This window comes from Ranitomeya imitator, chromosome 2, assembly GCF_032444005.1.
Source record: "Ranitomeya imitator isolate aRanImi1 chromosome 2, aRanImi1.pri, whole genome shotgun sequence".
In the NCBI taxonomy this organism is placed as follows: Eukaryota; Metazoa; Chordata; class Amphibia; order Anura; family Dendrobatidae; genus Ranitomeya; species Ranitomeya imitator.
This window is the reverse complement of record NC_091283.1, coordinates 350,903,319-351,008,795: the sequence shown is the minus strand read 5'-3', so window position 1 is coordinate 351,008,795 and position 105,477 is coordinate 350,903,319. Positions and strand designations below refer to the sequence as shown.

At 44.9% G+C, this 105,477-nt stretch overlaps 1 protein-coding gene across 3 annotated transcripts; it reads left to right on the top strand.

The window, feature by feature from the left end:
• Positions 1 to 32,266: 32,266 nt before the first annotated feature.
• LOC138663740 (zinc finger protein 260-like) lies at positions 32,267 to 82,356 on the top strand. 3 transcript variants are annotated; one of them, XM_069750069.1, is made up of 7 exons: positions 32,267 to 32,320; positions 67,408 to 67,551; positions 67,681 to 67,860; positions 67,933 to 68,056; positions 68,144 to 68,241; positions 68,529 to 68,619; positions 79,469 to 82,356. In XM_069750069.1, exons 1-7 carry the CDS (start codon positions 32,294 to 32,296, stop codon positions 80,470 to 80,472), a joined length of 1,668 nt encoding a protein of 555 aa, XP_069606170.1. In that variant the 5' UTR covers positions 32,267 to 32,293; the 3' UTR covers positions 80,473 to 82,356. The 3 variants fall into 3 exon arrangements, with proteins under 3 accessions (XP_069606170.1, XP_069606169.1, XP_069606167.1); XM_069750068.1 differs by lacking the exon at positions 32,267 to 32,320 and having other exon boundaries at positions 66,916 to 67,551; positions 79,472 to 82,356; XM_069750066.1 differs by lacking the exon at positions 32,267 to 32,320 and having other exon boundaries at positions 66,917 to 67,551.
• Positions 82,357 to 105,477: the final 23,121 nt, after the last annotated feature.

The following is a 105,477-nucleotide window of genomic DNA, read 5'->3' as shown; positions in this document are numbered from 1 at the left end:
AATGTTTTGCTTTTTGCTTCATTCTCTTTTGTGTTTTTTCATTTAAGACAAATTAAATGAAGATAATAATACCAAATAATTTGTGTTTGCAATCATTTTCAGAAAGAAAGTGAGTATTATCCGACAGAATTGCAGGGGTGTCAATACTTTTGGCTATATATATATATATATATATATATATATATATATATATACAGTGGGGCAAAAAAGTATTTAGTCAGTCAGCAATAGTGCAAGTTCCACCACTTAAAAAGATGAGAGGCGTCTGTAATTTACATCATAGGTAGACCTCAACTATGGGAGACAAACTGAGAAAAAAAAATCCATAAAATCACATTGTCTGTTTTTTTTTTAACATTTTATTTGCATATTATGGTGGATAATAAGTATTTGGTCAGAAACAAAATTTCATCTCAATACTTTGTAATATATCCTTTGTTGGCAATGACAGAGGTCAAACGTTTTCTGTAAGTCTTCACAAGGTTGCCACACACTGTTGTTGGTATGTTGGCCCATTCCTGCATGCAGATCTCCTCTAGAGCAGTGATGTTTTTGGCTTTTCGCTTGGCAACACGGACTTTCAACTCCCTCCAAAGGTTTTCTATAGAGTTGAGATCTGGAGACTGGCTAGGCCACTCCAGGACCTTGAAATGCTTCTTACGAAGCCACTCCTTCGTTGCCCTGACGGTGTGCTTTGGATCATTGTCATGTTGAAAGACCCAGCCACGTTTCATCTTCAATGCCCTTGCTGATGGAAGGAGGTTTGCACTCAAAATCTCACGATACATGGCCCCATTCATTCTTTCATGTACCCGGATCAGTCGTCCTGGCCCCTTTGCAGAGAAACAGCCCCAAAGCATGATGTTTCCACCACCATGCTTTACAGTAGGTATGGTGTTTGATGGATGCAACTCAGTATTCTTTTTCCTCCAAACACGACAAGTTGTGTTTCTACCAAACAGTTCCAGTTTGGTTTCATCAGACCATAGGACATCCTCCCAAAACTCCTCTGGATCATCCAAATGCTCTCTAGCAAACTTCAGACTGGCCCGGACATGTACTGGCTTAAGCAGTGGGACACGTCTGGCACTGCAGGATCTAAGTCCATGGTGGCGTAGTGTGTTACTTATGGTAGGCCTTCTTACATTGGTCCCAGCTCTCTGCAGTTCATTCACTAGGTCCCCCCGCGTGGTTCTGGGATTTTTGCTCACCGTTCTTGTGATCATTCTGACCCCACGGGGTGTGATTTTGCGTGGAGCCCCAGATTGAGGGAGATTATCAGTGGTCTTGTATGTCTTCCATTTTCTAATTATTGCTCCCATTGTTGATTTCTTCACTCCAAGCTGGTTGGCTATTGCAGATTCAGTCTTCCCAGCCTGGTGCAGGGCTACAATTTTGTTTCTGGTGTCCTTTGACAGCTCTTTGGTCTTCACCATAGTGGAGTTTGGAGTCAGACTGTTTGAGGGTGTGCACAGGTGTCTTTTTATACTGATAACAAGTTTAAACAGGTGCCATTACTACAGGTAATGAGTGGAGGAAAGAGGAGACTCTTAAAGAAGAAGTTACAGGTCTGTGAGAGCCAGAAATCTTGATTGTTTGCTTCTGACCAAATACTTATTTTCCACCATAATATGCAAATAAAATGATAAAAAAACAGACAATGTGATTTTCTGTTTTTTTTTTTTCTCAGTTTGTCTCCCATAGTTGAGGTCTACCTATGATGTAAATTACAGACGCCTCTCATCTTTTTAAGTGGTGGAACTTGCACTATTGCTGACTGACTAAATACTTTTTTGCCCCACTGTATATATATATATATATACACATATACACGCAGTGTATTGTTCTGTCTCCGCCATCTAATATTGTTACCCTGACTAATATTTGCGTAATTGCAGGTTTCTCAATATGGATATTCATATCTTTATTTGTTTTTAGTGCTTTGGCTCCCTCTAGCGGTCAGAGTTATGTTGACAGTTCAATCTTCTGTGTTTGTATTATCCATGTCTGATTCATAGTTACATAGTTACATAGTTATTAAGGTTGAAGGAAGACTATATGTCCATCTAGTTCAACCCATAGCCTAACCTAACATGTTGAGCCAGAGGAAGGCAAAAAAACCCCATGTGCAAAGAGTAAGCTCCACATTGGGGAAAAAAATTCCTTCCCGACTCCACATACGGCAATCAGACTAGTTCCCTGGATCAACGCCCTATCAAGGAATCTAGTGTATATACCCTGTAACATTATACTTTTCCAGAAAGGTATCCAGTCCCCTCTTAAATTTAAGTAATGAATCACTCATTACAACATCATACGGCAGAGAGTTCCATAGTCTCACTGCTCTTACAGTAAAGAATCCGCGTCTGTTATTATGCTTAACCCTTTTTTCCTCCAACCGCAGAGGATGCCCCCTTGTCCCTGTTTCAGGTCTATGATTAAAAAGATCATCAGAAAGGTCTTTGTACTGTCCCCTCATATATTTATACATTAAAATAAGATCACCCCTTAGTCTTCGTTTTTCCAAACTAAATAGCCCCAAGTGTAATAACCTATCTTGGTATTGCAGACCCCCCAGTCCTCTAATAACCTTGGTCGCTCTTCTCTGCACCCGCTCCAGTTCAGCTATGTCTTTCTTAAACACCGGAGACCAGAACTGTGCACAGTATTCTAAGTGTGGTCGAACTAGTGACTTGTATAGAGGTAAAATTATGTTCTGAGCATCTATGCCTCTTTTAATGCATCCCATTATTTTATTTGCCTTTGTAGCAGCTGCCTGACACTGGCCACTGAATTTAAGTTTGTCATCCACCCATACACCCAGGTCTTTTTCATTGACGGTTTTGCCCAGAGTTTTAGAATTAAGCACATAATTATACATCTTATTACTTCTACCCAAGTGCATGACCTTACATTTATCCCCATTAAAGCTCATTTGCCATTTATCAGCCCAAGCTTCTAGTTTACATAAATCATCCTGTAATATAAAATTGTCCTCCTCTGTATTGATTACCCTGCAGAGTTTAGTGTCATCTGCAAATATTGAAATTCTACTCTGAATGCCCCCTACAAGGTCATTAATAAATATGTTAAAAAGAAGAGGGCCCAATACTGACCCCTGTGGTACCCCACAGAACTGTGGTTCTCCTCCTCCTTTGCAATGCATTATGGTAGCTCAGCCTCCATTTCCCTCCATTTTTTCCTTTCACTTTCTTCAGTCTGCCTTCAAGGAAAGATGCTTCACTTCATCCCCCTTGCGATTGCATTGCCGGTATGTCTTTATGCTTCCTATTTCTGCTCTATATTAGCTTAGTTTCACCAGTTGTACTCCTAGTTCAGTTACTAGCTTTCTAAATGTTATGCATAATGTACATCATGTGTAGTATGGATCTGTTCTATACCATGCACTGATTCTATGTATATCATTGTTCACAGTTTCACCGCATCAATATACCACTACGTTTAATAAAGCACAGACTCAACCACAGTCTCCTTATTGGACCCCGGTATAGCGGTTTAGCTTACTGTATAGCTACGTATGAGCCTGCCTCAGCTAGTGAGGACAGAACAGTGAAACGGCAGCCATCCAACTAGTGGGATTCAAGTCACCGGCTACTCAGAGACTAAATACAGCTACAGCAATCTCTGCACAGCCAAGCACTTTCCCAAGCATGTCTCACAAATCGCATAGGACAAGATCTGTTACTTCCGTCTCCTCAAAGACAACATCCATCAGCAACGCGGTCGCCATTGCCCGCGCAAATGCTGAAGCCGCCAAAATACGAGCGAGCTTTGCTGACCAAGAGATGCAACTTAAATTAGAAAAAGCACGCCTAAATGACGAAGAGAGAAGGTCGCGCTTAGAGAGAGACGAGCAAGACAGAAGGTCGCGCTTAGAGAGAGACGACCAAGAGAGAAGGTCACGCTTAGAGAGAGCCAACCAAGAGAGAAGAACGCAGTTAGAGAAGGCACGTGTGGATGCCGCCTTAGAAAGCCTAGCAGCAAAAAGGGAAGCTGCCGCAGCCCTCGCTGAAGCAGAATCGCTAGAAGCCGTGCAAAATCCCAAGCTGCATAGCCAAAGCAGTACGTCGAGTCTGGAGTTTCCACTGCAAGACTCACCACAACGCACATCTCAGTATGTAAATGAACTTCCTGATCCAAACTATAACCCTGAACCAGTACCAAAACCAGAATACGACACCTCCAGCGAAGTGAGCGAGAGTTGTCACGAGGCTCAGCTCCAGGACAGAAACAAACTCGAAAATGTGAGGCAAAACAACTCTGCTAATGACTACCTTACCCCTCACCAGGTAACCAACGTGGATCACCCTGCTGACACACCGTACATCAGGCCGAAGGAATACGACACCGGCTGGCGCCACCCTGAGGACACTAACAGGTACGAACGCACCTCACATCACTATCAGGGCGACCCATCACCAGTATACTCTGCTGACAACTGGTTCACGACAGAATTTGCCAAGTTCTTCACACGACGTGAACTGGTTGCCAAGGGACTCATGAAATTCACTGACCGAGCTGAAGGTTACAGAGCTTGGAAAGCTTCCTTCCAAAATGTCATTAGAGACTTGGGACTACAACACAGGGAAGAGATAGACCTGTTAGTCAAATACCTGGGAGAAGAGTCAGTCAAACATGCAGTAAGGATCAGAGACATTAATATAAACCACCCTGAGACTGGCCTCAAAGAGATCTGGAAGAGGCTGGATGAGTGTTACGGCTCAGCAGAAGTAATAGAAAGAGCCTTGTTCAAAAGAATCGATGACTTTCCTAAAATATCTAACAAAGGTCTCCAGAAACTTAGAGAGCTAAGCGACCTGCTAAAGGAAGTCCAAGTTGCCAAATACGAGGACGACCTACAGGCACTTGCATTCCTCGACACAGCCAGAGGTGTTAACCCTATAGTCCAGAAGTTGCCCTACAATCTACAGGAGAGGTGGCTCACACATGGTTCCACGTACAAATACAAACACACCGTTCCATTCCCTCCCTTCTCCGTTTTTGTAGACTTCATACACCAACAAGCGAGAATTAGAAACAATCCCAGCTTTGACTTTGCAATACCATATGCCACACCATCACCACCTGCAAATCCACGCAGAACATCTGTGGAAGTACACAAGACTTATGTTTCTTCTCCAGGTTCTAATTACAGGTCTGCTGGCTGCTCCCAATCAGAGACAAAGGTGCAGGACCCTGACAAGCAGTGCCCAATTCATCAGAAGCCTCATCCTCTCCTGAAATGCAGAGACTTCATCCCCCTTGCGATTGCATTGCCGGTATGTCTTTATGCTTCCTATAGATATTTCTGCTCTATATTAGCTTAGCTTAACCAGTTGTACTCCTAGTTCAGTTACTAGCTTTCTAAATGTTATGCATAATGTACATCATGTGTAGTATGTATCTGTTCTATAACATGCACTGATTCTATGTATATCATTGTTCACAGTTTCACCGCATCAATATACCACTACGTTTAATAAAGCACAGACTCAACCACAGTCTCCTTATTGGTCCCCGGTATAGCGGTTTAGCTGACTGCATAGCTACGTATGAGCCTGCCTCAGCTAGTGAGGACAAAACAGTATATACAGTTAGGTCCATATATATTTGGACAGAGACAACATTTTTCTAATTTTGGTTATAGACATTACCACAATGAATTTTAAACAAAACAACTCGGATGCAGTTGAAGTTCTGACTTTCAGCTTTCATTTGAGGGTATCCACATTAAAATTGGTTGAAGGGTTTAGGAGTTTCAGCTCCTTAACATGTGCCACCCTGTTTTTAAAAGGACCAAAAGTATTTGGACCATTGACTCCAATGCTATTTCATGGACAGGTGTGGGCAATCCCTTCGTTAGGTCATTGTCAATTAAGCAGATAAAAGGCCTGGAGTTGATTTGAGGTGTGGTGCTTGCATTTGGAAGGTTTTGCTGTGAAGTGAACATGCGGTCAAAGGAGCTCTCTATGCAGGTAGAAACAAGCCATCCCTAAGCTGAGAAAACAGAAAAAACCCATCCAAGAAATTGCTATAATATTAGGAGTGGCAAAATTTACAGTTTGGTACATCCTGAGAAAGAAAGAAAGCACTGGTGAACTCATCAATGCAAAAAGACCTGGGCTCCCACAGAAGACAACAGTGGTGGATGATCGCAGAATAATCTCCATGTTTAAGAGACACCCCTTCACAACAGCCAACCAAGTGACCAACACTCTCCAGGAGGTAGGCTTATCAATATCCCAATCTACCATAAAGAGAAAACTACACGAAAGTAAATACAGAGGGCTCATTGCACGGTGCAAGCCACTCATAAGCATCAAGAATAAAAAGGTTAGACTGGACTTTGATAAAAAAAAATCTAAAAAAGCCAGTACAGTTCTGGAAGAACATTCTTTGGACAGATGAAACCAAGCTCAACCTCTACCAGAATGATGGAAAGAGAAAAGTATAGCGAAGGCGTGGTACAGCTCATGATCCAAAGCATACCACATCATCTGTAAAACACGGCGGAGGAAGTGTGATGGCTTGGGCATGCATGGCTGCCAGTGGCACTGGGTCACTAGTGTTTATTGATGATGTGACACAGGACAGAAGCAGCCGCATGAATTCTGAGGTACTCCGAGCCATACTGAGTGCTCAGATCCAGCCAAATGCAGCCAAACTGATTGATCATCGTTTCATACTACAGATGGACAATGACCCAAAACATTAAGCCAAAGCAACCCAGGAGTTTATTAAAGCAAAGAAGTGGAATATTATTGAATGGCCAAGTCAGTCACCTGATCTCAACCCAATTGAGCATGCATTTCACTTGTTAAAGACTAAACTTCAGACAGAGATGCCCACAAACAAACAGCAACTGAAAACCACCGCAGTGAAGGCCTGGCAGAGTATCAAAAAGGAGGAAACACAGGGTCTGGTGATGTCCATGAGTTCAAGACTTCAGGCAGTCATTGACAAAAAAGGGTTTTCAACCAAGTACTAAAAATGAACATTTTATTTAAAATTATTGAATCTGTCCAATTACTTTTGGTCCATTTAAAAACAGGGTGGCACATGTTAAGGAGCTGGAACTCCTAAACCCTTCATCCAATTTTAATGTGATGCCCTCAAATGAAAGCTGAAAGTCTGAACTTCAACTGCATCTGAATTGTTTTGTTTAAAATTCATTGTGCCAATGTCTATAACCAAAATTAGAAAAATGTTGTCTCTGTCCAAAAATATATGGACCTAACTGTATATATATATATATATATATATATATATATATATATATATATATATACACTGTATATATATATATATATATATATATATATATATATATATATATATATATACACTGTATATATCATAGATAGATAGAAAAAAGCCAGCAATTCGTTTGCAGTGTACAGTACAATCACAGCAGGAGCCAACAGGATAGAAGAAGTGGAATTACATACAGTAAATAGAAATAGAATATTTAGATATACAGATGTCAGTGACAAATACAATTATTATAGTGTGTGTGCAGCTTGCTGTACATGTGTTTAATAATAAAAGATTATTTTTCTGAACAAAAAATGGCATGTGCTCCCGTGCAATTTTTGCAAGCAGCAGAGGGGGCTAATGTTTATAGCCTCAGAAGGGGGTAATATTCATAGAGCTTCCCAAGCTATTAATGTATGAAAGGAAACAGAGACACAGATGTTGCAGTGTACATTCGTTTATTGCAACTTTGTGGAACCTAGAGACCACTGTCCGGGGGGCTCCAAAGGGGGCGTGACTATGCGAGTCCCAGACACCCATAGTATGACCCCTCAAACAGGGTCGGATTGGAATGCCCAAGGGACGCAGGTGCCACCTGCAGTTAGACCCCAGACATGTGAAAGTTGACCCAGCGGAACAGGTGGACTGGGAGATATTGCAGGTAACAAAGCACTAGGCTGACGGCAGGCAGAAGAGTCAGGTAGTGGCCTGGAGCAGGTAAGCACTGATGCGGCAGGTTCTGGCGACGTCTCTGAAGATGTAGGGAGATACGGCTGGCACTCTGAGGAGACAAACGGAATTAGCAGGATACTGGCGGAATACTGATACAAAGATAGGGGAACCTGGGATTAGCAACATGGAGCACTTGTTGTTCAGGCACCTCCCTAAGGACAGAGGTGCTTGAAATAATACGAGACACTCAGCCATAGGCTGAAAGCTATCTTGAAAATGGCAGGCTGTCTCTTTAAGAGATCAAGAGTGTGTGTGCCCTTAGAGATGTGCCCAGAGACTTACGGGGTGTGCGCAGAGTCCAGGATGCAGCAGCAGACAGCTTGGGACAGGAGCACCAGGAGACTGGCGTCCCTGCCAGGCACCGCGCAGAAGCGACTAGCCAGAGGCCACAGGTGAGGACCGGGAAGCAGTATGGGACGAAGGTGTTACAGTACCCCCCTTTATGCCCCATCTTCCTCAACCCTACAAAAAAAAGCTCTCCAGTAAGAGAGGGGCCTGGATATTTTCTTTAGGCTCCCAGGACCTCTCCTCAGGTCTGAAGCCTTTCCAATCCACCCAAAAAAAATCCTTTCCCCTTACCCTTTTTGTGGCCAAAATATTTTCTACCTCAAAGACATCCTCCTCGCTGACAGGATCAGGAGTGGTACCCAGATCCTTAAAGAAAGAACTCAAGATAACCGGTTTGAGAAGGGAAACATGAAAAGAATTTGGCACACACGAAGAAGCAGGCAATTTCAACTTATAAGAGACTGCATTAATTTGTTTTAAGTCCTCGAAGGGACCGATGAAGTGAGGACTCAATTTATAGGATGGCATCTTCAGATGGATGTACCTGGAGGAGAGCCACACTTTGTCCCCATGTTGAAAGGATTGGCGCATCCAGGTGTTTCTTATTGGCATGTTTCTTCATACGCTGCGATGCTCTCTCTAGAGTGGTTTTGGTGTCTCCCCACACTTTAGAAAAATCTCTCGTATGGGCGTCAGCAGCTGGGATGCCAGACGACCCAGAGATAGGAAGAGGGATTCTGGGTTGGAGACTGAACACAATCTGGAAAGGAAATTTAGCAGAGGACTCACGTGATTGTTGTAGGAGAACTCCACCCATGGAACTAAATTGCCCCAGTCATTATGATGCACGTTGATGAAGTGACGCAGGAATCCAGAGACGATCTGATTGGTCCTTGTTAAAAATACTTATTTTGTATATTTATTTATTCAGGACTCCTTACCATATGTGATACCCTAAACAAAATGTCATGATATTTCTTATAAAAAATGTAGTGGTTTATTGGATTGTCCACCAAAGAGCATCATTGCAGCAAAACATAAAATAGGTGAAATAGTTACAAAGAGATTGTCCATTTGTCCATATCAAAGTTTATTCCCCATCTTTCCTGTGATTCTGAATGTTAATTTGCATCTGTCTCTGTCAAAAGTATGGTAGAAGTTCCTCAAGAAGCATGTGGCTATCTCACATACCAGCTGTTCATTCCGTCTGAAGTCTGTGTGGAGTGTGTGATGTGACCGAACAGAGCCACCCTTCTTGTGGATTATATGTTACATACTTCTCACAGAGCACGTGTTCTCTTTATATGGTGTTAACATTTACCTTGAGCTGAATGTACAGAAATAATACATGTAATGTCAGCTTTGCACAAGGCAATGTGCTCAGTACAGAATTGAGTGTAATAAGAATTAATAACCAATAATTCATATTTAACAGTCCTACCACCTGCCCATTGGATTGAGGATGATAAGCAGAAGAAAAATCCAGCTCCACATTCATTAGACTACATATCGCCCTCCAAAACTTCAAAGTGAATTGGACACAATGTGGAGAGGAAACCCATGAAGGCGGAAAATGAGCAAAATGAAGTAGCCGGTCAGTTCAGGAGCAGACGGAAGACCAGACACAGGGATGAAATAAGCCATCTTCAAAAAGCGGCTTTGCAGACTTGTTTCGGGCACAGAAGGGGCAAGCCGAGACGTACCCCGAGATGTATTTTCCCATGGTAGGCCACCAATAGTAATGGGAAATGAGTTGCAATGTTTTCCTCTGCTCAGCATCACCGGACAACTTGGAAGAGCGACCCCACAGAAGAACTCGCCTCCTGTCCGACGTGGATACCAAAGTCTTTCCGGGAGTAATGAGCCAGATTGATGGAGGCTACTGACACCATCCTGGATGGCTCGATGATGTATTGAGGCTCGTCCTCCACATCGGGAGGTAGAAAGGCCCTAGGGAGTGTATCGGCCTTGACGTTCTTGCTGGCAGGGCGGAAGTGAAGAACGAAGTCGAATCGAGCAAAGAACAAGGACCACCTGGCCTGGCATGGATTCAGCCTCTGTGCAGACTGGAGGAAGGCTAGGTTTTTATGGTCGGTGAATATGATGACTTGGTGGACTGCTCCGTCTAGGAGATGACACCACTCTTGCAGAGCCATCTTGATTGCCAACAATTCTCGATCTCCAATGGAATAGTTTCTCGTGGAAGTGGCTATGTCTGGGGAGTAAATCAAGATGTCATCCAAGTAGACAACTACACAAGAATAGAGGAGAACCCTAAAAATATCAGTCTCGAACGTTACTGAGCCCAAACGGCATTACCTGGTACTCATAGTGACCATCTCGGGTGTTAAAGGCCATCTTCCACTTGTCCCCCTGGCGTATGCGAATCAGGTTTTAGGCCCCTCTGAGATCCAGCTTAGTAAAGATCTTGGCTCCTCGGAGACGGTCAAACAGTTACGAAATAAGAGGCAACAGGTATTTGTTTTTTACCATGACCTGGTTTAGACCCCTATAGTCGATACAGGGCCGTAGAGATCCATCCTTCTTCTTGACAAAAAAGAAACCCGCGCCCGCTGGAGAAGACTTCCAAATGAATCCTCTAGCTAAATTCTCTTGAATGTATTCCGACATGGCCTGGGTCTCGGCTAGGGATAGAGGATAGATTCAACCCCGAGGAGGAGACGTCCCTGGAAGCAGATCAATGGGACAATCATACGACCTGTGAAGAGGCAGCATCTTGGCTTCCTTCTAATCGATTATTATTATTTATTTATATAGCACCATTAATTCCATGGTGCTGTACATGTGAAAAGGGGTTACATACAGGGTTATAGATATCGTTAACAGTAAACAAATTTATAGTGACAGACTGGTATAGAGGGGAGAGGACCCTGTCCTTGCGGACTTACATTCTTCAGGATAGTCGATTATATCGGAGAATGACTAGTAGGAAGATGGTAGACCCGGTAGAGCAGTTGGCGCCACAGGGGGATGAACCGGATGTGTTATGAACAGGTGATTCAGAACCACAATGGACCTAGTGGTTAAGAGCACACAAAGTGACCTGATAGTTACTAATAACATAGGACGAGCTCTGAGACGTGGGAACTCTGCTGACCGCAATCCCTAATCCTATCATACCACACTAGAGGTAGCCGTGGAGCGCTCCTGACCAGACCTAGGCGCCTCGGGCACAGCCTGAGAAACTAGCTAGCCCTGAAGATAGAAAAATAAGCCTACCTTGCCTCATAGAAATTCCCCAAAGGAAAAGGCAGCCCCCCACATATAATGACTGTGAGTTAAGATGAAAATACAAACACAGAGATGAAATAGATTTTAGCAAAGTGAGGCCCGACTTACTGAATAGACCGAGGATAGGAAAGATAGCTTTGCGGTCAACACAAAAACCTACAAACAACCACGCAGAGGGCGCAAAAAGACCCTCCGCACCGACTAACGGTACGGAGGTGCTCCCTCTGCGTCTCAGAGCTTCCAGCAAGCAAGAAAAACCAATATAGCAAGCTGGACAGAAAATATTGCAAACAAAAGTAACACGCAAAACTTAGCTTATGCAGGGTAGACAGGCCACAAGAACGATCCAGGAGAGAGCAAGGCCAATACTGGAACATTGACTGGAGGCCAGGAACAAAGAACTAGGTGGAGTTAAATAGAGCAGCACCTAACGACTTAACCTCATCACCTGAGGAAGGAAACTCAGAAGCCGCAGCCCCACTCACATCCACCAAAGGAAGCTCTTAGACAGAACCAGCCGAAGTACCACTCATGACCACAGGAGGGAGCTTGACCACAGAATTCACAACAGTACCCCCCCTTGAGGAGGGGTCACCGAACCCTCACCAGAGCCCCCAGGCCGACCAGGATGAGCCATATGAAAGGCACGAACCAGATCGGCAGCATGGACATCAGAGGTAAAGACCCAGGAATTATCTTCCTGACCATAACCCTTCCACTTAACCAGATACTGGAGTTTCCGTCTCGAAACACGAGAATCCAAAATCTTCTCCACTATATACTCCAACTCCCCCTCAACCAAAACCGGGGCAGGAGGATCAATAGATGGAACCACAGGTGCCACGTATCTCCGCAACAATGACCTATGGAATACGTTATGGATGGAAAAAGAAGCTGGAAGGGTCAAACGAAAAGACACAGGATTAAGAACCTCAGAAATCCTATACGGACCAATGAAACGAGGCTTAAACTTAGGGGAGGAAACTTTCATAGGAATATAACGAGATGACAACCAAACCAAATCCCCAACACGAAGTCGGGGACCCACACAGCGCCTGCGGTTAGCGAAACGTTGAGCCTTCTCCTGGGACAATGTCAAATTGTCCACTACATGAGTCCAAATCTGCTGCAACCTGTCCACCACAGTATCCACACCAGGACAGTCCGAAGACTCAACCTGCCCTGAAGAGAAACGAGGATGGAAACCAGAATTGCAGAAAAACGGCGAAACCAAAGTAGCCGAGCTGGCCCGATTGTTAAGGGCGAACTCAGCCAAAGGCAAAAAGGACACCCAATCATCCTGATCAGCAGAAACAAAACATCTCAGATATGTTTCCAAGGTCTGATTGGTTCTCTCAGTCTGGCCATTTGTCTGAGGATGGAAAACCAAGGAAAAAGACAAATCAATGCCCATCCTAGCACAAAAGGCTTGCCAAAACCTCGAAACAAATTGGGAACCTCTGTCAGAAACGATGTTCTCTGGAATGCCATGTAAACGAACCACATGCTGGAAGAACAATGGCACCAAATCAGAGGAGGAAGGCAACTTAGACAAGGGTACCAAATGGACCATCTTAGAGAAGCGATCACAAACCACCCAAATGACCGACATTTTTTGAGAGACGGGGAGATCCGAAATAAAATCCATAGAGATATGTGTCCAAGGCCTCTTCGGGACCGGCAAGGGCAAAAGCAACCCACTGGCACGAGAACAGCAGGGCTTAGCCCGAGCACAAATCCCACAGGACTGCACAAAAGAACGCACATCCCACGACAGAGACGGCCACCAAAAGGATCTAGCCACCAAATCTCTGGTACCAAAGATTCCAGGATGACCAGCCAACACTGAACAATGAACCTCAGAGATAACTCTACTCGTCCATTTATCAGGGACAAACAGTTTCTCCGCTGGGCAACGGTCAGGTCTATTAGCCTGAAATTTTTGCAGCACCCGCCGCAAATCAGGGGAGATGGCAGACAAAATTACCCCCTCTTTGAGAATACCCGCCGGCTCAGGCAAACCCGGAGAGTCGGGCACAAAACTCCTAGACAGGGCATCCGCCTTCACATTTTAAGAGCCCGGAAGGTACGAAACCACAAAGTCAAAACGGGAGAAAAACAGCGACCAACGAGCCTGTCTAGGATTCAACCGTTTGGCAGAATCGAGATAAGTCAAGTTCTTGTGATCAGTCAAGACCACCACGTGATACTTAGCTCCTTCAAGCCAATGACGCCACTCCTCGAATGCCCACTTCATGGCCAGCAACTCTCGATTGCCAACATCATAATTACACTCAGCAGGCGAAAACTTCCTGGAAAAGAAGGAGCATGGTTTCATCACCGAGCCATCAGAACTTCTTTGCGACAAAACAGCCCCTGCTCCAATCTCAGAAGCATCAACCTCGACCTGGAACGGGAGCGAAACATCTGGTTGGCACAACACAGGGGCAGAAGAAAAACGACGCTTCAACTCTTGAAAAGCTTCCACAGCAGCAGAAGACAAATTGACCACATCAGCACCCTTCTTGGTTAAATCAGTCAACGGTTTAGCAATACTAGAAAAATTATTGATGATGCGACGATAAAAATTAGCAAAGCCCAGGAACTTTTGCAGACTCTTCAGAGATGTCGGCTGAGTCCAATCATAAATGGCCTGAACTTTAACAGGGTCCAAGGGGAAAAAATGAAACCCAAAAATGAAACCTTCTGAACACCAAAGAGACACTTTGACCCCTTCACAAACAAAGAATTCGCACGCAGGGCCTGGAACACCATTCTGACCTGCTTCACGTGAGACTCCCAATCATCCGAGAAGACCAAAATATCATCCAAGTATACAATCAGGAATTTATCCAGGTACTCTCGGAAGATGTCATGCATAAAGGACTGAAACACTGATGGAGCATTAGAAAGCCCGAATGGCATAACCAGGTACTCAAAATGGCCCTCGGGCGTATTAAATGCTGTTTTCCATTCATCTCCCCGTTTAATACGCACAAGATTATACGCACCACGAAGATCTATCTTGGTGAACCAACTAGCCCCCTTAATCCGAGCAAACAAATCAGACAGCAGCGGCAAGGGGTACTGAAATTTGACCGTGATTTTATTTAGAAGGCGGTAATCAATACAAGGTCTCAGCAAACCATCCTTCTTGGCCACAAAAAAGAACCCTGCTCCCAATGGCGATGACGACGGGCGAATATGACCCTTCTCCAAGGATTCCTTTACGTAACTCCGCATAGCGGCGTGCTCAGGCACAGACAAATTAAACAGTCGACCTTTAGGAAACTTACTACCAGGAATCAAATCGATAGCACAATCACAATCCCTATGCGGAGGTAGGGCATTGGATTTGGGCTCATCAAATACATCCCGGTAATCTGACAAGAACTCTGGGACCTCAGAAGTGGTGGATGATGAAATAGACAGAAATAGAACATCACCATGTACCCCCTGACAACCCCAGCTGGACACAGACATTGATTTCCAATACAATACTGGGTTATGGACTTGTAGCCATGGCAACCCCAACATGACCACATCATGCAGATTATGCAACACCAGAAAGCGAATAACCTCCTGATGTGCAGGAGCCATGCACATGGTCAGCTGGGTCCAGTACTGAGGCTTATTCTTGGCCAAAGGCGTAGCATCAATTCCTCTCAATGGAATAGGACACTGCAAGGGCTCCAAGACAAACCCACAACGCCTAGCATACTCCAAGTCCATCAAATTCAGGGCAGCGCCTGAATCCACATATGCCATGACAGAATAGGATGACAAAGAGCAGATCAAAGTAACGGACAAATGAAATTTCGACTGTACCGTACCAATGGTGGCAGACCTAGCGAACCGCTTAGTGCGCTTAGGACAATCAGAGATAGCATGAGTGGAATCACCACAGTAGAAACACAGCCCATTCTGACGTCTGTGTTCTTGCCGTTCAGCTCTGGTGAAAGTCCTATCGCACTGCATAGGCTCAGGTTTATGCTCAGATAATACCGCCAAATGGTGCACAGTTTTACGCTCACGCAAGCGTCGACCGATCTGAATGGCCAAAGACATAGACTCATTCAGACCAGCAGGCATAGGAAATCCCACCATGACATCCTTAAGGGCTTCAGAGAGACCCTTTCTGAAAATTGCTGCCAGCGCACATTCATTCCATTGAGTGAGCACAGACCACTTCCTAAACTTCTGACAATATATCTCTACCTCATCCTGACCCTGACACAGAGCCAGCAAATTTTTCTCTGCCTGATCCATTGAATTAGGTTCATCATAGAGCAATCCGAGCGCCAGAAAAAACGCATCAATATCACATAATGCAGGATCTCCTGGCGCAAGGGAAAATGCCCAGTCTTGAGGGTCGCCACGTAATAAAGAAATAATGATCTTAACTTGTTGAACTGGGTCGCCAGAGGAGCGGGGTTTCAAAGCCAGAAACAGTTTACAATTATTTTTAAAACTCAGAAACTTAGCTCTATCTCCAGAAAACAAATCAGGAATAGGAATTCTTGGTTCTAACATAGAATTCTGAACCACAAAGTCTTGAATATTTTGTACTCTTGCAGTGAGATGATCCACACATGAAGACAGACCTTTAATGTCCATCACTACACCTGTGTCCTGAACCACCCAAATGTCTAGGGGAAAATAAAGACAAAACACAGTGCAAAGAAAAAAAAATGGTCTCAGAACTTCTCTTTTCCCTCTATTGAGAAGCATTAGTACTTTGGGCCTCCAGTACTGTTATGAACAGGTGATTCAGAACCACAATGGACCTAGTGGTTAAGAGCACACAAAGTGACCTGATAGTTACTAATAACATAGGACGAGCTCTGAGACGTGGGAACTCTGCTGACCGCAATCCCTAATCCTATCATACCACACTAGAGGTAGCCGTGGAGCGCTCCTGACCAGACCTAGGCGCCTCGAGCACAGCCTGAGAAACTAGCTAGCCCTGAAGATAGAAAAATAAGCCTACCTTGCCTCAGAGAAATTCCCCAAAGGAAAAGGCAGCCCCCCACATATAATGACTGTGAGTTAAGATGAAAATACAAACACAGAGATGAAATAGATTTTAGCAAAGTGAGGCCCGACTTACTGAATAGACCGAGGATAGGAAAGATAGCTTTGCGGTCAACACAAAAACCTTCAAACAACCACGCAGAGGGCGCAAAAAGACCCTCCGCACCGACTAACGGTACGGAGGTGCTCCCTCTGCGTCTCAGAGCTTCCAGCAAGCAAGAAAAACCAATATAGCAAGCTGGACAGAAAATATTGCAAACAAAAGTAACACAAGCAAAACTTAGCTTATGCAGGGTAGACAGGCCACAAGAACGATCCAGGAGAGAGCAAGGCCAATACTGGAACATTGACTGGAGGCCAGGAACAAAGAACTAGGTGGAGTTAAATAGAGCAGCACCTAACGACTTAACCTCGTCACCTGAGGAAGGAAACTCAGAAGCCGCAGCCCCACTCACATCCACCAAAGGAAGCTCATAGACAGAACCAGCCGAAGTACCACTCATGACCACAGGAGGGAGCTTGACCACAGAATTCACAACACGGATGGATGGAAGCCAGACATCAGTTGTAACAAGAGTTTCCCCAGTGCCGGACTTCACCAGTATTCCAGTTTAACACAGGCTTGTGTGCTCCTAACCAGGGTAAACCTAAGAGCAAGGGATGAGACAAACCAGGCAAAACATGAAAACAGATGCTCTCTGAGTGCATCAGACCTACCCAAAGTTCCACAGGCACAATCTGGAAACAAAAGGGCTCGGTCAAGGCTCTGCCATCCACGGAGGTCACCAACACCGGGTTCTGAGGGCACTGGACAGGAATCCAGTAATGGTCCACCACGGCTTGCTGAATGAAGTTCCCCGCGCACCCGGCATCCAGGTAGCCAGACTCAGAAAAACTGACAGTGTCGAAGGACAAAGACAAGGTCGTCAGCAGAGGAGGAGAGGAACGATCCTCACCTAGGGAAGCCTCTCCTACCAACCCTAGGCTCTGGAGTTTCCTGGCTTCTCAGGACAAGAGTGGATCTGATGCTCGGAACTGCCACAGTAGAAACACTTACCCTCCGAGCGGCGCTTCTCCTGGTGTTGTTTAGCCAAGTTCACACCGTCAAATTGCATAGCTTTCGGAGGAGAAGGAGAATCCTGGGAAGCAACCGGCCTCTGGGAACTGGATGCCTGGCAATAAGGTCTCCATTCTCGTTTAGTCTCCTTAGAGCGCTCTTGAAACTGGAGGTCAATCCGGGTCGCCAGGGATACCAGGTCATCCAGAGACGCAGGAACGTCCCTTCACGCCAGCTTGTCCTTTAGTCTCCCAGACAGATCCTCCCAGAAGGCGGCCACCAAGGCATTGTCATTCCAGGACAACTTGAAGGAAAGGATGCGGAACCGAACAGCATACTGAGATCCTCCTGATGAAGACAAAGAAGGGAGGAAGCTGTTGAAGTAGTACGGCACGAGCGCTGTGGGAAATTTTCCCATGGCACTAGCATTGATGTCAGAAAGGGGAAGTGAGTTCAGTGGATCTCAGTGTTGAATGTTGTCAGTGGATCAGTTTTGCAATCTGCTCATCTAGAGCCAGTACCCGGGCATCTAAATCTACAAAGTGCACACGTCTCGCACCGCAGTAAGCAACTGCAACGATTGTTCCAGGATTGCATACATGCAACAAGATGTACATTGGATGGCATTTTCAATAACAGAGCACATTTTAGTAATGCGGATTACACAACAAGGGGATAACAATAATAATAGTAATTTTATTTCTATAGGGCCAACATATTCCGTAGCACTTTACATTTTAGAGGGGACTTGTACAGACAATTGACATTACAGCATAACAATAAACACATAGATCAACAGATACCAAAAGGAATGATGGCCCTGAGCTTACAATCTATGAGATAAAGTAGTAAGTACAAACAGATAATTACTATGAGTTAAGGTACCGTCACATTAAAGCCCCCGTCACACATAGCGAGATCGCTAGCGAGATCGCTGCTGAGTCACAAGTTTTGTGACGCAACAGCGACCTCAGTAGCGATCTCGCTATGTGTGACACGTAGCAACGACCAGGCCCCTGCTGTGAGATCGCTGGTCGTGTCGGAATGGCCTGGACCGTTTTTTGATCGTTGAGGTCCCGCTGGGTAGCACACATCGCTGTGTTTGACACCTTACCAACGACCTCGTTGACAGGACTTCCCATTGAATCGTCATGAAATAGCATCGTTGTACAGGTCGCTACAGGTCGCCGCATCGCTGCTGCGTCGTTGGGGAGATCGCACTGTGTGACATCTCACCAGCGACCACATAGCGACGCAGCAACGATCCCTGACAGGTCGTATCGTTGTCGGGATCGCTTAAGCGTCGCTATGTGTGACGGGGCCATTAGCGACGCTGCAGCGATCTAGACAACGATGGTGATCGCTGCAGCGTCGCTGGAGAGCTGTCACACAGACAGCTATCCAGCGACCAACGATCCCGAAGTCCCCGGGTAACCAGGGTAAACATCGGGTTACTAAGCGCAGGGCCGCGCTTAGTAACCCGATGTTTACCCTAGTTACCATTGTAAAAGTAAAAAAAAAAAACACTACATACTCACATTCCTGTCGCGTCCCCCAGCCTCAGCTTCCCTGCTCTGTGTAAGCGCGCTTGTCGGAAAGCAGAGCGGTGACGTCACCGCTGTGCTTTGCTTTACGGCCGGCCGGCGCTGACACTGGGGGATGCAGGGAATCTGACGCTGAGGAACGTGACAGGAATGTAAGTATGTAGTGTTTTTTTTTTTACTTTTACATTGGTAACCAGGGTAAACATCGGGTTACTAAGCACGGCCCTGCGCTTAGTAACCCGATGTTTACCCTGGTTAACAGTGAAGACATCGCTGAATCGGCATCACACACGCCGATTCAGCGATGTCAGCAGGAGATCCAGCGATGAAATAAAGTCCTGGACTTTCCCCAGCGACCAACGATCTCCCAGCAGGGGCCTGATCGTTGGTCGCTGTCACACATAACGATTTCGTTAACGATATCGTTGCTACGTCACAAAAAGCAACAATATCGTTAACGATATCGTTATGTGTGACGGTACCTTTACTATCTTCTACATTTCCTAAATCCAATGTCACTGAATCATGTTTGCTCTCAGTGGGGAAAAAAAGAATAATCTTGTGGTTATGATACCTTTTAATGGCTAACATAAATAAAATAAATTATGCTACAAAGAAAGCTTTTGAGAATTGTTAGGTCTCTTCATAAGGCATGATGTAACAAAGTGACTGAAGAAACACAAATATATGCACTAAAAGAGCAGAGGCATGGCATAATAAATGGACTTTTAAATAAACAAACTGAGTTTAGAGAGTGAATCCTTAATTAGATTAGTGGTGTGAAAGGTTTTATGTCCCAGTATCCATGTAAGATTAGAGGCATGGTGCCCTCACTGTCTCTGCAGCAGATTCCTTAGAATTTTGTAGTAAGTCAAAAATCCTCCAGACCAATTTAGTCCAGTGTAGAAGAAATCAAAGACTGTAATAAGTTTGTATTCTCATACCTTTTGATTTTTTTGATTTGAAGTTGGCTTTTTTGGCAACTTTACCTGTTTGGCAACAGGTAAATGTTTTTTTTTGCCTGTAATCGTGTGGTGAATAGACCTCATCCTTGCTCTCCGTTTCTGTCCTGTTTCTCCAACATGGAGACCCCCAATAGAACATATATTGCACAGAATTAAGTACACCACATTGGAAGAGGAACACATGAATGTCACTGGAATATTATGTCTTTGGTCTCTATATAAGTGCAGAATTTGCAGCTCTTCATATTGCAAGGATATGTTCTGCTAGGTGTATCCAAGAGCACTGAGCTTTGGATCATGATGTTTCTTAAATTAGGAGGTTGCGTGTAGCATAGCAAGGGAGGGTCTTTAAATATTGTTTTTAGCCGGTCATCCTTATGTAGGATATGGTGTAGTTTTTTAGCTGTTTTTCTGAGTACATCAAGCTGTGAGTTGTAGGTCATCACCAGAGGCGCATGATTATTTTCCTCTTTTTCTCTGCATTAAAGTAATTGACTTCTAGGGATCCTTGTGGCTCTAATGTTCTGATCATCAATGGAGGTTTGGTGGTAGCTTTGATTTGAAAAATGTATATTTAAGAGGATTAAGTCTTCATTCCTGTCCATTGGGCTGGAATAGATACTATTATATCTAAGGATCTGGCTGAAGATGATGGGCTTTTTATTGTGTTTCGGATGGAAGCGGTTCCATCTGAGGTATGTGGGACAGTCAATTGGTTTAGATACATCGATGGATTGAACCATTTTGAATTTTTATAGTGGTGTCCAGTAAGATGATTTCTGTTTTTGAATGGTTCAATGTCATGTTTATGGTGTTTAAAATTTGTCATGGAATTCTAGAAGTTCTTGTTCAGTCTCAGTCCAGATTAGTAGGATGTCATCGATGTAATGGAAATAGGACAAGGTTTTAATGAAGCAGGATGCTAAAAAGTCATTTTCCAGGTGAGCTATGAAAAGATTGGGGTGCCATTTTGCTGCCCATACCAGTTCCTATTCATTGCAAATATAGCTCCTCGCCTATACAGAAAAACGAATGCGTAAGTATAAATCTGGTGAGTCTTACTTCAGACTCAGAAGGGATCCCATTGGCTTCAAGAAGCATTTGGAGGCGGATAGTCCATCTTCATGTGGGATGCTAGATTATAGAGATTTCACATACATGGTGGCTAAGATGTTACTCTTGGGGAGAGGACCTATTGTAGATCGCTTTTTCTAAAAGGTCTTCCTTACCAACAGTTTAAGGACATTTTCTACCCACCCTGAGTTTTTTTCAGTTAGTGTTCCCACCCATGAGATGATTCTGGGTCTGGGATACTTGGCTTATGAATCTTGGGAAGCATATAGAACCATAGAATGTTAGTGTTGAAAGGAACCTCCAGTGTTGTGAATTCTGTGGCAGAGCTCCCTCCTGTGGTCACAAGTGGTACTTCGGCTGGTTCTCTCTGTGAGCTTCCGTTGGTGGAGGAAAGTGGTACTGCGGCTTCTGAGTTTCCTTCCTCAGGTGATGTGGTGAAGTCGTTAGGTGCTGCTCTATTTAACTCCACCTAGTGCTTTGATCCTGGCCTCTGGTCAATGTTCTAGTATTGGACCTGTTTCCTCCTGGATCGTTCCTGTGGCCTGCTGCTCTGCATAGCTAAGTTCCTCTTTGCTATTTGTTTGCTGTTTTTTTTTTGTCCAGCTTGTCAATTTGTTTTTTTCTGCTTGCTGGAAGCTCTGGGACGCAGAGGGTGTACCTCCGTGCCGTTAGTTCTGTACGGAGGGTCTTTTTGCCCCCTTTGCGTGGTTTTTGTAGGGTTTTGTGTTGACCGCAAAGTTAACTTTCCTATCCTCGCTCTGTTCAGAAAGTTGGGCCTCACTTTGCTAAATCTATTTCATCTCTACGTTTGTCTTTTCATCTTAACTCACAGTCATTATATGTGGGGGCTGCCTTTTCCTTTGGGGTATTTCTCTGAGGCAAGGTAGGCTTATTTTCTATCTTCAGGCTAGCTAGTTTCTCAGGCCGTGCCGAGTTGCATAGGGAGCGTTAGGCGCAATCCACGGCTGCCTTTAGTGTGGTTTGAGAGGATTAGGGATTGCGGTCAACAGAGTTCCCACGTCTCAGAGCTCGTTCTTGTTTTTTGGGTTATCGCCAGGTCACTGTATGTGCGCTGACCTCTATGTCCATTGTGGTAATGAATTACCTTTCATAACAGTACCAGAGGCCATAAGTACTAATGATTCCCAATAGAGGGAAAAAAGAAGTTCTGAGACCATTTTTTTTTCTTTGCACTGTGTTTTGCCTTTTTTTTCCCCTAGACATTTGGGTGGTTCAGGACACAGGTGTAGCAATGGACATTAAAGGTCTGTCTTCATGTGTGGATCAGCTCACGGCAAAAGTACAAAGTATTCAAGACTTTGTGGTTCAGAATTCTATGTTAGAACCGAGAATTCCTATTCCTGATTTGTTTTTTGGAGATAGAACTAAATTTCTGAGTTTCAAAAATAATTGTAAACTATTTCTGGCTTTGAAACCTCGCTCCTCTGGTGAGCCAGTTCAACAAGTTAGGATCGTTATTTCTTTTTTGCGTGGCGACCCTCAGGACTGGGCATTTTCTCTTGCGTCAGGAGATCCTGCATTAAGTAATATCGATGCATTTTTCCTGGCGCTCGGATTGCTGTACGATGAGCCTAATTCTGTGGATCAGGCAGAGAAGAATTTGCTGGCTCTGTGTCAGGGTCAGGATGAAATAGAGGTATATTGTCAGAAATTTAGAAAGTGGTCCGTACTCACTCAGTGGAATGAAGGTGCGCTCGCAGCTATTTTCAGAAAAGGTCTCTCTGAAGCCCTTAAGGATGTCATGGTGGGATTTCCTATGCCTGCTGGTCTGAATGAGTCTATGTGTTTGGCCATTCAGATCGGTCGACGCTTGCGCGAGCGTAAATCTGTGCACCATTTGGCGGTATTACCTGAGCTTAAACCTGAGCCTATGCAGTGCGATAGGACTTTGACCAGAGTTGAACGGCAAGAACACAGACGTCTGAATGGGCTGTGTTTCTACTGTGGTGATTCCACTCATGTTATCTCTGATTGTCCTAAGCGCACTAAGCGGTTCGCTAGGTCTGCCACCATTGGTACGGTACAGTCAAAATTTCTTCTGTCTGTTACCTTGATCTGCTCTTTGTCATCGTATTCTGTCATGGCATTTGTGGACTCAGGCGCTGCTCTGAATTTGATGGACTTGGAGTATGCTAGGCGTTGTGGGTTTTTCTTGGAGCCCTTGCAGTGTCCTATTCCATTGAGAGGAATTGATGCTACGCCTTTGGCCAAGAAAAAGCCTCAGTACTGGACCCAGCTGACCATGTGCATGGCTCCTGCACATCAGGAGGTTATTCGCTTTCTGGTGTTGCATAATCTGCATGATGTGGTCGTGTTGGGGTTGCCATGGCTACAAGTCCATAATCCAGTATTAGATTGGAAATCCATGTCTGTGTCCAGCTGGGGTTGTCAGCGGGTACATGGTGATGTCCCATTTCTGTCTATTTCGTCATCCACCCCTTCTGAGGTTCCTGAGTTCTTGTCTGATTACCGGGATTTATTTGATGAGCCCAAGTCCGATACCCTACCTCCGCATAGGGATTGTGATTGTGCTATCGATTTGATTCCTGGTAGTAAATTCCCAAAAGGTCGACTGTTTAATTTATCTGTGCCTGAGCACGCCGCTATGCGGAGTTATGTGAAGGAGTCTTTGGAGAAGGGGCATATTCGCCCGTCATCGTCGCCATTAGGAGCAGGGTTCTTTTTTGTAGCCAAGAAGGATGGTTTACTGAGACCTTGTATTGATTACCGTCTTCTTAATAAGATCACGGTTAAATTTCAGTACCCCTTGCCATTGTTATCTGATTTGTTTGCTCGGATTAAGGGGGCTAGTTGGTTCAACAAGATAGATCTTCGTGGTGCGTATAATCTTGTGCGTATTAAGCGAGGCGATGAGTGGAAAACTGCATTTAATACGCCCGAGGGCCATTTTGAGTATCTAGTAATGCCATTCGGACTTGCCAATGCTCCATCAGTGTTTCAGTCCTTTATGCATGACATCTTCCGAGAGTACCTGGATAAATTCCTGGTTGTGTACTTGGATGACATTTTGATCTTCTCGGATGATTGGGAGTCTCATGTGAAGCAGGTCAGAACGGTGTTTCAGGTCCTGCGTGCTAATTCTTTGTTTGTGAAGGGATCAAAGTGTCTCTTTGGTGTTCAGAAGGTTTCATTTTTGGGGTTCATCTTTTCCCCTTCTACTATCGAGATGGACCCTGTTAAGGTCCAAGCCATCCATAATTGGACTCAGCCTACATCTCTGAAAAGTCTGCAAAAGTTCCTGGGCTTTGCTAATTTTTATCGTCGCTTCATCTGCAATTTTTCTAGTATTGCTAAACCATTGACCGATTTGACCAAGAAAGGTGCTGATTTGGTCAATTGGTCTTCTGCTGCGGTGGAAGCTTTTCAAGAGTTGAAGCATCGTTTTTCTTCTGCCCCTGTGTTGTGTCAACCAGATGTTTCGCTTCCGTTCCAGGTCGAGGTTGATGCTTCTGAGATTGGAGCAGGGGCTGTTTTGTCGCAGAGAAGTTCTGATTACTCGGTGATGAAACCATGCGCCTTCTTTTCCAGGAAGTTTTCGCCTGCTGAGCGAAATTATGATGTGGGCAATCGAGAGTTGCTGGCCATGAAGTGGGCATTCGAGGAGTGGCGTCATTGGCTTGAAGGAGCTAAGCATCGCGTGGTGGTCTTGACTGATCATAAGAACTTGACTTATCTCGAGTCCGCCAAGCGGTTGAATCCTAGACAAGCTCGTTGGTCGTTGTTTTTTGCCCGTTTTGACTTTGTGATTTCATACCTTCCGGGCTCTAAAAATGTGAAGGCGGATGCTCTGTCTAGGAGTTTTGTGCCCGACTCTCCGGGTGTATCTGAGCCGGCGGGTATCCTCAAAGAGGGAGTAATTGTGTCTGCCATCTCCCCTGATTTGCAGCGGGTGCTGCAAAAATTTCAGGCTAATAAACCTGATCGTTGCCCAGCGGAGAAACTGTTTGTCCCTGATAGGTGGACGAATAAAGTTATCTCTGAGGTTCATTGTTCGGTGTTGGCTGGTCATCCTGGAATCTTTGGTACCAGAGAGTTAGTGGCTAGATCCTTTTGGTGGCCATCTCTGTCGCGGGATGTGCGTACTTTTGTGCAGTCCTGTGGGATTTGTGCTCGGGCTAAGCCCTGCTGTTCTCGTGCCAGTGGGTTGCTTTTACCCTTGCCGGTCCCGAAGAGGCCTTGGACACATATCTCTATGGATTTTATTTCAGATCTTCCCGTCTCTCAAAAGATGTCAGTCATTTGGGTGGTCTGTGATCGCTTCTCTAAGATGGTCTATTTGGTACCCTTGTCTAAATTGCCTTCCTCCTCTGATTTGGTGCCATTGTTTTTCCAGCATGTGGTTCGTTTACATGGCATTCCGGAGAATATCGTTTCTGACAGAGGTTCCCAGTTTGTTTCGAGGTTTTGGCGAGCCTTTTGTGGTAGGATGGGCATTGACTTGTCTTTTTCCTCGGCTTTCCATCCTCAGACCAATGGCCAGACCGAACGAACCAATCAGACCTTGGAAACATATCTGAGATGCTTTGTTTCTGCTGATCAGGATGACTGGGTGTCCTTTTTGCCTTTGGCTGAGTTCGCCCTTAATAATCGGGCCAGCTCGGCTACCTTGGTTTCACCGATTTTCTGCAACTCTGGGTTCCATCCTCGTTTCTCTTCAGGGCAGGTTGAGTCTTCGGACTGTCCTGGTGTGGATACTGTGGTGGACAGGTTGCAGCAGATTTGGACTTATGTAGTGGACAATTTGACTTTATCCCAGGAGAAGGCTCAACGTTTCGCTAATCGCAGACGCTGTGTGGGTCCCCGACTTCGGGTTGGGGACTTGGTTTGGTTATCTTCTCGTCATATTCCTATGAAGGTTTCCTCTCCTAAGTTTAAACCTCGTTTTATTGGTCCGTATAGGATTTCTGAGGTTCTTTATCCTGTGTCTTTTCGTCTGACCCTTCCAGATTCTTTTTCTATACATAACGTATTCCATAGGTCATTGTTGCGGAGATACGTGGCACCTATGGTTCCATCTGTTGATCCTCCTGCCCCGGTTTTGGTGGAGGGGGAGTTGGAGTATATTGTGGAGAAGATTTTGGATTCTCGTGTTTCAAGGCGGAAACTCCAGTATCTGGTTAAGTGGAAGGGTTATGCTCAGGAAGATAATTCCTGGGTCTTTGCCTCTGATGTCCATGCTCCCGATTTTGTTCGTGCCTTTCATATGGCTCATCCTGGTCGTCCTGGGAGCTCTGGTGAGGGTTCGGTGACCCCTCCTCAAGGGGGGGGGGGGTACTGTTGTGAATTCTGTGGCAGAGCTCCCTCCTGTGGTCACAAGTGGTACTTCGGCTGGTTCTCTCTGTGAGCTTCCGTTGGTGGAGGAAAGTGGTACTGCGGCTTCTGAGTTTCCTTCCTCAGGTGATGTGGTGAAGTCGTTAGGTGCTGCTCTATTTAACTCCACCTAGTGCTTTGATCCTGGCCTCTGGTCAATGTTCTAGTATTGGACCTGTTTCCTCCTGGATCGTTCCTGTGGCCTGCTGCTCTGCATAGCTAAGTTCCTCTTTGCTATTTGTTTGCTGTTTTTTTTTGTCCAGCTTGTCAATTTGTTTTTTTCTGCTTGCTGGAAGCTCTGGGACGCAAAGGGTGTACCTCCGTGCCGTTAGTTCTGTACGGAGGGTCTTTCTGCCCCCTTTGCGTGGTTTTTGTAGGGTTTTGTGTTGACCGCAAAGTTAACTTTCCTATCCTCGCTCTGTTCAGAAAGTTGGGCCTCACTTTGCTAAATCTATTTCATCTCTACGTTTGTCTTTTCATCTTAACTCACAGTCATTATATGTGGTGGGTTGCCTTTTCCTTTGGGGTATTTCTCTGAGGCAAGGTAGGCTTATTTTCTATCTTCAGGCTAGCTAGTTTCTCAGGCCGTGCCGAGTTGCATAGGGAGCGTTAGGCGCAATCCACGGCTGCCTTTAGTGTGGTTTGAGAGGATTAGGGATTGCGGTCAACAGAGTTCCCACGTCTCAGAGCTCGTTCTTGTTTTTTGGGTTATCGCCAGGTCACTGTATGTGTGCTGACCTCTATGTCCATTGTGGTACTGAATTACCTTTCATAACACTCCAGGGTCATTGTGTACAACCCCATGCTCAATGCAGGATTCACTAAACCATCTCAGACAGATGTCTGTCTAGCCTGTTCCACTCATTTATCACCCTCATTGTCAAAAAGGTTTTTTCTAATATCTAATCTATATCGTCTCTCTTTCAGTTTCATTCCATTTCTTCAGGTGTTACCATATGCAAATGAGAGAAAGAATGATCTCTCTATGCTGAGACATACCTTCATCTATTTGTAGACAGCTACTAAGTCTCTTCTTAGCCTTCTTTTTTGCATGCTAAACATTCCAAGCTCCTTTAATCGACCCTCGTAGTTTGCAGTCCGCTCACCATCCTGGTGGCTGTTCTCTGAACTTGCTCCAGTTTTTCATGTCTTTTTTTTAAATGACAGAACTGGACACAATATTCCAGATGAGGTCTGCCCAAGGAGGAGTAGATCTAGACTCTATGCTTCTCTTAATACATCCTAGAACTTTGCCTTTTTTTCCTGCTCCATCACACTGTTGATGCATGTGAAGTCTGTGATCTATTAGTATACCCAAGTTATTTTCACAGATGCTGTTGTTTAGTTCTATTCCTCGCCTTCTGTAGATGTAATTTTTGTTCTTGTTGCCCAGATGTAGAATTTTACATTTCTCCCATTTTACCATTCTATTAGCTGTGTCCCATTGTTCAAGCGTTTCTAGATCTTTGTGAATCCTTCCTGTCTTCTCTAGTGTTAGCTAACCTTCCTAGTTTTACAACGTTTGCAAATTTGATTAGTTTACCTTCAGTTCTCTTATCTATATCCTTTATAAAAATGTTAAAAAGCACTGGGTCCAGGACAGAGCCTTGTGGTACCCCACTTGAAACACTCTTCCTATTGAATGTGCAATGTGCAACCATTGATTACCACTCTTTGAGTACGATCACTGAGCTAGTTATGAATCCACCTAACCGTAGCCTTGTCAATTCCATACTTGATCATTTTTTCAATAATGATTGCATGAGATACTTTATCACTTAGCTGAAGTCGAGATGTACTATATTTACAAAAAACAGAGAAGCACATTGCTAAGGAGAGTAAAACTAATCCCAAACTGTTCTTCAACTATATCAATAGTAAAAGAATAAAAACTGAAAATGTAGGCCCCTTAAAAAATAGTGAGGAAAGAATGGTTGTAGATGACGAGGAAAAAGCTAACATATTAAACACCTTCTTCTCCACGGTATTCACGGTGGAAAATGAAATGCTAGGTGAAATCCCAAGAAACAATGAAAACCCTATATTAAGTGTCACCAATCTAACCCAAGAAGAGGTGCGAAACCGGCTAAATAAGATTAAAATAGATAAATCTCCGGGTCCGGATGGCATACACCCACGAGTACTAAGAGAACTAAGTAATGTAATAGATAAACCATTATTTCTTATTTTTAGGGACTCTATAGCGACAGGGTCTGTTCCGCAGGACTGGCGCATAGCAAATGTGGTGCCAATATTCAAAAAGGGCTCTAAAAGTGAACCTGGAAATTATAGGCCAGTAAGTCTAACCTCTATTGTTGGTAAAATATTTGAAGGGTTTCTGAGGGATGTTATTCTGGATTATCTCAATGAGAATAACTGTTTAACTCCATATCAGCATGGGTTTATGAGAAATCGCTCCTGTCAATCCAATCTAATCAGTTTTTATGAAGAGGTAAGCTATAGGCTGGACCACGGTGAGTCATTGGACGTGGTATATCTCGATTTTTCCAAAGCGTTTGATACCGTGCCGCACAAGAGGTTGGTACACAAAATGAGAATGCTTGGTCTGGGGGAAAATGTGTGTAAATGGGTTAGTAACTGGCTTAGTGATAGAAAGCAGAGGGTGGTTATAAATGGTATAGTCTCTAACTGGGTCGCTGTGACCAGTGGGGTACCGCAGGGGTCAGTATTGGGACCTGTTCTCTTCAACATATTCATTAATGATCTGGTAGAAGGTTTACACAGTAAAATATCGATATTTGCAGATGATACAAAACTATGTAAAGCAGTTAATACAAGAGAAGATAGTATTCTGCTACAGATGGATCTGGATAAGTTGGAAACTTGGGCTGAAAGGTGGCAGATGAGGTTTAACAATGATAAATGTAAGGTTATACACATGGGAAGAAGGAATCAATATCACCATTACACACTGAACGGGAAACCACTGGGTAAATCTGACAGGGAGAAGGACTTGGGGATCCTAGTTAATGATAAACTTACCTGGAGCAGCCAGTGCCAGGCAGCTGCTGCCAAGGCAAACAGGATCATGGGTGCATTAAAAGAGGTCTGGATGCACATGATGAGAGCATTATACTGCCTCTGTACAAATCCCTAGTTAGACCGCACATGGAGTACTGTGTCCAGTTTTGGGCACCTGTGCTCAGGAAGGATATAATGGAACTAGAGAGCGTACAAAGGAGGGCAACAAAATTAATAAAGGAGATGGGAGAACTACAATACCCAGATAGATTTGCGAAATTAGGATTATTTAGTCTAGAAAAAAGACGACTGAGGGGCGATCTAATAACCATGTATAAGTATATAAGGGGACAATACAAATATCTCGCTGAGGATCTGTTTATACAAAGGAAGGCGACTGGCACAAGGGGGCATTCTTTGCGTCTGGAGGAGAGAAGGTTTTTCCACCAACATAGAAGAGGATTCTTTACTGTTAGGGCAGTGAGAATCTGGAATTGCTTGCCAGAGGAGGTGGTGATGGCGAACTCAGTCGAGGGGTTCAAGAGAGGCCTGGATGTCTTCCTGGAGCAGAACAATATTGTATCATACAATTATTAGGTTCTGTAGAAGGACGTAGATCTGGGGATTTATTATGATGGAATATAGGCTGAACTGGATGGACAAATGTCTTTTTTCGGCCTTACTAACTATGTTACTATGTTACTATGTTACCACATTTCACTGGTCCACCAAGTTAGTGATTCCATCATAAGGAAATTAGATTCATTTGACATAACTTGTTTGCTAGAAATCCATGCTGATGCTGGTTAATTACTGTATTCTTTCCAAGTACTTACATACATGTTGTTTAATCATTTGTTCAAAGATTTTCCTGTTACAATGCTTACTTTTTTGAAGATTGGGACAACATTTGCCCTTCTCCAATCTTCTGGGACTTCTCCTGTTCTCCAGGATTTTCAAAGGTTCTGATTAGTGGCTCTGCAATTTCTGCTGCTATTTCAGTACCCTAAGATGTAATTCATCTGGACCAGGAGATTTAAATTCACGTGTATCATCATACACACATCTCTGCTTAGTACACCTCGTATACCCACGGCTCTGCTCCGTATACCTCGCATACCCACGGCTCCGCTCCGTACACCTCGTGTACCCACGGCTCCGCTCCGTACACCTCGCACACACATGGCTCTGCTCCGTACACCTCGTACACATGTGGCTCCGCTCCGTACACCCCGTACACACACGACTCCGCTCCATACACCTCGTACACACACGGCTCCGTTTCGTACACCTCGCACACACACAGCTCCACTCTGTACACCTCATACACATGCAGCTCTGTACACCCCGTACACACGCGGCTCCGTTCCGTACACCTCGTACACACACGGCTCCGCTCCGTACACCTCGCACACACGCGGCTCCGCTCTGTACACCCCGTACCTACAGCTCCGCTGTGTACACCCCGTACACACACGGCTCCGCTCCATACACCTCGTACACACGCGGCTCCACTCCGTACACCCCGTACACACACGGCTCCGCTCTGTACACACATGGCTCCGCTCCATACACCTCGAACAAACGCGGCTCCGCTCTGTACGCCTCGTACACACGCGGCTCCGCTCCGTACAAATCGTACACATGCGGCTCCGCTCTGTACACCCCGTACACACGGCTCCGCTCTGTACACACACGGCTCCACTCCGTACACACATGGCTCCGCTCCATACACCTCGAACAAACGCGGCTCCGCTCTGTACACCTCATACACACATGGCTCCGCTCCGTACACCCACGGCTCAGCTCTGTACACACACGGCTCCGCTCCATACACCTTGAACAAACGCGGCTCCGCTCTGAACACCTCGTACACACGCGGCTCCGCTCCGTACAAATCGTACACATGCGGCTCCGCTCTGTACACCCCGTACACACGGCTCCGCTCTGTACACACACGGCTCCACTCCGTACACACATGGCTCCGCTCCATACACCTCGAACAAACGCGGCTCCGCTCTGTACACCTCATACACACATGGCTCCGCTCCGTACACCCACGGCTCAGCTCTGTACACACACGGCTCCGCTCCATACACCTTGAACAAACGCGGCTCCGCTCTGAACACCTCGTACACACGCGGCTCCGCTCCGTACAAATCGTACACATGCGGCTCCGCTCTGTACACCCGGCTCCGCTCTGTACACACACGGCTCCACTCCGTACACACATGGCTCCGCTCCATACACCTCGAACAAACGCGGCTCCGCTCTGTACACCTCATACACACATGGCTCCGCTCCGTACACCCACGGCTCAGCTCTGTACACACACGGCTCCGCTCCATACACCTTGAACAAACGCGGCTCCGCTCTGAACACCTCGTACACACGCGGCTCCGCTCCGTACAAATCGTACACATGCAGCTCCGCTCTGTACACCCCGTACACACACGGCTCCGCTCTGTACACACATGACTCTGCTCCATACACCTCGAACAAACGCGGCTCCGCACTGTACACCTCATACACACACGGCTCCGCTCCGTACACACGGCTCTGCTACATCCACACTGTAAACCCCTCCTGACCCCACACATAAACTTCCCCGCTCATGCAGCACCATGACAACCAGCACAGCAGAGTTCTGCACACACTGAGGCCCCTGATCATGTGACCACTGACTCCTCCCCTCCTGTGACCTCATCACAGGTCCTGTGCACACAGAGCAGCCATATATGTGGTGTGCGGCTCTGCAGGTGGAGGTAGGTCAGGTGCTGGAGATTCCCCATTACTGGGCGGCAGTAACCCCTTCAGTGCTGAGACTAGTTCAGGGCCCTTCTCCGACGGCTCATACATTGGGAGGAACAGTGTGTAGAAGAGCCGGCATTTGACTGTTAGCAGGGCGGCTATAGATAGAGGAGCACAGGGATATTGGCTGTTACTGCGCCCCCTGCTGTACAGAAAGAACAAGTGCAGGACTCAGTACAGCAGCGAGTCCCTGATACCTGAGACCGGGAACATCTCAGCGGTTTCCTCACACACAATGTCCCATTCACACTGAGCAGACTGATAACTCCACCTCTTGGAATAACTGTGGAGGAAATGGTCTGACACAGTAGTCTCAGGGGTCAGGAAGGTCAGAATGTGTCTGTCTCTTGGTGTACCTCAGCTATAATGGAGGAGGCTCTGTCTCTCGATGTACCTCAGATATAATGGGTGGCTCTGTCTCTTGGTGTACCTCAGCTATAATGGAGGAGGCTCTGTCTCTCCATGTACCTCAGATATAATGGAGGACGCTCTGTATCTCTCTTGGTGTACCTCAGATATAATGGAGGTGGCTCTGTATCTCTCTTGGTGTACCTCAGATATAATGGAGGAGGCTCTGTCTCTCTTGGTGTACCTCAGATATAATGGAGGAGGCTCTGTATCTCTTGGTGTACCTCAGCTATAATGGAGGAGGCTCTGTCTCTTGGTGTACCACAGCTATAATGGAGTTGGCTCTGTCTCTTGGTGTACCTCAGCTATAATGGAGGTGGCTCTGTCTCTCGATGTACCTCAGATATAATGGAAGAGGCTCTGTCTCTTGGTGTACCTCAGATATAATGGAGGAGGCTCTGTCTCTCTTGGTGTACCTCAGCTATAATGGAGGTGGCTCTGTCTCTTGGTGTACCTCAGCTATAATGGAGGTGGCTCTGTCTCTCGATGTACCTCAGATATAATGGAGGAGGCTCTGTCTCTTGGTGTACCTCAGATATAATGGAGGAGGCTCTGTCTCTCGATGTACCTCAGATATAATGGGTGGCTCTGTCTCTTGGTGTACCTCAGCTATAATGGAGGAGGCTCTGTCTCTCCATGTACCTCAGATATAATGGAGGACGCTCTGTATCTCTCTTGGTGTACCTCAGATATAATGGAGGTGGCTCTGTATCTCTCTTGGTGTACCTCAGATATAATGGAGGAGGCTCTGTCTCTCTTGGTGTACCTCAGATATAATGGAGGAGGCTCTGTCTCTTGGTGTACCACAGCTATAATGGAGTTGGCTCTGTCTCTTGGTGTACCTCAGCTATAATGGAGGTGGCTCTGTCTCTCGATGTACCTCAGATATAATGGAAGAGGCTCTGTCTCTTGGTGTACCTCAGATATAATGGAGGAGGCTCTGTCTCTCTTGGTGTACCTCAGCTATAATGGAGGTGGCTCTGTCTCTTGGTGTACCTCAGCTATAATGGAGGTGGCTCTGTCTCTCGATGTACCTCAGATATAATGGAGGAGGCTCTGTCTCTTGGTGTACCTCAGATATAATGGAGGAGGCTCTGTCTCTTGGTGTACCTCAGATATAATGGAGGAGGCTCTGTCTCTTGGTGTACCTCAGATATAATGGAGGAGGCTCTGTCTCTCGATGTACCTCAGATATAATGGAGGTGGCTCTGTCTCTTGGTGTACCTCAGATATAATGGAGGAGGCTCTGTCTCTTGGTGTACCACAGCTATAATGGAGTTGGCTCTGTCTCTTGGTGTACCTCAGCTATAATGGAGGTGGCTCTGTCTCTCGATGTACCTCAGATATAATGGAAGAGGCTCTGTCTCTTGGTGTACCTCAGATATAATGGAGGAGGCTCTGTCTCTCTTGGTGTACCTCACATATAATGGAGGTGGCTCTGTCTCTCTTGGTGTACCTCAGCTATAATGGAGGTGGCTCTGTCTCTTGGTGTACCTCAGCTATAATGGAGGTGGCTCTGTCTCTCGATGTACCTCAGATATAATGGAGGAGGCTCTGTCTCTTGGTGTACCTCAGATATAATGGAGGAGGCTCTGTCTCTTGGTGTACCTCAGATATAATGGAGGAGGCTCTGTCTCTTGGTGTACCTCAGATATAATGGAGGAGGCTCTGTCTCTCGATGTACCTCAGATATAATGGAGGTGGCTCTGTCTCTCGATGTACCTCAGATATAATGGAGGAGGCTCTGTCTCTTGGTGTACCTCAGATATAATGGAGGAGGCTCTGTCTCTTGGTGTACCTCAGATATAATGGAGGAGGCTCTGTCTCTTGGTGTACCTCAGATATAATGGAGGAGGCTCTGTCTCTCGATGTACCTCAGATATAATGGAGGTGGCTCTGTCTCTCGGTGTACCTCAGATATAATGGAGGAGGCTCTGTCTCTTGGTGTACCTCAGATATAATGGAGGAGGCTCTGTCTCTTGGTGTACCACAGCTATAATGGAGTTGGCTCTGTCTCTTGGTGTACCTCAGCTATAATGGAGGTGGCTCTGTCTCTCGATGTACCTCAGATATAATGGAAGAGGCTCTGTCTCTTGGTGTACCTCAGATATAATGGAGGAGGCTCTGTCTCTCTTGGTGTACCTCACATATAATGGAGGTGGCTCTGTCTCTCTTGGTGTACCTCAGCTATAATGGAGGTGGCTCTGTCTCTTGGTGTACCTCAGCTATAATGGAGGTGGCTCTGTCTCTCGATGTACCTCAGATATAATGGAGGAGGCTCTGTCTCTTGGTGTACCTCAGATATAATGGAGGAGGCTCTGTCTCTTGGTGTACCTCAGATATAATGGAGGAGGCTCTGTCTCTTGGTGTACCTCAGATATAATGGAGGAGGCTCTGTCTCTCGATGTACCTCAGATATAATGGAGGTGGCTCTGTCTCTTGGTGTACCTCAGATATAATGGAGGAGGCTCTGTCTCTCGATGTACCTCAGATATAATGGAGGTGGCTCTGTCTCTTGGTGTACCTCAGATATAATGGAGGAGGCTCTGTCTCTTGGTGTACCTCAGCTATAATGGAGGTGGCTCTGTCTCTTGGTGTACCTCAGCTATAATGGGTGGCTCTGTCTCTTGGTGTACCTCAGCTATAATGGGTGGCTCTCTCTCTCTTGGTGTACCTCAGCTATAATGGGTGGCTCTGTCTCTTGGTGTACCTCACCTATAATGGGTGGCTATGTCTCTCTTGGTGTACCTCAGCTATAATGGGTGGCTCTGTCTCTCTTGGTGTACCTCAGCTATAATGGAGGTGGCTCTGTCTCCTGGTGTACCTCAGTGAATGAGATGCCCATGTAGGGTATCCAGCCCATAAATCCAATTGTCAAAAAACTTGCTACGTGGTGCTATGTTTGAACCCATTGCTGTGCCTTGGGTCTGCACATAAAAGGTGTCTTAGAAAAGGAAGTATTTTTCTTTTAAGACCAAATCAAGCAGGTCTGGACAAAATGTCCTGGTATGGTTGTCTATGTTTGCCTCGCTGAGTAGTCTGTTGCCCTGAGGCCTTTGTCATGGGTGATAGATGTGTAGAGGCTATTGACATCCCATGTGACAAGGGTGGAGGATTTAGGTATAGAGCCCAGGGATTTAATAAGGCATATGAACTGATTGTTGTGTAGTAAAAAAGACTTTGTCTGTGTGAGAATCTGTCTAAGTACTATTGCTAATCGTTAGACACCCTCTGCCATCTATGAAAACAATAATAGTAAGGCAGAAACCATAATAACATGGGTCATCAAGTCAAAGCCATAACCCAAAGGGTATAATATGCGCAGTATATCAAGGACACTCCATAAATACTAAGCAGGACAACAACAAAAAAAGAAGTAATAGTCCTATAAAGATTATAATAAATTTTATTAAAGATACACATACAAGAACAGGTATATAGTTTAAAAATTCATATATATGAGGACAAGATGAAATGAAAGGCTCAGTGGGAACAGAAAAAAACAACACATCCATATAACTAGTAAAGTGGATATGGGAAGTAAACTCTGGACATGCTGTTAGGGTTTGTGGAACACACCGAATATATATTTATTAGAGGAAGTTGGTGCGTTCGCAACCCGGGATCCATCGTGCAGGAAAGCACCTGCAGCTAGATATGGCGGTACTATATAGCAGTATAAACAGACTCTGTTACTTCACAGAGTCTGTTAGCAAAGATAACGCTGTGCCCTGTTTGGCTCACAGAGGCACACAGCTACTTAGTAGAGCAGATGGTGGTCATGCAGTCAAATGCAAACATGAAACTCCTCGCCGGAGGTGCCAGCATTCTAGGGGCTTATTTCAGCCGGGTCCCTGAATACACACACACACAAAACTCCTCGCCGGAGGTGCCAGCATTCTAGGGGCTTATTTCAGCCGGGTCCCTGAATACACACACACACACACACACAAAACTCCTCGCCGGAGGTGCCAGCATTCTAGGGGCTTATTTCAGCCGGGTCCCTGACTGCATACAAAACATAACCACACTGGCGCTGAGCTCATATATAAATTGACACTAGCACATGGCCGTGCGGTCTTGAGAACCCTTTATAGTTGTAGCACCTACAGGACCTTCCAAGAAGGACCAATGAAAGGCTGCCACAGAACTTGATCAGGTACAGGGCCTTCCTGGAGAACCAATGGAAGTTGCTGCAGTACCTGAGCATGTGACCCTTGATCTCCACTGAGAGATCTTGCCCTGGGCATGCTCAGTGTGTGCAAAGCAGGACTTAGTCCCAGAAAAGCCTGCTCTCCGCAGACCAGTGCAGGGTACAATAGTAGAGACTGGAGAGGCAGCAGTAACCCTTTGCACAGTATCAGATTCAGTGAGATGCTGGGACCGACGTCTCCGCTGAGCAGGCTCCACTGTGGCTGATGCAGAATGGGAGACCGCAGCAGACATGGTTCGAGATTCCCCCTGTGCAGCGGCGGGAACTCGACTCCTAACACATGCTACTATTATAATTAAATGCCAAACATAAAGTGCCAGTGCTATTGCATTTCTTAGGACTTGATATTATTGGGAGGATGAAAATCCATTAGAATAAATTTAAATTGTAAAGGGCAAACCTTATACTAGTAGTAAAACACAGATCTCCACCAGAAAGTCCATGCCTGTATCAAAGAATATTCTATCACATCAGTCCAGGTTCTCACCCATAATGTCCCACTCTGAATGGTCAGCCAGCCCCAATGTGTGTTTCGTGTGGGCTTTCTCGGGGGGCTGTATCTGTCTGCATGCCAGATCTAACATATATATATATATATATATATATATATATAGCAATGACCCCAGGTGTACATCATCTGATGGATCTTAGTTGCGCATGTGTCCTGAAATGCAGCGCTTCCTATGTGATGTGGTGGGTGGGGGGGAAGTCCCCCGTGACGTCAATGACCCGCGACGTCAATGACCCGCATGCATCACATCCTGGGCGCCGTCGGCAGCACGGTGCGTGCCATCTCATCAGAGACATGCGCAGGCCACAGGACGTCACTTTGGAGACGGAGTATGCAAACCAAAGACCTCACAGGCTTGTCAGTTAGAGCTCAGTCCCATATCTAGTATGCCCGAACAGAATGCACTAAAACAGAACAAACCCTCTGATTACATCCCTCTCAGGACCTTTGCTAACAGAGGAGAATGGAAAACAAGAAAAAGCATCCCATATACTGTGATGATTATGAGTGACAACATATAAAGAGCAATATACAGTAGATGACAATAATGTGATAAGTATTTTACCATATAATCAAGGATCCCTTATTATACCCCCAATCAAAAAGTGCAATGTGCAATAGTAAAGAAAAACATAGAGAAACATATTTCCCCCATGTCATGTTAGCAACTATCAATACTATGACCAGGGAACATGTCAATAAACCATCAATAAAATGACAATAATGGTGAAAATTACAATAATCGGACCGGAAAGGTCAGAGAGGCTCGGCGCCTGCGCACTGCAGTACTTTACTCTGCCCTCAACAGGGCAGACAAAGTACGCCTGCGCTGGAGCCGCGGCGTGAAGACCAGAAGAGGACATCATGGAATGAAGATGGGAGGCGCCGGAGCGGACCTGAGACACACATCGGAGCAGGACCGCCCCTGGGTAAGTATAATCCAACCTCTTTTTCTCCTCTTTCAGGTTACATCGGGGGCTTATCTACAGCATTACAGAATGCTGTAGATAAGCCCCTGATGACAGTGAGCTTACCTCCCCATCGATTTTGGGGGTGACAGGTTCCCTTTAACCCCTTCATGACCCAGCCTATTTTGACCTTAAAGACCTTGCCGTTTTTTGCAATTCTGACCAGTGTCCCTTTATGAGGTAATAACTCAGGAACGCTTCAACGGATCCTAGCGGTTCTGAGATTGTTTTTTCGTGACATATTGGGCTTCATGTTAGTGGTAAATTTAGGTCAATAAATTCTGAGTTTATTTGTGATAAAAACGGAAATTTGGCGAAAATTTTGAATATTTTGCAATTTTCACATTTTGAATTTTTATTCTGTTAAACCAGAGAGTTATGTGACACAAAATAGTTAATAAATAACATTTCCCACATGTATACTTTACATCAGCACAATTTTGGAAACAACATTTTTTTTTTGCTAGGAAGTTATAAGGGTTAAAATTTGACCAGCGATTTCTCATTTTTACAACGAAATTTACAAAACCATTTTTTTTAGGGACCACCTCACATTTGAAGTCAGTTTGAGGGGTCTATATGGCTGAAAATACCCAAAAGTGACACCATTCTAAAAACTGCACCCCTCAAGGGCTCAAAACCACATTCAAGAAGTTTATTCACCCTTCAGGTGCTTCACAGCAGCAGAAGCAACATGGAACGAAAAAATGAAAATTTAACTTTTTTTCACATGAGCAACAGGATAAAATGGATCCTAAAATTTGTTGGGCAATTTCTCCTGAGTACACCAATACCTCACATGTGGGGGTAAACCACTGTTTGGGCACATGGTAAGGCTCGGAAGGGAAGGAGCGCCATTTGACTTTTTGAATGAAAAATTATCTCCATCATTAGCAGACACCATGTCGCGTTTGGAGAGCCCCTGTGTGCCTAAACATTGGCGCTCCCCCACAAGTGACCCCATTTTGGAAACTAGACCCCCCAAGGAACTTATCTAGATGCATATTGAGCATTTTAAACCCCCAGGTGCTTCACAGAAGTTTATAACGCAGAGCCATGAAAATAAAAAATAATTTTTCTTTCCTCAAATATGATTTTTTAGCCTGGAATTTCCTATTTTGCCAAGGGTAATAGGAGAAATTGGACCCCAAATGTTGTTGTCCAGTTTGTCCTGAGTACGCTGATACCCCATATGTGGGGGTAAACCACTGTTTGGGCGCACGGCAGGGCTCGGAAGGGAAGGCACGCCATTTGGCTTTTTAAATGGAAAATTAGCTCCAATCATTAGCGGACACCATGTCACGTTTGGAGAGCCCCTGTGTGCCTAAACATTGGAGATCTCCCAGAAATGACCCCATTTTGGAAACTAGACCCCCAAAGGAACTAATCTAGATGTGTGGTGAGGACTTTGAACCCCCAAGTGCTTCACAGAAGTTTATAACGCAGAGCCATGAAAATAAAAATAAAAAAATATTTTCTCAAAAATGATCTTTTAGCCTGCAATTTTTTATTTTCCCAAGGGTAACAGGAGAAATTTTACCCCAAAAGTTGTTGTCCAGTTTCTCCTGAGTACGCTGATACCCCATATGTGGGGGTAAACCACTGTTTGGGCACATGCCGGGGCTCGGAAGTGAAGTAGTGACGTTTTGAAATGCAGACTTTGATGGAATGCTCTGTGGGCGTCACGTTGCGTTTGCAGAGCCCCTGATGTGGCTTAACAGTAGAAACCCCCCACAAGTGACCCCATTTTGGAAACTAGACCCCGAATGGAACTTATCTAGATGTGTGGTGAGCACTTTGAACCCCCAAGTGCTTCACAGAAGTTTATAATGCAGAGCCGTGAAAATAATAAATACGTTTTCTTTCCTGAAAAATAATTATTTAGCCCAGAATTTTTTAATTTTCCCAAGGGTAACAGGAGAAATTTGACCCCAATATTTGTTGTCCAGTTTCTCCTGAGTACGGTGATACCCCATATGTGGGGGTAAACTACTGTTTGGGCACATGCCGGGGCTCAGAAGGGAAGTAGTGACTTTTGAAATGCAGACTTTGATGGAATGGTCTGCGGGTGTCACGTTGCGTTTGCAGAGCCCCTGGTGTGCCTAAACAGTAGAAACCCCCCATAAGTGACCCCATTTTAGAAACTAGACCCCCCAAGGAATTTATCTAGATATGTGGTGAGCACTTTGAACCCCCAAGTGCTTCACAGACATTTACAACGCAGAGCCGTGAAAATAAAAAATCATTTTTCTTTCCTCAAAAATGATGTTTTAGCAAGCATTTTTTTTATTTTCCCAAGGGTAACAGGAGAAATTGGACCCCAATAATTGTTGCCCAGTTTGTCCTGAGTATGCTGGTACCCCATATGTTGGGGTAAACCACTGTTTGGGCACACGTCGGGGCTCGGAAGTGAGGGAGCACCATTTGACTTTTTGAATACAAGATTGGCTGGAATCAATGGTGGCGCCATGTTGTGTTTGGAGACCCCTGATGTGCCTAAACAGTGGAAACCCCTCAATTCTACCTCCAACACTAACCCCAACACACCCCTAACCCTAATCCCAACACACCCCTAACCCTAATCACAACCCTAACCACAACCCTAATTCCAACCCTAACTGTAAGGCTATGTGCCCACGTTGTGGATTCGTGTGAGATTTTTCAGCATCATTTTTGAAAAATCCGCCGGTAAAAGGCACTGCGTTTTACCTGCGGATTTAGCGTGGATTTCCAGTGTTTTTTGTGCGGATTTCACCTGCGGATTCCTATTGAGGAACAGGTGTAAAACGCTGCGGAATCCGCACAAAGAATTGACATGCTGCGGAAAATACAACTCAGCGTTTCCGCGCGGTATTTTCCGCACCATGGGCACAGCGGATTTGGTTTTCCATAGGTTTACATGGTACTGTAAACGTGATGGAACACTGCTGCGAATCTGCAGCGGCCAATCTGCTGCGAATCCGCAGCCAAATCCGCACCGTGTGCACATAGCCTAATTCTAAAGGTATGTGCACACGCTGCGGAAAACGCTGCGTATCCGCAGCAGTTTCCCATGAGTTTACAGTTCAATGTAAACCTATGGGAAACAAAAATCACTGTACACATGCTGCGGAAAAACTGCAAGGAAACGCAGCGGTTTACATTCTGCAGCATGTCACTTGTTTCTGCGGATTCCGCAGCGGTTTTACAACTGCTCAAATAGAAAATCGCAGTTGTAAAACCGCAGTGAAATGCGCAGAAAAAACGCGGTAAATCCGCCATAAATCCGCAGCGGTGTAGCACTGAGGATTTATCAAATCCGCAGCGGAAAAATCCGCAGAGGACCAGAATACGTGTGCACATACCGAAACCCTAACCCTAGCCCTAACCCTAACCCTAACCCTATTCTAACATTAGTGGAAAAAAAAATTCTTTATTTTTTTTATTGTCCCTACCTATGGGGGTGACAAAGGGGGGGGTCATTTATTATTTTTTTTATTTTGATCACTGAGATAGATTATATCTCAGTGATCAAAATGCACTTTGGAACGAACCTGCCGGCCGGCAGATTCGGCGGGCGCACTGCGCATGCGCCCGCCATTTTGGAAGATGGCGGCGCCCAGGGAGAAGACGGACGGACCCCGGCAGGATCGGTAAGTATGATGGGGTGGGGGGAGCACGGGGGGGGGGGATCGGAGCATGGGGGGGTGGATCGGAGCGCGGGAGGGGTGGAACGGAGCACGGGGGTGGAACGGAGCACGGGGGGTGGAACGGAGCACGGGGGGTGGAACGGAGCACGGGGGTGGAACGGAGTACGGGGGGAGGTGGATCGGAGTGCAGGGGGGGTGATTGGAGCACGGGGAGGGTGATTAGAGCACGGGGGGAACGGACAAGAGCACGGGGGAGCGGAGCACAGGACAGAGGAAAGCCGGAGCAGTGTACCGGACAGATCGGAGGGCTGGGGGGGCGATCGGTGGGGTGGGGGCACATTGGTGTTTCCAGCCATGGCCAATGATATTGCAGCATCGGCCATGGCTGGATTGTAATATTTCACCAGTTATAATAGGTGAAATATTACAAATCGCTCTGATTGGCAGTTTCACTTTCAACAGCCAATCAGAGCGATCGTAGCCACGGGGGGGTGAAGCCACCCCCCTGGGCTAAACTACCACTCCCCCTGTCCCTGCAGATCGGGTGAAATGGGAGTTAACCCTTTCACCCGATCTGCAGGGACGCGATCTTTCCATGATGCCACATAGGCGTCATGGGTCGGATTGGCACCGACTTTCATGACGCCTACGTGGCGTCATGGTTCGTGAAGGGGTTAAAAAGTATGGTGAGTTATTAGGGTACAAATAGTGATGAGCAAGCATACTTGTGACAACTCGGCACTCGCCCGAGCATCTCACTGCTCGAGATGCTCTGAGCTCGCCGAGTATCTCTGGGGTTGCTTGGCACTCTTTAGAGAGCCAATGAAAATGCAGGGATTGTCTGCGACACACTGTAATGCTGCAGCCATGTTGGTTGTGGCATTACAGTGATTTATTGGCTCTCTGCTTGCCACAGTCTACTCCGGAATCAGGCAGTGTATGCAGAGGTGCTTCTGAGCTAGGTAGAGATTTGCTTGTTTCTTAGTGTAGGTATACCACAATATATTATATACATATCCATCTCAACTAATAGTCCTTCTGAGGACTAATCCAGCTGCATAGATATCAGTGCTAGGCAGGCAGTGTATGTGGCAGACTACAGTGCATATGGCAAGAGGGTCCATTCCAGTTCTGTCAGCTGCTGCTGCTTTTACAGATATTTCTAGACATAGCCTCAGATATCAGGGGCCAGGAATAATTTTTTTAATCTTAATCCTGATTATTTGCTTAAAAGCTATCCAGTGAACATTGTTTTTCTGCTCCATTTGCTTATTGGCACGGAAGAATACAGCCAAATCCTTTACATATTACAGCGCTAAAAATCCATCTATTTAAAACTGTGGTTTGTCCATCACACGGATCACATATACTGTGTTGTGAATTATGTTGTCAAGCTCCCTCCTGTGGTCATGAATGGTACTTCGGCTGGTTCTGTCCATGGGCTTCCTCTGGTGGTTGTGAGTGGAGCTGCGGCTTCTGAGTTTCCTTCCACAGGTGACGAGGTTAATTCGTTAGCTGGCTGCTCTATTTAACTCCACTTAGATCATTGCTCCATGCCACCTGTCAATGTTCCAGTATTGGTCTAGTTCTCTCCTGGATCGTTCTTGTGACCTGTCATCCCAGCAAAAGCTAAGTTCCTGCTTGTTTTTGCTTACTGGAAGCTCTGGGACGCAGAGGGAGCGCCTCCGCACCGTGAGTCGGTGCGGAGGGTCTTTTTGCGCCCTCTGCGTGGTCTTTTTGTAGATTTTTGTGCTGACCGCATAGTTACCTTTCCTATCCTCTGTCTGTTCAGTAAGTCGAGCCTCACTTTGCTAAATCTATTTCATCTCTGTGTTTGTAATTTTCATCTTTACTCACAGTCATTATATGTGGAGGGCTGCCTTTTCCTTTGGGGAATTTCTCTGAGGCAAGGCAGGCTTTATTTTTCTATCTCTAGGGCTAGCTAGTTTCTTAGGCTGTGTCGAGTTGCATAGGGAGCGTTAGGAGCAATCCACGGCTATTTCTAGTGTGTGTGATAGGATTAGGGATTGCGGTCAGCAGAGTTCCCACCTCTCAGAGCTCGTCCTATATTATTAGTAACTATCAGGTCATTCCGTGTGCTCTTAACCACCAGTTCCATTATTGTCCTTACCACCAGGTCATAACAGTACAGGTGGCCCAAAGTATTAATGCATCTCAATAGAGGGATAAGAGAAGTTCTGAGACCATTTTTTTTTTCTTTGCAGTGTGTTTTGTCTCTCTTTTCCCCTTTACCTCTGGGTGGTTCAGGATACAGGTGTAGATATGGACATTCAAGGTCTGTCCTCTTGTATGGATAATCTCACTGCAAGGGTACAAAATATTCAAGATTTTGTGGTTCAGAATCCGATGTTAGAGCCTAGGATTCCAATTCCTGATTTGTTTTTTGGGGATAGATCTAAGTTTCTGAATTTCAAAAATTATTGTAAATTGTTTCTTGCTTTGAAACCTCGCTCCTCAGGTGACCCTGTTCAACAAGTGAAAATCATTATTTCTTTGTTACGTGGCGACCCTCAAGACTGGGCATTTTCCCTTGCGCCAGGAGATCCGGCATTGCGTGATGTTGATGCGTTTTTTCTGGCACTCGGATTGCTTTATGATGAACCTAATTCAGTGGATCAGGCAGAGAAAATCTTGCTGGCTCTGTGTCAGGGTCAGGATGAGGTAGAAATATATTGTCAGAAGTTTAGGAAGTGGTCTGTACTCACTCAGTGGAATGAATGTGCCCTGGCAGCAATTTTCAGAAAGGGTCTTTCTGAAGCCCTTAAGGATGTCATGGTGGGATTTCCCATGCCTGCTGGTCTGAATGAGTCTATGTCTTTGGCCATTCAGATCGATCGACGCTTGCGTGAGCGTAAAGCTGTGCACCATTTGGCGGTATTATCTGAGCATAGATCTGAGCCTATGCAATGTGATAGGACTTTGACCAGAGCTGAACGGCAAGAACACAGACGTCGGAATGGGCTGTGTTTTTACTGTGGTGATTCCACTCATGCTATCTCCGATTGTCCTAAGCGCACTAAGCGTTTCGCTAGGTCTGCTACCATTGGTACGGTACAGTCGAAATTTCTTTTGTCCGTTACTCTGATTTGCTCTTTGTCATCCTATTCTGTTATGGCATTTGTGGATTCAGGCGCTGCCCTGAATTTGATGGACTTGGAGTTTGCTAGGCGCTGTGGTTTTTTCTTGGAGCCCTTGCAGTATCCTATTCCATTGAGAGGAATTGATGCTACGCCTTTGGCCAAGAATAAGCCTCAGTACTGGACCCAATTGACCATGTGCATGGCTCCTGCACATCAGGAGGATATTCGCTTTTTGGTGTTGCATAATCTGCATGATGTGGTCGTTTTGGGGTTGCCATGGCTACAGGTCCATAATCCAGTATTGGATTGGAAATCTATGTCTGTGTCCAGCTGGGGTTGTCAGGGGGTACATGGTGATGTTCCATTTTTGTCTATTTCGTCATCCACCCCTTCTGAAGTCCCGGAGTTTTTGTCAGATTACCGGGATGTATTTGATGAGCCCAAATCCAGTGCCCTACCTCCTCATAGGGATTGCGATTGTGCCATCAATTTGATTCCTGGTAGTAAGTTTCCTATGGGCCGACTGTTCAATTTATCTGTGCCAGAGCACGCCGCTATGCGGAGTTATGTAAAGGAATTCTTGGAGAAGGGTCATATTCGCCCGTCGTCGTCACCATTGGGAGCAGGGTTCTTTTTTGTGGCCAAGAAGGATGGTTCTTTGAGACCTTGTATTGACTACCGCCTTCTTAATAAGATCACAGTCAAATTTCAGTACCCTTTGCCGCTGCTGTCGGATTTATTTGCTCGGATTAAGGGGGCTAGTTGGTTCACCAAGATAGATCTTCGTGGTGCGTATAATCTTCTGCGTATTAAACAGGGCGATGAATGGAAAACAGCATTTAATACGCCCGAGGGCCATTTTGAGTACCTGGTTATGCCATTCGGGCTTTCCAATGCTCCATCAGTATTTCAGTCCTTTATGCATGACATCTTCCGAGAGTACCTGGATAAATTCCTGATTGTATATTTGGATGATATTTTGGTCTTCTCGGATGATTGGGAGCCTCACTTTGAAGCAGGTCAGAATGGTGTTCCAGGTCCTTCGTGCAAATTCTTTGTTTGTGAAGGGGTCAAAGTGTCTCTTTGGAGTTCAGAAGGTTTCATTTTTGGGTTTCATTTTTTCCCCTTCTACTATCGAGATGGACCCTGTTAAAGTCCAGGCCATTTATGATTGGACTCAGCCGACATCTGTGAAGAGTCTGCAAAAGTTCCTGGGCTTTGCTAATTTTTATCGTCGCTTCATCAGTAATTTTTCTAGTGTTGCTAAACCGTTGACTGATTTGACCAAGAAGGGTGCTGATGTGGTCAATTGGTCTTCTGCGGCTGTGGAAGCTTTTCAGGAGTTGAAGCGTCGTTTTTCTTCTGCCCCTGTGTTGTGCCAGCCAGATGTTTCGCTTCCGTTTCAGGTCGAGGTTGATGCTTCTGAGATTGGAGCAGGGGCTGTTTTGTCGCAAAGAAGTTCTGATGGCTCGGTGATGAAACCATGTGCCTTCTTTTCTAGAAAGTTTTCGCCTGCTGAGCGCAATTATGATGTTGGCAATCGAGAGTTGTTGGCCATGAAGTGGGCATTCGAGGAGTGGCGTCATTGGCTTGAAGGAGCCAAGCATCGCGTGGTGGTCTTGACGGATCACAAGAATTTGACTTATCTTGAGTCTGCCAAATGGTTGAATCCTAGACAGGCTCGTTGGTCGCTATTTTTCTCCCGTTTTTCTCCCTTTTTTCTCCCGTTTTGATTTTGTTGTAGAACCTTCCAGGCTCTAAGAATGTGAAGGCTGATGCCCTGTCAAGGAGTTTTGTGCCCGACTCTCCGGATGTTCCTGAGCCGGCGGGTATTCTCAAAGAGGGGGTAATTTTGTCTGCCATCTCCCCTGATTTGCGGCGGGTGCTGCAAAAATTTCAGGCTGATAGACCTGACCGTTGCCCAGCGGAGAAACTGTTTGTCCCTGATAAATGGACTAGTAGAGTTATCTCTGAGGTTCATTGTTCGGTGTTGGCTGGTCATCCTGGAATCTTTGGTACCAGAGATTTGGTGGCTAGATCCTTTTGGTGGCCGTCTTTGTCGTGGGATGTGCGTTCTTTTGTGCAGTCCTGTGGGACTTGTGCTTGGGCTAAGCCCTGCTGTTCTCGTGCCAGTGGGTTGCTTTTGCCCTTGCCGGTCCCGAAGAGGCCCTGGACGCATATCTGTATGGATTTTATTTCGGATCTCCCTGTCTCTCAAAAGATGTCGGTCATTTGGGTGGTTTGTGATCGCTTCTCTAAGATGGTCCATTTGGTACCCTTGTCTAAATTGCCTTCCTCCTCTGATTTGGTGCCATTGTTTTTCCAGCATGTGGTTCGTTTACATGGCATTCCGGAGAACATCGTTTCGGACAGAGGTTCCCAGTTTGTTTCGAGGTTTTGGCGAGCCTTTTGTGCTAGGATGGGCATTGATTTGTCTTTTTCCTCGGCTTTCCATCCTCAGACAAATGGCCAAACCGAACGAACTAATCAGACTTTGGAAACATATCTGAGATGCTTTGTTTCTGCTGATCAGGATGATTGGGTGTCCTTTTTGCCTTTGGCTGAGTTCGCCCTTAATAATCGGGCCAGCTCGGCTACTTTGCTTTCGCTGTTTTTCTGCAATTCTGGTTTCCATCCTCGTTTCTCTTCAGGGCAGGTTGAGTCTTCGGACTGTCCTGGTGTAGATACTGTAGTGGATAGGTTGCAGCAGATTTGGACTCATGTAGTGAACAATTTGACATTGTCCCAGGAGAAGGCTCAACGTTTCGCTAACCGCCGGCGCTGTGTGGGTCCCCGACTTCGTGTTGGGGATTTGGTTTGGTTGTCGTCTCGTTATGTTCCTATGAAGGTTTCCTCTCCTAAGTTTAAGCCTCGTTTCATTGGTCCGTATAAGATTTCTGAGGTTATCTATCCTGTGTCGTTTCGTTTGACCCTTCCAGCTTCTTTTGCCATCCATAATGTATTCCATAGGTCATTGTTGCGGAGATACGTGGCGCCTGTGGTTCCATCCGTTGATCCTCCTGCCCCGATGTTGGTTGAGGGGGAGTTGGAGTATGTGGTGGAGAAGATTTTGGATTCTCGTATTTCGAGACGGAAACTCCAGTACCTGGTCAAGTGGAAGGGTTATGGTCAGGAAGATAATTCCTGGGTCTTTGCCTCCGATGTTCATGCTGCCGATCTGGTTTGTGCCTTTCATTTGGCTCGTCCTGGTCGGCCTGGGGGCTCTGGTGAGGGTTCGGTGACCCCTCCTCAAGGGGGGGGGGTACTGTTGTGAATTCTGTTGTCAAGCTCCCTCCTGTGGTCATGAATGGTACTTCGGCTGGTTCTGTCCATGGGCTTCCTCTGGTGGTTGTGAGTGGAGCTGCGGCTTCTGAGTTTCCTTCCACAGGTGACGAGGTTAATTCGTTAGCTGGCTGCTCTATTTAACTCCACTTAGATCATTGCTCCATGCCACCTGTCAATGTTCCAGTATTGGTCTAGTTCTCTCCTGGATCGTTCTTGTGACCTGTCTTCCCAGCAGAAGCTAAGTTCCTGCTTGTTTTTGCTTGCTGGAAGCTCTGGGACGCAGAGGGAGCGCCTCCGCACCGTGAGTCGGTGCGGAGGGTCTTTTTGCGCCCTCTGCGTGGTCTTTTTGTAGATTTTTGTGCTGACCGCAAAGTTACCTTTCCTATCCTCTGTCTGTTCAGTAAGTCGGGCCTCACTTTGCTAAATCTATTTCATCTCTGTGTTTGTAATTTTCATCTTTACTCACAGTCATTATATGTGGGGGGCTGCCTTTTCCTTTGGGGAATTCCTCTGAGGCAAGGTAGGCTTTGTTTTTCTATCTCTAGGGCTAGCTAGTTTCTTAGGCTGTGTCGAGTTGCATAGGGAGGGTTAGGAGCAATCCACGGCTATTTCTAGTGTGTGTGATAGGATTAGGGATTGCGGTCAGCAGAGTTCCCACGTCTCAGAGCTCGTCCTATATTATTAGTAACTATCAGGTCATTCCGTGTGCTCTTAACCACCAGGTCCATTATTGTCCTTACCACCAGGTCATAACAATACTGTAAGTGCGCTCAAAATTCTGCAATTTTGTTGCAGTGTGTTAGCGAAGTTATTGACACCAGTTTGCTGTTAAAAATAGTTACCTACAGGCCAGCTATGTAAAATTGTGGTTTGTCCGTCACACAGATCACATATAAGTTCGCTCCAAATTCAGCCATTTGTAGTGAATTTGAAAAATAATGTCCTCCATTTAAAATGGGCAAGGCGCGTGGCAAGGGAGAGGGAACTGGACGTGATGGTGCATGCAGAGGCCGAAGGCAAGCTGAAATTGTGCCACAACAAACACCCACATCTTCTCGCCCAAACTTCCTGTCCCAATTACTTGTGGACCGCAGCACACCACTATTGAACGCAGAGCAGTGTCAAAAGGTTGTTGGTTGGATAGCGGAAAATGCTTCCAGTCACTTTGCCACCACCACCCTGTCTTCCACATGGTCATGTCTCAGTAGCCGTGAGTCTGGATCGCATATTCCTCACCCTGATCCTTCTTCCTCCCACCATGCCGAGTGCCCGGAGACAACTGATCCCACACTTGGACACTCCAAAGAGCTGTTTACTTTTCCACTTATAGATTCAGGCCCGTCGCCCGATCCACTTGAAGCTGGGCAAGAGGAGATCACATGTAGCTATGGCCAAATATTTGAGCAGCCACAGTCACACGAAGTCGACGGTGGGAAAGTGTCACAAGAGGTGTACGATGATGAGACACAATTGCCAGAAAGTCAGGAGGAGGACCAGGGTGCGGAAGTGGAAGACGAGGTGGTGGATGATATAGTAACTGACCCAACTTGGCAGGAGGACATGCAGAGCGAGGACAGCAGCATACAGGGGGAGGGAGGTCTAGCACCCTAACAGGTAGGAAGAAGCAGTGTGGTGGCTGCAGACAGAAGGCGGGCAACCGTTCCCCGTAACACCAACACGACGGAAGTTGCCAGTACAACTGTTAGGTCTTCCCAAGTCTGGTTGTTTTTTAAAGACTCTGCCGATAGCCCCATAAAGGCACCCCCTGCCAGGCCAGCATCAGCAGGGGTAGCAAAACTACCAGCCTTACCACCACCAGCATGATCAGGCACATGGCAGCAAAAACCCCCACTTTGTGGGCTGAACTCCAGGATCCAGGAACAGTGTCTGCGGGTGACACCACTGTTTTTTCCGCTGTTCTGTGTGCAAGCCAATCCCCTGTCCATGCATGGTGCATGCGAAGATGCCTCCTACCCTGCACCTGTCTTTGCACACACTCAACTAGCACCAGTAGCAAACATAGCCACATCCTTTTCCCAGCAAAGCATTCAGTTGTCCATACCGCAGTCCTTAAAATGCAAGCGCAAATACGCAGCAAACGCCCCACAGGCCACACTACTAAATTCTCACATTTTTTGACTGCTTGCTCTCGAAATGTTGCCTTTTAGGCTCGTGGAGACGGAAGCTTTCCGCAACCTGATGGTGGTGGCCGTCCATCAGTACTCAGTCCCCAGCTGCCACTATTTCTCCCGGTGTGCCGTCCCCGCATTACACAAGCATGTGTACCACAACATTAGCCATGCCCTCAACAATGCAGTTACTGGGAAAGTCCACCTAACCACGGACACATGGACAAGAGCTTGTGGGCACACTGGGTTAACAAAGTGGAAGCTGGGACCCAGTCAGACCTTGGGATGGAACATGTCTTCCCGATGCCGAGGATTGCGGGCCCTACGTCAATCAGGGTTGCAACCACAGTCTACAGCTCGTGCACTTCATTCTCCTCCTCCTCTTCAGCATCCATCTCCGAAATAACCACATCAGTCACAAGCTGGAAGCACTGCAGCACTGCCTCAGTCAAGCGGCAACAGGCTGTGCTGAAACTAATATGCTTAGGTGACAAACAGCACAATGCTGAAGTTGTGGACAGCTCTGAAAGAGCAGGCAGCTCTGTGGCTGACACCGCTGAACCTAAAGCCGGGCATGGTCTTGTGTGTGACAATGGCCGGAACCTGGTGGCAGCTCTGAGGCAAGGCAAGCTCACACACGTACCATGCCTGGTCCATGTGCTTAACTTCGTGGTTCGGCGGATTCTGAAAACCTAACCGGAGCTGCCAGTCTCTACTTGTCAAAGTATGCCGCCTGTGTGCCCATTTTAGAAAGTCAGTCACAGTTTCCGCTGCCCTTGCCGTGCTTCAGCAGCGTTTGCAGCTTCCAGTTTACAGACGGATGTGTGATGTTCCCACGCGTTGAAACTCTACACTGCAGATGTTGGGATGGATTTGTGAGCAGAAGAAGGCAGTTGTTGACTACCAGCATCAACAAGGCCGTCGGTATTCAGTTCAGAATCCACATATAAGACCTCAGGAGTAGACATGTGTCAGACATATGTACCATCCTCCAAAACTTTGAAGACTCCACCAAGATGGTGAGCGGCGATGATGCCATAATTGGCATCACCATCCCTCTTCTCTGTGTTCTGAAATGCTCTCTGCTCACAATCAAAGAGGATGCATTGCAGGCGGAGCACGGTGAGATGGAGCAAGGAACCATACAGAGTGATTACACACAGCCCAGCCTCATCTCATCCCAAAGTGGACTGGGTGACAATGAGGAAGAGGAGGAGGAAGAACAGGAGCTAGTTCCATGCGCTATAGACGGTACTACCTGCACAACTGTCATACCGTCTGTGCAGCATGGATAGCCTGAGCACAGGGAGGAAATGGAGGAGGAGAGCATGGTCAGTTGTCCTTTTGGTGAGGACACTGAAGTCTTGCCTGTTAGCAGTCTGGCACGCATGGCTGACTTTATGTTACTCTGCCTTTCTCGTGACCCTTCAAAATTTTGGGTGACACTCATTACTGGTTGGTGACACTTCTAGACCCACATTTACAAGGATAACTTTCTATCTCTTATTCCCCAGGTGGACAGATCTACTAAAATGGGGCAGTACCAGAAGACCCTTGTTGCAGAAGTATTAAAAAAATTCCCATCTGAAAACGCTGGCGGCAGAGGTCATAGTTCGTTGGACAACCAAGGAGTACAGGCGAGAGGGACACAACTTCTATCCAGCAGAGGAAGTGGAACACTGTCAAAGTTCTGGGAGAGTTTTCTTAGACCCTCCTATCGCACAGGCCCTGAGGCGCGGGTTGCTCTCACAAGGAGTGCAAAGTTTGGGAAGATGCTGAGGTCATACCTTGCTGACTGTACCAACGTCCTCTGTGATTCCTCTGTGCCTTATAATTATTGGGTATCCAAGCTAGACACATAGCATGAACTGGATCGCTTCGCCTTGGAGGTCCTGGCCTGCCCTGCCACTAGCGTTTTGTCAGAGCGGGTTTTTAGTGCCGCTTGGGAAATTATAACTGATAAGTGCATCCGCCTGTCAACTGAAAATGCTGACAGGCTCATAAAAAAAGAACAAGGGCTGGATTGGGCAAGACTTCTCAACACCTCCGAATGATAGCAGCGTAACATAAACACAAATCCAGTGTCTTTTTTGGGAGTTCTATTCCCAAGCACCTCTTCACACCCACATATGGGTATATGCTTCCTGATTTTGGCTTTTTGCTGTTGTCCTCCTCCTTCTCCTCATCTTCCAACAACATATCACCAGAGTGACTGTGGTCTGTGATACAACACTCACATCATTTTTTTAAAGGGTGTTTATGATGCCTGTAAAAATATTTGTTATACAGTATGTTCATACATACCTCCAGGGGTAAATGTTTGTCAGCCCATACACTTAGTGCATGGGCATTACAAGTATAGGAGACCCGCTCCTTTCTAATGAGAACAATTTTTTATAAGGCCCTCCATGCCTCTTCCAAGGGGCAATGGAGTGCCTCCAAATTTTTGGCAGCCCTTGCATTCACTGCATAGGAAAACACTATGAGAGACCCACTTCCTAATAATGGGAACATTGTATTAAGGAGACCCTCCTGTTCGTCTCTTCAAAGGGTTATCGGGGTGCGTCCATATTTTGGGCAGCCCTGCCACTCACTGCATGCACAATAACAGTATAGGAGTCCCACTGTTTACTAATGGGAACAACAAAGCATGGCCAGCTCATGGCTCTCTAAGAATAGTGAGGGCCGACTGTTGGCCCTTTAAGAATAGTAAAGGCCACCAGATGGCGCTATAGGCTTTGTGACTTTCAGAGTCCCTCCTTCATAAATGAAGCAGGATGTGTCTGATGATGTGTCACACATCACATGGCCAGATAAGGTTGTAAAAAGTTAAAATTACATTTCCCAGTGAATGCAATTGTCTTGGTTGAAAGCAATGCTAAAGTTCAAAAACGCATCAGAAACGCTATTTGTGAATATAGCCCAAAGTGTGGAGGAGCATTTTTGTTTTTTGTTATTTATTTTGCCTCATATTATTATTGATTTTTATACCGCCATTTATTCCATGGCACTTTACACGTTGAAGAGGCAATTATAGACAAGTACAATAAACATGAGCAAAACAAGGCACACACACGTACAGAGGCAGAGAGGACCCTGCCTGCGAGGGTTCACAGTCTAGAGGGGATGGGTGAGGATACACTAGGAGTCGTTACCCTGGAAAGGATGTTCCTTAGCTTATTTCTCAGGAAAATCCAGTTTGGTTTCGTTTTTGTATGTTTTACTGTGAGTCTGTAAAAGTGGCGTAAGACTCTTGACAACATTGTTCACAGCAGTGACCTGGGAGTCAGAAATGCTTCCAAGGGTCTTCCCCATGCTGTTCCTATTTCATTTGAGCACTGTTCCTATCAATTTCCGCAATTTCTTGTTCTAGTTTCCCTTAGCCTTACATTGGGCTCCAGGGCTGGACTGGCCATCTGGCAATTCTGGCAAATGCCAGATGGGCCTGCCTGGTCGTGGTCCACCTTGTCTGCTACATTGTTATAAGAATCTGTGTTCTCAAGAGACCCATACTGTTAAGAGTTGTGATGGAGCACAAAGTCGCTGACTCCGTCACTTACCCCAGCAGGCCACGAGTATCATTAGAAATATTGGTCTTGTAGTAAATCTTGCTTTCTTCCGTCCATGGTAATATTAGTAATATATCCCATCTAGTGCTTGGGGGTGGGGACAGCATGGGCCTGTGTGATTTCAAATGCTGCCAGGACTGAATTTCAGCCCCAGTCTGCACCTGTTGGGCTCGTTGCTTCGGTCGAGTACCCAAGCATTCCAATTTGCTCGACCAGAGCAACGAGCATCCGAGCATTTCAGCGCTCGCCCATCACTAGTGTTCTGCTTTTCTTAACGATTCTGTCATATCTGTTTCTTGCTATCTGTACTGGGTTGCTGTAGCAGGACTCATATCACAGTACGTACGAGTTTCCATCAGGTGAAACGTAGTCCTTCTCTGTACGCATCCTGGCTTTGAGGTCTTAAAAGATGAGAACCCTGCCTTTTTTTTTCTCTCTTTTTCCTTCTGCTTCACATGTAATGGAAGTGCTTCCCTCTCAGTCAGCTTCAGAAGCAATAGAGGACACACAGCCAGACGAATATAGTGAATCCTTTCTCTCTCCTTATCTTCCTGACAGGACTGACTTTTTTTCCTCCTGTCTTTAGCTCATTACGGTTCTAGTTTTATTACCGTATATACTCGAGTATAAGCCAAGGTTTTCAGCACACTTTTTTGGGCTGAAATTCCCCCTCTCGGCTTATACTCGAGTCATACCCAGGGGTCTGCAGGGGAGGGGGAGCGGGGGCTGTGTAATTATACTTACCTTCTCCTGGCACGTCCCTGCTTCTTCCAGCGCTGCAGCTTCTTCCTGTAGTGAGCGGTCACATGGTACCACTCATTACAGTAATGAATATGCGGCTCCACCTCCCATATATGTGGAGCCGCATATTCATTACTGTAATGAGCGGTAACGGTGACCGCACACTACAGGAATAAAATGCGGCGCAGGGGAACAGACGTGCAGCGACAGCGCCAGGAGCAGGTAAGTATGACGGGGGCAGTGCGCGATACTCACCTGCTCCTCGTGCCACCTGCGGTGCCGCTGTGTCTTCAGCAGTGACGCTCAGGTCAGAGGGCGCGGTGACGCGATTAGTGCGCGCCACCCTCTTCCTGAACGTCGGTGCAGAGGATGGGAAGACAGCGGCGGTCAGCGGTGGAACGGGAAAGGTGAGTATAGCAAGTGCTGGGAGCCTGAGAGATGAGTATGTAATTTTTTTTAATCGCAGCAACAGCATATGGGGCAAATATCTGTATGGAGCATCTTATGTGGCCATGTGCAGCATGCTATGGGGGCAAATATCTGGGGCATCTTATGTGGCCATGTGCAGTATTATATGGGGGCAAATACTGTATCTGTATGGGGCATCTTATGTGGCCATGTGCAGCATGATATGGGGGCAAATATCTGTATGGGGCATCTTATGTGGCCATGTGCAGCATGATATGGGGGCAAATATCTGTATGGGGCATCTGTATGGGGCCATGTGCAGCATGATATGGGGCAAATATCTGTATGGGGCATCTTATGTGGCCATGTGCAGCATGATATGGGGCAAATATCTGTATGGGGCATCTTTTGTGGCCATGTGCAGCATGATATGGGGGCAAATATCTGTATGGGGCATCTTATGGGGCCATGTGCAGCATGATATGGGGGCAAATGTCTGTATGGAGCATCTTATGTGGCCATGTGCAGCATTATATGGGGCAGTTATCTGTATGGAGCATCTTTTGGGGCCATGTGCAGCATTATTTGGGGCAAATATCTGTATGGAGCATCTTATGGGGCCATAATCCACATTTGTGGAGCATTATATGGAGCATATTTTAATATGGAGCATCTTATGGAGCCCATCATAAACTGTATTGAGCATTGTATGGGGCTCCTGATTCAATATGGATATTCAAAAACACTTAACCTACTGATGTCTCAATTAATTTTACTTTTATTGGGATCTATTTTTATTTTTGAAATTTACCGGTAGCTGCTGCATTTTCCACCCTAGGCTTATACTCGAGTCATTAAGTTTTCCCAGTTTTTTGTGGCAAAATTAGGGGGTCGGCTTATACTCGGGTTGGCTTATACTCAAGTATACACGGTATTTGTTTTTTTAAGCTTTCTTCCCTATGAAGGCTTCCTTTAAGATTCAGCTAATTTTCTTTTTTTTTTTTGTTTGTTTGATTTTTATTTACCGTATATACTCGAGTATAAGCCGAGATTTTCAGCCCATTTTTTTGGGCTGAAAGTCCCCCTCTCGGCTTATACTCGAGTCATATACCCGGGTGTCAGCAGGGGAGGGAGAGCGGGGGCCGTGTAATCATACTTACCTGCTGCGGCGCGGTCCCTGCAGTCCCTGGCTTCTCCGGCGCTGCAGATTCTTCCTGTACTGAGCGGTCACATGGCACCGCTCATTACAGAAATGAATAGGCGGCTCCACCCCCATAGGGGAGGAGCCGCACATTCATTGCTGTAAATGATCGGTGCCATGTGACCGCTCAATTACAGGAAGAAGCTGCAGCGCCGGAGAAGCCAGGGACTGCAGGGACCGCGCCGCAGCAGGTAAGGGGAGCGCAGCGCTATAATTACCTGCTCCTCGCTCCGGTACGGCTCCGTCTGCAGCGTCCTCTAGCAGTGACGCTCAGGTTAGAGGGCGCTGTGACGTAGTCAGTGTGCGCCCTCTGCTGAGCGTCAGTGCTGGAGACGGAGCCGCACGAGGAGCAGGTAATTATTGAAAGCTCCGGCGTCCTGAGAAGAGAGGTGAGTATGTGATTTTTTTTTTTTTTTATGGCAGCACCATTCTAAGGAGCACCTATGGGGCCATAATGAAAGGTGCAGAGCATATATGGGGCAGCATTCTAAGGAGCACCTATGGGGCCATAATCAAAGGTGCAGAGCATATATGGGGCACAGCATTCTAAGAAGCACCTATGGGGCCATAAAGGTGCAGAGCATATATGGGGCACAGCATTCTAAGGAGCACCTATGGGGCCATAATCAAAGGTGCAGAGCATATATGGGGCACAGCATTCTAAGGAGCACCTATGGGGCCATAATCAAAGGTGCAGAGCATATATGGCACAGCTTTATAAGCAGCATCTATGGGGCCATAATCAAAGGTGCAGAGTATATATGGCACAGCATTATAAGGGGCACTTATGGGGCCATAATCAAAGGTGCAGAGCATATATGGCACAGCATTATAAGGGGCACCTATGGGGCCATAATCAAAGGTGCAGAGCATATATGGCACAGCATTATAAGGAGCATCTATGGGGCCATAATCAAAGGTGCAGAGCATATATGGCACAGCATTATAAGGGGCACCTATGGGGCCATAATCAAAGGTGCAGAGCATATATGGCACAGCATTATAAGGAGCATCTATGGGGCCATAATCAAAGGTGCAGAGCATATATGGCACAGCATTATAAGGAGCATCTATGGGGCCATAATCAAAGGTGCAGAGCATATATGGCACAGCATTATAAGGGGCACCTATGGGGCCATAATCAAAGGTGCAGAGCATATATGGCATAGCATTATAAGGAGCACCTATGGGGCCATAATCAAAGGTGCAGAGCATTATATATGGCACAGTTGTATATGGAGCATCTATGGGGCCATAATCAAAGGTGCAGAGCATATATGGCACAGCATTATAAGGGGCACCTATGGGGCAATAATCAAAGGTGCAGAGCATATATGGCACAGCATTATAAGGAGCATCTATGGGGCCATAATCAACGGTGCAGAGCATTCTATATAGCACAGTTGTATATGGAGCATCTATGGGGCAATAATGAACGGTATGGAGCATCTATTTTTATTTTTGAAATTCACCGGTAGCTGCTGCATTTTCTACCCTAGGCTTATACTCGAGTCAATAAGTTTTCCCAGTTTTTTGTGGCAAAATTAGGGGGGTCGGCTTATACTCGGGTCGGCTTATACTCGAGTATATACGGTATTAATCTTCTTTTTCCAAGACCCATATCTCTTTTTTTAGCTTTTCGTTAACATATCTGTATAAAGACTTAAAGTAATTGTTTCTTTTACTTGGTTTTTTGAAAATATACATAGGAACAAACACATTTCCCATGTCCATAAACAGGAGTACTGTTATTACACTAGTTTACAAAATTAAAAGCAACAATGTATGAATTAGTAGTGTTCATTCCTACCGTCCAGCAATGTTATACTGTGGTTATATATTTCACATACATCTAACCACACATTCTAACTTGTTATCTCAGTATACATTTACTGGATCGCGTATAACATCGACCTCGAAACTTGGAGATCGACACCCCATAACTATTTACATAGCAATAAGTAATATTAACATTTCTGCTGGAAAAAACAAAAATGTGGTTTGGGCTCCGCCCCACGTCAAAATTCTTAGGCACTTGTTAGATAGTGACGGGTGTTGAGTTCCAGAAGTCCCATATTTTATAGAATTTCCCAGGGCACCCTCTATTTTGATAGACCGTGTTTTCATATGGGATCACTGAATTGACAAGTTCTACCCAGGATCTCAGTGTTGGGTGTGACCTACCCATCCATCTCAGAGCAATTAATTTCCTGGCCAAAATAGAGTCTCTCTGAGAAATATTTTAATATAATGGTCCCAATTATCTTCTTCCACAACCCCTAACAGGCACACCAAGGGATCCTGGGGAATTGGTATTGCTATTAGGGATGACAAGAAGGTGGTAACCCCCTGCCAGAATGAATGTATTACTGGACACCTCCACATCATGTGTATGAAGTCAGCCTCCAACTCATGACACCTCGGGCATTCCGAGGTCTGAGAACGACCCATTTTTGCTAATTTAGCTGGTGTAAGACATGCTTGATGGATTATATATAATTGGGTCATTTTGTTGTTAGCTGATGGGGAAACCTTGATTGAGGACTCCAGCATCTCCTCCCAGTCCTCCTCCTGAATGTTAGGAATCAAGAGCTGTCATTTTCCTTTAACCACCAAAGGAGTAGAGTCCATGTTTGCTGACATTAGATAGGTGTATAGAGCGAAGATAAGACCTTGTGGTCCCTGTGATTTAAGTATGCCAGTCAGCGGGAGAGAAGATATCTCTGTACCTATGTGGGATTGGTTCACTGACCTAAGTTGTAGGTACCTGAAGAATTGACCTCTTGGGACTGCGTACTGAGTCTGTATCTGTTCAAAAGACATTATAATATTTTGATTATACAAGTCTTTTACTTTCAATACATTTCTGCAGCTCCAGAAAGCAGAGGAGGGATGTTCTTGTAGATAAGGGAAGTATGTGTTGTGCCAGAGGGGCATTTCTGCCACAACCTCAATGAAATCAACTACTCTTTTAGCTTGTCTCCAGATTGTGCGGGCAAGCTTCAGGAGAGGTAGCATCCTCGGAATGTTTGGTTTATCTGTCTCCAGAAATCCGAATAAACAGTTAGTCCCCGCCGCTTGTGCCAAGTGATTCTCTGAGGCAGAGGAGTATCTGACATCCATGAGGCAATTGCTCTAAGCTGTCCCGCTAGGTAGTATAAAAAGAAGTCTGGTAGCGCCGCCCCGCCTTGCTTTTTAGGCCTTTGTAGGGTAGACAGTTTAAGTTTAGGCCTAGAGTTAACGCAGAAAAATCCAGTGATTAATGAGCTAAGAGTTGAAAAGAAGGACTTGGGTATGGGTACCCCACTATCTTTAAATGTATAGCTAAATTTAGTGAGTAGAATCATTTTAACTAGATTTATCCTTCCAGTAACTGAAAGTGGTAATTTGCTTCATTGTGTGAATTTAAGTTTAGCGTGGTCAAGCAGGGGGGAGATGTTAGGACTTATAGTAATTTTGAATGACTCCTTTCATTTTATCATATAACGTATTGAAGTAATGTAAATTTGTCAAAAAAACTTGCATTTTTTTTTAGTTGCAATTTTGTAGCCATCTTGCAGTAAAAATTACCTGGCATTGTGATCCTTACTTAGTCTGGTTTCACATTTGCGGTTGTGTCCGCAGCGCTTGTGCCGCAATTTTCCGCATGCGTCGTGTATTCCTATCTTTAACATTAGGGACGAAGATGTCTGCGATTGGTTGCATTTTGCTGCGTTTGACGACACATGCGTCGTTTCGTCGTCTGCGGTTTGGTGCGGTAAACGCTACATGTAGTAATTTTAGAGGCGTCAATTTGCCACCTCTAAAGGTATGCGGTTGTTAGCGGAAGGAATGCGGAAAAAAAACGCATTACGGTCTATGTGAATGCATGCATGCATTCGCAAGCACATGTGTTTGCTTGCGTTTGTGAACGCATGCGTAGCACCACAGAAAAACATGTCTAGACACTGATTAGCCACCCCCCACATACAAACTGATAAAAGGAAGGAGTGGGCATTGGCAGGTCACTATACAGCAGACTGGGAAGCAGACCAGTCAGAGGAAAGCATCTTTGAGGAAACAAGACTCTGAACAATGTGAGTATATCAAAGCCAATGCCTTTATTTTCTATTTTCTGTCTCTATATGTCCTAATTTCTGTCATTTTTTTCTTTCTGCATGCATCAGAATGTCAGAATGCCAAAAGTATTGACACCCCTGCAATTCTGGCAGATAATACTCCGTTTCTTCCTGAAAATGATTGCAAACACAAATTCTTTGTTATTATTATCTTCATTTAATTTGTCTTAAATGAAAAAACACAAAAAGAATTGTCCTAAAGCCAAATTGGATATAATTCCACACCAAACATAAAAAAGGGGTGGACAAAAGTATTGGCACTGTTCGAAAAATCATGTGATGCTTCTCTAATTTGTGTAACAACATCTGTAACTTACCTGTGGCACCTAACAGGTGTTGGCAATAACAAAATCACACTTGCAGTCAGTTGACATGGATTAAAGTTGAGTCAACCTCTGTCCTGTGTCGCTGTGTGTACCACATTGAGCATGGAGAAAAGAAAGAAGACCAAAGAACTGTCTGAGGAGTTGAGAAACCAAATTGTGAGGAAGCATGAGCAATCTCAAGGCTACAAGTCCATCTCTAAAGACCTGAATGTTCCTGTGTCTACCGTGCGCAGTGTCATCAAGATGTTTAAAGCCCATTGCACTGTGGCTAACCTCCCTACATGTGGACGGAAAAGAAAAATTGACAAGAGATTTCAACGCAAGATTGTGCGGATGTTGGATAAAGAACCTCGACTAACATCCAAACAAGTTCAAGCTGCCCTGCAGTCCGAGGGTAGAACAGTGTAAACCCGTACTATGTGTCGGCGTCTGAATGAAAAGGGACTGTATGGTAGGAAACCCAGGTGGACCTCACTTCTTACCCCAAGACATAAAAAAGCCAGGCTGGAGTTTGCCAAAACTTACCTGAAAAAGCCTAAAACGTTTTTGAAGAATGTTCTCTGGTCAGATGAGACAAAAATAGAGCTTTTTGGGCAAAGGCATCAACATAGAGTTTACAGGAGAAAAAAAGAGGCATTCAAAGATAAGAACACAGTCCCTACAGTCAAACATGGTAGAGGTTCCCTGATGTTTTGGGGTTGCTTTGCTGCCTCTGGCACTGGACTGCTTGACCGTGTGCATAGCATTATGAAGTCTGAAGACTACCAACAAATTTTGCAGCATAATGTAGGGCCCAGTGTGAGAAAGCTGGGTCTCCCTCAGAGGTCATGGGTCTTCCAGCAGGACAATGACCCAAAACACACTTCAAAAAGCACTAGAAATTGGTTTGAGAGAAAGCACTGGAGACTTCTAAGGTGGCCAGCAATGAGTCCAGACCTGAATTCCATAGAACACCTGTGGAGAGATCTAAAAATGGCAGTTTGGAGAAGGCACCCTTCAAATATCAGGGACCTGGAGCAGTTTGCCAAAGAAGAATGGTCTAGAATTCCAGCAGACAATTGTAAGAAACTCATTGATGGTTATCGGAAGTGGTTGGTCGCAGTTATTTTGGTTAAAGGTTGTGCAACCAAGTATTAGGCTGAGGGTGCCAATACTTTTGTCTGGCCCATTTTTGGAGTTTTGTGTGAAATGATCAATGTTTTGCGTTTTGCGTCATTCTCTTTTGTGTTTTTTCATTTAAGACAAATTAAATGAAGATAATAATACCAAAGAATTTGTGATTGCAATCATTTTCAGGAAGAAACTGAGTATTATCTGACAGAATTTCATGGGTGTCAATACTTTTGGCCACAACTGTATACCTGGCTGACTATTGTATCCTGACTTTACTATTCTTGAATGTTAATTTCTTTACTTTCCTCTTTCTTTACCTTTTTCTTCTTGACTCCTTTTTTTTCTTGACTTTCAATATTCATGTCAGTTTTCTGTCTCTGTCTTCTTTCTTTTCCTTATGTTAATCTCTCCAACATTAATGGCTTTATTTATTTTTTAGGTTCCAGAACGGGATGAGGACCTCATTGAAAATGACCTCCTCATCTCCCTTGTCCATGAGCGAGTCCCGTTGTGGGACACCCGGGTTCCGCAGCACTCGGACAACGTGACGATCCGGCGGCTATGGAATGAGGTGGCCAAAGTGATGTGGGATGGCTGGGACAACGTCCCGACTCGGGTCCGAAATGCATTTTGTAAGTATTGCAATGCGGTGTGAAGCAGCAGAGATCTTGGCCGTGCTCACACAACTGTGTGTGATGACAGAAACTCACAGGAGTTTCTCTCATCATACACAGTTGTGTGATCACGGTCAAAAGTGCATTGTCTAACCATTATTTATATTTTTCAACAGTGCTCAAAGTCAAAACACGTTGGCGTTCGATGAAGGATCGCTTCAACAAGGACCTTCGTCAAGAGAGCCGGGTTCCTAGTGGTTCTGGAGCAAGGATCCGGAAATACAAGTATCACCGCATCCTTGCATTTTTGAGACCGGTCCTTGCCCAGAGAACGTAAGTATTTTTTTGTCGTGTAATGGGTTGTTTTGGATTGCCTAATCTGTATTTTTGTAGTCCACAGGAGTTGGCGCTTCACTATTGTAAATGTTTTGTAGTAATGTGTTTTTTTCTTCTTTTTCACAGCACATGAAGCAGCACTCTTGACCCTGGTTCTGGAGCGGTCCTTCATCAAACAGCCACGGACCCGTCCCAACTTTCCAACAGCGCTGCAGCAAGTGGGCCTGCCACACAAACTGGAGATCAGGAAGCTAGTCCATCAGATGTTCCTCTGTCCCAGTCCTCTGCATCTGCCTCTTTTTTCTTGGGCTGTTCCAGGCAGCGGCAGAGGGCCTGGGACAGGTCACTCATAATTTTTTTAATCAAATTGAACAGGGCATGTCGGAACACCTTACTCCTGATCTCCAGCTTAGTGTCATGCAGGCCTGCAATGCTGCTTACGTGCAGGCTATGCAGCAGAGTTGATATTTTCAGCATATAGTGGCGGCATATCCAGCTGTGCCAACACTGTCATGCTTGACCTCAATGCCGAGCTCTGCTGCATACCACTGCACAGCCTCCTCCATTCCAAGCACTGCCGGACACCACTACAGCACCACCACCATGCCGAGTGCTGTTGGACAGCCCATCGCCACCACTATGACAACTGCTGCTCCTGCTTGGACCTCCTCCACTGCCTCCACCATGCAGCAGCAGCACCCTGGCATGGCCTTCCGCACCACAACCATGCAACAGCAGCAGGACCTTGGCATGGCCTTCCGCACCACAACCATGCAACAGCAGCAGGACCTTGGCATGGCCTTCCGCACCACAACCATGCAACAGCAGCAGGACCCTGGCATGGCCTTCCGCACCACAACCATGCAACAGCAGCAGGACCCTAGCATGGCCTTTGAACCACCATGCAGCAGGACCCTGGCATGGCCTTCCAAGCCCCAACCACAACCATGCAGCAGCAGCAGGACCCAGGCAAGGCCTTCCGCACCACCATGCAGCAGCAGGACACTGGCATGGCCTTCTGCTCTCCCACCGCAACCATGCAGCAGCGGCCTGACAGGTCGGCCACTATGACCAGGTCGCAAGAAATGAGCCCACCGAGGCTCCCCAGACCGCAGCGCCGATGCCAAAAAGGGAAAAAGAAACAGCGGACTATCTCAATTCCTCCCCCTTCACCTCCCAATGTGTCTGTAATGTCAGGTTTGTCTCACCCTTCCAGTGTGTCTCTGTCTTCTCATGCATCAAGCCCCATCCCCGAACTCCCAGACCCCACTACTTTAATTGCCCCTTCTCCTGGCTCCCCTGCGTCATCCACACTTAGCCAGGCCTCACAGCTACACACCCCACAGTTCCGTCACTCTACCCCAAGCAGGCGCAGTAAAAAAAATTTTATTGTTAACAAAATAAATAATGTTTTTTGCCCCCAATAATGTTTGGTTATTTGTGTATTTCGCCGCCGGCAACATACACCGTGCGCCTAATAAAACACTGCACCGCACACTATATTGTTTTGCCAACTCATAGCTCTAGTAGTTATTAAGTACAAGAGTGCAGCTTTGTGTGTTTGGTATAGAGCTATGAGGTGGCAAAAAATAAATATAACTTTTATTTTCTCCACACTGATTAATCAGTGTCGCAGACTGAAGAGAAAATGGCGGTAATACAAAGCAGAACTATACTCAACAGGTCATGTGTCATAAATAGTGAGTTCATGATGCACAAAACTATGCGTCTTGAACTAATTACTTATGACACCTGACCTGGTGAGTAGAGAACTGCCTTGTATAACCTCCATTTTTCTTCAGTGTACGTAATCTATTTCACACAAACCGAAGAGACGATGGAGGTCATACAAGGCATATCTATACTCACCTGAACATATGTGAGAAATAGTGAATTCATGAGGCTGTTATCTGTGCATCATGAATTCATTATTTATGACACCTGACTTGATGAGTGTAGATCTGCTTTGTATTATACCTCCATCGTCTCTTCAGTCTGCGCTCAATAGATACTGCAGAACAGAATCATGACATAATGACGTCAACTACCTTACCACTAACAACATAAGTGGTTTTTAGAGGAAATACATAGGAGACTCGGTCAAGATGTCAAAACACCAATTTTATTAACAAAAAATATTATTAACATTTAAAACATAACTGGTACAGACCCAAACCCAACAGGACATTTTACACAATATTGTCTTGCCATGCCACACGTCCAATATCAGAATCAAAATAGGCAGCAAATTGGTCCAGCATGTTACCAACTTCAACAGTTGACCGCAGCGGGTGATGCTGGTAATCTGGCAGTGGGTTTGCAACTAGTTAATTCAGTTCAATGTTGGGTCGCTCCTTAGCCACTATGTAATTGTGGAGAACCACACAGGCTTTGACCACCTCATCGACTGTCTCCATTTTTAGAATAATGGCTGTCGCAAGAATGCGCCATTTTGAGACTAGAATCCCAAAGGTACTTTTCTTCGGGCCCTGGTCAGCCTGAAGTTATAAATCCTTTTACTGTGGTTCAAGTCCCGACTGGAATATGGCTTCAGTAGGTTTTCACACATCTGAAAGGCCTCATCCCCAACCATAACAAATGGCATCGGTGGGCCTTGAGTGTTGGGGAGAGGTCGTGGCAGTGGAAAATTAAAATTTTTGCCATACACACGTCGACCCATATCCGAGTTCTTGAAAGCCTGTGAGTCATTGCCACGGCCAAAAGCCCCAATGTCCACGGTGATGAAGCGACAGTCCGCATCTGCTATTGCCATGAGCACAACAGAAAAATATTTTTTGTAGTTGAAGTACTCCGATCCAGTTCTGGCCTTTTTGATAATGCGTATGTGCTTTTCATCCACTACTCCCAAACAGTTGGGGAAATCACACACACTCCAGAATTTTTCTGAAATTGCAATCCACATGTCCTCGGTGGGTAGGGGGATAAATTCATCCCGGAGAACATTCCACAAAGCGCGGCAGGTGTCTGCAACTATTCCAGACAGGGTGGATATTCCAAGCTGGTACTGAAAGTGGAGGGATGATAAGCTCTCTCCGGTTGCCAGAAATCTGAAATAAAATAAAAAAAATAAAAGTACAATCAATTCCATTTATGGTGGTGTTTAGCTAAAGACATAAAGGAAAATACAAATAATACATGGCAGACCAACAATAATTATGACTGGCATTTGTTTAGAATTGTTACGTACCTTAATGTAACCAGCAGACGTTCCTTTGCTGTAATTGCTCTACGGAGATGGGCGTCCTGTCTCCGGATGGCTCCTTGGACATGACCAAGGAAATCCCGGAAAGAGTCTGGAGACATCCTGGTATATTCCGTGAATTTGTCCAGGTTGGCATTAAGCTCACCATATAGCGTGTGATAGGCTCCACGGCTCTCCCGGAGTTCAATAATGGGGTGTCTCCAAAAACGTCTATGCTGTGTCCTTCTCTGTTGTTCTCTATTTCTTTGTTGCTCCCAAGCAAACGCACAGGCAAGAAACAGCTTGATGCTTAAATCCAGGTTGAAATAAAAGCTCTCCATGCGAAGATCCATCATGATAGAGGATACAGTAGCAAACTGTGAAGATTTCAGCAGTCCAAGGGTCTATATATAGATATCCCATAATACACGCCCGATGTAGTCCCTTTGGCAGTGTCTGTTTATAGTAACATAGTTAGTAAGGCCGAAAAAAGACATTTGTCCATCCAGTTCAGCCTATATTCCATCATAATAAATACCCAGATCTACGTCCTTCTACAGAACCTAATAATTGTATGATACAATATTGTTCTGCTCCAGGAAGACATCCAGGCCTCTCTTGAACCCCTCGACTGAGTTCGCCATCACCACCTCTAGATCTATCTAGATTTTTCTCCTGTTAAATTTTCCACCATGCGCACAGAAAATGCAAACGCATGCAAAACGCATGAAAAAGCATGTAAACACCGCGTTTTTTTTAACCGCATGCGTTACCTTATGCGTCTAAAAAACGCTGAGTTTGTACGTGTTTGCATGTGGGTTTTCGTGCGTTTGAGGTTGCGGATTAAACGCTAAGGATGGTAACGCAAATGTGAAACTAGCCTTAGATATTTTAGTGGCTTAAACACTTGTGGAACTTGTTTAAAACAAAAACTAAAACTTTGGTTTGTCTCAGCATTTTCTGAGACACATAACATTTGAGACATGCATTTTTTTACTTATTAACTTTTCACTGTATTAATTAGTCCTCTCAGGCACTGATTCAAGCACTATATAGGAAAAACGCCATTTTCTATGAAGCCAAATCGGACAGTGATATAATGTCTCCAGTAATTGTAATATTTAATGGGATTCTTTCATGTTACATCGGCTTATCTTCTCCCGAATCAGGTTTCTACAGATTCAGATCCTCTCAGTGGGGATCTTCTACATAAGAGAATTTTTCCGGTTGACTCATCAAGGATGGATAGGGACAAGATGGCAGAGAGTATGTTACACCTCACTCTAGAGATCATCTTTCGGCTTACTGGAGAGGTGAGAGATTCTGATTACGTCACATTACATCATTCTTATCTACAGGAATAACAGATGGGCAGAACTGGAGAGGTGAAGACTTTGGAAATGTCTGTAGTGAGATTTATTAATGTGTCTCTCCATAACCAGGATTACACAGTAGTGAAGAAGACCTCTGGTGAGCGCTGTGAGGACCCTGTGTTTGAGAGAAGGGGAAGAACCATGAGCCCAATCACGGGGCCTCCACGTTACCCACTGATACATGAGTACATAAATGACCAGAAGATCCTAAAACTCACCTACAAGATGATTGAGCTGCTGACTGGAGAGGTGATACTGCTGGGAAATTATATAGTAACGCGATCAATGAATCAGTAATAATGGTATCATTGTATGTGTCAGGTTCCTATAAGGTGTCAGGATGTCTCTGTCTATTTTTCAATGGAGGAATGGGAGTATTTAGAAGGACACAAAGATCTGTACAAGGACGTCATGTTGGAGGATCCCCAGCCCCTCACATCACCAGGTAACAGACTAAACTAACTAAATACACACGGCCTATAATTATCTGTATGTAAAGAATGAATTCAGTCCCTGTATGTGTTCCCTCCAGCTCTATCCAGTAAGAGGACAACACCAGAGAGCTGTCCCCGTCCTCTTCTTCCACAGGACTGTAAACAAGAAGATCCTAATGTTCCTCAGTATCATAAGGTAGATGCAGAAAAAGTTTTATTACATCTCCCCTATGATGTGTTTTTTATCTACCGGTATTATATGTGTTTATACTTGTGTAATAAGAGCCATGCAGCTGGCAGTAAAATTAATTCTGATGATAGACCTTAGATGTTCTCTGGATCTTCTCACAGTTTTCTTGCTGTGAGCACTACTGTTTGGAATACGGAATTAACAGGTTGGTTCCATAACTACCGCTGTTGCAGCATTTTTGGTCATCATAATACTTGTAAATAATGCTGTGGTTTTTCCATTATTTGTTTCAGAATGAAAGTCTTGACAATATTAATACTACAGAGACCTATTTAAGGTCTGATGATTGGTATAAAATGGAGATTCCTACAGATAACTACCCAGGTGAGTTGTAGGCTTTATGTTTTGCTTATTCACTGATTTGAAGCGGCAATCTTACAAGTCACTATCCACTCTTTAACGGGCCTCGAAATGTGACTTAGGATAAAAGCCAAATCAGAATCTCAATTTGCAAGCACAGCATTTTGGGGTATTGCCCCTTGTCAGTACAGAGTATGAGAACTGATTTGGCTAGCTAAGAGGCTCTGGTCTCAGGTCTAAGGCTTCTTTTACACTTACCGGGTTTTTGCGGCCCATTATTGCGGGCCGTATTGCCGCAATTTTCATGGTCTGCCGCAATAACGGACCATAAAAAACTTGCGGGTCGCCGTTTTTCGGGTTTCCAATACTATGGAAAAAGTATTGGAAAAAAATGGCGTTCGGCAAAACCGAAAGTCACGGTGCACCGCAAAAACAAGCTTCCATTGTTTTTGCGGGCCCATTGATTTTCAATGGGGGCCATAATATTTTTTCACAGCCATAAATATGGCGTATGGCGCTCCGTAGAATTATTGTGGCCCCATAAAAATCTATTGGGGCCACAAAAAGGAAGCAAAAAAGTGTAAAAGAAGCCTAAGAGGTAATGTTTCTCCTTGCAAAGAATGACATACCAACTCTGGCATGCCAAGGAGGCTTCTTCATTGTGCAATGGTCCTTTGGGAAATTTAATATGCAGATTTCACATTTCAAGGCCCTTTAAAGGGGCAATAGTTGCTGCGTCCAACAGGGCGCACTATAGATTTCAAGTACTTTTCCTCTCTGAAGATGCAATTTGCAACACGAAAAATATCAGGAAAGGGAAGACACATTTATATGCATACAGTGAGAAGCCTAGATATTGGCATCTCCAATACCTAGTCCTCATATCTAGTTGATATTACTGATACTGTTTTTATTATTTGATTAAAGATTTTCAAAAGGTAAACGGATGTAACAGTTTTGGTCAGCTAAGGGGCCAAAATATAGCAAACCAGAAAACCAAAACCCCAGTAAAATTATACATCCTTATTAGATATACATTAAAAACACCAAAATTTTAAAATCGTGTTATAGAGGTCTAAGAGGTAACATTTCTCCTTGCAGACAGTGACATACTGGCTCTGGAATGCCAAGGTAAGGAGGCCTATTTGCCATGTAATGCTCGTCTTGGAAATTTAATATGCAAGTTGCCTCTTGAGAGAGGAAGAAGACTTGAACTCTATAGCACCTCAAGTTGGAAGAAGCAATCCTACTAGTCTCTCTTAACCCTTTTATAGGCAATCTGTGACCTCATTTTGGCCCTATAAACTGGCCACCGCCATCAGGGGCTTGTCTACAGCATTCTGTAATGCCGTAGGTAAGCCCCCAATGTAACCTGAAAGATAAGAAAAACAATTTAGATTATACTCATCCAGGGACGGTTCGGGTCCGATGGGCGTCGCAGGTCCAGCGCATCCGATCTTCATGCAATGACGTCCTCTTCTTTGCTTCCTGTTGCTCCTTCACAGGCGTACTGATTTGCCCTGTTGAGGACAGCGTAAAATACTGCAGTGTGCAGGCGCTGGGCCTCTCTGACCTTTCCCGGCACCTGCGCACTGCAGTACTTTGCTCTGCCCTCAACAGGGCAGATAAAGTACACCTGCGCAGGAGACGCGACAGAAGCAAGGAAGAGGACGTCATCGCATGAAGATGGGAGGCGCCGGACCCACACTGCGACTCCCATCGGACCCGGTCCGCCCCTAGGTGAGTATAATCTTACTTGTTTTTCTTATCTTTCAGGATACATCGGGGGCTTAGCTACAGCATTACAGAATGCTGTAGATAAGCTCCCAATGGCAGTGGCACAGTTTATAGGGCCAAAATGAGGTGACAGATTCCCTTTAATGGACCTTGAAATGTGACATTTGCATATTAAGTTTCCCAAAGGAGCACAGCACGGCGAATAAGCCTCCTTACCTGGACATGCCAGAGTCGGTATGTGACTTTCCACAAGGAGAAACGTTACCTCTTAGACCTCTGTAACACAATTTTTAATTTTTGATGTTTTTAACCCCTTCACCCGAAGCCTGGTTTCACCTTCCTGACCAGCCCAATTTTTTTCAATTGTGACCACTGTCACTTTATGAAGTCATAACTCTGGAACGCTTCAACGGATCCCAACGGATTCTGAGATATTTTTCTCGTGACATATGTTACTTCATGATATGGGGTAAAAAAAAATTGATATGACTTATGTTTACTTGTGAAAAAAAATAAAAAATTTGGCCAAAATTTTGAAAATGTTGCAACTTTAAAACTTTTAGTATTTATGCCCTTAAATCAGAAAGTCATATCTCACAAAATAGTTAATAAATAACATTTTCCACATGTCTATTTTACATCAGCACAATTTTTGAAACATACGGTAATTTTTACAGCAAAATTTACAAAACTATTATTTTTAGGGACCACATCACATTTGAAGTGACTTTGAGGGGCCTATATGACCGAAAGTACTCAAAAGTGACACCATTCTAAAAGCTGCACCCCTCAATGTGCTCAAAACCACATTTAAGAAGTTTATTAACCCTTCAGGTGCTTCACAGGAATTATTATTATTATTTTCACTAGGGTAACAGGTGAAAATAGACCATACAATCTGTTTTTCTAGACTAGTTTGTGGACTCCATATACAGAACCCCTAAGTGCTACAAAAGCAGAATCCCCTCTCAAGTGACCCCATGTTGGAAATTATACCCCTTTTGGGAATTTATCTACTGGTGTAGTGACAATTTTGACTTCTTGGCTGTTTTCCAGAAACAAGCAGCAGTGGATGTTGCTGAGCAAAAATTACAAACTGCCATTGTAGTGACCAGTACGTTACAGTGCCCAGTACATTATGCCCAGCTCATGCTTCTGGAGACATGCACCTGTAAATTAAGAGCGCTCTTATCACTATAGAAATGCCAAACATGTGGGCGCTAAATGTGGTTTAGGCACACAGGTTCTCAGAAGGAAGGGGGGCAATTGGATTTGGGAACAAAGAATTTGCTCAATTTCTTTCGAAGGGCGAGAAGCAATTTAGCTTTTCGTGAGCCTTTGTGCTTCCAGTAACGTGGAAGCCCCCTGTATTGTTTTGCTGCTGTCGCATACTAAAAGACACTTTTTGTTGCCAATCTAGTTTTTGCATCCCCATATTTACACAGCTATAATTTTTCCATATTTCGGCTGACAGAGTCATGCTTGTTTTTTTTGCAGGACGAGTTGACGTTTTAATTGGTACCATTTTCAGACACATGACATTTTTTGATCGCTTTCTATTCTTATTTTTGGGAGGTAGAATGAATAAAATCCAGCAATACAGGAATTGTTTGTTGCTCGTGTGGTAGAATTGATAAGGCAGCTTTAGTCTTTGGGTCAGTGCGATTACAGCGATACCACATTTATTTTTTATAGAAAAAATATTTTTGCATTTCTTTATTCTGTGAGCTATAACTGTTTTATTGTTCTGCTGACGGAGCTGTATGGCAGCTTGTTTTTTGAGGGACAAGATGACGTTTTCAGCAGCACCATTTTTATTTACATTTGTCTTTTTGATTGCGTGTTCTTGCATTTTTTGTTGGACAGTATGATGACTAAAGCACTTTTTTTGCCTTGTTTTTTATTTTTCTAATTTTACACTGTTCAATGAAGGGGTTAGCTAGTAGGACAGTTTTATAGAGCGGGTCTTTCCAGATGCGACGATACCAAATATGTGTACTCTTTTTGTTTGTTTTTACATATATATATTTATTGGATTAATATTTTTCTTTTTTTTTGTTCTTTATTTGGGGATTTAAAAATATATATATTTTTACACTTATTAAAAAAAAACATTTTTTTTTTTTACATTGTCCCAGGATAGGATCTGATACTGTGCAATGCTTCTGCACTGCAGAGCATCAGAGCAGTGTCTGACAAGCAGGGAATGAGATGTGTCAGCTCATGCTCTTAGCAGTTGCTCACAATCATCTCCATCTCCAGTAAGGTGTTACCAAGACACACACTTGTTCAACAGCCGCAACACATGCAGGGATTGCTTGTTCTGCAATCCCTGCGTTTCTTGCAGCTAGACATGCAGCTGTGGCAACTAAAACATAGAGTATCTTTGGTGTGCTCGAACACTATTAGCACACAAGCATGCCTGGATTACACCTTATTGGCGCACGCTCACTCATCCCTAGTAGCAATCATTTTACTATTGACTCCCCCACCCCTCAAGAAAAATTTTATAGTCAAAAGACTAAAATTATCATGAGCCATTGCTTTTTTATTGGCCTTGGTGCTGCTCCATTAATTATTCACTGTAGCAATCCCAACCTATTATCACTTCATAAAAAGGAGTAATTAACAATGTTTTCATGGTTAAAAAACCCAAAGCATTGCTTCTTCAGCTTCCAAACATTCAAGCTGTCTATACTTCCACAAAAAGGGATGGCTGTTATGACCTGGTGGTTAGGAGCACCCGGAATGACCTGATAGTTAAAACTCACACAGGACAAGCTCTAGAATGTGGGAGCTCTGCTGACCGCAATCCCTAATCCTATCACACACACTAGAAATAGCCGTGGAGCGCTCCTGACGCTCCCTAGGCGCCTCGTCACAGCCTAAGAGCTAGCTAGCCCTAGAGATAGAAAATAAAGCCTACCTTGCCTCAGAGAAATTCCCCAAAGGAAAAGGCAGCCCCCCACATATATTGACTGTGAGTAAAGATGAAAGTCACAAACGCAGAAATGAAACAGGTTTCAGCAAAGGGAGGCCAGACTTACTAAATAGACAGAGGATAGGAAAGGTAGCTTTGCGATCAGCACAAAAAACTACAAAAGACCACGCAGAGTGTGCAAAAAGACCTCCGCACCGACTAACGGTGCGGAGATGCCACTCTGCATTCCAGAGCTTCCAGCTAGCAAGACAAAATCATGATATCCAGCTGGACAAGAAAACAATAAACGAATTAGATACTATCAGGAACTTAGCTTCTGCTGGAGTAGACAGGTCACCAGAAAGATCCAAGAGCGAACTGAACCAATGCAGAAACATTGACAGCTGGCATGGAGTAACGATCTAAGTGGAGTTAAATAGAGCAGCCAACCAAAGGATAAACCACGTCACCTGTGTAAGGAACTCACAGCCACCAGAGGGAGCCCACGGACAGAACTCACCGAAGTACCATTCACGACCACAGGAGGGAACTCGACAACAGAATTCACAACAGTACCCCCCCCCCCTTGAGGAGGGGTCACCGAACCCTCACCAGAGCCCCCAGGCCGATCAGGATGAGCCAAATGAAAGGCACGAACTAAATCGGCAGCATGAACATCAGAGGCAAGAACCCAGGAATTATCTTCCTGACCATAACCCTTCCACTTGACCAGGTACTGGAGTTTCCGTCTTGAAACACGAGAATCCAAAATCTTCTCCACCACATACTCCAACTCCCCCTCGACCAACACCGGGGCAGGAGGATCAACGGAGGGAACCATAGGCGCCACGTATCTCTGCAACAACGACCTATGGAACACATTATGGATGGCAAAAGAAGCTGGAAGGTCCAAACGAAATGACACAGGATTAAGAACTTCAGAAATATTATATGGCCCAATGAAACGAGGCTTAAACTTAGCAGAGGAAACCTTCATAGGAACATGACGAGATGACAACCAAACCAAATCCCCAACCCGAAGTCGGGGACCAACACAGCGCCGGCGGTTAGCGAAACGTTGAGCCTTCTCCTGGGACAATGTCAAATTGTCCACTACATGAGTCCAAATCTGCTGCAACCTGTCCACCACAGTATCCACACCAGGACAGTCCGAAGGCTCAACCTGCCCTGAAGAGAAACGAGGATGGAAACCAGAATTGCAGAAAAAAGGAGAAACCAAAGTAGCCGAGCTGGCCCGATTATTAAGGGCGAACTCAGCCAAAGGCAAGAAGGACACCCAATCATCCTGATCAGCAGAAACAAAGCATCTCAGATATGTTTCCAAAGTCTGATTAATTCGTTCGGTTTGACCATTAGTCTGAGGATGGAAAGCCGAAGAAAAAGAAAAATCAATGCCCATCTTAGCACAAAAAGACCGCCAAAACCTTGAAACAAACTGGGAACCTCTGTCCGAGACGATGTTCTCCGGAATGCCATGCAAACGAACCACATGCTGGAAAAACAATGGCACCAAATCAGAGGAGGAAGGCAATTTAGATAAGGGTACCAAATGGACCATCTTAGAGAAGCGATCACAAACCACCCAAATGACCGACATCCTTTGAGAAACAGGGAGATCAGAAATAAAATCCATGGAAATATGCGTCCAGGGCCTCTTCGGGACCGGCAAGGGCAAAAGCAACCCACTGGCACGAGAACAGCAGGGCTTAGCCCGAGCACAAGTCCCACAGGACTGCACAAAACAACGCACATCCCGTGACAAAGAAGGCCACCAAAAGGATCTAGCCACCAAATCTCTGGTACCAAAGATTCCAGGATGACCAGCCAACACCGAACAATGAACCTCAGAGATAACTCTACTAGTCCATCTATCAGGGACAAACAGTTTCTCCGTTGGACAACAGTCGGGTCTATCAGTCTGAAACTTCTGCAGCACGCGTCGCAAATCAGGGGAGATGGCAGACAAAATTACCCCCTCTTTAAGAATACCCGCCGGCTCCGGAACACCCGGAGAGTCAGGCACAAAACTCCTTGACAGGGCATCAGCCTTCACATTCTTAGATCCCGGAAGGTATGAAACCACAAAATCAAAACGGGAGAAAAAGAGTGACCATCGAGCCTGTCTAGGATTCAACCGTTTAGCAGACTCGAGATAAGTCAAATTCTTGTGATCCGTCAAGACCACCACGCGATGTTTAGCTCCTTCAAGCCAATGTCGCCACTCCTCGAATGCCCACTTCATGGCCAACAACTCTCGATTGCCAACATCATAATTGCGCTCAGCAGGCGAGAATTTTCTAGAAAAGAAGGCACATGGTTTCATCACCGAGCCATCAGAACTTCTTTGCGACAAAACAGCTCCTGCTCCAATCTCAGAAGCATCAACCTCGACCTGAAACGGGAGCGAAACATCTGGCTGGCACAGCACAGGGGCAGAAGAAAAACGACGCTTCAACTCCTGAAAAGCCTCTACAGCCGCAGAGGACCAATTGACCACATCAGCACCTTTCTTGGTCAAATCAGTCAACGGTTTAGCAATACTAGAAAAATTAGCGATGAAGCGACAGTAAAAATTAGCAAAGCCCAGGAACTTCTGTAGACTCTTCACAGATGTCGGCTGAGTTCAATCATAAATGGCCTGAACTTTAACAGGGTCCATCTCGATAGTAGAAGGGGAAAAAATGAAACCCAAAAATGAAACCCTCTGAACTCCAAAGAGACACTTAAACCCCTTCACAAACAAGGAATTCGCACGAAGGACCTGGAACACCATTCTGACCTGCTTCACATGAGACTCCCAATCATCCGAAAAGACCAAAATGTCATCCAAATATACAATCATGAATCTATCCAGGTACTCTCGGAAGATGTCATGCATAAAGGAATGAAACACAGATGGAGCATTTGAAAGCCCGAATGGCATAACCCGGTACTCAAAATGGCCCTCGGGCGTATTAAATGCTGTTTTCCATTCATTGCCCTGTTTAATTCGCACAAGATTATACGCCCCTCGAAGATCTATCTTGGTGAACCAACTAGCCCCCTTAATCCGAGCAAACAAATCAGACATCAGCGGCAAAGGATACTGAAATTTGACTGTGATCTTATTAAGAAGGCGGTAATCAATACAAGGTCTCAAAGAGCCATCCTTCTTGGCCACAAAAAAGAACCCTGCTCCCAATGGTGACGACGACGGGCGAATATGACCCTTCTCCAAGGATTCCTTTATATAACTCCGCATAGCAGTGTGCTCTGGCACAGATAAATTAAACAGTCGGCCCTTAGGAAACTTACTACCGGGAATCAAATTAATAGCACAATTGCAATCCCTATGAGGAGGTGGGGCACCGGATTTGGGCTCCTCAAATACATCCCGGTAATCTGATAAAAACTCAGGGACTTCAGAAGGAGTGGAAGGCGAAATTGACAACAATGGAACATCACCATGTACCACTTGACAACCCCAGCCGGACACAGACATAGATTTCCAATCCAATACTGGATTATGGACCTGTAGCCATGGCAACCCCAAAACGACCACATCATGCAGATTATGCAACACAAAAAAGCGAATATCCTCCTGATGTGCAGGAGCCATGCACATGGTCAATTGCGTCCAGTATTGAGGTTTATTCTTGGCCAAAGGCGTAGCATCAATTCCTCTCAATGGAATAGGATACTGCAAGGGCTCCAAGGAAAAACCACAGCGCCTGGCAAACTCCATCAAATTCAGGGCAGCGCCTGAATCCACAAATGCCTTAACAGAATAGGACGACAGAGAGCAAATCAGAGTAACGGACAAAAGAAATTTAGACTGTACTGTACCAATGGTGGCAGACCTAGCGAACCGCTTAGTACGCTTAGGACAATCGGAGATAACATGAGTGGATTCACCACAGTAAAAACACAGCCCATTCCGACGTCTGTGTTCTTGCCGTTCAGCTCTGGTCCAAGTCCTATCACACTGCATAGGCTCAGGCCTATTCTCCGAGAACACCGCCAAATGGTGCACAGCTTTGCGCTCACGCAAGCGCCGATCGATCTGAATGGCCAAGGACATAGACTCATTCAGACCAGCAGGCGTGGGAAATCCCACCATGACATCCTTAGGGGCTTCAGAAAGACCCTTTCTGAAAATTGCCGCCAGGGCACATTCATTCCACTGAGTAAGCACAGACCACTTTCTAAACTTCTGACAGTACACCTCCGCTTCATCCTGACCCTGACACAATGCCAGCAAGATTTTCTCTGCCTGATCCACTGAATTTGGTTCCTCATAAAGCAATCCAAGTGCCAGAAAAAACGCATCAACATCACGCAATGCAGGATCTCCTGGCGCAAGGGAAAATGCCCAGTCTTGAGGGTCACCACGCAACAAAGAAATAATGATTTTTACTTGTTGAGCGGGGTCACCAGAGGAGCGGGGTTTCAAAGCTAGAAACAGTTTACAATTATTTTTGAAATTCAGAAACTTAGATCTATTCCCAGAAAATAAATCAGGAGTAGGAATTCTAGGTTCTAACATCGGATTCTGAACCACAAAATCTTGAATGTTTTGTACCCTTGCAGTGAGATGATCCACACAAGAGGACAGACCTTGAATGTCCATATCTACACCTGTGTCCTGAACCACCCAAAGGTTTAGGGGAAAAAAAAGACAAAACACAGTGCAAAGAAAAAAAAATGGTCTCAGAGCTTCTCTTATCCCTCTATTAAGATGCATTAATACTTTGGGCCAGCTGTACTGTTATGACCTGGTGGTTAGGAGCACCCGGAATGACCTGATAGTTAAAACTCACACAGGACAAGCTCTGGAATGTGGGAGCTCTGCTGACCGCAATCCCTAATCCTATCACACACACTAGAAATAGCCGTGGAGCGCTCCTGACGCTCCCTAGGCGCCTCGTCACAGCCTAAGAGCTAGCTAGCCCTAGAGATAGAAAATAAAGCCTACCTTGCCTCAGAGAAATTCCCCAAAGGAAAAGGCAGCCCCCCACATATATTGACTGTGAGTAAAGATGAAAGTCACAAACGCAGAAATGAAACAGGTTTCAGCAAAGGGAGGCCAGACTTACTAAAGAGACAGAGGATAGGAAAGGTAGCTTTGCGATCAGCACAAAAAACTACAAAAGACCACGCAGAGTGTGCAAAAAGACCTCCGCACCGACTAACGGTGCGGAGATGCCACTCTGCATTCCAGAGCTTCCAGCTAGCAAGACAAAATCATGATATCCAGCTGGACAAGAAAACAATAAACGAATTAGATACTATCAGGAACTTAGTTTCTGCTGGAGTAGACAGGTCACCAGAAAGATCCAAGAGCGAACTGAACCAATGCAGAAACATTGACAGCTGGCATGGAGTAACGTTCTAAGTGGAGTTAAATAGAGCAGCCAACCAAAGGATAAACCACGTCACCTGTGTAAGGAACCTCAGAAGCAGCAGCTCCACTCACAGCCACCAGAGGGAGCCCACGGACAGAACTCACCGAAGTACCATTCACGACCACAGGAGGGAGCTCGACAACAGAATTCACAACAGATGGCTTTTTAACATACTCAGAATGTGTATAAACACTGACACAGCAGGCATCAGTCTCCCAAAAGGGATCATTTTTGCAACTTTTTTTAACTTTCAAAAATGTCCAGAAGCGTAGTGTGGTTAAACAGACAATCACCATCCATTTCCAAATAGCTATATTGTTGAGGTCACTTTAATATTACTACTAGTGATGAGCGAGTGTACTCGTTGCTCGGGTTTTCCCGAGCATGCTAGCGTGACCTCCGAGTATTTTTGACTGCTCTGAGATTTACTTTTCATTGCGGCAGCTGAATGATTTACAGCCTGCTTGATTATATGTGGTGATTCCCTAGCAACCAGGCAACCCCCACATGTACTCAGCCAGGCTAGTAGCTGTAAATCATTCAGCTGCCGCGATGAAAACTAAATCTACGAGGGAAAACCCGAGCAATGAGTACACTCGCTCATCACTAATTACTACATTTGCGCTAGAGCTAGGAAGGGGTTGGATGCAGTCATGGGAGACTCCATAATTTCCTACAACATATCTTGTTCAGGGCATTAGCTTTGTAGTACTTTCAATTTGCCGTGTAGAAAATTTAACAAAATTTGGTCATGGCGGTAAATTATAATATGCTCAGCTTTAATATATATATATATTTCTTTTCTTGGCAGAAGACTGTACCAGGAGGTCATGTGGACATCAATTTTTTTCAGATATTAAAGATAATCATGGTATCAAACCTGAAATGTATGAAGAGCATGCCAATATCTTACAAATATCACCAGAGTTTCACAGCAAAAATATATCATCCAATCTTTTTCAACATGACCAACCTTCTGATTCCTCAAAAACTTTTAAGCAAAATAATAACAAAATAGATTCTCGACATCAAAAAGCTCACACAGGGGAAAAACCTTTTTCATGTTTAGAATGCGGGAAATGTTTTACCTACAAAGCGGATCTTGTTATACATGAGAGAAATCATACCGGGGAGAAGCCATTTTCATGTTCAGAATGCGGGAAATGTTATAGTGCTAAAGCAAGACTTGTTAATCATCAAACAAGCCACACAGGGAAGAAACCATTTTCATGTTCTGAATGTGGGAAATGTTTTAATCGGAAACCAAATCTTGCGGCACATCAGTTAATTCACACAGGAGTAAAGCCATTTTCATGTCCAGAATGTGGAAAATGTTTTACATACAAATCGACTCTTGTTAAACATCAGAGAACTCACACAGGGGAGAAGCCATTTTCATGTCCCGAATGTGGGAAGGGTTTTAACGACAAATCAAATCTTACTGCACATCTGAGAATTCACACAGGGGAGAAGCCATTTTCATGTCAAGAATGTCTGAAATGTTTTACTTCTAAAGCAGAACTTGTTAGACATGAGGGAACCCACACAGGGGCAAGGCCATTTCCATGTTCAGAATGTGAGAAATGTTACAGCATTAAATCAAGACTTGTTAGACATCAGTCAACTCACAGAGGGGAGAAGCCATTTTCATGTTCAGAATGTGGGAAATGCTTTACCCAAAAGGCAAATCTTTCTGCACATCAGAAAATTCACAGAGGTGAGAAACCATTTCCATGTTCAGAATGTGAGAAATGCTTTACTCAAAAAGCAAATCTTTCTGCACATCAGAAAATTCACATAGGGGAGAAACCATAGTCATGTTCAGAAAGGGAAATGTTTTATTTTTAAAGCAGGTCTTGTTAAACATGAGAGAAGCCATTTTAATGTTGAGAATATGGAAAACGTTTTACAGAGGAGTATACATTTTTAAAATTTAGAGAAATCAAACGGGCAAAGTCAGTTTCATTTTTTTTTTAATAGTTTCTAATTGACAAATTGTACAAGAAAAGTTAAATGTAAGTTAAAGAGCCCATTTGGAACACTAAATGATGAAGAATAGTTAATGTATGCAATTACCAATATATATATAAAAATATATATTTCACCATGTATACAGAACACTCATGTGAATGCAATCGACAATCAGTTGAACAACTCTGTGCTCATAATTTCTGGTGCTATCAGACCTACGCCCATCCACTGGTTACTTGTCTTGACCCATATTGCACCTGCAAATCTGAGAAGACAAAAGCTCCTACTTAACGAATACACCAAAGTAGTGAATAATGAAAATCTCCCAATACATCAAAATATCCAAGATGTTCAAATACAGCGACTGAAATCAAGACATCCACCCATCCGAACCGCAATTACCCTGTATGAAAATGATTTCAATTTAGAAGAGAAATGGCGTGAACTTTGGGTCAGTGCAGTAGACGGTGAGCCTCAAACGTTTCCTCACTTTCAAAATCCCCCACCAGGCTTCAATCTGCCAAGGAAAACCTGGGTCACTTTGAATCGTATCAGAACAAACTTTGGTGTCTGTGCAGATCTTTTGCATAAGTGGAGAAAATCTGACTCTCCTGCCTGTGACTGTGGAGCTGACCATCAAACAATTTAGCACATTGTCGAGGAATGTCCCCTCAGATCTTATACTGGTGACAAGAATTATTTATATACTGGAAATTACAATGTTATTGCATCCATAGAAAATCTTGATATCCGACTCTGATTTCTGTTCCTTTGTCCTTTTCAATCAATGTTTATCATTTATGTATTATATGATGTTTAAATATATGTTCATACAATTAAATAAAACAGAACACTTTAAATGTATATAAACACAATAACTTCCTATAAAAAAAGGTTTACTGGTATTTCTCTGTTATATATAATAGGGACACTGTCCTGATTGAGTACAGCAGCATACAACCACACATGATGTCAGATCATCTGTCATAGATGTTGGCTAATCCCTTTACAACTTGTAAAGACTCACGTGTGCTTTGATTACTAATATCCTTCTGTTTTGTATGCATATATTTTTAATGTTTTTATGTTAAGATATTGTCTTATAACCTATAGAGTTGTGGTAGAGCTGGTAGGCATTTTGTATAGAAATAGTGAAGTGAGAATTACACTCTGGCTCTCAGATTTGTTGACAAATTTCCTGATCTTTTTATAGGGAAAACATGTATTACACCCGTGATATTGTGATGTCATCGTTCTTTCTCACTCATTTGAGAGGTAGCATTAATTTGCAATGTATAGTTCACTATTTTTATTGTTAGCTTTAAGGGTAACAGGTAAATTGTATTCAAGAACCTCTTCTCATTCTACTTTCTAAGGGACATAATTGGGGTTCTCTTTCTACTGAAGAATTTGCAACATAAACCTTTTCATACATGGGATATTGTGATATCAGATCTTCCTCCTTTACCAATTATACTTTGTGTCAAAATAAATGTTTGATTTAAAGCAAAGTTTAGTTATGATTTTAGTGTTTCTGATAATACCATTTAACTTACGTGTGAGGGGGTTCACGCTGAACCAACACTCTTATCTTTTTCCCCATGAACAGCCCTCAGCTGCCCCCTACCATTAGGACAATTATGCAATTGATTAACGATTAACGGTGGAGGCTATGGCTGTTACCCCTATTAGCCAGGTTTTTTGGGGAACTCACAGTGAGCGTATTCTGTATATATACAATTTGTTTCCAACAATCGTTTTTTTTCTTGTGTGTATGTATGTATGAAAAAAATAAAGGGAACACTAAAATACCACATCCTAGATATCACTGAATGAAATATTCCAGTTGCAAATCAATATACCTAATTTGGACGTGTCCGTGTGTCTGTGCACGAGTCATCCACAGTTGGGCGTGATATAGAAGGGTTAATAGTTTGCCTTTAACTACCTTGCCTTTAAGTGCCTTTTGCCTTATAGTGTTAGAATTACTAGAATCTGTTGACTCAGTAGTCTGACGGTCTCCTCTTCAAGGAGACTGTACTTCTTATCATGTATGTTCTCAAGAGTCAGTACAACATATTCTGGGTTATGGTAAATAAAGTATGACCCTGGGTGATGGTGGGGGCTACATGAGTTACATTGAAATGCATTATGTGTAAATGGTATAAAATATTGCTTCTTGCTCTATTACTTCAGATAAAAGTGACTTGCTCACAGGATATGTGTGAGGTGTCTTTTTGTCTCCAAGCGCGCTTGTAAAATGACGGGCGTAACTCCACAATTTGGTCTCACTGGTGATCTGTCAGCTGACATTTGGGTCAGAACGAAAAACAGCTACGACAGTTTTGGTGCCCGACCGGGGCCGTGTATCCAGCCTATTCGGAATCCGTATGGGGGAGCTTCTGGGAGATTGGACATGCAAAACACCAGCTGCAGCAAGGTGAGAAATATTATTCTTACAAACCTGTTTTGCACCTGCAATCTCTCATCTGGATCTCTCCATGCCTCTGGGTAAAAGGCTGCGAGCATGGTTCAAAGAATCCACATCACCAGTGAGTTTTGTGTTTTGTCTATTTATGTCCATATGAGATTTGAATAATAGAGTTATAAGATGATAATTGTTATCTGTATCATTTGTCAGTATCCTAATTGGTTGTGTATTTGTGTAGTGTGTAATACAGAGCTGGGATAGACTCTGTGCAGTGTTGTTGTTTTGGTCATTTTGGATTGGCAGTACATTATATGAAGCTGTATTTTGTATTAAGGCCGTGGTTTTTGTTGTTTGGCCTTAAAGTGCTTTCAGAGTGTCAGTGGACACTGCTGCAGTTTTTGTTATATAGAGTTATATAGAGTTGTGTTAATTCCAAAGTGCAAAATAGGCAGGCTGTGTGAGCCTTGTATGTATGTATGTCTATGAGAAACTCTGAATGAGATGACAGGTGAGTAAATGAGTATAAGGAATAAACATAAATCCCTGATTGATGAGGGGTTCCGTTAGGTGTGGTCCTCTGTATGTGACAGAAGACATTATTCAGCGCAGTTTGAGCTGAATTAGGTGGAGTGATTGAGATAAGGGATTTTCTTCTTGTAAAAATCAACTGAAAAGTGGAAAAAAAAAAAAAAGAAACAACAATCCCTGAATGAGCATGTATGTATGAGTGATCACATAAGTATCATTACTTATCTAACTGTTGTTAATTGTCCAGGATGAATGAGTTGTGGATATTTTTAATGTACATTTAATTTACATCTGAGATTCAGTGAAACCCGTGTTATGTGTGGTTTGACATTGGATAGGTTTCTATATGTGTTTTGGCCGGACGCGGTCAGAATCAGCTTATTCAAGTTGTGCAGTGATCTGCCTGTATAGAGAAACTGTTTTTAATTCCGAGAGAATGAATGTTTTGTAGAGATTAAGTCTGAAAACTGCTGCATTCTGTTTGTGTGTGTGTAAGACAACAAGCTTATCAGCGCGAAATAGCTGATGGGAGGGGTAAGCTGAGCCCCTGCGCGACTTGCTTGAGACTTCTCCCTTTTGTGCTGTGGGCCAGAGGAAGGGGGGCCACATAGCTGCATTCTAAAGTTTCTCTGTCTTTGGTTTAGTACACGCTGAGAGATTTGTGTTTAAAGCAATAAGTACTGTAGGTATTGAAGAAAAAGGGAATGTTGTACAATTGAAGTTGGAAATTGAAAGTGAAAAAGGTAGAATTGTGCCTAGTATAGAGGAAAATTTGTAAGTGATTGAAAAGATTGGTAAAAGATTAACCTGCTTCAAGTTGAGTGATATAGCGAATTGAGGATCAACAGAGGAGGTAGCCAACTGCACGGCTGATGTAGTGTACGGAGTAACCTGCTACAGTCAGTCTACTGCATTAGGTGGTGTAACCTTGCCGTCCATGGAGCTGTGCTAGCCAGCTGATTTACCGAGTGGTAGGTAGTGAACCTGCTTGGTAAAATCCTTTAAGTCCACCGAGTGGTAGGTAGTGCACCTGCTCGGTGCCACCGAGTGGTAGGTAGGGAACCTGCTCGGTGTTGTTGAGCGGATAAGTTGAAGCCATGGGCAACTTATTCTGTGTGCAGTCAGGGCCCCCAATGGGATCCAAAAACCGCTGTACAGATTGGAAAAAGGAAGCAGCGAAAGATGTGAGACCAATATTGAAACAGGCAAAAATGCCAGTGAGTGGATGGATGTTTGGATGTTCAAAAAGGCACAGACAAATGAGGAAAATTGCATGTGAATAAATGGCATCTGAGAGAGAGTGCAGCAGGACGGAAGTAAGGTGTATTATGAATGTTTTGATGCTCAAAAGTCCGACTATGACCGACACACTACTGCTACGGTCATACCTTTGTATAACCAGAGACCAAGACAAGACAGATGGACTTGTAAACATTGCGGTCAGACAAACCCAGACTGGAGAAATACTTGTATGATCTGTGATGTAACCCAACCTAAGTGAATTACACTGAATCCTCTCCAGACAAGATCATGTAGTGACATAAGAAGCTCAGTCGGGAGACCCTGAGAACAAACCTTTCCCATTTTACAGACAAAGATAATATGATGGACGTATAAGTGCACCTGAGCAGACCTAGAGAGTTGGTGAGCACCAAAGCAGGTGACGTACTAGGATGCAAATTAAGACTTTTACAGATGTGACTAAAGGAGAGAGAGTAGAGATGTACTCTGGACGGTTACAGCTGAGATGGGCAGACATGGGGTACAGTTCAGTAAACCCACTTGATGTTAAAATATTGGTAAATACATTCATTGACGGTATGACAAAAGGCTTACGAGACGCAGTACAGACAGCCAGACCTAAATGGAGAAATGTAGATCCAAAGACCTCCTGAAGGTTGCTCAGGAGTTGAAGAAACTAGGACAATAAGACGACGTGTCATGTATGCTGGAGCACAAGGAAAACAGTAGAGACGTAGTAAGGGACCTAAGGACTTAGAAACAGTGAAGTGCTGGAATTGTGGAGAAAATGGACACTCAGACCAATCTTCCACCTCCTTCACCTTCAGACTAGGAAACTGAAAAACCCAGCGACAAATGTGTGCCCTGCCCTGTTCTTGTCCCCTCTGGACCTGGTCCTGCCTTGATGACCACCATACCAATGCTGGGAGGGAAATAGACAGAATTCTTGACCGACACTGGGGCAGCTGGGACTAGTACACAAAGACTTGATACTGCCAGACATGATTACTGACGAGACTGTGGAATACGTGAGGGTAGGGGGACAAGCGACTGAAGCCCCTATGACTAAACAAGAAAAGACTAGAGTCACGAGACAGCCAAGAGGTGCTTACAAACTTATTGTTAGTGACAATACCCCTAAGAATTTGCTGGGAGCAGAGTTGAGTGCTGTCTAGGCACTATACAGTGCTCTCCTAAGGGTATTACAGTCACAAGTCCACTTTCATATAAACACTTAGGGCGGAGGGACGCCAGGGTCTTCCACGTGCACATTATACCACAGGTAAATCATGCCCTATTGTAGTTATACTTAATTCCATTCATTTGCCAGTTTTAGTAGTCTCCTTACACAAAGATGGTATAGTTACTGTGTATTTCTAGGTTGTCTTCATATGATATATAGTTTTTTAGCCATTCATTATATTGGCTCAAACCATAGTCACTGTTTATTTGTCTTTTCCAGTTCTTATACCTTATCGCAGGTAACATTTTGTGAATCAAATTTAGTTTTTTTTAAGGGATACTCTACCCAATCAAATACGGGTATAAATATTCGGACATTAATGTGTGACTTATATAAACACTTGTGTAATATTGCAGAAATGGTGTATATGGCAAGAGTAGTGAAAGTAACACCTGACACCAGAATGTCTGAGGACAGGGAAAAGAGTCAGGTACCAGACACCGTTTGGGCAAGGGGAAAATCTGATATGGGTCGGCTGCCCATTCCCCCTGTCATGATAAATCAAGAGAAGTAATCACTCCTCTTTGGTTAAGGCAATACCCCTTAAGTCTAGTCAAATCAATGGCCCTGAGCAGGAATATTAAAGAGTATGTTAAGGCAGGGGTTCTAGTGCAGAGATATTCCCCCTGCAACACCCCTTTGTATCCCATTAAGAAAAAAAAGGACCCAAGGGTTCCCCTGACACTTACAGTATAGTTCATGACTAACGAGCTATTAATGATGTTACAGTGAGTGTGACCTCAACTGTCCCTAATACACACACCGTACGGTCACAAATCCCAGCGACATCAAAATGTTTCACAGTTATTGATTTGGCAAATGCATTCTTCTCTGTACCACTGCACTCTGACTGTCAGTATCTTTTGTCTTTCACTCACGAAGGTAAACAATACTGTTGGACGGTCCTCCCACAAAGGGGGAAAGAACTCCCCAACCATCTATTCAACAGCGATGGTAAGGATTCTTGAGCAGTGGCAACCACCTCATCCACAGATTGTACTATTACAGTACGTGGATGACCTCTTGCTCTGCTGCCCGGACATAGTAACATAGTTAGTAAGGCCGAAAAAAGACATTTGTCCATCCAGTTCAGCCTATATTCCATCATAATAAATCCCCAGATCTACGTCCTTCTACAGAACCTAATAATTGTATGATACAATATTGTTCTGCTCCAGGAAGACATCCAGGCCTCTCTTGAACCCCTCGACTGAGTTCGCCATCACCACCTCCTCAGGCAAGCAATTCCAGATTCTCACTGCCCTAACAGTAAAGAATCCTCTTCTATGTTGGTGGAAAAACCTTCTCTCCTCCAGACGCAAAGAATGCCCCCTTGTGCCCGTCACCTTCCTTGGTATAAACAGATCCTCAGCGAGATATTTGTATTGTCCCCTTATATACTTATACATGGTTATTAGATCGCCCCTCAGTCGTCTTTTTTCTAGACTAAATAATCCTAATTTCGCTAATCTATCTGGGTATTGTAGTTCTCCGATCCCCTTTATTAATTTTGTTGCCCTCCTTTGTACTCTCTCTAGTTCCATTATATCCTTCCTGAGCACCGGTGCCCAAAACTGGACACAGTACTCCATGTGCAGGGAGGGACCAGATGTCCGGAAGCTACAGTTTCCTTGCTGTGTTTTTTTTTTTTTTTGGCAGAAAAGGGTTGCAGAGTCTCACGTGACAAATTACAGTATTGCAAACAAAAGGTGACATTTTTAGGACATTGTATTGCTGAAGGACACCTGACTGAAGACAGAAAACAGGCAATACAAATCTCCCTTTACCCAGGTCACACCAGCATCTACGCACTTTTCTAGGTTTGGTGACCTACTGTAGGCCTTGGATAAGGTCTGCTTCACAAATGATGCACCCACTCTATGACTGTTTGCCATCAGAACCCTACAATCTCACTCAAGAAGCAATTGACTCTTTCCACTCTCTCAAGCTGCTCATTGTGTCAGACATTCCAAACTATGATCAGCCATTTTTCTTATTTTTCACAGAGCAGGGTGGACATGCTACCGCAGTACTGACACTACAACATGGAAAGAAACAGAGACCGATAGCTTACTACTTAGCACAATTAGACCCCGTGATTAGAGGGTCTTCTATATGTGTACGTGCTGTAAGAGCTGCTGTATTACTGAAAGGCATGTGAGATCACACTGACTTTTTCTTTTTGACAATTTGTTCCCCACGTGACATTAATGCCATACTCGTACAAGTTCAACCAAAACACCTGTCTATGGATAGACAGATCAGACTTGAATGTGCTCTAATACTAATTCCTGAATATGTCACCCTCAAAAGACATAATGTTCTGAATCCAGCCACTCATCTGCCTGTGGATTCAGAAAAGGGGGAATTGGTGACAGCATTGGCAGGTGGGAAAGAGAACATGACATGACGTTGACATGACACATGACGCACGAACATGACTGCATAGGAACTGATGAGTCAGGAGACAGTGGGTTTTACATATGTTCGTGGGAAGGAAAAAAACCTGTTCCTAATGCATATTTTGAGGTTTTTTATTTTTGTAGATGGCTTCAGATACCACCAGAATGGGTGACTCTACATTGGATATGCAGTAGTATCCTCACATGAGGTAATACGAGCTGAACCACTCGCTCCTCACATGTCGGTGCAGGAGGCAGAGTTGAAGGCACTCGCTGAAGCGTGTAGAGCTGCTGCAGATAAAGTCGCTAACCGTTACACAGATTCGAATTGTGCATGGGGAATATCCCATGATTATTGCCCAATCTGAAGAAGCAGAACGTTTCTTACATCAGCCGGTAAACCCATTAAAAATGCAGAGCTGGTTAAACAATTAGTGGAGGCATTGACGTTATCAGTCCAGGTTGGCATTATCAAGGTAAAAAGCACACACGGATGGTGACTCTGTGGAGGAAAAGGGCAACAGAAGGACGGACGAGGCTGCTAAAGTAGCAGCAAGGCGGCCTAGGGAGCAGTGGACGGTGGCCGGGAGTCAGCGTATTCCAGCCACACTGAGCCTAGATGTCCTGACATCCCTCCAGCTGCACAAACAGAGAAGGAACACTGCGAGAATGGGAGCTGAGCTGAACTCAGAAGGAGTATGGGAGAATCAGGATAAATCGTATATACCAAGATCCCTGCTCCCAATCATGGCGCAAGCAACACAAGATGCCTTCTGGATCGCTCCTGGTTTCAGTTACGCAGCCGCAAAGCTCGTACGGTCATGCCTCATTTGTGCACAGCACAAACCAGGTAAAACAGTAAAAATCCCTAAGAAAGCGACACCCAGGCCTCTCTACCCGTTTCAGAGACTGCAGACTGGCTACATACAGCTACCCAAGGTAGGAGTGTATGAATACGTCCTAGTATGTGTAGATCTCTTCTCTGGTTGGCCGGAAGCCTATCCGGTAAAATCTGCAAATGCTAAAACTACTGCAGACAAACTGATGAAAGAACTGATCTGCAGGTATGGTGTCCCAGAAACCATAGAAAGCGATAGGGGCACACACTTCACGGGAGAAATAATGAGGGAAGTCATGCAGGCCCTGGGAGTACAGCAAGCATTTCATACACCATACAGGCCACAAAGTAGTGGGAAAGTGGAGAGACTAAACGGGACACTTCAACTGGAAAATCAAAGGCCATGGCAGACAAAGGAAAGAGCGGGGTAGAGTGCTTGTCTCTTGCACTCTTTTCAGTCACACACACTCCAAATAGAAAGACAGGCTTGTGTCCTTTTGAAGTCCTGTTTAGTAGTTTGCCAAAGGCTGGTCTGTACTTCCCACAGGTGCTACAAAAGCAACACGGTGCTAAGACAGCCCATGTCCAGGCCTTACAGAAAAGACTTAATGTGGTGCATAAACATGTGTTTTCATCCATTCCAGATACTAATGTGTTGTGAGTTCTGTTTTTGGGCTCCCTCTGGTGGTTACTGATGGTACTGGGTGACTTGTCTTTCCTGGGTCTCTGGGTTCCACCTGTTCCATCAGGATATGGGAGTTTCCTATTTAACCTGGCTTTGCTGGCATTTCCTCGCCGGTTATCAATGTATCCAGTGTGTCTTGTTACCTCTGCTCCCTGCTCCTAGAACCTTCTGGTCAAGCTAAGTTTGGATTTTCCTGTTTTGGTGTTTTGCTTTATTTGGTTTTTAGTCCAGCCTGCAGATATTTGATTCTTTGCTGCTGGTTGCTCTAGTGGGCTGAAATTGCTCCTCATGTACCATGAGTTGGCACATGAGTTCAAGTAATTTCAGGATGGTTTTTTGAAGGGTTTTTCGCTGACCGCGCAGATCACTTTTGTATCCTCTGCTATCTAGCTTTAGCGGGTCTCATTTTGCTGAAACTGTTTTCATACTGCGTATGTGCTTTCCTCTCATTTCACCGTCATTATATGTGGGGGGCTGCTATTTCTGTGGGGTGTTTCTCTGGAGGCAAGAGAGGTCTGTGTTTCTTCTAATAGGGGAAGTTAGATCTTCGGCTGGAGCGAGACGTCTAGGATCATCGTAGGCACGTTCCCCGGCTACTTTTATTTGTGTGTTAGGTTCAGGGTCGCGGTCAGCTCAGGTTCCATCGCCCTAGAGCTTGTTTGTATCTGTGCTTGTCCTTTAGTGATCCCCTGCCATTGGGATCATGACACTAATGCCAGTGCAGACGTACATCAGCTGAATCCAGGTGATTGGTGGTCATACACAGACACGTGAGAAGGAGCCTAGATCCACGGTTTGACGGCCCGTTTTAAAGTCCAGCTGACCACATTCACCTCAGGGAAACTTGAGGGAAAGCCCACCTGGATCCATGCCAGTCACTGCAAAAAGATCTTTTCACCAGCAGAATGACTGTTGTCCTAATCACCTTGCTGGCAGTGGTAGGATGTTTGCACCTTACAGAAACACTGGATAAACAAACTTATTCAACATCTTGCTTTTCTTATAAAAGACGCAGAAGGACAAAAACTGCTGGACTGTTGGATCTGTGCACACAGCCCAGTATCTGCAAGGACTATGCTGTACTTAGCCTTACCCCAGGACCCAAGGAAGGTATTAACACCACACTGCATGCACAAGTGAGACTTGGACTCAGATTTTCGTGGTTCCTTAAGGCTCTTAATGAGACTAATACAATATAGATACTCCTTTATTTCCAGCCAATTGGCTTAGCGGCCTAGCGGGATGGATTATTTTTGGTGTTTTACAGACTTGTATGCAAATTTTGTTGCTTTACTTATTCTTTTATGTAGCCGTAAAAGCGCTAATATATATATATTACCTAAGCTATGGAATAATGTAGGTGTAGAGAAAAATCTAAGGCTGAACCTTCTGTAGTGTATCATATGCCCCGTGTAGCCACTGCTGACGGGGGAGGTGAGTGTCCACACTGAGGGTGGATGGGCGAAGCAGGTAGGAAGTCCCCTTGTGGGTACTAGACCCATGAGACAGTAGCTCCTTTGTGGACATCAGCTGACCCCGTAGCAGAGGTTATACCATTTACAAAAGGGGGAAATTGATATAGAAGGGTTAATAGTTTGCCTTTAACTACCTTGCCTTTAAGTGCCTTTTGCCTTAAAGTGTTAGAATTACTAGAATCTGTTGACTCAGTAGTCTGACGGTCTCCTCTTCAAGGAGACTGTACTTCTTATCATGTATGTTCTCAAGAGTCAGTACAACATATTCTGGGTTATGGTAAATAAAGTATGACCCTGGGTGATGGTGGGGGCTACATGAGTTACATTGAAATGCATTATGTGTAAATGGTATAAAATATTGCTTCTTGCTCTATTACTTCAGATAAAAGTGACTTGCTCACAGGATATGTGTGAGGTGTCTTTGTCTCCAAGCGCGCTTGTAAAATGACGGGCGTAACTCCACAATTTGGTCTCACTGGTGATCTGTCAGCTGACATTTGGGTCAGAACGAAAAACAGCTACGACAGGCGTAACCATGAATACCTAAGGAGAGGAGCTCCCCCTGGTGGCGAGTTAAAGGGACACTGTCACCTGAATTTGGAGGGAACAATCTTCAGCCATGGAGGCGGGGTTTTGGGGTTTTTGATTCACCCTTTCCTTACCCGCTAGCTGCATGCTGGCTGCAATATTGGATTGAAGTTCATTCTCTGTCCTCCATAGTACACGCCTGCACAAGGTAATCTTGGGTTGCGCAGGCGTGTACTATGGAGGACAGAGAATGAACTTCAATCCAATATTGCAGCCAGCATGCAGCCAGCGGGTAAGGAAAGGGTGAATCAAAAACCCCAAAACCTCGCCTCCGTGGCTGAAGATTGTTCCCTCCAAATTCAGGTGACAGTGTCCCTTTAAGGCATAAGCCTTTTTTGAATATTAGACTGTGAAGCAACACTGTGAGGCAAGATTGCAAAGATGGATCAAATTGAGCGCGCTGCTGCACGAATCGCATATGGATGCGTAACCTGCATCTTAATGAAACAGAAGATGAACAAAATTGTTGAAGAACTGCTTATGCAGCCCGACAGAGGGCGGCTAGAGCAAGAGAAATGAATGAAGTAACTGAATCACGTAGAGCATCTAATGCTGCACGACAACGAGCAACACGCAATGCACAAAGGCTACGTTCACATTCGCGGCTTTGGACGCAGCGGCATCGCCGCAAAACAACGCACGCGTCATGCGTCCCTATCTTTAACATTGGGGACGCATGGGTGTGCGTTTTCATGCGTTTCGGTGCGTTTCGCGACGCATGCGTCGTTTCGACGCACCTGGCAGTGCGTTGCAAACGCAACATGTTGCATTTTTTCTGCGTCCAAAATTTTTAAAAAAACGCTTGCGTCGCACTTGCGTTGCATTTGCGTCGTCGAAGCTTCAAAACCTCCATTGAAGTGTATTGGCAACGCAGAAGACGCAAGTACTTGCGTTGTTGTGCGTTGTACGACGCATGCGTTCTTTACTTTAAAAATAGAGACACTGAAAAGACCCTATATATATATAAAAAAAAAGGTTGAACGCATGCGTCAAAAATGCCTGCGTTCTACTTGCATCTTTCGTGCGTTGCGTTCGCGACGCTGCGTCCAAAGACGCGAATGTGAACGTAGCCAAAGTGATACACATTTTCACAAAAAAGAGAACAAGATAGAATACGTGTCCAAAATGCAATAGCCACTCAACGACGGCAAGTTACATTTGCGGCTAGAGGACTTCTCAATCAAATTGATGAGGCACGTATTGAAGAGCACTCTGCTGGCGAACTGACATTTCGATGTCAGTTCTGCCAATCTAAAAATTTCAAAGACGAAATGGCGCAGGACAAAACATTCCCTTCCTGCTGCAAGAGAGGGCGCATCCAATTACGTCCCATTTGTATGGATGATCAATTAGTCAAGTTGATGAAAGGAGAGCATCAGCACTCCAATAACTTTATGGCTAATATAAGGCAATACAATAGCTCGCTTGCTTTGGCATCAATGGGAGCACAAGTAGCGCCACCTCCTGGGCATAGTCCATACTGTTTTCGAATTCATGGACAAATTTACCACAGAACTGCCCCATTGCATGCCGCTGTGGGAACTACTCCCTAGTTTGCCCAGATTTATATCTTGGACAGTGAAGAAGCATTAAGTACGAGAAGTCAAGCAACTAAAAAGTGCCTCCCAGCACTGCTATCATCTCTTGGAGAGAAACTGAAAGCAATTAACCCACTCACAAGAGCCTTCATGATGAGGGAATTTGAAATAGAGGAAGAGAGGGTTGCTGAATTAGAAAATCACGATCCACTCAAAATAGCAATGTCAATTATAAATGACTACAACAATGACCAGAGGTCGCTACAATGCACCAAGGTGCAATGAAGTAGCTATAATTTATCAAAATGCAATGGGTGAACCCCCATTTAATAGGGACATCAGAGTTCACCTCAAAAGTGAAAACCAAACTGTTCAAATCAGCTTTCTTCACAGAAAGTGTCATGCAATGACATATCCACTTCTATTCCCATATGGGGACTGTGGATGGACAATAAATTTGACAACTCCAATTGCCCTAAGTTATGTCGGCATTATGGATCACATCCATAATGCTGCATTACACCATTTACATCCATAATGCTGCATTATACTAGAAGGATGGAAAAAACAACGGGCTCAATTTGGGAAAACAATTGCCCGATTGTATACAGTCTCTTTAACAGATGGTGAGCTGTATTACCTAAGACTCTTTTACTTCACGTTAGAGGAGCAACGTCTTATGCTGACTTAAGGACTGTCAATGGAGTCGTACATGACACGTATAAAATGCGTACATTGATCTTCATCTTTTGGAAGACGATTCCCAATGGGAAGAATGTATAATGTGTTACACCCTGTCCGTTTCCTGTACCTCCAAGGGGTCTCCGTCGGGACTCCCACTCTGTGCCGACTCCACGCTGTCTGGATGCAGCCTCTGCCCCTCCTTCCTCTCCTGCTTCCTGGCGTGCAGCCAGCAGGTTCCCAGGCAGGGTTCTTAGGTCGCGCGTGCACTCACTCCCGGTCTCTTAAAGAGACAGTGTGCATTTTCCAAAAGTTGCCTCTAACCAATAGCTTGAGGTTGGCTACTATTTCTAGCCCCTCCACCATAGGGAGGACACCAGAGCAACAAGTATCCTCTGTTGCTAACTTCCGGTTCCTGTTTACATGCGCTTCTATTTCTGAAGTATCTGCCAAGTACTCCGCTTACACTGTCTGTCTCCACAGATCCTCTGCTACCCGGTTATTCTGGACTGCATCCGCACTATCTATGCTGGATCTGTCTAGTCCCGCCAGTCTGCCTGTCACTCTTCCGGACTATGCCAGTACTCCCGGTACCAGCTTCTACTTGAACACCCGGTATCTTCCTGTCAGCTCTGCAGCATCTGCTAACCCTGCTGGTCCGTCTTTTCCACTGGGACCGCCGCCACGAGTACGGGGACTAACTGAAGGTAGCACCCATGTCCTCCAGGCATTCCATTCTGTCCCTGTTCGACGGGACTTATTACGGGTGTCTGGGGCTCGCGCAGTAACGACCCCTCCAGAGCCCCCCAAACCGTGGTCTAGTGGTTCCATATTTAACCTCAATAAATACAGTACGAATGCGAACTTCTACATCTGTGCCTCCGTTTCCGTTCGTTACAGATTGCTCTGGCCATGGAACCCGCTGGGTCCCAGAAATCACCAGCCATGGAGTTACGTCAGGAGGTCTCCTAGCTGAGGGAGCAACAGGACAAAGTCATGTCTTTCCTGCACAACGTTTCTGCTCGCATGGATAGTCTGGCTTCTCCGACTGCACCTGCTCCTGCCACCAGTGTTCAGGTATCTAACTGCACAGCAAGTAAGGATTCTCGCTTGGTGGCTCCTACCCGCTTCCGAGGTGACCCCGTTTTGTGTCGAGGTTTCATAAATCAGTGCACACTGCACTTCAAACTGCTGGGGCATAGGTTTGCTTCTGATCGGGCCAAAGTTGGATTCATCATGTCCCACCTTGATGGAGAGGCGCTCGCCTGGATGAATCCGCTGTGGTAGAGGGTGGATCCGTTGGTTACTAATCTCCAGTCTTTTCTAGAGGCATTCCACAGGACCTTTGACGAACCTGGTCGTACTACGTCAACAGCTTCTGCTCTTCTTCGACTATGACAGGAAGCACTTATGGTGGCTCAATATGCAGTGCAGGTCCGTACCCTTGCGTCTGAACTATCCTGGAACAATGAGGCTTTGGTGGCTACCTTCTGGCAGGGGCTTTCTGGAAGAATTAAGGATGAGCTGGCGGGACGAGACTTGCCTACTCTCCTGGATGACCTGATTTCCCTGGCAGTTCGGGTTGATCTACGGTTTCAGGAACGGTCCAACGAGATCAGACGTGAAAAAGAATCCAATCACCAGGTTGCTAGTGCTCCAAAATCTGTGAACTCTCCCAACTTTGTCTCCCGCTCCTATGGCTATGGAGGTGGATCGAGTAAATTTGGTCAACCATCGCAAGGAGGTGCGTCGCCTGGAGGGAGCTGTTTCTACTGTGGCAGTGCCAAGCATTATATCTGCTCTTGTCCTAAGAGATCTGGAAACTCCAGTGCCTAGGGTCTGTAGGAGAGGCTACCCTAGGTAAGGTTCATCTCTCTCCAGCTCTGCAAATAACAGTCTCCGTGGCCTTCGGCAAGATGAGATTTTCAGAGTTCTGTCACCTGGATTCTGGTGCCGCTGGGAACCTCATTAAGCAGGCGGTAGTGGATCATTATCAGATTCCAGTCCAGCATTTACCGGAACCGTTGCAGGTGACATCTGTGGATTGCAGACCCATGTTGGAGTCCATACGGTTCCAGACTGTGCCCTTGGAACTCCCGGTAGGTCTAACTCATTCTGAAAGAATCCGCTTTTATGTGTTGCCAGATTTGTCTCACCCCTTGCTTCTAGGTCTACCCTGGTTCCGGAGGCATGTTTTTGAGTAAATACATCTTTTGTTGCAACTTTGCTCTCAGACTAGCTTTATCCCATGCTATCAGATTCCGTAGTACCCATATAATTATTACAGCTGGATTCTTCGTGAAGAAAAAGGAAGGATCTCTACGACCCTTTATCGATTACAGGGGGCTGAACCAGATTACGGTAAAGAACAGGTATCCGTTGCCGTTTATTTCAGAATTGTTTGATCGTCTTAGGGGGTCTAAAAATTTTCCCCAACTGGATCTCAGAGGGGCTTCCAATCTGATACGCATTCGTAAGTGAGATGAATGACAGACCGCTTTTAACACCCGGAACGGACACTACGAATACCTGGTAATGCTGTTTGGGCTAAGTAATGCACCTGCAGTTTTTCAGGAATTTGGTCAATTATATTTTCAGAGATCTGCTCTACTCGTGTGTTGTAGTTTACCTGGATGACATCCTGATCTTCTCTGCAGATTTAGCCTCTCACCGGAGATAAGTACATCTGATCTTACAAAGACTCAGGGAGAACAGACTTTATGCTAAATTTGAAAAGTGTCTCTTTGAGCAATCCTATCTGCCTTTCCTTGGTTATATTGTCTCGTCTACAGGTTTAAAGATGGATGCAGAGAAGGTATCCGCCATTCTTAAGTGGCCTCGCCCATGCAGTCTGAAGGCAATACAAAGGGTCCTGGGGTTCGCCAACTATTACCGTTTGTTCATTACACATTTTTCCACTCGAGTGGCACCCATTTCTGCCTTGACCCGGAAAGGCGCTAACGCCAAGGAATGGACACCTGAGGCAGAGGAGGCTTTTACTTCCCTTAAGCATGCCTTCTCCTCCACACCCATTCTTCATCGACCGGACTCCGAAAAACAATTCTTGCTTGAGGTAGACACTTCCTCCATAGTTGCTGTCGCAGTTCTCACCCAGAAGTCATCGTCTGGTCGGATGGTCACCTGTGGATTCTTTTCGAAAGTCTTTTCTGTTTTTGAGAGAAATTACTCCGTGGGAGATCGAGAATTATTGGCAATCAAGTTAGCCCTCGGGAGTGGCGTCATCTCCTTGAGGGAGCTGCACATCAGGTTGTCATTTACACAGATCATAAGAATCTCGCTTATCTTCAATCTGCTCAAAGACTGAATACTCCCTCCAGGAAAAACCCTAGTATCTACTTCAGATCGGAAACGAGTTCTTCGGTGGGGTCATTTTTCTAAGTTGGCCGGTCATGCCAGACAAAGGAAGACTCTGCAACTCATTTCCAGTTACTACTGGTGGCCTACCAAGGGCAAAGATATTCAGTAATATGTTGCTGCCTGTCCGTTGTGTGCTCGCAAAAAGACTGATAAGCATTTGCCCTCTGGGTGGTTATTACCTCTGTTTGTTCCTTCAGTACCCTGGCAGCACATCGCAATGGACTTCATTATGTCATGATCCAGTCCTGAGTTTGTTTTCAGCTGTCTTGTCTCTGGACTGGTCATGTGGGAGTTAATCCCCCTCTGCCTCACTCTGAAGCTGGCTGAGCTATTTAAGTCCTCTGCAGCATGTGGGCCAGTGTCAGCTATAGTTCATGCTGCATGGCTTGAGCACCTGACCTGTATACTTGTACTAGTGGTCTTTTTGCCTCTAACTGCCTGTACCCGTTTATGACTTGTTCTGACCTCTGGCTTGTACCCCGACTTCATCTTACGTCTCACGTTTTGGTTACCACGTTCCCGGTAGGCTCTGATTTCTTGTTTGTCCCTGACTATTCCTCTGACTCCCCCTGTGTACTGCGCTGACCTCTTTGTATGACCTTGGGTTGTCTGACTTCGCTTTCATTACCTGTGGCACCTGTGTTACTGTTCAGTGTTGCTACGCTGTGTGTACAACCTCTCTTCCCTCACCAGCACCCCCTGGTGGAGGTTGCACTATACTGCACTGCAGCACATTACACATTACTGATCTTCCCGTCTCCTCCGGCTGTTCGGTCATCTGGGTCGTGGTGGATCGTTTTTCGAAGATGGCTCATTTTGTTCCGTTACCTGGTCTCCCGTCTGCTTCGGAGCTCGCTGACCATTTCATACAACATATCTTCCGTCTTCATGGGTTTCCTCTCCACATCATATCTGACAGGGGTGTCCAGTTCACCTCCAAGTTCTGGAGAGCACTTTATAAGTCTGTACAAGTGGAGCTGGACTTCTCTTGCGCATATCACCCTCCATCCAATGGGCAAGTAGAGAGGACCAATCAAATTCTGGATCAAGTTGCTGCCTTGGGCAGAATTATCGTACAATAATCAAGTAAGTGAGTGCTCTGGTAAATCTCCCTTTCAGATTGTGTTTGGGCTCCAACCCCAGGATTCTGCTTCCCATCTCTGGGTCTTCTGGTGTTCCTGCAGCTGATACCTTTACTGAAGAATTCTCGAAAGTATGGAGCGACACCAAGGTTGCCTTAAAGAAAGCTTCACTACGTATGAAGGAGCATGCAGACAAAAGACGTCTGGATGCTCCCTTCTTTCGGCCAGGAGATAAGGTATGGCTCTCCTCCAAGTATATCCGTCTGAAGATGCCCTCTTACAAACTGGGTCCCCGCTTCATCGGTCCATTTGAAGTCCTGAAACAGCTTAACGCAGTCTCCTGCAAATTAAAATTGCCGGATTCTTTACGTGTGCCTAATTCTTTCCATATTTCCCTCATCAAACCCGTATTTTTGAGATCTTTTTTAAAAACCCTGGTTCCACTCCAGATCCCGTCAGTGAGGAGTATGTTTTTGAGGTAGAGAAGGTCCGGAAGGTGAATATATAACTATTTTTTATTTTAATTCTTTTTTTTAACAGGGATATGATGCCCACATTGCTATATACTATGTGGCCTGTGCAATATACTGCATGGGCTGTGCAATATACTGTGTAGGCTGTGCAATATACTAAGTGGGCTGTGCAATATACTACATGGGCTGTGCAATATACTACATGGGCTGTGCAGTATACTGCGTGGGCTGTGCTATATACAACGTGGGCTGTGTTATACACTACGTGCCCTGTGTTATACACTACATGGCCTGTGTTATACACTACGTGGCCTGTGTTATACACTGCATGCGTGGGCTGTTATAAACTACGTGGCTGTGTTATATGCTATGTGGGCTACTATACACTCCGTGGGCTTTGATATATGTGGCTGTGCTATATACTCCGTGGGCTGTGCTATATACTATGTGGCTGTGCTATATACTCCGTGGGCTGTGCTATATACTACGTGGCTGTGCTATATACTACATGGCTGTGCAATATACTACGTGGCTGTGCTAATTACTACGTGGGCTGTTATATACTGTTATACTGTTATATACTACTACCAATCACCAAACCCAAGGATGCACCAGGAGGACCAGACTGAATCATAAAATATACCTTTATTAATTAAATAATTAGCAGTGATATAATATGTAAAATCAATAAATTCAGCAAAAATTATATAGAACAAAAAAGTGTGCAACACTGGACGGCGTATGAAAAATAGATAAACGGAAACCCAAACGCACAATTATGGTAGTCAATTATATAGATGTGCAAGGTAAATATTCCCCAAAATCGGGGTATAATAATTCCCTGAGAATTTGTGCAAAAAATGGTGGAAAAACAATATATCTTAAAAAACAACTCCCATAATAATGTGCAAAATATGCAAAAAAAATGTTGGTGCTTAAGTGCAATTTAAGTTAGGGAACTCGGTACTTATATATATCAGGGTTTTTACCTCAAACCCTACACAGTGCCAGCAAAAGCAAGGTACAAAGTGTTAAACGTAAATAGTCCAGGGATAGAATTAATGAACATTACCTTAGGGCACCACGCCGTCCTGAGTACACGCACACACCCGACGCACGTTTCGGAACTAAATTCCTTCGTCAGGGGGTGGCTGTGTTATATACTACATGGCCGGCCGCGAACAATCAGCGACAGGCGCAGTCTGGCTGCGAATTGGCGCAGGATTTGAACCATGCTTCGCTAATTGGTCGCGGCCGGCCGAACCCTGTGTATTCAATGTATTATTCTAAAATCTTCATAAATAAACTACATACATATTCTAGAATACCCAATGCGATAGAATCGGGCTACCATCTAGTATATGATAAATGGCCAGACAGAAGAAAATAGAAACAGCAAGTAGGTGCGTATAGAAAATCATATATGGGTGCAGGTCCCTGAACGTACTCTCAATCTAGACAACAAAACCCCCAAAGGGGGAGAAGGGAGAAAGAGGAACAGACAAGCTAGGGGGCACACTTTCTTTTTTAGATTCGTAATATTCTACTTCCCTCTCTTTCTTCTGGATCCCTCCTTTCAGTTTCCCTCTTTGGGGACTTGTCCAGTCAAGAGTATTTCTTTTAGGGTTAGCTGGATACATTCAGGGAGCTATACCCATATGCTGGCCTCTATACGCACCCACTAGCTCTTTCTATTTTCTTCTGTTTAGCTCTTTGTTATATATATTAGAACTGAGCAAGTAGCTGCCCACACAAAGGAATAGACAGTCACCAGCATCTAAGTTGTGGGAGCTATTGCGGCATCCATTATACAAAGTGGAAGCTAATGTAGGGATCATTATACAGTATGGGAGATAATGCAAGGACCATTATACAGTTTGAAAGCTGCTGTCAGGCCATCATACAGTGGAGGGTCCTATATATAGTGTGGGGACTACTGTGGGTGCCTGTAAAGAGTTAGGAGGTACTGTGAGGACACAAAGGAGACATTTTACTATCTAAGGGCACAGTGGTGGCATTACTATGTAAAGCAGTATGAGGATCCCTGCTTTTGTACCACACAGCAGGTGCAGTAATAGGGACACAACAGCAGTGGCTCAGCATTAGGATATCATCAGGATAGGGAATTTGTGCAGGTTGAGGATAGATGGAGACCGTGCAGGAAATGTGAGAAATCATATATGTCTTTGTTGTAATCTCTGCAGACAAGTCCTGGAGGGAGAAGTTGTCATGTTGGTCTGGGCCAGATGGAAAAGACGGGAAAAGTGAACTATCATGGGGCTACCACGACAGAGAGGTTGCAGAGAACCGCAGCGCTCTGGGCCTCGTTCACACACAGTGAACAGAAGCTCTTCACCTGTATTCTGACCTAGCTGCTTTGTGCCAGCAGTGCAGGAGTTAACCTTATTGTTAAGTTGCTGAGAGCTGGGTCCCTCAGCTGAAGTGGATTTTGTAATCTGATCCTCTATATAGACCCATTCCTGAATTCAGCTAGTGTCAGTGATCAGTTCTACTTCCTGGCTTGGAGGTTGAAGGAGCGTAGTGTTGGTGTTGGAGGTTTATTTACAGAGAATGCAGTTTTGGTTGCTTGTTAAACCTGTTTTCCTTCCTAAGTTTATTCCTTCTCTTCCCTTCTCTGTGTTTCCTCTGTGGTTGTGTGAGCATTTGGTGAGTTTGAGACTTTTAGTTACCTTGTCGGTATATCCTGTTATTTGTTGTATTACACTGGTGCAGTCCACCTCCTTTGGGGGGAGAGGGGGCCCCAGATAGGGTCTGCACAGGAGACAGGGATGCGCTGGCAGCTCGGGCCTCCTAACCATCATAGGTACCCCCGAGATAAGGGAAAGCCAGGGCCCTATTTAAGTGGTAGGGACAGGTGCGGGTTCCAGTACGCTGTCCTGCCCCTTTATCGCTGTTTACGGCGTGACATGAACAACTCCATCAGAAAGAACATTCTCTGTAATTCACTATCTGTAACTGCTGTAATCACTTGTGTGCTTTGTGGGACTGGTATCTACCACTATATGGTCATAGTATGGCGGTAATATCAGTGTTGTTCTTTGTGGAGTTTTTTTTTTAGTTACAGTAGGTTCATCTGCTGAGGTTCTCCTATACCCATGATTAGAGTTCTCCACCGTAGTTGTAATCAGAGGTTAGGGGCCCACTCAGATGTCCCCCCCCCCACCCCGAGCTGAACCCCTAGCTATGCCTCTGATATGCAGCAATAGGATTACTCCGTCCCAGGTGCATTACTTTACATATATCTACATTAAATTTTATTTGTCAAGTGTTTGCCCATTCAGACATCTTATTCAGGTCGTTTTGCAATATTGTAATGTCAAGGTCAGATTTTAATATCCTACATAGTTTGGTGTTGTCAGCAAAGACTGACACTTTACTCTCAATACCATCCACAAGGTCATTAATAAAGAGGTTAAAAGGAATCGGTCCTAGTACAAATCCCTGCGGTCCCCTCTGCTGACTATATCCCATTTAGAGAATGTACCATTTATGACAACTCTTTGTTTTCTGTCATTTAGCCAATTCCTTACGCATCTGCATATAGTTTCTCCCAGTCCTTGCTTCTGTAGCTTCAGTATAAGGCTGTTTTGTGGATCTGTATCAAATGTCTTTGCAAAGTCCAGAAAAATCACATCAGCCGCATTACCAACATCCAGATTTGCATTTGCTTCCTCATAGAAACCTAACATGTTTCTTTGTGGAGAAACCAGGGATTCAAGCTTCAGGAGGCTAATTTGCATATTCCAGGTGCCTTCTGGGAGAAGCGAAGTCTCCCTAAGCTAGAAGATCGTTGGGTACAGCCGGGACCAGCTGCTTCGAAAGCATCACCAAACCAGGGATTCAAGCTTCAGGAGGCTAATTTGCATATTCCAGGTGCCTTCTGGGAGAAGCGAAGTCTCCCTAAGCTAGAAGATCGTTGGGTACAGCCGGGACCAGCTGCTTCGAAAGCATCACCAAACCAGGGATTCAAGCTTCAGGAGGCTAATTTGCATATTCCAGGTGCCTTCTGGGAGAAGCGAAGTCTCCCTAAGCTAGAAGATCGTTGGGTACAGCCGGGACCAGCTGCTTCGAAAGCATCACCAAACCGCGTGCCTTACGGCGCGCAAATTTTTGCCTGTAGGACATTATTGCAAGAGAGCTTGGCTGAGTAGATTACACAAGAAGGAAAACACACAGCAAGTCAGCAGGATCTAGGAGCAACATGGCAGATGTGACAACCTACATGGTGAGCTGCAGCATGTGCTACATGTTCACAGACCGACCAGAAGAAGAATCCAATTTCACCTGTCAGAAGTGTAGACTAGTGGCCCTTTTAGAAGAAAAGGTGCGGGGTCTGGAAGAAAGAATAGCAACTTTGAAACTCATCAAAGAGAATGAAGACTTTCTAGACAGAACAGAAGCATCTCTACTGGTCACAGAAGGTGCAAAAAGTGTCAGAGAACCTCCAAAAGCAGATGAGTGGAAGCATGTGACCAAAAGAAGCAAGAAGACCATGGAGAAATCACCAACCACACAACTGAAGAACCGATATCAAATCTTTGTAGAGGATGAAGATGGCACACCTAAGAATGAAGCAATACCAGCAAGCAAAAAAGAAAAGGGCACACAGCAACAAGTGACAGCAAAAAGTACAGCCAAGAAGCAACGAAGAGTGGTGGTGGTGGGAGACTCACTACTGAGAGGCACCGAAGCAGCCATCTGCAGACCGGACATAACTGCAAGAGAAGTATGCTGCCTTCCAGGTGCGATGATCAAGGATGTGACCGATAGGATACCAAAGCTCTTCAGCTCCAAGGACGTCCACCCATTTCTTCTGATACATGTTGGCACCAATGACACGGCAAGGAAGGACCTACCGACAATCTGCAAGGACTTTGAAGAGTTGGGGAAGAAAGTAAAGGAACTGGATGCACAGGTAGTTTTTTCTTCTATCCTTCCAGTAGACGGGCATGGCACCAGGAGATGGAACAGGATCCTTGATGCAAACAACTGGCTAAGACGATGGTGCAGACAACAAGGATTTGGATTCCTGGACCACGGTGTGAATTACTGGTATGATGGACTCCTCGCCAGAGACGGACTACACCTCAACAAACCTGGGAAACACACATTCGCCAGAAGACTCGCTACACTCATCAGGAGGGCGTTAAACTAGAAGAAGAGGGGACGGGAAGAAAAACATTAGACTCGAACAAAGACGACCCAGGAAAACATACTCGGAAGGGAGGTAAGAACATTTCTAAAACAATCCACAGTGAGGAGATTGGAACAAAACAAAATCCTCTAAACTGCATGCTCGCAAACGCCAGAAGCCTGACAAACAAGATGGAAGAACTAGAAGCAGAAATATCTACAGGTAACTTTGACATAGTGGGAATAACCGAGACATGGTTAGATGAAAGCTATGACTGGGCAGTTAACTTACAGGGTTACAGTCTGTTTAGAAAGGATCGTAAAAATCGGAGAGGAGGAGGGGTTTGTCTCTATGTAAAGTCTTGTCTAAAGTCCACTTTAAGGGAGGATATTAGCGAAGGGAATGAGGATGTCGAGTCCATATGGGTTGAAATTCATGGAGGGAAAAATGGTAACAAAATTCTCATTGGGGTCTGTTACAAACCCCCAAATATAACAGAAAGCATGGAAAGTCTACTTCTAAAGCAGATAGATGAAGCTGCAACCCATAATGAGGTCCTGGTTATGGGGGACTTTAACTACCCGGATATTAACTGGGAAACAGAAACCTGTGAAACCCATAAAGGCAACAGGTTTCTGCTAATAACCAAGAAAAATTATCTTTCACAATTGGTGCAGAATCCAACCAGAGGAGCAGCACTTTTAGACCTAATACTATCTAATAGACCTGACAGAATAACAAATCTGCAGGTGGTTGGGCATTTAGGAAATAGCAACCACAATATTGTGCAGTTTCACCTGTCTTTCACTAGGGGGACTTGTCAGGGAGTCACAAAAACATTGAACTTTAGGAAGGCAAAGTTTGAACAGCTTAGAGATGCCCTTAATCTGGTAGACTGGGACAATATCCTCAGAAATGAGAATACAGATAATAAATGGGAAATGTTTAAGAACATCCTAAATAGGCAGTGTAAGCGGTTTATACCTTGTGGGAATAAAAGGACTAGAAATAGGAAAAACCCAATGTGGCTAAACAAAGAAGTAAGACAGGCAATTAACAGTAAAAAGAAAGCATTTGCACTACTAAAGCAGGATGGCACCATTGAAGCTC

Coding starts and splice junctions, on each gene's coding strand:
- LOC138663740 (XM_069750066.1), top strand. CDS start 67,363: ATGGGATTCTTTCATGTTACATCGGCTTATCTTCTCCCGAATCAGGTT. Junction 67,861..67,932: donor TTGAGCTGCTGACTGGAGAG/GTGATACTGCTG, acceptor TGTATGTGTCAG/GTTCCTATAAGGTGTCAGGA. Junction 68,057..68,143: donor CCAGCCCCTCACATCACCAG/GTAACAGACTAA, acceptor TGTTCCCTCCAG/CTCTATCCAGTAAGAGGACA.